General features: G+C 39.5%; 3 long non-coding RNA genes across 3 annotated transcripts; 1 reads left to right on the top strand and 2 right to left on the bottom strand.

Moving 5' to 3' along the window:
• Positions 1-90,555: 90,555 nt before the first annotated feature.
• LOC147377908 (uncharacterized) lies at positions 90,556-94,090 on the bottom strand. Its single transcript, XR_015142467.1, has 2 exons — positions 93,968-94,090; positions 90,556-93,230 (listed from the first exon to the last, which is right to left on the bottom strand). It is a non-coding gene; the product is annotated as an uncharacterized LOC147377908 (long non-coding RNA).
• Positions 93,954-103,207, top strand: LOC147377907 (uncharacterized). Its single transcript, XR_015142466.1, has 3 exons — positions 93,954-94,090; positions 100,603-100,717; positions 101,763-103,207. It is a non-coding gene; the product is annotated as an uncharacterized LOC147377907 (long non-coding RNA).
• A 12,708-nt stretch (positions 103,208-115,915) lies between these two features.
• On the bottom strand, positions 115,916-143,794 carry LOC147377906 (uncharacterized). Its single transcript, XR_015142465.1, has 2 exons — positions 143,631-143,794; positions 115,916-116,064 (listed from the first exon to the last, which is right to left on the bottom strand). It is a non-coding gene; the product is annotated as an uncharacterized LOC147377906 (long non-coding RNA).
• Positions 143,795-144,179: the final 385 nt, after the last annotated feature.

The raw sequence follows: 144,179 nt of genomic DNA, 5'->3' as shown, positions 1-144,179 counted from the left end.
AGTAAGATCTCACCCCTCCTCCCACACTCATACCCATCCCAAAATGCAGAAAAGACAAATGGAGAACAGAGACGTGAAAGTTATAGCATGGAGCGTCGCTTTACTACTGAAGTCAGCAGTAGTGATTAACATCAATTGATGGGGCTTCCCAGGTGGTGCTAGTGGTAAAGAACCTGCCTGCCAATGCAGGAGACATAAGATATGCAGGTTCGATCCCTGGGTCAGAAAGATCCCCTGGAGGAGGGCATGGCAACCCACTCCAGTATTCTTGCCTGGAGAATCCCATGGACAGAGCAGCCCCAAGAGCGGGCTATGGTCCATAAGGTTACAAAGAGTCTCACAGGACTGAAGTGACTTAGCACACACTCATGCCCAGTGGGACAATATGTGCCAGCTCCCATAAGAGCTCTAAATGTATTATCTAATTTAAGGTTCATCCAAGACCTATTGGATCAATATTATCATCATCATTTTGTAGATAAGGAAAAACAATCACCATTGTTTTTGAAGAAGCCTGAAGTCTGGGCAACTTAGAAGACAGATGACTAAATCTACAGTACAGTTGAGATAGCTCTGGATTTAAAACCTGAACTTCTAGTGGTCAGTCCTTAAGCAAATAAGAATATTCTCCAATTAAGGAAAATCCCATGAGGTGAGAAAGCATCATAGAAAAGAACAATATGAAACACAGGAAATGAGTCAGCAAATCAGAAGTCAGGAATGATGTGGTCAGGAAAAGAAACAATTACCATAGCCACAATTGGAGAAAGGTTTTATTTGTCTCATTGGGTCTGATCTCAGTGAGGACAATCCCAGTGAACAGTGTACGCATATATTCACACCTTATGATGCATTAGAAAAAGAAAGAAGCCAGCAACGAGGTACACAAAAGAGCATATTTTTTTCCCATGGCTGGTGCTAGGCAGAACTGTTGGCTATGCTGGAATAAGGGGGTGAGGTTTCAGATCTGAGTACAAATTGTGATTCTCTTACAACTGGTCACATGATCTTAGGCAAGGTTACTAAATCTAAATATCTGGTTCCCATGCCAGAACAAAGGACATGGACTAAAACTCAAAGGCTACTTCTAACACTAAAATTTCATGTCTTGGATGGTTTGTTTATCTTGGTGTCCTCCTGGATCCTATTTCTGACCCAGTGCTTCTTTTCTTTCTTCATAGTCTCCTTACAGTTTTCTTCCTTCTTATGAAACTTGTGTATAAGTCAGGGTTGCAGCAGGAGACATATGGCACTTTCAAGCAAAGATAACCCAAGAAGATTTAGACTAGGAAAAACGTGTAGGGAAGATATCAGAGACATAGTGCAGTTCCTTGGATGAGGGAGTGGTTTTCAGGATCCATAAGGGAAGAGATGTATAGAGATAATGACCACTGTAAAAAAGCTATGACTTTGGAATCAAGGGAATGAGAACCAAAATTCATACTTCTTCCTTCTAATATCCTACTGGGGCTGCACATCAGATAAACCCAATTGGACATCAGAAGAAAGGAAACTTGTTGATGTGGTTCACATAGGTCAACCATACAGGGCGCAGGACAGGAAGCAGATGGTAGAAAATAGATCTGGAGGGCAAATGGAAGATATCCAGATATACCATGGAGAAGGAAATGGCAACCCACTCCAGTATTCCTGTCTGGAGAATCCCATGGACAGGAGACTGGTAGGCTACAGTCCATGGGGTCACAAAAGAGTTGGATGTGACTCAGTGACTAGAACAGCAACAAAACAAGAGAGGAAGAATAAACCTGATTTGTGAGCCTCTCAATGATGTAGGCTGTCATTGAAGATCAACCTCGATTATCATTTTATTCAATACTTAGCCAACAAATATTTGTTGAATGTGTTGAGCACTGATCTAGGATCTGGGGATAAATCAATGAAAAAGTTCTTTACAAACATTGTTAACCAGGGAGATTAACAAATATACTGAAGCACTGAAAGCGCTTTTGAGAAATATCGAGTAGGCTAAGGGGTTTGAGTGTGGGGGTTGGAGAGGGAAACATGTGGTTACAACAGATGGTAATGTAAGGCATGATGGAAACTATTCTGACCATGGAACTGAAGGAGGTGAAGGGCCAAGTCATGAAGGTATTGGGGAAAAGTGTGAAATATTGAAGTTCCAGGGTAGATGCATGTTCTCATACTTAATGAGTGGTAAGGAACAGGAGGATCAAGTTGGGCATTGGTAGCTTGGCAGCTCAGGGGAACCTGGAATTATAGCCCTACCTTTGTATATCTAAGTAAGAACTTCAGTTTTTATTGCAAGTAAGATGAAAAACATGGGGAAATGACCTGGTGTCATTAGGTTTTAAAACTGTCATTCTGCTGCTGGGTTGAGAATAGGGAGGAGGCAGAATAGAGCAAGATGGACAACCTAGGAAACAACTGCAAATCCCACTTCCTTTCAAGATTCAGGGAAGGGTAGTTTTGATGGAGGTGGAGGAAAAATATTGTTTGGGGAGATGTTTGGGGGTTAGAACTCAGCCTTTACTGATGGGGTGGAAGCAAGATGTGAGGACAAGGAAGAGGCAAGAATGACTAAGTTTTTGCCCACGCAATCAGAATATTAACTAAGTGATTACAGTATAGTGTTAGTTTTGTTTCCTCAAAGTAGTATGTTTAATTTTCGGGGTATTACAGCACCATACAATTTCTCAGCATATACAAAAAGAAAAATAATTCTTACTGAACTATATTTACCTCCCACTTCTAAGCTGTGTTGAGGTCACTTATAATATTAAAACTGAAATAAAGCCAAATAGTTGGAATGGAAATAAAAACATGAATAAATAGAACTGGAAAGCATAAAAACCAAGGAAATATTCCCTATTTTTGTCTATCACTGAAAGAGCAAACTAAATTACTTGAGTTACAGAACTTGGAATCAAGAAAGATGTTTTATTAGATGCTTCACTAGAACGTTAATTGTTTTTTGAGCCCCACCTCACAAATTAACAAAATTTGCTAAAGAAGTTCCAGCATCCACCCAAAGGTTCATCAGGGACGAACCCTCCAGAGTGAGAGAAAAAGCTCATTCTCCAGATGTACATCCTTAAAGAATGCTTAATTATCTACTTGCCCATTTTCAAAGCCTGCTTGTATATGTGTGTTCAGCTGCTTCAGTCCTGTCCGACTCTTTGCAACCCTATGGACCGTAGCCAGCCAGGATCCTCTGTCTGTGGGATTCTCCAGGCAAGAATACTGGAGTGGGTTGCCATGTCTTCTCCAGGGGATCGTCCCAGCCCAGGGATTGAACTGAATCATTTTTCAGGCAGATTCTTTACCTCTGACCAAAACCTATTTGCCTCCTGCCAGTCTCCTTCCCCATTCAGATGCTGTCTCAGATTCCGTCGCAGATTCCTCCGTAAAGTGCCCCTCTCTTTTTCCCCCAAATCTTTCCTGACTTCTGGAAGGCTGAGTTTTTCCTCTAACTCTTTCTCTGTTTCTTCCTCAAATAAATACTCTTTCTGAGCTGAGACTCTTCCCTGTTCTGTATGATCCTTTTTTTTTTTTTGGGCCCAGGAGCCCTTCAGCATATTCCTAATATGGAATTGGAGGAGCCAGCATACTTCACTTCTTCCTACTTAAAGGAATGTGTGAGAGTCATTTCCTTTGAGCCATTGCCCTGACACCTAGAGTTTTCATAAGGAATAAACAAACCAGCAGGTTCAGCCAGACTTGTACACTCCTCAGAGGCATGCTCAAGATTTAAAGTCATGAGCACTAAGGTTACTCACCTTCTCAAACATCCTCTAATACAAGCCTCGTGTTTGGACACGGAACCAAGCTGACTTTGTATTGAATCTTTCATTATTAGAATTTGATGAAGCCCCAGGATTTTTTTTTTTCTTAGAACAGGCTCAGAAAACACTATATAATTTAATCTATCTTATAAGACTTCTGGAACTAGAATTAGAAAAATGGAAATACTCTAGAATCCAGGATCACTGCTCAACTTACCATGGACGTAGTCTGAAAATCTGGATCCGATGAGAGAGTCAAAAACACTTTAAATGAGGAAAACAAATTAAGGCTTTTAGCCTGCCTGAGACATCAGAACCCCTTTAATGAGAAAAGCCCGTAAATCCTTCAATGAAGGTAGTAGGGAGAAGCGGAATTCTCAGATCTATTTCATGGAATTAATGCCAAAACCAGAAAGAACAAGAGAAGCAAGGCAGATATATATTCTTGAAATAAAAGTCAGAAAATAGAAACACAATAATGTATTGCCACTCTTCCAATATACAAACCTGATTATATAAAATGTTTCTTCAGTGTAAATATAACACATTGATATACATGTTCAAAGAGGAAAATAATAGATACTATTTAAACAGTCAAAGGTTAAAACTATTAGATGACCTGTTTGTGGAAATAAAGAAATACCTAACATCCTCCTTAGACTGAACTACAGACAATGGTGTGGGCATAAATCTTTCTCTTAACAATAATTTTTATTGATCACATTACATTCCAGGAACTACATGGTTTCTTAACAGGTCATGGAAAGTTTAGGGAGTGCCCTTGTTCCCATAAGATACATATTCCTCATTCACAATAGACTTTCCTTTCCTTAATTCTGACCTATACTTACCCACACTGTTATTTGGATGTTCAGAAGTAAGAAGAGTTGGTGATTGCTGAAGTTCAGAATATGTCAGAACCTAATGAAAATAACATTGCTGGGGGTCTGAGTCCTAATTTCACTGCTTAGTCTTATTCAGTAATGACTATAAGTTCCTTGTGTGTGTGTTTGTCACTCAGTCGTGTCCGACTCTGTGACCCCATGAACTGTAGCCCTCCAGGCTCCCCTGTCCATGGGATTCTCCAGGCAAGAATACTGGAGTGGGTTGCCATTTCCTCCTCCAAGGGATCTTCTTCACCCAGGGATCCAACTTGCATCTCTTACGTCTCCTGCATTGGCAGGTTGCTTCTTTATTACTAGCACCAACTAGTAAGTTCATAAGTTTCTTCAGTTCAGTTCAGTTCACTCGCTCAGTCATGTCCGACTCTGTGCGACCCCATGGACTGCAGCATGCCAGGCTTCTCTGTCCATCACCAACTCCCGGAGTTTACTCAAATTAATGTCCATTGAGTCGGTGATGCCATCCAATCATCTCATCCTCTGTCATCCCCTTCTCCTCCTGCCTTCAATCTTTCCCAGCATCAGGGTCTTTTCCAGTGAGTCAGCTCTTTGCATCAGGTGGCCAAAGTATTGGAGTTTCAGCTTCAACATCAATCCTTCCAATGAACACTCAGGACTGATCTCTTTACGATGGACTGGTTGGAGCTCCTTGCAGTTCAAGGGACTCTCAAGAGTCTTCCCAAACACCACAGTTCAAAAGCATCAATTCTTCGGTGCTCAGCTGTGTTTATAGTCCAACTCTCACATCCATACGTGACCACTGGAAAAACCATAGCCTTGACTAGATGGACCTTTCCTGGCAAAGTAATATCTCTGATTTTTAATATGCTATCTAGGTTGGTCATAACTTTCCTTCCAAGGAGTAAGTATCTTTTAATTTCATGCCTGCAATCACCATCTGCAGTGATTTTGGAGCCCCCCAAAATAAAGTCTGACACTGTTTCCACTGTTTCCCCATCTATTTGCCATGAAGTGATGGGACCGGATGCCATGATCTTTGTTTTCTGAAAGTTGAGTTTTAAGCCAACTTTTTCACTCTCCTCTTTCACTTTCATCAAGAGGCTCTTTAGTTCTTCTTCACTTTCTGTCATAAGGGTGGTGTTATCTGCATATCTGAGGTTATTGATATTTCTCCCGGCAATCTTGATTCCAGCTTGTGCTTGATGCGACCCAGCATTTCTCATGATGTACTCTGCATATAAGTTAAATAAGCAGGGTAACCATATACAGCCTTGATGTACTCCTTTCCTGGTTCCTTGGAACCAGTCTATTGTTCCATGTCCAGTTTTAACTGTTGCTTCCTGACCTGCATATAGGTTTCTCAAGAGGCAGATCAGGTGGTCTGGTATTCCCATCTCTTTCAGAATTTTCCACAGTTTATTGTGACCCACATAGTCAAAGGCTTTGGCATAGTCAATAAAGCAGAAATAGATGTTTTTCTGGAACTCTCTTGCTTTTTCCATGATCCAGCGGATGTTGGCAATTTAATCTCTGGTTCCTCTGCCTTTTCTAAGACCAGCTTGAACATCTGGAAATTCATGGTTCACGTATTGCTGAAGCCTGGCTTGGAGAATTTTGAGCATTACTTTACTAGCATGTGAGATGAGTCCAATTGTGTGTTACTTGAGCATTCTTTGGCATTGCCTTTCTTTGGGATTGGAATGAAAACTGACCTTTTCCAGTTCTGAGTTTTCCAAATTTGCTGGCATATTGAGTGCAGCATTTTCACAGCATCATCTTTCAGCATTTGAAATAGCTTAAATGGAATTCCATCACCTCCACTAACTTTGTTTGTAGTGATGCTTTCTAAGGCCCACTTGACTTCACATTCCAGGATTTCTGGCTCTAGGTGAGTGATCACACCAGCATGATTATCTTGGTCATGAAGATCTTTTTTGTAGAGTGCTTCTGTGTATTCTTGCCACCTCTTCTTAATATCTTCTACTTCTGTTAGGTCCATACCATTTCTGTACTCTTCTGTTAGGTCCATACCATTTCTTTCCTTATTGCTTCTAAATGGTTAATTTGATTTAGATCTTATTCCCATTCTGAAGTTCTGAATTATTTAGAAAAATCAACTAGGTTCCAGGAGGATATCCCAGTATGTTTGCATAGGGCTGGTTACAATCTCTACTCAGCAGATCTTATGCCTGGGAGGCACCATGGGGTTAAAGAACTTTCTGAAAATCCCTGAAATTGAGACACCCCCTCCTAACTGATGTTTGAGCTGTCAAATGCTGGTTCCTGAGGATTCCAATTATACCTCTCATTAGAGGACAGAAATTGTGCTTCATTTTTCTTTGTAACTCTATGCCTGGCACAGGCCTGATGTACATAAGGTGCTCAACCATGCCTTGGGAGAAGAGTGAGAGAAGTAGAAAAGGAGATAATAGTACATATTTAAATACAGGACTAGACCAAAGAATATGTTGTGAATAAATATGGTCCTGTGCCCTCTTCTGTTTTTAATCTCAAGATTATTTTTTAAGTCTTTTACTATTTAGCTTTTTATCCTTTTAAGCTTTTCCTCTAATGGGAATAAGCTATGAGAACAAAGATTTCCCTTTTTCTTTTATTTTTCATGTATACTTCATGGTATGGAGCACAGGGTTACCAGACACTTTAAAATATTTATGATTTGATGATTGGTCTGTAACCAATACTTTTCCATGCATTTGTGCATGTGTGCTAACTCACTTCAGTTGTGTCCAACTCTTTGCAATACTATGGACTGTAGCCCACCAGGCTCCTCTCTCCATGGGAGTCTCCAAGCAAGAATACTAGAGTAGGTTAACATGCCCTCCAGGAGATCTTCCCAACCCAAGGATCGAACCCAAGGATCGTCTTTTATGTCTCTTAAGTTGATAGACAGCACCACCTGCGAAGCCCACTTTTTCATATTGAATTCAAATTTAAAGTAAAATTTTAGTCCAAAATATTTCTTAAATTAATTCATAGATAGAAGCCTTAAAAAATTTTTTTTAGATTCTGCAGAATCAGGTATGTCTACTGATAAACTTATTCTATTTTCCCTGATAGCTCAGTTAGTAAAGAATTCACCTACAATGCAGGACACCCCGGTTCGATTTCTGGGTCAGGAAGACCCGCTGGAGAAGGGATAGGCTGGAGAAGGGATAGGCTAGGGAAGAGAAAGGCAACTCACTCCAGTATTCTGGCCTGGAGAATTCCACGGACTGTATAGTCCACAGGGTCACAAAGAGTCGGACACAACTGAATGACTTTCACTTTCAACCATATTTGACATAGATTTCATGTGGACTTTTCAAGTGATTACTACAATATTATCTAAATTATTAACTAAAAAGTTCAATTGCATATTCAAATAACAGCATTCTAAAGAAGTTGTTAATGTTTCCTTCTAGAACCCATTATTATACTTTTCTCTATTAGCAAAAAGATACGTTTTTTTTTACTAAGTTTTCTAATTAATATTTTTAAAGTGTACATATATACCCCCAAAGAGCCTACAGCTTTAGTGTAACCACCCAAAATTATATGCAGAGTAGAATTGTCTTTATTTATTACAAATTCAGGGAACAAAACTATTCTTAATTTCTTTGCTGTATGGTACTAGATGAAATCATCACTAATAATAAGTCAACAAGCTAATACTTCATCCCTATTAACACAGAGGGATCTAGATAACAGTATAGATCAAACCAACATAATTCCTTAGGTATTGGGAGAGGCAGAGAGAAGCAAACAAGAGTTTGTTGTAGAAAACAGGTGTTCTTTTCTTTTTAATTGAAGTTGGGTTAAATTCTTATGTTTAATAAATTGGCATGATTGATTTGAAGTTGCTGAATATGAAAAATTCTTTTTCATCAAAAGTAGATTGTGTTCCTGAACCAAAGGCCAACAAGTATTTCCTTAGTCTTTACTATCTACATGACCCCATTAGGTGCTGTACAAAGTACTATATAATATGATTAATTATTACTCACATGAGCTTATAATCATGTTAGAAAGGAAAAAATATTTATGCAACAGGAGTGCCAAAACCAGTTTGTATTCTGCAAAGTAGTCCATATTTCTTATGTTGTTATTCTTTTTAAAAATTCTCAAGAAGCAACATATGGCTTCTAGAAAAGGTGATAATGTAAACAACATTTAAGATCTGGCAGAAAGAATAGGCCTAAATAAATATTTAATCTGAAAAACTCAAGCAATTGTTAAAAACACATTTTAGAGGCAAAACAAACCATGGAAATTGTGTGTATTGAAGCCCAGATGATTAGAAAAGCAAGAGAGGAAAGTGAACAAAAGAGAGTTCAATATAATAGTCCTGGGGCAAAGCAGGTGCAAAACAAAAGTGCCCAGAATAAGGAGGGCTTCAGTCAGAAAGTTTCCTTTCTCTCTGGGCACTACATTTATTTACATAACATGGAAGCCCAAGCCAGCTCAGAAATTCCAGCTAAAGCATAGGTCCTTAGGCATCAAATGGGAGTTCACATAAAGAAGTCTTTTCCCACTTAAGGAGGGAAGGAGAGACTGAACTAGTATGCAACCAGAAAGGCTAATGGGCCAGAAGAGGCCCCAGCATACGCCATTCACTATATGTACAATAATTCCAGTATGAAGGCAATGACGATAGATGTCTGCCTCACAGATTTATCATCCAGAAAGCCGATTTGTAAAAAAAAAAGAAAGAAAGAAACAGCAGACCAAAAAGTACTATACAGCATGTGAAAGTATTAGTCACTCAGTCATGTCTGACTCTGCGACCCCATGGACTGTAGCCTGCTTCTGTCCAAGGAATTCTCCAGGCAAGAATATTGGAGTGGGTAGCCATTCCCTTCCCCAGGGGATTTTCCCAACCTAGGGATCAAACCCAGATCTTTTGCACTGCAGGCAGATTCTTGACTGTCTGAGTCACCAGGAAAGACCACTATAGAGCATATTTCCTTATAAAAATCTTATTATAAGTAAAAAGAGGTACATTTTTTTATTAGAAGGTCACTGCCACCTTCAGGAAATAATCCCATTTGTGAGTTGAGTAGAGAACACCTGTGCTTAGACTAGACAGGGAAAAATGCAGGGCAGGAAATTTATCAAGTATAAAGTATTTACCTCCTGTCAGAATACAAGAGATGTTGGAAAATGCTTATTAAATAAACAAACAAGTAAAATGAAGATGAGGGCTTGATAGCTCAATTTAAGAAACAGTACAGAAAACCATACAGATCAACAAAAATATTATTGCCATTAAAGAACAAATGATTTCAAGCAAAGAAGTTTAAATTTTGGACGTAAGTCCATTAGCAGAGGAGAATTCTTTAGCCTTTCTGGGAAGGGCAGGAAGGTATTTGCAGAAATGCAGAAACAGAAAACAGACTTGTGAAGACAGCAGAGGAAGGAGAGGATGGAAGCAACTGAGAGAGTAGCGTGGGCACATGTCCACTATCGTGTGTAAAATGTGTGCAACAGATAGCTAGTGGGAAGCTGCTATATAACACAGGCAACTCAGCTCGTCTTCTGTGATGAGCTTGAGAGACGGGATGGAGGGGTGGGAAGGAGCTCAAGAGGGAGAGGACATATATACACTTATAGATGATTCACGTTGTACAGCAGAAACCAATACAACGTTATAAAGCAATTATCCCCCATTTAAAAATAAAAATGAAAAGAAATAAGGCTAATTGGAAAATATGAATAAAACTCTCATTAGGAAGATTTATCTGTCAATGTTTCATAACTCAAAGGAACATGAAGACACCATAACCCTATAAGCCAGTTAAGAAAGTACCACAACTCAGATATGATATTAATAGGGGGTACAGATTTTTTAAAAAAGAGAGATGTTTTGGGGGCAGGGAGAAATGTTCTTTTGTGCACATGCCAGTTGGGATGTTCAGTTGTATCTGACTCTTTGCAACCCTATGGACTGTAGCCCACCAGGCTCCTCTGTCCATAGCATTTCCAAGCAAGATTACTGTAGTGGGTAACCATTTTCTTCTCCAGGGCATCTTTCCGACCCAGAGATCAATGCCAAAGGAGGAAGAAATTTCAATGGTTATGGAATGAGGTAAAGGGGGCAAAGAGGATGAAAAATCTATGATAATAGTGGTGAAAGCAGGAACACAGGTGCTAAATAATAATGATCGTGAAGAGGAGAAAATTAGTAGAGAAGCTCAATCGTGAAAACCACGGGAAACTTAGAAAATCACCAACTAAAATCCAGATGAACCATATGAGTGGCTGCCAAATTAACCTGCTTAAAATGAACTTTGCACATCATTTTTCACAATCAAAAAAAGCAAACTGTGACTCTTTACCTCTCATGCCTAGACTTCTCTGGTGGCTCAGAAGGTAAAGCATCTGCCTACAATGTGGGAGACCCAGGTTCAATCCCTGGGTCAGGAAGATCTGGAGAGGGAAATGGCAACCCACTCCAGTATTCTTGACCAGAAAATCCCATGGACGGAGGAACCTGGTAGGCTACCGTCCATGGGGTCGCAAAGAGTCAGACACGACTGAGTGACTTCACTTACACTCACTTTCACCACTCATAGGACTCAGTCTGTATCTACTTACTCTGGCATCCAAGACCCCTCACCCTTGGACCTAACTGCTTCTTCTCGTCCACACTCAAACACCTTCTACTCCAATCAGACTGGTCACTCTTGCCAGCTTAACTCACATGTTTGTGGTCTCAGCAACATTACCATTCAACTCTCTTACTCCTCATTCTCTTTCTTAAGCTTCATATTTAATAACTTTTCCTTCCTTCATATAATGTTGGCTCAGGAAGCTGTTTTTTTCTTGCACTGGCTCTGGGAAGACCACTTCTGGTAGCTTTCATACAGTACCTAATATTACTAGGGGAGGAATGCTGATAGTACTAACAACATCTATCTGCTCTCCTTGGCTCATTTTTCACCTATCCCAAATCTATCCATTTATCTAGTGTTGGCTTCTATACCCAGAATTCAGAACTTTGCTGAATAAAGTTGCATAATTGATTCATTTTAACATTTCCTACCAAGGTAATGCCCTTAATTCACTCACAGCAGGACACTGCACAATTCTTTTAACTCAGTCTCATTCTTCCTAACTTCTTTAAATTATTAATTGATTCTTCAACCTTCTCCCCTTCAGCATGAATGAGTTCCCTGGGTGGAAATTCCCTCAGCATTTCCTCCGGCCCCCAAAGTATAAACCTGTCCATATCCACCCTTGTCCTTAAAGCTTTATCTAGAAGAAGAACTTTTTTTTTCTTCTAATGACTTCTCCTGTGCTCTGGGTCTCAGATTCTCCCATCTTTACTACTTATCCTTTCTTGACCAACTCTCTCAGACTTTCCCTATTCCATTCAAAGCAAGCTTCTTGAAAGAATAACCTATACTCTGTCTCTTCACTTTCTCTCCTTCATTCAGTCCTCAATTCATTGTAATCTGGCTTCTGTCCCATCATTCTTTACATCTCTTCTTATCAGGGTCTCCAGCCATCTTATAATAATGAAATCCAACCACCATGTCAATGTCTCAGTGACACTTTATAACAGGCGACCACATCTTCACTCCTCTGTGAAAGGTCCCTGTCATGCTACAACATGACTTTTTCTTGAATCCTTTCCGATCTCTAGTATCTCTTTTTCACTTGTGCTTTTTCAGAGCCTTATTTTTGGGCTATCCCATCCATGCCAACTCCTTAACTCAGTGCTTTTCAATCCTGGCTGACCATTAGAATCATCTGGACAGTACTTAAAAAATACTAATGCATGAGACCCACTTCCAGAGATTTTAATTCAATGAGTCTGGGAGGGAACCCAGGAACCCAGGTAGCTCCTCAGATGATGCTAGTGTGTACTTGCGGTATAAAAAAAAACCCACTGCTTTAACTCATGATTCCCAACTTTGTCTTTTCAGAGAAATCACCTGGGGCAATTGTGAAACATAAGTGTACCAGATCCTGCCTCTTTGAAATTCTAGTTGAATAGGCCAAAACTCAAAATCCAAAAAGTAACTAGAGACTCTCCTTTCCACTCACATCTATTGGACAACACTTAAAGCTGTAGTTTTTTGGGACATCTGCTATGTGCTGGATAACTCACATTTATTTTCAAGCTTAGAGCTTTCTCCTATGTGCTCATAGAGCACTTTCCATACATGCTATTCATTTGTGTCTCCTTTGCAGGCCTTTTTTTTGCCATGCCATGCGGCTTATGGGATCCTATTTCCCCAACCAGGGACTGAACCTCGGCTCCCAGCAGTGGGAGCACAGAGTCCTAATCACTGGACCTTCAGCTAATTCCCCCTGTGTCTCCTTTACTTGACTGTGAATTCCTATAGGGCAGAGATTCTGTCCCTCAAATAAATTTCATTTGAACTAGTAAATTGTCCAGTACATGTTAACTCAATAAATAATTTTATAAAATACTGAATGAACAAGCAATTAAATTATTTCCATATATATAATCATTCCTAACACAAAATATAGATGACATTCTAAGCCTTTTTGTATTCTTGACATACACATTAGGCCAGGGTTCATAATGATGGATGAAAATTTTCTGTAATCAGTATTTTTACCTGTAAAATTGTTCTGTACAATTATGTGATTCATTTTTCTCTGTGACAGTTTCTTCTCTCTTAGTGCTTATTCCCACTTGGCCAAATGACTTATACATGTTATGGTATATTTTTGGAATCTCCTTTGTGGGAGGTATAGAGCTCATGAACTTTGAACTTGAACTTTTCTTTTCTTCTCATTTGTATAGTAGAGATAAGACATACTTATGATTATTAAAATAAGAGAAGCTCTGGCCAGAATTTTTTTTTTCTTGAAGTGTCAGTTCTTGTGAGAAAATCTATGCAACTTACATAAATCCAAGGAATAGTCTTTCTTTAGCTTTCTCATTGGCTCCACTCCATATTACATGTGACTATATCTTCACCAATCCTTATGTTTTTTACCACAGTCTCAGAAAATATTGTGTCTTTCCCCCAGTTCATGCCTAACGAGTTCACACGTGTCTTTAATCACATTGGCCCCCTTCTAGAATGCGCTACATCCTTTGTCTGCCTGGAAAACTCTGATTGGTCCCTTGAAACCCTCCTGATACAGGGTTAGTCATTTACTCATTTGTTTTACTTCTGTCTGGACACAGACTTTTCCATCTTTGCACTCATCATAATGTACTGTAATTTTTGTTTACGAAGTTTATTCAATAGATTTTTGAACTCATCAAGGGGAAAGATCAAGTTTTATAAACCTATTTTTTTCCCAGGGGTGAGTGCAGTGTTAAAGTATGGACATGATATTTGTGGAGTTGTATTGCTCCTGTAACCAGACTTTTACTCTACTTTTAACATAAAATCTTCCAAAACTCCATCTGCTCACCATCATTCAACTTTAACTTTGGAGTCAGAGAACTGTAAGTTAAAATCATTACTGACCTTCTGTTGTTTTTTTTGTTGTTGTTGTTTTTTCTGATCTTGGATATTTTCTTTGTTGTTGTTTTCTTTAACTGTGAAATAGAGATTATTAGACCTACTCACAGTGTTGCTTATATAATTAAATTAAAAGATGCATATAAAAAGCTTAACACAATAAATGTCCAAAACATGTACACAGTAATTGCTGACAATGTGGTGGTCATCATAATTGTGGAGCAGCTTTGTTTTTGTTTTTGGTGGGGTTTTTGGATCATTCACTACAGGATTCTACCAGTAAATTTTAGTACTGAAAATGCAGTTCTCTGTTAAAGTCAGGCATGCTGAGTAAATCTAAACCTTCCCTGTTTGGCACTTCAATCACAAACTCTTAAATCCCTCTTCTCACCTTTCATGCTTCCTTGGATACTTCTCGAAATAAGGAGGGAGTTGTGTAATCCTTTCTGTAGATAAAAAAGTCAAGCTTTGGGACTAATCCTCTCATGCCCTACATTCCTGTTTACTTTAGTCACTCCAGGAACTGCAAGTCATCTCTCATTACATGAACTCTCATCCCCATATCAATTTTAATATCCCCTAATCTGGAGCAATCTTCCACTCCTCCCTTCCCTCTCAAATCCTTCCAATGTACCCTCTGGAATTCCTGATAACTCATCAACTTAATCCGTGGGATTCTCAAATCCATCACTTTCCTGCTCTCTCATTCTTTTCCATTGTGGTCACTGCATACCCTCCAAAAGGTATTTGTTTTATTTTTTTTTTTTTAACCTCTTAAATATCCCATAAATCTTGAGGGTGGGGTAGATGTTCTCCTTTGTTTTTTTCTGGTAGTTCCAAATCAGTTTCTCTCTCCTTCCTCTAAAAAAACCTTCCAGTTTCTTTGTAGTTCATGCCATGTGGCAACCTCCTATCAAGCTCCCTGCCCTTGTTCCAATCATGAGCAGACACTGAGGTCAGCCCTTCTCATTCAGTGAAAATTTAGCAAGTAGCTCACTGATTCTCCACCACTTCCTTTCCTTTCCTCAATCACCCTTGGTGATTTTGACATCTGTGTAACTCGCATTGTAGAGAATCCTTTCAATAGTCTAGTTCTCAGTGTCTTGACCTCCTCATGGCCAATAATATTGCCCTTATTTCCTGTAACCACCCACTTCCATATTATATGCTAGATCCTTTAATTGTCATCAGTTGCAATCCCAACAACCTCCATTTGACATATCTGACTTTGTGATTGGCTCTTCCTATTTATTTTCAGTTAATCTCTTTCATAAACCATTCAAAGATTCTGCACTTTAGAAAATGTATTTCTATTTAGGAGATGAATTCTATCAATCTTTGCCTGTCTTTCATTCTTTTCACATCCTCACTTCCCTCCTTACTCAGTATAAAAGAATCACTCCTCACACAATCCCTTGACAACATTGCTCCCTCTCTTTCTTCACTCCATAGTTGCCTGACAGAACTCCACCCTAGTTGAATCCCAGCTTTTGTCTGTTCTGTGCTTAACTCTGAGAAGCTGGACATGACTTGACAAAATACATGATGATGTTAACTTATCTCACTGAAAAATACATGACCACTACCTACAGTGGGCCCATGATACTCTAAGAAGTTCTATTCAGTTCAGTTCAGTTCAGTTGCTCAGTCGTGTCCGACTCTTTGCGACCCTATGAATCACAGCACGCCAGGCCTCCCTGTCCATCACCAAATCCCGGAGTTCACTCAGACTCATGTCCATTGAGTCAGTGATGCCATCCAGCCATCTCATCCTCTGTCATCCCCTTCTCCTCCTGCCCCCAATCCCTTCCAGCATCAGAGTCTTTTCCAATGAGTCAACTCTTCGATGAGGTGGCCAACGTACTGGAGTTTCAGCTTTAGCATCAATCCTTCCAAAGAACACCCAGGACTGATTTCTTTTAGAATTGACTGGTTGGATCTCCTTGTAGTCCAAGGGACTCTCAAGAGTCTTCTCCAACACCACAGTTCAAAAGCATCAATTCTTCAGTGCTCAGCTTTCTTCACAGTCCAACTCTCACATCCATACATGACCACAGGAAAAACCATAGCCTTGACTAGACGGACCTTTGTTGGCAAAGTAATGTCTCTGCTTTTCAATATACATGTCCCAATTCAATTTACTGCCCCAGTCTGCAAAATGACTATTTCATCACTCAAGAGTTTCTTGTTGGAATCTCTAATACACTCTCTGTCTTCTTTAACTCATCTTATCCCCCTACTTCATATTTTACTGCTAAAGAAGAGCAATCAGAAAAGAATATCCACATATTCCCACCCACCAATGTATGGACTTTCCAGGTAGCACTAATGGTAAAGAACCCACCTGCCAGTTCAGGACTTCACTGTGTCTCTACTAGATACTTCACTCTTCTTCCTGTTGCCATGGATGTACACATACCTAAAGACAGCCCATCACCTCACACAGGTTGCTGCTACTGCTGCTAAGTCGCTTCAGTCGTGTCCGACTCTGTGAGACCCCATAGACGGCAGCCCACCAGGCTTCCCCGTCCCTGGGATTCTCCAGGCAAGAACACTGGAGTGGGTTGCCATTTCCTCCTCCAATGCATGAAAGTGAAAAGTGAAAGTGAAGTCGCTCAGTTGTGTCTGACTCTTATCGACCCCATGGACTGCAGTCTTCCAGACTCCTCCATCCATGGGATTTTCCAGGCAAGAGTACTGGAGGGGGGTGCCATTAAGACAAGAAATAACAAGTGTTGAAGAGGATGTGGAATACTCATACACTGTTGGTGGAAACATAAATTTCCATCTACATTGATACAAATGTTACAGCCACTATGGAAAACAGTATGGAGATTCCTTAAAATAGTAAAACACAGAACTACCATATGATCCAGCAATCCCACTTCTTGATATATATCCAAACAAGTGAAATGTGTTATCTCAAAAAGATATCTACATCCTCATGTTCACACTGTATGATTCACAATAGCCAAGTTATAGCACTAAGTGTCTATCAATGGATGAGTGAATGAAGAAAACATAGTTTTATACACACACACACCCACACACACACACTCAGAGGAATGTTATTCAACCATAGAGAAGAAAGAAATCTTGCCATTTGTGAGAACATGGATGAACCTAGGGAACACTATGTAAAGTGAAATAAATCAGGCACAGAAAGACAAACACTGAACAATCTCAATTATATGTAGAATATAAAATAGCTGAACCCACAGAATAGAATGGTGGTTGCCAGGCTTGGAGAAAATGGGGTCATGTTGGTCAAAGAGACCTAAGTTTCAGTTATGAAGGATGAGTAAATTCTGGTGCTCTAATATACAGTAAAAGACCCTGATGCTGGGAAGGATTGGGGGCAGGAGGAGAAGGGGATGACAGAGGATGAGATGGCTGGATGGCATCACCAACTTGATGGACATGAGTTTGAGTGAACTCCGGGAGTTGGTGATAGACAGGGACGCCTGGCGTGCTGCGATTCATGGGGTCGCAAAGAGTTGGACACGACTGAGTGAATGAACTGAACTGAATATACAGTATGGTGACTATAGTTAACAATGCTGTACTGTATAGTTGAAATCTGCCAAAGTGGTGGTTTTTGGTGTTCTCACCAAAACACACATACAAAATGATAACTATATGAGATGATAGATGTGTTAACTAGCTTGATCCCTAGTGATTATTTCACAATGTATACATACATCAAAACATCACACTGTAGACCTTAATATGGACACTTTCTATTTATCCATTGTAACCCAATAAAACTGAAAAAAGTCAATTTGTCCATACAAACTTTCCAGGGTCTGTCCATTGGAACTCATTTCCACTCACCTTACTCAAGGACTTTGTTTCTATAACTGTCCTCCACCTTCTCTTGAATCATCACTCATGTCTTACTTACTAGGATAATCAATACACAGAGATCAAATTGCCAACATCTGTTGGATCATTAAAAAAGCAAGAGAGTTCCAGAAAAACATCTATTTCTGCTTTATTGACTATGCCAAAGCCTTTGCGTGTGTGGACTACAACAAACTGGAAAATTTTTAAAGAGACGGGAATACCAGACCACCTGACCTGCCTCTTGAGAAATCTGTGTGCAGGTCAGGAAGCAACAGCTAGAATTGGACATGGAACAACAGACTGGTTCCAAATCAGGAAAGGAGTACGTCAAGGCTGTATATGTCACCCTGCTTATTTAACTTATATGAAGAGTACACCATGAGGAAATGCTGGGACGGATGAAGCACAAGCTGGAATCAAGATTGCCTGGAGAAATATCAATAACTTCAGATATGCAGATGACACCACCCCTATGGTAGAAAGTGAAGAGGAACTAAAGAGCCTCTTGATGAAAGTAAAAGAGGAGAGTGAAAAAGTTGGCTTAAAACTCAACATTCAGTAAACAAAGATCATGGCATCAGGTCCCATCACTTCATGGCAAATAGATGGGGAAACAGTGGAAACAGTGGCTGACTTTATTTTGGAGGACTCCAAAAGCACTGCAGATAGTGACTGCAGCCATGAAATTAAAAGACATATACTCCTTGGAAGAAAAGTTATGACCAACCTAGATAGCGTATTAAAAAGCAGAGACATTACTTTGTCAACAAAGGTCCATCTAGTCAAGGCTATGGTTTTTCCAGTGGTCACATATGGATGTGAGAGTTGGACTACAAACACAGCTGAGCACCGAAGAATTGATGCTTTTGACTGTGGTGTTGGAGAAAACTCTTGAGAGTCCCTTGGACGGCAAGGAGATCCAACCAGTCAATCCTAAAAGAAATCAGTCCTGAATATTCATTGGAAGGACTGATGCTGAAGCTGAAACTCCCATACTTCGGCCACCTGATGCGAAGAGCTGACTCATTGGAAAAGACCCTGATGCTGGGAAAGACTGAAGGCAGGAGGAGAAGGGGATGACAGAGGATGAGATGGTTGGATGGCATTATGGACTCAATGGACATGAGTTTGAGTAGGCTCCAGGAGTTGGTGATGGACAGGGAGGCCTAGGCTGCTGCAGTCCATGGATCGAAAAGAGCTGGACACGACTGAGCGACTGAACTGAACTGAACTGAATCAATACTCAAGCTTGCTGCAAACATCTGCCTTAAAACAAACAAAACCAAACTTTCTTGGATGTTACATCCTCATTTCACATTCCCCTCCTCTGTATTTCCTTTCACTTTTTCATTTCTACCCTCCTTTTCACAAAATTAATAAAATTTGAGTGCATAATAATGTCTCCACTTCTGTTACTCTTCTGAAAGCACTCCAGTCAGCCTTTTGACTTCCAGCTCCATGGAAACTGCTGTTGTCAACATTGTCTCCACATTGCCTAATCCTATGGACAAACTTACTTGCCCTCATAGTAGCAATTCCACATAGTTGACCACAACCTCCTTCTTGGAACATTTCATATTCAGTTTCCAAAAAATCTATTCTCATCTCAATATCCTCCCTACTTCTGGATTTTTCCTCTTAATATATTCTCAACATAGCAGCCAAATTGATTTAGTTAAAACACTGATGAAATTATTTCATTCTGCTCAACAGAACTCCGTGGCATCTTATATCCCTCAAGGAGGCTGGGGTGGTGGGGAGGTTCTTCCAGTGCTTTCTAAATCTCTGTCTTGCCTTGATTATTGCCAGCTGAGTCAGCTCTTCTCTCTTTGGTCACTCTGGTCCAGCCGCATAGACTACTTGTTCTCCTGAATATGCCAGGCATACTCTTACCTCTGGGTCTTTGCCCTTGCTGCTCTCTCTCCCAGAAAAGGCACTCTTCTAAATATTAGAGTGGTTGGCACTCTATTCCAGTTAGGTCTCTTTCCAAATGTCACCTTGTCAGGCAAGGACTTTCCCTCTTTGGTAGTTACTGTCTAATCCATTAACCTGCTTTGCTTTTCTTCATAGTACTTAATACCACCTGATACACATTGTTTATTTGTTTATTGTTTCTCTTCTCCATATAAAAATAAAGTCCCAGGAGAACAAAAACAGTATCTGTTTTTTTTTTCTTTTCACTACTATCTCACCAGCAGCTAGTGGTTCTACTGCACAATAAATATTTGTTGAATGATTAAATAAAACCTTTCTTTTCAATGTCTACATTCCTGTGACCAGCAACTTATATGCTTTCCTAAAATCATTAAACATCTTTATCCACAACTTAAACCGAATTCCTAGCACAGTAAATTGAGAAGTTAGGCAAATAGTTTGGCCATAATCCTCTGTTAAGTGTCTTTCCTCTGTCCTAGCACTAAATTTATTGACTCACTCTTAAAACTCCATTTCCCACAAAATGCAGGGTGGTTGAAGTCCAAAATCAATAAGTATAAGAATGCTTAGAGCAGGAAAGAAGAAAAAGGAGATAATAAAAGGAGAAAACATTTTAAAGGAACTCATAAACATCTTAGAACCGTACTTGGGAAACAAAGATCATGCAGAACAATTTTGGAAGAAAACACCTCCACAAAAGCATGAACTCTCTCTTCCTCTCCTTTCTCTGTAGTAGACGATAATGTAATTCTTGCTTAGGCTGGACTGTGCTCTGTCATGCACAACAAAGGACAAGTCTTTTGGCCTCAGCTTCTAGTTATCTGAGCCCAGACGAAGACAAACAGGATAGGCCCAAGGCAAAACTGTCAAGTGGAAAAACTTGGCTGGCGTTTAGAAATTCCCTTTTCTCTGCTCCCTCCCTGCTCAGTTATACCCGCACCCTCTGCACCTTTAGTGCCCAATATCCTCCTCCTTCTAAAATCTTGCCTCTGTCAAAAAGTAGGATGGGTATCTTAAAACATTTACATTTACATCCAGGTTGTAATTTCACTTTCAACTGCATATAAGTGGTAAAGACTATGCTGATAATTTTCCTAATAACTAATCTGATCTTCCAGATTAGGAAAAATACTAAACTTAGTCCTGTTACAGGAAGTTCAGACCAAACCACTAACTTCAATTAGTATTTTCATGTAAATGTTTAGTGCCGTGCCCCTGCTAAGTTACTTCAGTTGTGTCCAACTCTTTGTGACTCTCCGGACTGTAGCCTGCCAAGCTCCTCTGTCCATGGATTCCTCACGCAAGAATACTGAAGTGGGTTGACAAGCCCTCCTCTAGGGAATCTTCCCAACCCAGGGATCGAAGCCACATCTCCTGCGGCTCCTGCATTGTAGGCAAATTCTTTACCACTGAACCACCAGGAAATGTCTCAAGGTAAAATTCCCAGTTTCATGTTTCTCGGCTCTTGACATTTAGATGTGTGTGACCCCGTGGCAGAAGGCGAGATGGGGTGCTTGATCTTAGCATTTTCCTCTGCATTTTCACAGGTGCTGGTTTCAGAGTCACCCATTGGTTTTGTTTCTTGGACTGGTGACTGTTGAGTTTCATTGACCCATCTGCCTCTTGCTGAGGGGACAGGTGGTGCCCACTGCTCAGTGCTCTGTCTCAACTTCCTAGCCTGCTGCTCCTTTGTGCTCTAAGATTAGCCTTTCATCTCAGCAGCCTCATATTTTCTGAGTCTGGAATGTAGAAACTTCTGGACTTCCTGAAGGAAACAGAGGGGCAGAGATGCTTCTGTGTATGTGTGTGTGTGTGTGTGTTCCCTAGCTCCAGGACCATGCTGGGCATGAGAATTCTCCTAGACCTTGGCAGCTTTACCTCTATGCACACAGGGAAGCATGCCACTGATATGATGATGCCAGGATCCCCCACCTGTCTAGGTGTTTCTGTGGCCCACAACATTGAAAATGTGAGCCCCAAAGTGAGGTGGGGGCATCAAAGAGTCTGGCATCTTCTTCCTTATCCTCTGTTCCTTCCTCATTCACAGGGGCCAGAAACCTTTTGATCCTATCAGACTCTGTATACTCCTTTAATAATAAACCATGTTTGTCACTGCTTTTGCCATTCTGAAGTGGAAAATCATAAAAATAGAGTATAACTCTCCTCATAGAACTAAAATCAATACCATATTCTAACTATAAAAAAAGAAAAAAGCAAAGGTAATTTATCTATTTTAAAATGTAAATGAATACTTGGTGATAACTACAAGGAAAGACATAATGAATTGGTCTGATGATAAAGTTTATATACAGAAATCACCTGAATGTGACAATTACAATTTCTCTAATGGAGATTTAAACGCCATGAATACTTTGTTGGATGACATTTCAAAATAGTGACCAAATCTCAGTAAACCTGCAAAAGAAACAAAGTAGGGTTTTCCTACAGCTTATACTACAGTATGCTTACAGAAATTTTAATGTACATAAATTGGGCGAAAAAAATTTCCTGGCTCAAAAACATGTTCTACCTGTCTGTGGCTTAGGACATTTTATTTCAGTGAACTGGGCCACTCATTCTAGCTGTCTAGAGTCCCTGACTCTATTCATTAAATATAAAATGTAGCCTCCAAGCATTTCGTGACGACAATAACAAAGAGCCCTGAAGGGTGTCTTCTGAAGGGTGATTTTCCATCTCTTGTAAGAATTGCTTCTCTGCACCATTTTCCTCCTTCTTCACCAAAGGAGCAAGGCTCATGATGCAGCTATCAGTGCAAATGTTATCTGCTCCTCTCTTACTACAAAATGAAACTGTATTTCCAGGAATGGCCCTTAATCCAAGAGCCCATTGGATACGCAGTTTGAAGTTTCTGAGGATGAAAATACATCAATTTAATAGCCCCAAGATATAATCTCCGTTATATAGTGGACCCTCTCTCCTGTTGTTAGATTACCCAGATATTAGCCCCTGAAACTGTTTTATTCTGGTGAATCAATTTAATGTTTTTCAAATGACAAAAGCAATACATTACTATGGTAAACAAGTTAAATAATATGAAGTGAAGTGAAGTGAAGTGAAGTCACTTAGTCATGTCTGACTCTTTGCATCCCCATGGACTGTAGCCTACCAGGCTCCTCAGTCCATGAGATTTCCCAGGAAAGAATACTGGAGTGGGTTGTCATTTCCTTCTTCAGGAGATCTTCCCCACCCAGGGATTGAACCCAGGTCTCCCGCATCATAGGCAGATGCTTTACCATCTGAGCCACCTGACTGTAAAGTCATTTCTCTCTTCTCTCATTGAATGCTCTCTCCTATATACAAAGACACATATCCACTCATATACATTTTCATACACATATGTCTGTGCATACACACACACACATACACACAAACAGATTTTATCTTTAACATCAAAATGCCACCATACTGTACACATTGCCCTGGGTGTGTTTTTTTCCCAGTTAAATATATGTATATTATGGCCACCCCAAAGTGTATAGAAATTAACTTTCTAATAAACAATAGATAAAAGCAAAATATGTACTTCACATTCACTCACATATAAAATTGTCTATAAATATGATTATATCATGCTGCTTTCCAAAGAACTCTGTCTTTCACTGCACTCCCCTCTTCTCTTCATCTCTAATGGTACACTGCTTCATCCTCCTCTAAACTGCATCCCCCTCCCAGTCCTGATTATTTCTTTTATCCCATTCTTAATGCTCATTTTTCACAGAATGAATCCCTAATATCAATTCTGTGTGTGTGTATGTGTGTGTGTGTGTGTGCGTGCATGTGTGTGTGTGTGCGCATGTGTGTGTGTGCCCGTGTGTGCATGCATGCTCACATAGTCACTTAGTCATGTCCGACTCTTTCGTGAACTCATGGACTGTAACCCGCCAGGCCCCTCTTCCAGGGGATTTTCCAGGCAAGAATACTGGACTGTGTTGTAATTTCCTTCTCCAGGGGATCTTCCTGACCCTGGGACTGACTGCATCTCTTTTGTCTCCTGCATTGGCGACTGGATTCCGTAGCATTATGCCACCAGGGAAACACTTTATTTTGCTTTTTTGTTGTTGTTCAGTTGCTCAGTTGTGTCCAGTTCTTTACGACTCCATGGAATGCAGCACACCAGGCTACCCTGTCCTTCACCATCTCCTGGAGCTTGCTCAAACTCATGTCCATTGAGTCAGTGATGCCATGCAACCATCTCGTCCTCTGCTGTCCCCTTCTCCTCCTGCCTTCAGTCTTTCCCAGCATCAGGGTCTTTTCCAATGAGTTAGATTTTTGCATCAGGTGGCCAAAGTACTGGAGCTTCAGCTTCAGCGTCAGTCCTTCCAATGAATATTCAGGGTTGATTGCCTTTAGGATTGACTGTTTGATCTCCTTGCAGTCCAAGGAACTCCCAAGAGTCTTCCCCAACACTACAGTTCAAAAGCATCAATTTTTTGGCACTCAGCTTTCTTTATGGTCCAACTCTCACCTCTATACATGATTACTGGAAAAACCACAGCTTTGACTAGATAGACCCTTGTTGGCAAAGTACTGTTTCTGCTTTAAAAACCTACACTGTCTAGGTTGGTCATAGCTTTTCTTCCAAGGAGCAAGAGTCTTTTAATCTCATGGCTGCAGTCACCATCTGCAGTGATTTTGGAGCCCCCGCAAAATAAAGTCTGTCACTGTCTCCATTGTTTTCCCATCTATTTGCTATGAAGTTATGGGACCATATGCCATGATCTTAGTTTTTTGAATGTTGAGTTTTAAGCCAGGTTTTTTACTTGATTTCACTTGATTTCGCATTCCAGGATGTCTGGCTCTAGGTGAGTGATCACACCATTGTGGTTATCTGGGTCATGAAAATCTTTTTGGTCTAGTTCTTCTGTGTATTCTTGCCACCTCTTCTTAATATCTTCTGCTTCTGTTAGGTCCATGCCATTTCTGTCCTTTATTGTGCCCATATTTGCATGAAATATTCCCTTGGTATCTCTAATTTTCTTCTAATTTGAAGAGATCTCTGGTCTTTCCCATTCTATTTTTTCCCTCTATTTCTTGGCATTCATCGCTGAGGTAGGCTTTCTTATCTCTCCTTGCTATTCTTTGGAACTCTACATTCAAATGGGATAAATCTTTCCTTTCCTCCTTCGCCTTTAGCTCCTCTTCTATTCACAGCTATTTGTAACGCCTCCTTAGACAACCATTTTGCCTTTTTGCATTTCTTTTCCTTGGGGATGGTCTTGATCCCTGCTTCCTGTACAATGTCACAAACCTCCATGCATAGTTCTTCAGGCACTTTGTCTGTCAGATCTAATCCCTTGAGTCTATTTATCACTTCCACTATATAACCGTAACAAATACAGTTGATCTATTAGAATAAATTTGCCATACTCCAGTGGTCATTCAGAGCACTTCATCCTCTGGCCTTGGTAATTACTCGGGGATAAAAAGGAGCTAATAGTGGCCATTCCAGGAATTTTGGCCAAACTGGCAAGGACAGAGGCACTTTTATTGTTATGATTTTATTAAACAAAATTCAGAAAACTAAGATCATGGCATCTGGTCCCATTACTTCATGACAAATAGGTGGGGAAACAATGGAAACAGTGACAGACTTTTATTTGGGGGGGGGGGCTCAGAATCACTGCAGATGGTGACTGCAGCCATGAAATTAAAAGACGCTTACTCTTTGGAAGAAAAGCTATGACCAACCTAGACAGCATATTAAAAAGCAGAGACATCACTTTACCAACAAAGGTCCATCTAGTCAAAGCTATGGTTTTTCCAGGAGTCATGTATGGATGTCAGAGTTGGACCATAAGGAAAGCTGAGCGCCGAAGAATTGATGCTTTTGAACTGTGGTATTGGGGAAGACGCTTGAGAGTCCCTTAGACTGCACAGAGATTCAACCAGTCAATCCTAAAGGAAATCAGTCATGAATATTCATTGGAAGGATTGATGCTGAAGCTGAAACTCCAATACTTTGGCTACCTGATGCGAAGAACTGACTCACTGGAAAAGACCCTGATGGCGGGAAAGATTGAAGGTGGGATGAGAAGGGGACAATAGAGGATGAGACGGTTGGATGGCATCACTGATGCGATGGACATGAGTTTGAGTAGGCTCCGGGAGTTGGCGATGGAAAGGGAAGCCTGGGGTGCAGTGGTCCATGGGGTCGCAAAGAGTTGGACACAAGTGAGCAACTGAACTGAACTGAACTGAAATTCAGAATATTTACCATCCTTCCATAATTTGAATATTGCCTTCATAGACATTAGGAAAACAGTGCTGAGGGCTAAAGTGAATCAAGTTCCTGACAATATTGTTAGATAATCTGTATTCAGGCATACCTCAAAGCAAACATCCCCCACATTTACATGTAGAGGAATCAATACATTTTGTGCCCAAGTTCTTCTGAGTTCCTGTCACTTATAACCAAGAATCCTAAATTGCCAAATAAGACAGTAATTCCATAAGCTACACTTCAGCCTACATATTCCCTATCTTAAATTCTTGTAAATTTGGGTTAGATAGAGATTATGGGGATGTGAAGTAAGCCTCTTTTTCTACCTGTGGTTTACAAGCTGGTATTATTACATGCTTCCAAAATAAGTGAAAGAAATTAGGTAAACTATTGTGAAAATCTTTGAACATGAAAAATTAGTGCTTTATTGGCATTAAAAGGAACTTTGGAATCTATGCAGTCAGCATAATATGTTATGGTTGCTAGACCACTCAAGTCTGGCAATTTCATTTTAATAGATCAATTCTGCCCCACTATTGCTCCTAGGCTACAACTTGGCCAAATTTCACTTTAAAGGGCATATTATGGCAAAGATCCAAACCCTTTCACAGCAAAAGCTGAATGCTAATGGAATTGTTATGATTTAAAACTGTGAAACACAATCTATTTTTCAATGGAGGAAACAAAATACATAACCACAAATATTTCCAGTTTCTTAACTCAACCTTGAAGGATATTTTTGCATTTTTATTCATCATTTAATGATGAGAGATACTGTAAAAAGTGTTTTGGGTAGTGTCAGAGTATCAGATCCGAAGACCTAGTAGTCGTCCAGCTAGTAGATTTTGACAATACCACCTACTAGCTGGGTGACCTAAACCAAGTTACTTAACATCTTGTACCACCAGTGCTAATTGTAGCTTGGATATTAAATGAGAAGATACTTGTAAAATACTTTTCTGAGCCTGGCCTATGGTAAATGTTCAATACATGGCTGTTGTTGCAATTATTATCAGTAATAATGCTGGGAAAAGTAGTATTGCTACTAGAGTATTAACCTTCAACTTTGGTTTTAGTGATTGAAAATTTTTACTTGCATTATGTTTTTTCTCCCTTTCTTTCATTCTTTCTTCTTAACCTTCAACTTTGATTTTAGTGATTGGAAATTTTTACTTGCATTATATTTTTTCTCCTTTTCTTTCATTCTTTCTTCTTTTCTTTCTTCCTTTCCTATTCTTTTCTTTTTAATTTTCCTCCTTCCTTTCTCATCATTTGAAAATATCAGAAGAACCTGCTCTAGGAGAAACCCTAGGTGTATAAAAAAATATAACTCTTATTTCACAAAGAACAAAGACAAGACAACTTTTAACTACCAAAGGACTTTTCATAAATATAATTAAGTAAAAATAACTCACAAATCTAAGAATCTAAAGTTCCCAACTCAAAGTCATTGATACATTTAAAATTTTTGTTAAAAAAAAATTGTTTCTGAAATACACAGAAATCCCTTGCATCCCTATACAATAATAATGAAAAATCAGATAGGGAAATTAAGGAAATAATCCTATTCACCATTGCAACGAAAAGAGTAAAGTACCTAGGAATTAACCTACCTAAAGAGACAAAAGACCTGTATTCTGTTGAAGTGACAGAACTCACTGATGGATTAGCAATGGGGAATGAAGTAGAAAGAGAAATAGGACAACTCCTAGGTTTAGGGACTAAGGGATTGGAATTACTGTGATGTCATTTATTGAAATGGGGAAAGTTTATGTTTCAAATTAAGTAGATAGTTGCCAAACAGGCTGGAAAAGAATGGTATTCCAAAAGTAACCTCAACTTCATTTGCCAAAGCATGAAGGCTCTAAAGAACCTGGCATGTCCATGAAAAGAGAACGTATTTGAAACAAAGGGCATGAAGAGCACTGGGTGAGGATATGTTGACAGACAAGGCTACAGATGTTATAAAGGGCTAGATGACAGAGTTTGGACTGGATCCATTCGATTGGAGAGGTATTATGAGCCGTTTAGGGTTTAAAGGAACTAATCATCTATAAAATGAAATCAAAGAATTCAGAAATGAAGACACTACAGCAAAATAATTGGTTGTGCAGATTGAATTAATGTACATGTATCTCCATATTAAATATGATAAAATTAAGATAACAAAATAGAAAATTAATATTATACAAATGTGATAAATAAAAAATAATATAACCAGCAAGAATCAGACTGAAGGAATTTGAAGGGCAAAAATGCATAATAATATCTAATACTTGCCTAAAGTGCACTCATTTTTTTAAGTGTTCTAAGGACTCAGTTCTCACAAAGCCCTTTTGAGGTACCTGCTATTACTCTTACTATTATACAGATGAGAACAGCTGAGGTATGCAGAACTTAAGAAATACTCCCAAATGGAGAAAATAATTGCAAATGAAACAACTAACAAAGGATTACTCTCCAAAATATATAAGCAGCTCATGCAGCTCAATAACAGAAAAACAAACAACCCAGTCAAAAAAAGTGGACAGAAGATCTAAACAGACATATCTCCAAAGAAGACATACTGAAGGCCAACAAACACATGAAAAGATGCTCAACATCATTCATTATTAGAGAAATACAAATCAAAACTACAGTGAGGTATCACCTCCAACCAGTCAGAATGGCCATCGTCAAAAAATCTACAGGTGATAAATGCTGGAAAGGGTGTGGAAAAAAGGGAACCCTCTTGCACTGTTGGTGGGAACACAAATTGATACAGCCACTGTGAACAGTATGGAGGAGATTCCTTAAAAAACTAGGAATAAAACTACCATATGATCCAGCAATCCCACTCCCGGGCATATACACTGAGAAAACCAAAACTGAAAAAGACACATGTACCCCAGTGTTCATTGCAGCACTATTTACAATAGCTGGAACATGGATACTAGATACTAGTATTGGAAATAACATGGTTATTGAGAGTTTGATAATTTGCAGACTCTTATTTGATGTTCTTTTAACTTTATTTCCACTCTCAGTTGTGCCTGATTCCTCAAGTATGGAGCCTGTCTTGTGCAATTTCTCAAGTATGTAAATCTCCAGGCTACCACTGGAATAAAAAAAACTTTCACCACTCATTTTTGTAGGAACACAAAATTGAAAAAGGATAGTTTGACCACGTCATTGAGAGTTCTGTTACAGAACCAGGCCTAGACTCCAGATCCATGATTCAACATACCTCTCACTACGAACAGTTATTCTTTCTTCCTCATTACACAAATGATTGTAATTTTATTTTATTGGATGGTCTAGAGTCAGACCCGCAGTACCTCCAAGAGGTGCATGTAATGGGAATTCCTAGATTGAAATGACTCTCAAGAGCTCATACAATGATTAAAACAAAACTTATACTAAGGGGATCCCTCTGAAATACATATGCTTTTCAAGTTTTGAAGAAAAATTATTTTCAACATCTAAGTTTATGCTTAGTTAATTAGTTATTTAGTATTAGTCACTCAGTCGTGTCTGACTCTTTGTGACCCCATGGACTGTAGCCCACCAAGCTTCTCTGTCCATGGAATTCTCCAAGCAAGAATACTGGAGTGGGTTGCCATTTCTTTTTCCAGGGGATCTTCCCAACCCAGGAATGGAAGCCGGGTCGCCTGAACTGCAAGGAGATTCTTTACCATCTGAGCCACCAGGGAAGACCAGTCTATACTTAGGCCAAAAGAAAGAAAGAAAGAATGTGAAGTTGCTCAGTCGTGTCCAACTCTTTATGACCTCATGGACTGCAGCCGGCCAGGTTCCTCCATCCATGGGATTTTTGAAGCAAAATTCTGGAATAGGTTGCCATTTCCTTTAGTAGGGGATCTTCCTGACTCTGGGATCAAACCTGGGCTGCAGGCAGATTTTTTAACATCTGAGCTACCAGGGAAGCCTGTACTTAGGCCAACAATTAATCAAAGGTAAGAGCAGAACGGAAGCATTTTTTAAGCATCGACTCAATAAATTTCTTTCTTATGAATCTTTCTCAAGAAGTGGTTGGATGCCATTTTCCGCCAACATGAGGAAGAAAACCAAGAAAAAGGTGTAGGAAAATCTTAGAATATTAACCCTCAGGATGATAGTGGCATTGAAGGCCACGAGATGAAACTTCTAGATTGTAACTGAATAAAACAAGGGTCCAAAAAGGGTCCAGTCCTGTGGCCACTGCTGAGTTTTCCAAATTTGCTGGCATATTGAGTGCAGCACTTTCACAGCATCATCTTTCAGGATTTGAAATAGCTCAACTGGAATTCCGTCACCTCCACTAGCTTTGTTTGTAGTGATGCTTCCTAAGGCCCACTTGACTTCACATTCCAGGATGTCTGGCTCTAGGTGAGTGATCACACCATTGTGATTATCTTGGTTGTGAAAATCTTTTTTGTACAGTTCTTCTGTGTATTCTTGCCACCTTTTCTTAATATCTTCTGCTTCTGTTAGGTCCATACCATTTCTGTCCTTTATCGAGCCCATCTTTGCATGAAATGTTCCCTTGTTATCTCTAATTTTCTTGAAGAGATCTCTAGTCTTTCCCATTCTACAAGACCTTTTAGAACTAACACCCAAAAAAGATGTCCTTTTCATTATAGGGGACTGGAATGCAAAAGTAGGAAGTCAAGAAATACCTGGGGTAACAGGCAAATTTGTCCTTGGAATACGGAATGAAGCAGGGCAAAGGCTAATAGAGTTTTGCCAAGAGAATGCACTGGTCATAGCAAACACCCTCTTCCAACAACACAAAAGAAGACTCTACACATGGACATCACCAGATGGTCAACACTGAAATCAGATTGATTATATTCTTTGCAGCCAAAGATGGAGAAGCTCTATTCAGTCAGCAAAAACAAGACCAGGAGCTGACTGTGGCTCAGATTATGAAGTCCTTATTACCAAATTCAGACTAAAATAGAAGAAAGTAGGGAAAACCACTAGACCATTCAGGTAATGACCTAAATCAAATCCTTTATGATTATACAGTGGAAGTGAGAAATAGATTTAAGGGACTAGATCTGATAGACAGGGTGCCTGATGAACTATGGACTGAGGTTCATGACATTATACAGGAGACAGGGATCAAGACCGTCCCTGTGGAAAAGAAATGCAAAAAAGCAAAATGGCTGTCTGGGGAGGCCTTACAAATAGCTGTGAAAAGAGAAGTGAAAAGCAAAGGAGAAAAGGAAAGATATAAGCATCTGAATGCAGAGTTCCAAAGAATAGGAAGAAGAGATAAGAAAGCCTTCCTCAGCGATCAATGCAAAGAAATAGAGGAAAACAACAGAATGGGAAAGACTAGAGATTTCTTCAAGAAAATTAGAGATACCAAGGGAATATTTCATGCAAAAAGAGCAAACTCGGGGAGAAAGTAAAGGACAGGGATGCCTGGTGTGCTGCCGTCCATGGGATTGCCAAGACTTAGATATGACTTAGCAACTGAACAACAACAACATGTAGAGAAAATGGGTGCAATGCAAGAAGTAGAAGCTTCTCTTTAATTTTCCTCCTTTGGAAGGAGGGTGGTTCCTGTGAGAAAGCATTATCTTTGAAGGTCACAAAGAATTCTAAGATAGCCTGGATAGCAATGGTTTATGTTTTGTAAGAATTTCCCCTATTTAATATGGATTAAGCTACATCAATGTGAAGTCAAGTGGTCCTTAGAAAGTATCACTACGAACAAAGCTAGTGGAGGTGGTGGAATTCCAGTTGAGCTATTTCACATCCTGGAAGATGATGCTGTGAAAGTGCTGCACTCAATATGCCAGCAAATTTGGAAAACTCAGCAGTGGCCACAGGACTGGAAAAGATCAGTTTTCATTCCAACCCCAAAGAAAGGCAATGCCAAAGAATGCTCAAACTACCGCACAAATGCATTCATCTCACACTCTAGTAAAGTAATGCTCACAATTCTCCAAGCCAGGCTTCAGCAATACGTGAACAGTGAACTTCCAGATGTTCAAGCTGGTTTTAGAAAAGCCAGAGGAACCAGAGATCAAATTGCCAATATCCGCTGGATCATCAAAAAAGCAAGAGAGTTTCGGAAAAGATCTATTTCTGCTTTATTGACTATGCCAAAGCCTTTGACTGTGTGGATCACAATAAACTGTGAAAAATTCTGAAAGAGATGGGAATACCAGACCACCTGACCTGCCTCTTGAGAAATCTGTATGCAGGTCAGGAAGCAACAGTTAGAACTGGACATGGAACAACAGACTCATTCCAAATAGGAAAAGGAGTACATCAAGGCTGTATATTGTCACCCTGATTATTTAACTTTTATGCAGAGTACATCATGAGAAACGCTGGGCTCGATCAAGCACAAGCTGGAATCAAGATTGCCAGAAGAAATATCAATAACCTCAGATATGCAGATGACACCACCCTTATGGCAGAAAGTGAAGAGGAACTAAAAAACCTCTTGATGAAAGTGAAAGTGGAGAGTGAAAAAGCTGGCTTAAAGCGCAACATTCAGAAAATGAACATCATGGCATCTGGTCCCATCACTTCATGGGAACTAGATGGGGAAACGGGGGAAACAGTGTCAGACTTTATTTTTTGGGGCTCCAAAATCACTGCAGATGGTGACTGCAGGCATGAAATTAAGACACTTACTCCTTGGAAGGAAAGTTATGACCAACCTAGATAGCATATTCAAAAGCAGAGACATTACTTTGCCAGCAAAGCTCCATCTAGTCAAGGCTATTATTTTTCCAGTAGTCATGTGTGGATGTGAGAGTTGGACTATAAAGAAAGCTGAGCACCGGAGAATTGATGCTTTTGAACTGTGGTGTTGGAGAAGACTCTTGAGAGTTCCTTGGACTGCAAGGAGATCCAACCAGTCCATTCTAAAGGAGATCAGTCCTGGGTGTTCTTTGGAAGGAATGAGGCTAAAGCTGAAACTCCAGTACTTTGGCTACCTCATGCAAAGAGTTGACTCATTGGAAAAGACTCTGATGCTGGGAGGGATTGGGAGCAGGAGGAAAAGGGGACGACAGAGGATGAGATGGCTGGATGGCATCACCGACTCGATGGACGTGAGTTTGAGTGAACTCAGGGAGTTGGTGATGGAGAGGGAGGCTGGGAGTGCTGCAGTTCATGGGGTTGCAAAGAGTTGGACACGACTGAGCGACTGAACTGAACTGAACTGAGAGTTTGCTCAAACTAATGTCCATTTGGTCAGTGATGCCATTCAACCATCTCATCTTCTGTCACCCCCTTCTCTTGCCCTCATCTTTCTCAGCATCATGGTCTTTTCCAATGAATTGACTTTCTCTATATGGACTCAGTTTTAAGAATGTTTTCAGAAAAAGAAGTGAGCAAACTAGTATTTCCTATATTTTGTAGTCAAAAGTCACTGATATTTGGATTACTACCAAAAAAATATGATATCAAAATGCAGCCACTGAGTTGGTGTTTTCAATTCAGGTGGATTAGACTGAATATTGAGGGTCCAGCTACTGAAATGCGGGAAGACAGGCAATGATTAAGGAGCATGAAAATACTCTAAAGGCTTAATGATTCCTATAGTAGTCCTTGATATATTTTCAAAAATGTTAAGAAAGGAAGTTATATTACAATCTAAGTTATTGCCATTAAAATTTTTCTTAAGATTCTTTATGACTGTGAAAGGCAAAGGGAAATGAAAACTCTATAGTCAGAGAATCAGCTGTGTTGAGTAGAAATGCAGGAGGTGTAATCAGAATACTCTACAGAATGTTGTTGTTGTTTAATCACTAGTCTTGGCTGATTCTTTTGCAATCCCAGGGACTGTATACTACAAGTTTCCTCTGTCCATGAATTTCCCAGATAAGAAAATAATACTGGCATGGGTTGCCAATTCCTTCTCCAGGGTATCTTCCCAACCCAGGGACCAAACCCGAGTCTCCTGCATTGGCAGGTGGATTTTTTACCACTGAGCCATCAGGGAACCCCTACACAGAATACTTGCTGAAAAAGGAAAGAAAATAAGAGAAGATGTAAAACAATAAAGGAAAAGGGGCTTATCAAGAGGCTTTTGGGGACTTCTCTGGTTGTCAGTACTCCATGCTTCCACTGCAGGAGGTGCAGGTTGGATCCCCGTCACAGAATTAAGATCCTGCATGTCACATGGCATGGCAAAAAAAAAAAAAAAGGATAAAAAATAAAATGGAGGAGGGTGACTTACTCATTGCAAGTGTATATACCTAAGAAACTATGGGGCATAATATCTGAAATAAGAATTTACCTAAGACATCTGAGACCTATGACTGCTACTTATGATATACAGCTTTGACACAGGAATCAGGGTATAAGACTGAATAGCTCAGAGAACAGATAGTCCCTTTATATAGTGTTTTTTTCTTATGTGAATCAAGATAGGTCTTACATAAAAATCTGATAATTTATTTGATTTGAAATATTTTCTTTGCAATTTACTTTATAATTTGTTTTCATTTATATTGTTGTTTTATTTTATAGTCACATTTCTCTTAATAAGTGTACCCTATATTTTAGAATATCAGCAAAACTTTTTGGTACAATGATTCCTTAAGAAAGTTTTGACAGTCCTAATAAACTCTGATATGTCATTATTTTACTCAAATTTCATTTTCCCATATTCATCCTTAATAATTCAGAATTCCCATGACTCGGCCAATAAGGCATCCGTTGTCATTAAACCATATCTTAGCCTATTAAACCATATCTTAGGAGGGTGCAAAAATTAGAGAAGACTTATTACAATTTGAAACAAATGTTAAACTATAGTACCACAAAGTAATATTTAATAATGCATTGGGACAAAATAAAACTGTCTTAGGGACTGAGAAAGAAAAACCACACTACACTGCAAAGAGAGACATAAATATAGACAGGCTGATGGGAAATAAAAACCCACCTTCTATTTAGTAACTCTGTCATGCTCTTAACTATGCGTTCTAGTAAGACCACAGCTCTTTGATTGCCAGGAGAAGAGGGCTACACACAGAACCGTCATGCACTGGGGCACCATCTGGTGACAGAATGAATAAAAACCACAAATAGAGCTGATTAAATCTGCATGAATTCCGTACCCAAACATGGGGGAGGAAGAAACAGGGAATCAAAGTAAAGGCAGTTACATTCCTTCATGTTTCTCTCACTGGCACTCTCCCACATTGAATTCTAACAACTTTCTTCCTATCACCAGACTTATGGAATATCCAATTGAAGAAAAATCAGGTTTGTTTTTCTTTTTCAAGAGAAGTAAGTGCATTTTGAGCAAGTCTTTAAGCTTGGAATGTTTCCCAAGCAGTCTTCACTAACTCTTAGCACTCGAAAACTCATTGCTTGTCCTTTGTTAAAAAAAAGAAAAGAAAATCCGGTAGTTGTAAGACTTTATCACCTGGAGCTAGAATTTGGACCTTTCATTATTTAATTTTAGAATTTCCTGTATACCCTTCATGTGAAGTACAGAGAAAGATGCTATAAAGTCAAAGAAATGTAATGAAAGGATAATGCCGAAATAATGAACTAGGATCAAACTACTTTGCAAAGTTGCCAAAGCGTAGTCATGAGTATGGATCAGTTCACCTCAATCTCCGTTCCATCCACATGAAGCAAAGGCAAGAAAAACTTGTCTAGTTTTGATTTGGTTTGGTTTAATTTGTTAATGCAAATTGTCCCAGTATCCTATTGATATTTAAATACGTGTTACAAGTTTCAAAAAAAAAAAGAATCAGTGAGGTCTGCGCATCAAAAAGATATTTTGGGCTTGGCGTCCGATCCTTTTAAAGTCAATACCTCTTCTGAATTCTCCGGCTGACCTTAAAAAAAAATCTGAAGAAGACGCTCCCCACGCTCCAAAAACCCATTAGGCTGCAGGACAAAACTAATCCTCTAAGTGTTTTACTGCACAGCTGAGGTATGGTGGCTTCAGTGGGTTATGGCCTTGGTGCCCAAATGGAATTCCTCTGAGCCCAGTGGGGTTTGGGGAAAGATTTTTGACGCCCCCATCCCTGCCCGCCAAGGAATTACTACTTTAAAGTTTAGGAGATGTGGTTATTTTTGTTTTCCTGAATAAACTCTTTTGCCTGTTTCAGTTGCCTTTTACGTTACCAGAAAAGCATAGGGAAACACAGAGGGAAAAGTAACCTGATTTTATTCATTCATTCACTCATTCACTTATTCAACTATTTATTGAACAGATACTAAGTGCCAGCCAGGTACTTTGTTAAGTAATAGAAAACTAATTTTTTTTTTTTCCTTAAAGCAGATATGGTCTTTGCTCTCATAGAGTCTATAACCCAGAGCTTGAGGTGGACATTAAACATTGCACAAATATTGCCCAATTTGTAATTTCTACGTTGTTTTAAGGCCTTAAAAGCAAAAGTACTAGGTGAGAAGCAAGTGTTATAAAGCTGGACCTGATGTCGTAACGTCTTTCATTTTTATATAGCTTATAAAATGACTTCACATGTGAAATAATGTTTGGCCCAAAAGACAACCCCATGGAAGGAAGGAAGTGTGTGTGTGTGTTCAGTTCTGACTGTTTACAACCCCATGGACTATAGCCTACCAGGCTTCCCTGTCCATGAGATCATCCAAATAAGAATATTGGAGTGGGTTGCCATTTCCTCTTCCAGGGAATCTTCCCGACCCAGTGATCCAACCCGAGTCTCCTGCATTACAGTTGGGTTCTTGACCACTGAGCCACCACAGAAGGAAGAATGTTAATTGTCATTGCACAGATGAAGGCTTAGAGGCTCTGGGATTAAGTGTACTTACAAGGTCACAACTTAGTGACTGAACAACAGCAACAAGAGGTCACAAAGCTAGTGGAACACAGGGCCAGGAGAAGGGCACAGGCTGCTCACACTGCAGTCGTTTTTGAAAATAAAACTTTTCAGAAAGTTGTCCACTTTATTGGTTATTCCTCACAACCATCTTCAGTGAAAAACTGCTGAACATAAGTTTTTACATTTAGTCACTTGCCCAGGGTTTCCCAGTTCTTTTCAATCTAAAAATAATGACAATTTGGGTATAAAAATCTCCCTACCTCAGAAATTTTAAACGGCTTCATAGCTATCACTTTAGTAAGAAATAACTCCTTTTGAGTTTTTTTTTTCTCTTTTCTCCCCACCCTATCAAGTGGGAAAACATGGAAGTAATCACACTGATGGAATACTATGAGTAATACTGAAAATTTTCATGGCATCAAATTTGGACTAGGAACAGGCAGTTTATTTTCTCCTTTTAAAATTCATGTATTGTAAAAGTAATAAATATATACTTAATTTTTTTGGTAACAGGACAACGGAAAAGGAGGTAACAAAAATATGAGTGCTTCTCCCGGCTCATTTCCTTTACCAGATAAACACTGTTGACTTTGTTAAACAGGTAAACACTGATGTAGTTTATCCCGAAAGTTTGTTTTAAATGTTAATTTTATTTTATAATTCTTGGTGTTATAAACAAGGTTGTAACAAATATTGTTTACATTTTTTGCACACATACAAAGCATTACTACACAATAGATGTCTAGGAGTAAACTGCAGGTCAATATTTTTTCACATAGCTTTTCAAGTACAGAAATTCCCTTCCCAAAAGTCTGACCATCTTACACTACGCTATAGCCTTGCAAACTTTATCAGCTTCATTAAATTATAATCAACAAATAAAATTATAAGATATTTAAAGTGAATGATGTGATGATTTGATAGACATATATAGTATGAAAGAATCTCTCCCATCTAGTTAACACATTTATGGTATCATATATTTATCTTTCTTTTTCTTTTGGTAAGAAAAACTAAGTTGTACTCTCAGCAAATTTCAACTATACAATACATTGTTATCAACCATAGTCACGATATTATAACTAGATCCTTAGACTAATTAATCTTATAACTGAGAGTTTGTACTCTTTTATTAACCACTTCCTATTTCTCATACCTTCCTGTCCTGGATAACCACTTTCTTAAGCTCTGTTTCTGTGAGTTCTACTTTTTTCCATTCTGATTTCACATGTACGTGATACCATGAAGTATTTGTCTTTGTCTCACTTATTTTACTTAGCATAGTGCTGTCCAGATTCATTCATGTTGTTACAAATTACAGCACTTCATTCTCTTTTAAAGGGAAATCAGTTCAGTTCAGTCATTCAGTCATGTCCGATTTTTTGTGACCCCATGAACCATAGGACACCAGGCCTCCCTGTCCATCACCAACTCCCGGAGTTCACTCAGACTCACGTCCATCGAGTCAGTGATGCCATCCAGCCATCTCATCCTCTGTCAGACCCTTCTCCTCCTGCCCCCAATCCCTCCCAGCATCAGGGTCTTTTCCAATGAGTCAACTCTTGGCATGAGGTGGCCAAAGTACTGGAGTTTCAGCTTTAGCATCATTCCTTCCAAAGAAATCCCAGGGCTGATCTCCTTCAGAATGGACTGGTTGGATCTCCTTGCAGTCCAAGGGACTCTCAAGAGTCTTCTCCAACACCACAGTTCAAAAGCATCAATTCTTTGGCACTCAGCTTTCTTTATAGTCCAACTTACATGTCCATACATGACCACTGGAAAAACCATAGCCTTCACTAGACGGACCTTTGTTGACAAAGTAATGAAAATAATAGACCATTATGTAGAATCACATCTTTATTCATTCATCTATTGACAGACAGGTTGCTTCCATACATTGATTATTGTGAATAATACTGCAGTGAACATAGGAATGCTATACTTTTTAATGTGACTCTATTAGTAAAGAACCCACTTGCTAATGCAGGAGACGCAAGAGATGACGGTTTGATCCCTGACTCGGGAAGATCCCCTGAAGGGGGGCATGACCACCCACTCCAATATTCTTGCCTGAAAAATGCCATGGACAGAGGCGCCTGGCAGGCTACAGTCCATATGGTCACAAAGAGTAGGACACAACTGAAGCAACTTAGCATGCACGCATGCAATCCAATAGCAAAAAAAATGTCATTTAATTTGCATTCATCTGATTATTAGTGACAGTGTGTCACATTACATAGTTTTTATTTCTGTATTTTTTCCTTTTTGAATTCTTTGCTAACTTTTCTATGTTTTGTCGTGGATGAGTTTTCTTTCTTAATGATTTGAAGGACCTCTTTATAAATTATAGATAGACTTATATCTGTGTGTGTTTAATATGAATGTTGAAAATATTTTCTCTCATTCTGTCAATTGTGTTTTAATGTCATTTACATTTTTTAAGCCATAACTATGTTGTAATTTTTAGGCAAGTATATTGAATTTTTTTTTCTTTGTTTTTTTTGGCTGTTTAACATTCATTCCACATATTTAAGGGAAACAGCCTGACTTTCTCCTCTCCATTTGATAATCTGATAACACCATTGATTAAGATGTCCTGCCCTCTTAAAACCTGTGTCCTGAAATGAGATTTATATTCTCTGCTAGACCAAATTCATTTGCTTTTTAATGAATTGGACTCATATGCTTTATTTTGGACGTGAAACATCTGGACCGTCATCAGCCTTTCATAAATTAACTTCCATCTGCACAGAATTGCTATAGATCTACCAAAGAAAATCAAATGTTCACACCCCCATAGAAACAGATGATCCTCAGAGAGTCTTCTAGACAACACTCTTGTATTCTACTGAAAGAACAATCAGTAGTCTTTTTCTTGTCCATTTCAAAAGTCTTTCATCAAAATAACCCTTGAGTCACTGTCCTCAGCACCTATGCAGGCCATACTAGATATATGTTTATAATATCCTGTAGATATCTATTTTCTATTAAGTTCAATTTAAGGTCTACTCTGTCATTTAAGACCACTGTTGCCTTATTGATATGCTGTCTGGTTGATCTTTCCATGATATCAGTAGGGTGTTAATGCTCCCTACTATTACCATATTATTGTCAATTTCTCCCTTTATTCCTGGTAGTATTTGCTTTATATATTTAGGTTCTCCTGCATTGGATATATACTAGTGAATATAATATCCTCTTGTATCAGTCACTTTATCATTATGTAGTGGCCTTCTTTGTCTTTTGTTATAGACTCTAATTTATCTGCTATGAATATTGATACCCTCTTTTATCATTCTCACTTGCATGAAGAATTTTTTTCCATCTCTTCACTTTCAGTTTGTATATGGCTTTAGCCCTGAAGTGAGTCTTTTGTAGGCAGCATATTGAAGGGTCTTATTTTGTATCCAATCAGCTACCCTATATCTTTTCTCTCTCTTTTTTTTTTTTTTTTTTAATCAAAGCATTTAGTTCATTGACATTTAAAGGAATTATTTAGCCTTATGGGGATTCGTTTGTGTATGACTCTGTTTTTCTCTTGCTGCTTTTAGAATCATCTTTTAATCTTTAACTTTTGCCATTTTAATTATATATCTTGATGTTGTTCTGTTTGGGTTCATCTTATTTGTAACCTTCTGTGCTTCCTGTACTTGGATATGTTTCCTTCTTCAGGTTTGGGAAGTTTTATTTTTCCAAATATATTTTTGATCCTTGTCTCTCTCTCTTCTCTTCCTGGAACATTTATGATGAATGAATGTTGGCATGTTTAATATCCCCAGAGATTGCATATATTGTTTTTGTTTCTTTCTTTCTTTCTTTTTATTTGTCTTTCTGCTCTCCTGATTGGGTGATTTCCATGATTCTATCTTCCAGATCACTTATGTGTTCTTCTGTATCACTTAGTCTGCTATTGCGTCTAGGGTGTTTTTTATTGCAGATATTAAATTATCTATTTTCGACTGAGTCTTTTTTTTATTTTCTAGGTTCTTGTTAAAATGATCTGTTTGGATCAAGTCTTTTCCCTAATTCAGTTACCACTCCTATCACCAATATTTTGAATTCTTTATCTGGTAAATTGTTTACTTCTATTTTATTATTAGGGATTTTCTCTTTGCTCTTTCTAGAGAAGGAAATGGCAACCCATTCCAGTATTCTTGCCTGGAGAATCCCAGGGACAGAGGAACCTGGTGGGCTGCTGTCTATGGGGTTGCACAGAGTCAGACACGACTGAAGTGACTTAGCAGCAGCAGCAGCTTGCTCTTTCACTTGAGAGTAGTTCTTCTGCCTTTTTAAGTTACTTAACTGTCTCTGCCTCCAGTTACCTATTGTGGTTTTCAAAGGGTGTTCTTATGTGGGAGCATCTCCATGCAGACTGTCTGTGCCCATAGTTGGAGGGCTGGATTTGACATGAACACTTCAAGTCTTTCCTCAGAGAATGCTGGCAGCTACCACCTTGGTAGGGAGTGGGGCTGGAGATTGAGAAGCTAGAGCCCAAACAGGGAGTGGGTCAGGACTTCCTCTCTGCTCAGTAGCTGTCACCACTCTGTTAGGGGCAGAATCTGCTTCCTCAGGAGCTGAAGAAGAAGCCCTGAGGGTCAGGCTTTAGCTGGCTGTGTTCCCTTTAAATGTTTAGTTTTCCTTCTACCCACCCTGGGGCCTTTGCTCCAAAGGAAGGGAGTACTGAAGCAAGTGGGGCTTGTGAGCCAACAGAGGTCCAATGTTCTGCTGATGGTACAACCCACAGTTGCATATTTCTCTGCACATGGTTGCTCCAGATCTAGTGCTGCAAATGTGGTGTGGAGTGAGTGTGGCCAGGGTATTTTCATGTCTTGTGTGTGTGGGGGGGGTGCAGGGTGGGAGGGGGCGGGCACACAGCACGGCAGTTATGGGAAACCCAGCAGCCAAGCTGCCATCAGAAGTCTGGGCTGTTTCGGCTGCTTTAGTAAGTGCTAACAACGGCTGCCACTGCCCAACCTAGTCTCTACCTCCGGACCGGGTTGCCTCTGCATCCCAAGTTTGAGTTTTTACCCAGGTCCTAGACACCATAATCCAGTGTCTTGCTGTAGCATGGAGTAAGGGTTGGGGTATTTGCTTGTCTCTGCCTGGAGAACATAGCAAGGTAGTCCTGGAAAACTGACAGCCACTAGGCAGACATCTTTTCCAATCTGCCTGGTCAGATGCCAGCACCACACACTCCTCACAAGTGGAACCCATTCTTCTTCAGTCTGTAGATTTTTCCTAGCAGTTCTCCAGCCAGCTAAGAGGGCTTGTCTCCTACACAGACCCAGAACTGGGCTGCCCCACCTATGACTCTGTTTGCTCACCTTCCAGGTGGGTGCTGTCTGTGTGAGCTCCCTCTCCCTCTGAGTCCCCTCCCAGGGGACTAATCTGGTCATTTTTCCCCCCTCATCTTACCCGATTATGTGTGTATCTTTCTCACAGCCTTAGCTGTCTAGGATTACTTTTGCCAGTTTCCAGTTAGTTTCTAGTGAGAATTGTTCCACATGTAGATGTATTTTTATATGTTCATGGAAGGAGGTAAGCACCACATCCTCTTACTCTGCCATCTTGATCTCTTTCCCACAAAGGTAATTTTTTAAAAGAAAATCAACAACCATTTATTAGCTGCTTGGCCCTGTGATTAAATAGTTAGTATTACCTAGCTCTTGCACCCAAGGTACTTACCCTATTCCTTAATCTATTCCTAGGAATAGAGTAGGCATTGGGAAGAAAAAAGAGACTCAGAGTGGAGTGAGATAAGGCCAAACTGGAATCTCCTGGCACCTCTGCATCTGTTCTTTATCACCTTTAAGCAACAACCTGCAGAGTATAACAGCTCTTTCACTTCTACCTCCCAAATTTCATGTAAAACGTCTCTGGTAGCAAGTTCTACTCTGAACCATATACAAATATACTTTCAGTTTAGCTAAATTGACAGTATGAGCACACCATGACCTAGTCTTTGTTGACTTAGCAAGTATATATGCCTCTTTTAACCATATTTAATTAAGTAAAGATAATAACAAAAGAATGCTCTGATCTAACATGATGCGACCATCACAAATATAACCAAAGCATGTTAAAACTACTTTCAAAAAAGAAATTTCAAAATCAAAATCACTTTGCCAACATTTAGGTGATATCCATTCCTCTTCTGAATCACCTGTTGATATCTTATAATTTAAGTTGATAAACTAATATATAAAGGTAACTATTGTTAGAGTTTATTTGATAGGGTAATGGGAAGGTCTGGGCCATAAGCAGCCTTGTTTCACTAAGGTGGTGTATTTTTTTCATTAACTTTTATTATAGGATAGAAGTACTAAGAGGCTCCACAAGAGACTCAGACATACTCCTAACCCACCTTGTGCAGCAGCAGTCCAATTTTACTTGAGAGTCATGATTAATCACTCCCCATATAGCATAACCCAACTTTTTGCATTATTTTCCCACTGATATGAGAAGCCTAAGGTGGAAAAGGGGGCATTTTCAACTTCTAATTTAATGAAAACATTGTTCTCTTCCCTGGTGAAAGTGTTTCTCCCTTGGTAACAAAACTCTTTAGATCAACAAAACATAAAGTTGTAGAGATAGAGCAAACATCTTGCTAGTGGAACATAAGAAGTAAATGAGAGGAGCAATACCCATTTCCATCTCTTAGTTCCTAGAGCCAAGAATCCTGGCTATGGGAGAAATAGCAACCTTTGTTAGTGGTTGAGAATATATACCATACCTTCAAAGATATCAACACAGCATTTTAGTATGCCCCAGCTGGTGCTATAACTAAGCTATCAAAAAGCCACTCTACTGTTGTATCAAGTCAGCTGCTTCAGAGTGATGGGGAGCCTGGTAGGGCATGAGCCCATTGCTGTACTTTATTTACTATACAGTGATTTTTTTTGGTAGGAAATAATGTTGTATGAAGGGCCATGGTTATGAATAACACATTCTATAAGCACATGAGTGGTGTTTGGTCTGAAGCACTCTGCAGGAAGGTAAATCCAGAGTAAGTGTGCATTTCATTGACAGCAAAGCACTGTCCCTTCTGTCAGAGAAGTAATCCAGTATCATCTGCCTGTCACCATGTGGCTAGATGCTTCCCCTGAGGCATAATGCCATATCAATGCTCAATGCTGGTTTCTGCTCTTGAACATCTTTCTGGATGTTTATCAGTGGTCATAGCCCTATTAGCCTTAGTAAGTAAAGGTTCATGTTGCTCAGTCCATGTATGACATTCCTCCTGATGCTGAGGTCACCTTATTCGTAAGGTTCATGAGCCCTCTGGGCAAGGACAGGAATGGCTAGAGAAAGAGACTGACTGACATCCATGAATAGCATTTTCCATACTGATATCTGTACACACAGGTGCCAGGGGATGTGGACATTTATTCCAGCAACAAAAATAATTTCTGGAGTAGCAGCTGCACTTGGAGTCATCAGCTAATGAAATTTATTATAATTCACTGTCATTATTCAGGATCTCACCTGTTTTCTGTATAGGACAAATAGACAAGTTGAATGAGGGTATGCTAGGAATGACCATCTTTGCATCTTTAAAGCACCTGGTGGTGTCACTAATCTCTGCAATCCCTCCAAGAATGCGGTAATGCTTTAGGTTTATTATCTTTCTATGCAGAGCCCATTTTAGTGCTTAAGGCCTTTCTGCCTTAAGAGCCAATGTGAGGATTCCAAAAGCTGCTGAGTACATCTACTCTATTTGTTCTGAAATTTGGAGGAAACATCACAGGGAACATTTGAGGACATGTGAGCTCAGAGCTTACTGAATTTGGGGACATTCTGGGCCCAAGTCAATACTCCATCAATTGCTTGACCTCCCTAAGTGCCTATTCTAAGTGGTGGGCCAAAATGGTGTTTGGGTTTCCAGGAATGAAGGTCATTTCAGAGGCAGTGTCTGGTAATCCCTGAAAAATCTGATTATTTACCCTTTCCCTGTGAATGTTCATGCTGGTAAGTGTTCTCAGTTCTCTTTGGGGAAGGCTAGGAGGAAGACTCTCCTATCAATTTTTTTTGCTATGTAACAGGGTTCTTCCTCAAAAGCATCTGTTCTCCTCTTTGTTCTAGGTACTCTGAGCCTGTTAACTGGTTCAAATTTGGGAATTGGTTAAAGAATTGATCATAGCTTTCTGTTGTATTGTAGTGACTCAAGTCAGACTTCTGTTCACAAGATGTAGAGCTTTTTCCGGAGAAGGCAATGGCACCCCACTCCAGTACTTTTGCCTAGAAAATCCCATGGATGGAGGAGGCTGGTAGGCTGCAGCCCATGGGGTCGCTAGAGTCGGACACGACTGAGCGACTTCACTTTCACGCATTGGAGAAGAAAATGGCAACCCACTCCAGTGTTCTTGCCTGGAGAATCCCAGGGACGGGGAAGCCTGGTGGGCTGCCGTCTATGGGGTCGCACAGAGTCGGACACGAATGAAGCGACTTAGCAGCAGCAGCAGCAGCAGCAGAGCTTTTCCACTGTATTAAGACTTTAGCAGGCTGCCAATTGATTTCAGTTCTATAGATAGCATGATCATCTAGCCAATTCCAAAGATCACTTTGGCTAACTCATCCTAATTACTGCTTTGGCTTAGCTGCCCATTGTGATCACCAAATCCACATTTTCTTTGGTGATTTTGCACTGCCACTTATCTGTTGCCACCCAAGAATTCCCACTGAATTCTGCTGCTGCTGCTGCTAAGTCACTTCAGTCGTGTCCGACTCTGTGCAACCCCATAGATGACAGCCCACCAGGCTCCCCCGTCCCTGGGATTCTCCAGGCAAGAACACTGGAGTGGGTTGCCATTTCCTTCTCCAATGCATGAAAGTGAAAAGTGAAAGAGAAGTCACTCAGTCGTGTCTGACTCTTAGTGATCCCGTGGACTGCAGCCCACCAGGCTCCTCCATCCATGGGATTTTCCAGGCAAGAGTACTGGACTGGGGCACCACTGCCTTCTCCACTGAATTCTAGGAATTCAGTTTTATGGAAAGAACTCACCACTGATCCCTGGCCTATAGAGAATATCTACCACTGAGCTCTTCAAAGATGCCAGAATTCTCCTGTGAAGGTATTTCTTTCAGCTTTGGACAGCGTTGGTAGAAGGAATGTCCTCTGGACCTTTCTAAGGTTGAGGGTTGTGTGAAAAGACAGAGTAATTGCCCTCTATCATTCCAATAGCCCTACGCCTTTGTATAGTATCTTGCTCTATAGTACACAAAGAAGCTCTAACATTACAGTTTTATTTAGTGCAAATTAAATTTGGGTCTAGATTTCAGTCAGTCAACAAAATTGTTAGACTCTCTCCTAGCTGCTCAAAGTATCACCATAAACCCAGGATTATACACAGTGCATACTTATTAACAAATTCACCTTGATTCAATATTGTTTTTTCCACCCTCATCCAATTTGCTTATCTGGGAATTTAAAACAACAACTACATCATTTTCTAAGTTTTCCAGTGCATGTAAAAGCACTTATTTTCAGTAGCCTATTCTATAACAGAAACTTGGTCATCCCAGCCTTGTCTCCTATAGGCACTTGATTACAGGTGTCAAAAGTAAACATTGAAATGATTGTCAGGGGATTACCAGAATCCCTTTTACCACTGGCTACAGTAATACTAATACCTCTGAATCCAACAAGATCAGATGTGTACGTGTGTGCTTAGCCGCTCAGTCGTGTCCAACTCTTTGTGACCCCATGGACAATAGCCCTCTAGGCTCTTCTGTCCTTGGACTTCTCCAGGCAAGAATACTGGAGTGGGTAGCCATTCCCTTCTCCAGGGGATCTTCCTGATCCAGGGATTGAACCCAGGTCTCCTGAGTTAGCAGGCAGATTCTTTACCTTCTGAGCCACAAGGGAAGCCTGATACAATCAGATATTCATCTTTAAATTTTTATTGACCTGGAAACTTAAGTTATTGCAGTTACTTCAGCAATTAATATTTAATCGGGAAAGCAGAAGAACTATGATATTATAAAAAAATAGAATTTATTACAGTAGTTATACCTCATAGAGTTGTGGAAGAAGCTGAATAAGTAAAGGTCTGAAAAAATCAGAAAAATGTCATTAACCATTCCTGGCATGAATGAAACAGTTGAGTTTTCAGAAAGCTAAGCATGGCCATCTGCTGGTGTAGACTATGCAATAGGCTGGTAGAAAAAAATCCATGGCAAGTTTGTGGTCCTTTTTGGCTTTTGCTTCTGTGATTTCATAGCAAATCATCAGGTGATGGACCTGACATAGCTCCTGATTAGAAATGCCAGGAGTTGAAAAGGAGACCTGGGTACAGAATAGGAAAAGACAAGAACACTGAGAAAGTAGTATGTGCAAAGGTCCTGAGGTAGGAGATGTCTCAGTTTACTTAAGACAGTGAAGAAGAACAGTGTGGCAAAAGGTAGAAGAAAAGAAGGTTAATTCAAGAAGAGACTGAAAAGATAGTGAAAGTGAAGTCACTCAACTGTGTCCGACTCTTTCCCATCCTATGGACTACAGCCTACGAGGTTCTTCCATCCATGGGATTTTCCAGGCAAGAGCCTTCTCCAGGGGATCTTCCCTGACCCAGGGATTGAACCTGGGTCTCCAGCATTGCAATTAGATGATTTTACCATCTGAGCCACCAGGGAAGCATAGAAAAGATAGATGAAAAGATGGAAATGAGTCAAATTATGTAGGCCCTTATAGAAATCAGTAAATTCTTCTAAGTGCTTTGGGAAACCATTTAAAAGATTCCTAAAGCTCCTAAGTGTCATTATCACTATCGTCATATTTACTTATTTTGTACCAGGGACCATGATGTGCATTTTACATAATTATTCACCCAACACTGAGCACCTGCTATGCACTAGACACTCTACTGTGTACCAGGACTGTGAAAATAGTCACTCTTTTCAAGAATTCTGTGGTCTAATAAGCATCATTACATCTAATCTTTACAATAGTCCTGTAAGGGAAGAAACTGAGGTTGGGAGGAAACTGGCTAATTAAATTGCCTGATAATATCCAATTAGCAATTAACATCGCCAGTATTTGAATCCTGACCAGTTGTATTCCCAAGACTTTGCTTTTAATCCGTAGTCCATTTGCTTCCCCTGCTGTCATGTAAACACTCAGATAAACCTAAGGAATAAATCACTGGGATATGATTAATTCCTTGTCTCTCATGGTCCTCCATTCTCTATGCCTCTGTCAATAAGTATATCTTAGGTTATAAATTTTACTTGAGCAAGGATCATGAGACAGCCTTGAGTATGTCGAGGGTCCTTTACAGAATTCAGAGCAATTAAGCTAACCAGCTCTCTGGGTTTATCATGAGCATGGTATACATTGGGCAGGTACCTTGCTGTCCATCTTGACACTTGAACTTCTGTATCATATTGGACATGTTCACTGGGATGACACATCTAATTTGGTGGCTTCTTATGGGAATCACATTGTTTTGTCATATTCTCTTTCCTTAAACAGGAAATGTATTCATATGTTTTTTTTTAACTTTTAAAATATATTTTCCCGCTGACTCTAAGAAAAAAGAGTTAATTTAATTCTGAATACATCAAACCAGCATTAGGCAGATAAAAATCTAAATTTGGTTGTCATAACTGTCAGGCCATTTAGAAACCAAATAACTCACATCCTGCTAATTGCTTTTATGTTCATTTATCCAAGAGACATGAGTCATCACTCACAGAATCCTAAGTATGAATGACTTACACCTTGTTGATGACAGAACTCTGTGTTATTCTTACAGAAATTTTCCAAGATTTTTTTTTCAAAATAATTTTAACTTTCTCTGATTCTAGTTTATCTGATAAATGAATGTTTTTGTCAGAAGTATGTCACCTAGGACCTACCGTGCCTGCCTTTCTTTCCTGTAGCCACAAGGTTGTTCAGGAGCCAGGAAAACTGAGTTTCAGAACTTTTTGCTGTGAGGAGTGTTGATGCTGTGATGACAGATTAATCCAGGCATATGATTGCTGAAGCTCTGTTCTAGAAGCACTGGTTCTTTTTAGTAGGGAATCCAAAAACACCGTGAAAGACAAGAGAGACAAGAAAGTCCGTGTAGCGTGTGTTTGCGCCTATTATAACAAGGTCACGGTGTTCCAGAGCAATCAAGACGTTATTACATCACTATTAAGATTCTAGATGTACTTTTTTAAGTTGGGTATTAATTATAAGGGGCTATTAAAGATTGAGGAGGGAGAATTCATATAAATGCAATTTACAGAATATAACATTTTACTTACTTATTGACATAAAAACCTGCTGATTCAGATTCAAATGTTATCAACAGGTTTACATAGTCTCATGTTTTGGGTGAATATTTCTTTGGTCTAACTTTCTTTTACACCACCAGCTGTCCATTACAGGGACCGTGTTGGGTTGTTCCTTATGAAATATTAGCTTTACAAGAATTACTTATAGGGATTAATTCTTGATTCCTTTAAAATAACTCTCAGAGGCCTTGTATCCCACATATCTGGGAATGTCACATTAAGGAAAGACTGACTTAATTAAAACATAATTTATGTATTTTTTTAGCATAGGGAGAGGTAGTACAAACTGTATGGAACATTATTCCAAATGGGAGGATCCAGCAGTAGGGATCAATCTTTCTGCTGAGTCAAATGTTGGCTTCTTTTCTGAGATTTCTGATCTATGGGCATCAAGGAGCACTGTGTATAATACAATGATAGGTTTCGTTACATACACGTCTTGTCAGTAGATGCTACTAAAAATAGTCATTTTTTCTTTAAGTCAACAAATTTCCTAATATTTATAAATTAGCATAAAAGTGGTATTTCAAAATACCCTAAATTTTGATAAAATAAAGAGTTACTCTTTTTCATTAGTGGAAATAACAACACAGGTGGATTAAATTCATATGACTTACTAGCAGGCAGAACCTGTGAGAAAATAATTCCTACCCTTCTATTTTACATCGACTGCAATGATTCACACCCTTTTGAAAACAGCCATCAAATAGGACTTGAATTCAAGGCCTGATGTGATTTCTTTATAATAGTAAGAGTTCTTTGGAATTTAATAAATTTTCCCAGTTTAAGCCTTCCTATACTCTGCAACAAATACAAGCTGATTTTCAGTTGATACCGCATTGAGACCCCCTGGAGTTATAGTCTCTATTGTGGCTCAGCTGGTAAAGAATCCACCTGCAATGTGGGAGACCTGGGTTCCATCCCTGGGTTGGGAAAATCCTCTGGAGAAAGGAAAGGCTACCCACGCCAGTATTCCAGCCTGGAGAATTCCAAGGGGGTCACATAGAGTTGGACATGACTGAATGACTTTCACTTCACTATGAAAAGAGAATACTTTCTGTCTCTCTTCCTCTTCCCCTCCCTCTATCACTCTTCCTGAATCTCCCTTCCTCACTCTTTCTTCCTTCCTTTTCTCCTTTTTCTGGTCTTTTTGCTTATTGAAACAGGGACTCTCATCAGGATGTCATATGAAACTACCACATTATTATAAATTTGTGCACAGTAATATAGATTCCTTCCCTCACATTTCTACACATCCTATTCCTGCTGTTTTCTCATTCTAAACTAAGAAAAAAGTGCATTAAAACAGATAATAATTACTGTATAAGTCTGGGATTATCAATGCCAACCCAAGTCACTTGAAACCCGTGTAACTCACACACAGTAAAGGGGAGGACTATTATGATGAGAGACATAGAATACTGATTGTTTTACTGATATATGTGTCCATTGCCATACGAGAATCCACACTGCAATTCTAGTTGATGGTTTCATTTCTGCGTTAATAAGGAAATTAAAGTCTTACTCTCGGGGTCATCTTGTTACAGAAAGTTCACTTCCTAGAGCAAAGGCTTATTAGGAATTTTTTCAAAAACCGGTCTGTAGCTACAATCAGGAACAAGGAAGCATGGAATAGAGTAGACCACAATCATTAAGGAAAGACTTAGTTACCAAGCTTCAGGGCAGGATCAGACAGGCTAGGACCCTGCTAGGCATTGTGCTTCCTGGTCGAAAGAGTACAGGCCAATTGTAGGAGCTCAGAGCTGGGCCAAGACAGAATGAAGAGCTAAGCTGGAAAGTTAATGCAGAAAAAAATGTTTTACTTGTGATTCTTTCATGAGGCCATAGACACAAGAAGCTCATAAACATGGTAAATTTTGACCACTGTGTATGAAATAGCCTAGATCAATAATTCAAACCAATTAAACATTTTTAGACATGAGCTGGAAATGTACTGGTGATGATTGACATCAGAGTTAATTGTTTTCATAGATTAAAAAGTTATAGAACTGGCATGGCATATTATTTTTCTATATAAGTACAACTTTCACTGTTTCTGAAGCATAAGGATAAAATTGTAGTGCTTTATTTTTGCCAATCATGTAACTTTGCTCAGAGAAAGACCACATTTCAGTCTCTTGTCAACAAATTTGTAACAAGGAAATAAATACTTCTGAAGGTAACCATTTGCTCTACTTTTTCCTTACATTTAGTGATACTATTGGTATAACATGTAAGATGAAGTGTAGAAAAAAATTCATTCATCCATCCTTCCATGCTTGCAACAAATATCAGGTCTGGATTGAAGTATATTTTGGGTCATCAACCAATAGGAGGTAGTTGAAGCTCTGGATCCTAGAAATAGTGTATCATAATTTCAATTCAGATAAATTTGAGGTCCAATAGTGTTAAATGATACTAACAGATTAAAGAAAATAAGGGTTGAGAATTGACCTTTGGGTTTAGCAACATGAGGATTATTAGTGACTTTGACAGGAGTAATCATTTCCTTGGAGTGGTGGGGGGCAAAAGACTAGTTCACCCAAGTTCAAGAGAGAAGTCAGAGGCTGTAAATACTTCCAAGGACTTTGTCTAGAAAGGAAGGAGAGAAATGAGGTATTAGGTGGAGTACACTGGGTCCCAAGAGGACTTTTTAAGCAGCATGTTTGTAGGTACACGAGAGAGATCCAAGAGAGGGGAAAATTGTTGATGCAAGAAAGAGAGAAAAACTACAGGGATGATGTCCCTTGACAAACAAGAGGGAATAGGATCTAGATCCTAAGTAGGGGGATTGGCCCTTGCTTGGAGACCAGATAGTGGCAGCAGAGACATTTCTCAATAGATAGTTGTGAAAGAGTTTTAAAATGCTTAGTATGTTCTTTCTCAAAATTTTAATTTTCATATACATACATATACACACATGTATATATATATATATATTTCCTGGTGGCTCAGTGGTAAAGAATCCACCTGCCAGTGCAGAAGATGCTGGTTCATTCCAAAGTCAGGAAGATTCCCTGGAAAAGGTAATGGCAACCCACTCCAATATTCTTGCCTGGGAAGTCCCATGGACAGTGGAGCCTGCCAGGCTACAATCCATGGAGTTGCAAGAGTCGGACTTGACTTAGCAACTAGGACCAGCATATGTATATAACTTAAAATGTAGTTCAGAATTCATGTGGGGGAAAATAATCATCTAAAGAAATGAACTTCCACCCATTAATGTTTATGGGAAAGATACTGCTGCAAACTATCCTCAAACTAAGACATGGTGAATCAAATCCTACAATGTAAGGCTATGGAGAATTAACTCTTTCCTGAGCTATTCTTCACAATAGCTCAGAGCATCCTGAACTAGGTAGGAAAAAACAAGCATCACAGAAATTACCTTTCCCCAAATATTACACACTCTTTATGCCTTTCATCCCATAGACTGCATGACTACACACTGACTGAATATGTGATGATGATAAGCATGAAGTGCATTATTACCAAAATAGATAAGCATCGTAGGAGAAGACTCTTGAGAGTCCCTTGGCCTGCAAGGAGATCAAACCAGTCAATGCTAAAGGAAATCAGTCAGTCATTGCAATATTCATTGGGAGGACTGATCCTAAAGCTGAAGGTCCAATACTTTGGCCACCTGAGGCAAAGACAAGACCCTAAGGCTGGAAAAGATTGAAGGCAGGAGGAGAAGAGAATGACAGAGGATGAGATGGTTGGATGGCATCACTGACTTGATGGACATGAGTTTGAGTAAGCTTTGGGAGTTGGTGATGGACAGGGAAGCCTGGTGTGCTGTAGTCCATGGTGTCACAAAGAGTCAGACACGACTGAGTGACTGAACTGAATTGAATCATTTTGTGAGAGAAAAGATCTTATATCTTTGAACTTTCCAATGAGTGTAGGATCAGTTCCTCCCATGTGAATCACTTTGACATTTAAAGAGTTCATGGAACCAAGAGAAAGGTGAAGCCCATCATTGTAAAAGGAAAATGTTGTAACCCTCATGGAATGTTCCTGGGTCTTTGCCATACAGAGGAAGCAACTTGAAGTGGATGGCAAGAAGAAAGTCACCCAGGTGATGAGCAGCCAATCAAGACACTTAAGGTTTGCAATCATCAAGGCAATAAAGTGTCAGCGTGGGCTCCAGTACTAGCAGCCCTCACTGCATTAAACATCATCTACACAAAATGTGATCCAAAGGATTAAGAGACTCAAGCCCTTCCTTTGCTCACTCCCCTAAAGAGTGAAACAGACGTTGGTAAATATTTATTTAAGAAAGATTCTTTCTGATAACCAAACTGGATGCCTTTTCAGAGTAACCACAGCGGTAGGATTAGAATTGTCTTGGTGAACTAAGAGGAGGTAGTTAGAGAGGGAAGTTGGGTGTTACCATGGAAAGCTGGAATCCTGCTCTACTGGTGCATTAGTCTCTGCCACTTTGGAATCTTTTAATTGCCACCATTTCTGGGTAAACACAATGAGACCTGGGTTTGAAAAAAGGAGGGGGAAAGCACAAAGAACAGAGAGGCAGCCTTCCTATTTAGCAACCAGCATTTCATCAGCTGGGAAATAGAATGAAAATGTATTGTATCTGAAACCTCAATAGGGCACTAAAAAGACCCAATATATTCAGAATTATCAATTCTAAAGCTCAAACCCTTACATAAGGAGAAGAAGGAGGAGAGGGAAGGTCTCAAGTTCCTTTGTTAACACTCCTGTTGTTTCTGGCCGGGGGGGGGGGGGGGGGGGGGCGGGAATCACCTTTTCCCTCCTCCATTTTATTGGGATCATCTCAATGAAGGAAACTAACTGTCCATAAGCCAGGCCAGGCTAGACAGCCTGGGCTTCACTGAATGCCACTGGCTAATTTTAACACCTGGCTTTCTCGTTCTTGAGTGTTAAGACTAGCAGTAATCAGAGGTGCTATGCTCTAGTTCTTTTTAATCCGGTTTTAATTATAGTATAAACACAATACTCACAGCAATAGAGTGATTTCCATGGATTGTTTTGGCAGGTATTAACTTGTTTCCAAATGAATGACTTATTTTCTTCCCTTTTTCCTAGCACTCTTTTTTCCCCCCCTGAAGGAACATCTTATTTGAAAAGCCACTGTCCTTCTTGTTAAATTAAATTACCTTTACTAAGTAGTAAAAAAACGTTTCAGATTTACAGCAAGCAAGGCAAAGAAAGGTGTACCTCTTTTAGTAAAAATGACCCCAGGTTGGAGAAATAAACTTTTTCAGAAAATAACTTTTGGAAATAATTAAACTTGTATTTCACAACGAAGGTGAGAAAAAAACTCTGATATTAAACTAGTACAATAAATAATGTATTCAAACTCAATAATTTTTAATTTCATTATAGATAGAAACTGCCTCATTTTCTGAATATTATTGTAATTGCTATTATTATATTACATGTGCACAGTAATGACCTCAACAGGTCATAGAGCCAACAGGAAGTGGAAGAGTTCAAATTTGGATGTGGAACTTCCAGCTCCAACGTTAATCATCTTTATTCCACAAACACTTTAAATTATCAGTAGTCCTCATTTTCATATTTTTCTCTATGTTTCATTCTCTTAATACCGTATATAAAAGTAACTAGATTAACCTTGGGTTAGTATTTCATCAGGGCTAAATTTATGAGCTATCTCCTTTTTACCTGCTATTCTCTGAGTATTCCCATAGTGTTTCAGGCAAAGTTTAACTTACTCAGTTCAGATGTGCTTTCCTACCCTACAGACTGCCTACCTTTCTAACTCTATTAAATGGGAATAATAATCGCAACTCTTAGAATTCTTCAAATATGATTAAAGCAAAAACGTATCTTCCACATTAAGCTTTGTTTTTAATTAGAAACGAATCATAAGCATCTATTAATTAAAAAAAAAAAAGAGCTGACAAGATTTTATTGCAAATGTCTTTGATAGACTAGGCTCTCATCCAACATAACTTGGTAGTAAGTTTAGAAAGTCACATAGGCAAACATTTTTTTCAAAAATATAAAGGAATAACAATGTGAGAGAATAAAGACATTTCTTTTCTTTCTTTCTTTTTTTTTAACCATGTGATAATAAGCAGGAGGGATTAGCAAACATTTAAAATTTTCATTTCTAGGTGTTGCAAAATTTCAAACTTAGCCTGACCTTTTTGGTGTTTAAGTTTGTCTCTTGGCATAAGATAATTTCCTGACTTTAAAGACATCAGGCAGCTCTTACCAATGAACGTTTTAATTATTCAAGTTGCATAAATGACTTGAAAACATATGGAATCAATTTCCCACACAATATTCATTGGTTAAAAAATCGTGAGAAAAATGGTTTTACTGTACATGGATTCAGTCTTCTTGAACTTTAAATTTTATGGGCTTCAAGGTAGAAAGATTATTAGCCCTCAGACAAGTCAGAATGGACAATGAGGCAAGGCCCATCCGAACTATTTCAATTATTATTCGCTTACACAGCAATTGGTTTTTATCTGCACAATATATTTATCACTGCCCTTCCCTTGCCCCTTAATACACTATCATATTATGCTTTAAAATGTTACTAAACCTCTGCAAGATAAATCAGGCCTCCTACAATCTACAGAATATCAAAGAGAGCCGAAATATATGATTTGTGGCAATATTCATTTTCCATGGACTTGTGATGGAAAAAAAACAAGCCCGTTTAATGATAAGATCATATTGGCAAAGGCCACCATTAATCAACTCACCAGTGTTTACCAAGCTTTCAACGCTTCCATTACATGATTTTCACCACCGCTTTCTAAATCTAAATTCCAAGCCATGGGGACACATAACCCTGCTGTTCTATTACTTATTTTTCTGTCACTTCACTTAATGGCACTGAGCATCATGTGGACTGTGTGGGATTATAGCACATGGTATGAGAAAGCTAGTGGGAGGACATTCCAGAAACAGTTATGTTGAAACGAAAGTCTGGCATGCACACGAAACCATCTTCCAATTCTTTCCCATTTCCAATTTTGGCCCTACTATCATATATTATTACTAACATTTATTTTGTTATCCTTCTGAATGATTTCATTTTGTGATATAATAACCTTAAAGTTTATATTTCAGTTAGTTTATCCCTAAAACTTCAGTAGAAAATGCATTATAATTTAAAGGGTACAGACTGGAAGCGAGGTTGATCATTACACTAATAATTGATCACCTAACTCCTAGTATAAAGATTAGGTTCATTGATTCCTCAGTGTGGATAGGAATGTAAGTGGCCACGAGATGAAAATGAGTTTTGTATGGTTTGTTTGCATTTACAGTTGAGTCTCTTTGTTCTCAGATTCTGCCTTTGTGAGTTCACCTACTCACAAAAATTTATTTGTAACCCACAGATCACACAGTTTCGTGGTCATTCATACACAAGCCCAGAGCAGTGACAGCAAGCATATGTCCCAGTGAGTAGAACAAAGTGACGCTTTCATACTGGAAATGTGTCATTTCTGTAGTCTCTTTAGTGTAACACTTTTTTTGGTTGCGTGTTTGTGCTTTTTGTTGTGATTCAGTGTTTAAAATGAACTCCATCACCCAGTGATGAAGTATTGTCTATTGTTCCTAAGTACAAGACGTCTGTGATTGTATCTTCTGGATGTGTATTAGATAAGGTTCACTCAAGCAAGACTTACAGTGCCTTAAGCTGTGAGGTCAATGTTAATGAATCAATGATAATAGTAAATAAAGTGCTTTTAAACAGAAACAAAGCAAGGTTATGTATTAATCAGTTATTGAAAATGTGACGATTGTAGGAACTTATCCCTTTATTTCCTCTAGGAATAGAGGTTTAATATTTAAGCCAATTTTATAGGACAGAGCTACCACAAATAAGGAGAACATAGGTTGTTTCCATGTCCTGACTACCGTAAATAGTGCCACAATGAACAATGGGGTGCATGTATCTTTTGGAATTATGATTTTCTCCAAATATACACACTACTATTTATAAAAGAGATAACTATGAAGAACCTACTGTGTAGTACAGAGGGAAGAAAAGGTATGGTCTTGTTTGTAGGACATATATTAAGTAACCTCAAAACTGCATTCCAGTATACATTAGGTATAAACAAATACTGTTCAACTCCACTTTTACAAGATATTTCAGTTCAGTTCAGTTCAGTAGCTCAGTCGTGTCGGACTATTAGAGACCCCATGAATCACAGCACGCCAGGCCTCCCTGTCCATCACCAACTCCCGGAGTTCACCCAGACTCACGTCCATCGATCCGGTGATGCCATCCAGCCATCTCATCCTCTGTCATCCCCTTCTCCTCCTGCCCCTAATCCCTCCCAGCATCAGAGTCTTTTCCAATGAGTCAACTCTTCGCATCAGGTGGCCAAAATACTAGAGTTTCAGCTTTAGCATCATTCCTTCCAATGAACACCCAGGACTGGTCTCCTTTAGAATGGACTCGTTGGATCTCCTTGCAGTCCAAGGGACTCTCAAGAGTCTTCTCCAATACCACAGTTCAAAAGCATCAATTCTTTGGCGCTCAGCTTTCTTCACAGTCCAACTCTCACATCCATACATGACCACTGGAAAAAACATAGCCTTGACTAGACGGACCTTTGTTGGCAAAGTAATGTCTCTGCTTTTGAATATGCTATCTAGGTTAGTCATAACTTTCCTTCCAAGGAGTAAGCGTCTTTTAATTTCATGCCTGCAATCACCATCTGCAGTGATTTTTGAGCCCAAAAAATAAAGTCTGACACTGTTTCCACTGTTTCCCCATCTAGTTCCCATGAAGTGATGGGACCAGATGCCATGATCTTCGTTTTCTGAATGTTGAGCTTTAAGCCAACTTTTTCACTCTCCTCTTTCACTTTCATCAAGAGGCTCTTTAGTTCCTCTTCCCTTTCTGCCATAACGATGGTGTCATCTGCATATCCGAGTTTATTGATATTTCTCCCGGCAATCTTGATTCCAGCTTCTGCTTCTTCCAGCCCAGCGTTTCTCAGGATGTTCTCTGCATATAAGTTAAAAAGCAGGGTGACAATATACAGCCTGACATACTCCTTTTCCTATTTGGAACCAGTCTGTTGTTCCATGTCCAGTTCTAACTGTTGCTTCCTGACCTGCATATAGGTTTCTCAAAAGGCAGGTCAGGCGGTCTGGTATTCCCATCTCTTTCAGAATTTTCCATAGTTTATTGTGATCCACACAGTCAAAGGCTTTGGCATAGTCAAGAAAGCAGAAATAGATGTTTTTCTGGAACTCTCTTGCTTTTTCAATGGTCCAGCGGATGTTGGCAATTTGATCTCTGGTTCCTCTGCCTTTTCTAAAACCAGCTTGAACATCTGGAAGTTCACAGTTCACGTGTTAACTGAAGCCTGGCTTGGAGAATTTTGAACATTACTTTACTAGCATGTGAGATGAGTGCAATTGTGCTGTAGGTTGAGCATTTTTTGGCATTGCCTTTCTTTGGGATTGGAATGAAAACTGACCTTTTCCAATCCTGTGGCCACTGCTGAGTTTTCCAAATTTGCTGACATATTGAGTGCAGCACTTTTACAGCATCATCTTTCAGGATTTGAAATAGCTCAACTGGAATTCCACCACCTCCACTAGCTTTGTTCGTAGTGATGCTTTCTAAGGCCCACTTGACTTCACATTCCAGAATGTCTGGCTCTAGGTGAGTGATCACACCATCGTGATTATCTGGGCTATGCAGATCTTTTTTGTACAGTTCTTCTGTGTATTCTTGCTACCTCTTCTTAATATCTTCTGCTTCTATTAGGTCCGTACCATTTCTGTCCTTTATCGAGCCCATTTTTGCATTAAATGTTCCCTTGGTATCTCTAATTTTCTTGAAGAGATCTCTTGTCTTTTTCATTCTGTTATTTTCCTCTATTTCTTTGCATAGATTGCTGAGGAAGGCTTTCTTATCTCTCCTTGCTATTCTTTGGAACTCTGCAATCAGATGCTTATATCTTTCCTTTTCTCCTTTGCTTTTCACTTCTCTTCTCTTCACAGCTATTTGTAAGGCCTCCTCAGACAGCCATTTTGCTTTTTTGCATTTCTTTTCCATGGGGATGGTCTTGATCCCTGTCTCCTGTACAATGTCACAAACCTCCATCCATAGTTCATCAAGCACTAAGTCATCAGTTCTAGTCCCTTACATCTATTTCTCACTTCCACTGTATAACCATAAGGGATTTGATTTAGGTCATACCTAAATGGTCTAGTGGTTTCCCCTACTTTCTTCAATTTGAGTCTGAATTTGGCAATAAGGAGTTCATGATCTGAGCCACAGTCAGCTCCCGGTCTTGTTTTTGCTGACTGTATAGGGCTTCTCTATCTTTGGCTGCAAAGAATATAATCAATCTGATTTCAATCAAGATACTTAGACTAGGCAAATTCATAGAGTCAGAAAATACATTCATAGTTGCCAAGGTCTAGGGGGTAGGGCATGGGGAGGGGGAGTGGGGAGTTAGTGTTTAACAGGAACAGAGTTTTGGTTTAGGATGCTGAAAAACTTGGGTGATGGATGATGGTGAGAGTTGCACAACAACATGAATGCACTTGGTGCCATTAACTGTAGAGGAAAATATGGTTAAAATACTAGTTTTGTATTATGTGACTTTTAACACAACAAACAATTAAGGAGAATTGATGGTATATATGGCATGTTCATCATCTTTAGAAAGGGTCAGATGGAGAGTTTACAGGAAGGTACTAATATGAAGCATTTATTTTAATGAGAAGCTGTGTTTACTATATGTCTCATGCTCATCATATCCTTTTTTTAGATGGCTTTTAATTCCTTTTTCAAAAATCTTGCTCTTGGTTGTTTTTCTTACTATGGTTTAGGTGTCATTGAAGATATTTCCTAATCTAAAGCTCAACAAAGAGTGACTTGTTCAGAGTTCCCTGGAAGAGAGCTGGCGGTTGTGCCCACCTGGCCACACAGGTCTTCTCTGGGTCTTCCAAGTGGCCACATTACTTCTTTGACAACAGCACAGTGACATGCAACAAAAAACAGAGTATTTCCTTTAAACATAAATGCATGCCAAGTCGCTTCAGTAGTGTCTGACTCTTTGTGACTCTATGGATTGCAGCCCACCAGGTTCCACTTTCTATGGAATTTTCCATGCAAGAATACTGGAATGGGTTGCCATTTCCTCCTCCAGGGATCTTTCTGACCCAGGGATCAGCATGTCTTATATCTCCTGCATTGGCAGGCGGGTTCCTTACCACTAGCGCCACCTGGGAAGCCCCTCTTTTAAACATGCATGTGTGCTTAGTTGCTTCAGTTGTGTCTGACTCTTTATGACCCTATAGACTGTAGCCTGCCAGGCTCCTCTGTCCTTGGGATTCTCCAGGCAAGAATACTGGAATGGGTTTTCGTGCTCTCCTCCAGGGGATCTTCCTGACCCAGGGATCGAACCCGTGTCTCTAGCACAGCAGACAGATTCTTTATTGCTGAGCCACCTGGGAAGCTCCTCCTTTAAACATTCAGTTCAGTTCAGTCGCTCAGTCGTGTCCGACTCTGCGACCCCATGAATTGCAGCACGCCAGGCCTCCCTGTCCATCACCAACTCCTGGAGTTCACTCAGACTCACGTCCATTGAGTCAGTGATGCCATCCAACCATCTCATCCCCTGTCATCCCCTTCTCCTCCTGCCCCCAATCCCTCCCAGCATCAGAGTCTTTTCCAATGAGTCAACTCTTCACATGAGGTGGCCGAAGTACTAGAGTTTCAGCTTTAGCATCATTCCTTCCAAGAAATCCCAGGGCTGTTCTCCTTCAGAATGGACTGGTTGGATCTCCCTGCAGTCCAAGGGACTCTCAAGAGTCTTCTCCAACACCACGGTTCAAAAGCATCAATTCTTCGGTGCTCAGCTTTCTTCACAGTCCAACTCTCACATCCATACATGACCACTGGAAAAAACATAGCCTTGGCTAGATGGACCTTTGTTGGCAAAGTAATATCTCTGCTTTTCAATATGCTATCTAGGTTGGTCATAACTTTCCTTCCAAGGAGTAAGCGTCTTTTAATTTCATGGCTGCAATCACCATCTGCAGTGATTTTGGAGCCCCCAAAAATAAAGTCTGACACTGTTTCCACTGTTTCCCCATCTATTTCCCATGAAGTGATGGGACCAGATGCCATGATCTTCGTTTTCTGAATGTTGAGATTTAAGCCAGCTTTTTCACTCTCCTCTTTCACTTTCATCAAGAGGCTTTTTAGTTCCTCTTCACTTTCTGCCATAAGGGTGGTGTCATCTGCATATCTGAGGTGATTGATAGTTCTCCTGGCAATCTGGATTCCAGCTTGTGCTTCTTCCACGTTTCTCATGATGTACTCTGCATAGAAGTTAAATAAGCAGGGTGACATGGATCCAAATTCAGGCTTTACTAGTTCATGCTTATTTAACCTAAAATGAGCTGTTTATTTTTCCATGTTTCTCTTTCCCTCTTCCTTTGTAAAATAAAGATAACAATACAGCTTACAAATAAAAGTTTACTAACACCAAATCTAGAAACCCCTAGTCATGGAAGAAGCCAGGTGTTGATTTGGGTGGGGAGCCCTTTTGCTCTCGCATTCCCCCAGGTTTTTCTCCCTATGAGGTTGTCTAGATTTTACTGCCCCTGCTAGCACCACTGGGAGGAATCCTCCTAGCCTTGATGCTCTCTTTAACTGATCTGAAGGTGATTTTGGCCTCTAAGACTCTTCACTCACTATCAAAGTATACAAGAACTCTGGGTAAGCATGGGAGGCCTATACTTATAGATTGTTCAAAATGGCATTTGGAATCTTATGAAGACTGAGTTCTAGTTAGCAACAGCTCAGTCAGAAATATACACTGTGGACATGAGTTTGAACAACGTCCAGGAGATAATAAAGGACAGGGAAGCCTGGCATGCTGCAGTCCATGAGGGCGCAAGGAGTCGGACACAACTTAGTGACTGAACAAAAACTAGGCTTATGTTATTGTCTTTTTATATCTGTGTCCTTTTCATTTTTTCCCTTATTACTTAGTTAAAACCCTTTAAAAACAGGGGCCTAGAAAACAATTTCCAGTTTTGCTAACGAACCCATTTGGGATTTCTGGCCATGTATTAGCTGTAGCTTTAAAAGGGGTGTAACTGGAGCTGCAAGGTAAGCGTAGTCTGCAGGACAACAATCTAAACTGAGAAACATCCAAGAAACTTTAGGGAAAAGAGTTATTTGGTTAGATGTAATTGGCTACTGGAAAGAGTGGCAAAGTTGTTGTCACAAGGACCAAGTGTGACAATGTATGTAAAAGTGTTTGATCCAATAATATGGTACATTCTTCTGAAATACTTTGACAAGTAGAAACACATATGCTAAAAGCAATGTTTTTTAAAATGTTTTCATAAGGAACTTACCAAAGTTCAATAAGAAAGGGGGAGGACAATATGATATTTTAAAAAGAAGTTGCAATTCCATCTATTCAGCTCAAACATATCATGTAATAAAATCATATAACTTTTTTTTTAATGAAGTCTGTGATAGGGACCATTATCCTTATTCTACCAAAGGCAAAAAGACGTTACATGCATATTTCCAAATCACGGGTAGAATTTAAATTAGGACTAAAAACCTTAGGCCCCTGTGCATAATTAGTGCTCTGTAGAACTTTTCGCCAGAGTTAATGTTATTGGTTGAATTCTACTGCTTCCTAGAATATGTCGCATTTTGTGATTTTTAAGTCTCAGGAAATCTGTTTAGTGTCCACTGCAAGACAAAAAATAAAAGTACTTCTGTAAATAGTGTTCAATGCCTCCTTCCGGCTGGTAGAATAAGGGGAAAAGGAATCATAGCCACCAGTTTATTTCCTGATTCAGAAAATGACTCACGATGCAACTTTGTGAACATTGCTTAACCTTTCAGCATTCCTGTTTCTACAGCTGAAAAACAAGGATAATATTTGTCCACCTTACAATGGTAAATGGTCTAGAAATACACACAAAAAAGTTAATCTCCTATCAAGGGACAGTAAAGCTGGTTTTTCGTGTACTTGAGATATCACTGACACATTCGCAAAGCAGTTTCTGCCAAAGTTGTGTGGTTAATGCTTCCAGATCACCTCCCTAAACACCACATTGTGCACTGAACTCTCTTTATCCTGCCCTGAATCAGAATGGTAATCGCCGCGGGGTGTGCTCAACGTGACTGACGAGGCACGACAGTAGAGCCTGTCTCACTGCTTGTGCCAGAGCGCTTTCTGCATGGTTGTCAAGGAAGACAGCACTCAACAGAAGGAAAAAGATCCATACGGTGGGAAGAAACTTTCTCCTTGAATTCTGATTCTGGGAAATATGACTAAAATTATGAATGAGCCAATTTCATTTGCAGTCTTCCTGCGACAATGTACAACTGTTCAGCTTCCCTCATATTCTGGAAACCACAATTTAGGAAAGATATGTATGTGTCCTTTCTGGTACTTGGTTTATTATCTCCTTTTGTTCCTTATATGTTTTGCTTTGAAAGAATAGTTATTTACAAATAACTCAGGATTTCCAATGGCTATTGCTTGACATCCTAGTAGCTTGCCCCATTATTCCCACAGCTGGTAACAATTACAGTTCTCTAAACTAAAATCACTTCCAATGACTTTCTTTGAAATAATCTATTGCTGATATGGAGCTTTATTTTTAAGTGCCAAATTCCAATATACCTCAACTAGATAGGGCAGCATGGCGTTACTACAAAGAGGGGATGAGCAGCCAGAAACAAACTACATGACTGCCTTGACCAAAGTTCTGCTGTCACAGAAAAGGTACAGGATTGATATCACAAAAGCCCATGAGGTTGTCACACACAACTGGACAAAAGCAGGCTCCAAACTGAGAAAGGGTGAAGAGAAGAAAGGTGGTTTAGAAAATAATTAAGATTTATTTATTTACAATACTCAGGACATTGAAGCAACCTGTCCATTAACAGAAGACTGGTTAAAGAGGATATAGTACATATATACAATGGAATATTACTCAGCCATTAAAAGGAATGAAATAGTGCCATTTGCAGAGATGTGGATAAACCTAGAGGCTTTCATACAGAGTGAAGAAAGTCAGAAAGAGAAAAACAAATCTCTTATGATATTACTTACATTGGAATCTAGAATAATGGTATTAATGAACTTATTTGCAAATGAAAAAAGACAGACATGTAGAGAACAAACATGTGGATACCTAAGGGGTAAGGAGAAGGTGGGATGAATTGGGAGATTGGGATTGACATATATACACTACTAAATACAAAATAGATAACCAATGAGAGACTATGGTAAAGCACAGGGAACTTTACTCAAGGCTCTGCAGAGACCTAAATGGGAAGGAAATCTTTAAAAAGAAAAGGGATATATATATATACACACACACATACACACACACACACACACACACACACATATGTATATATATGTATAACTGATTCCCTGGTGGCTCAGCGATAATGAATCTGCCTGCCAATGCAGGAGACATGAGTTCCATCCTTCAGTCTGGAAGATCCCCTGGAGGAGGAAATGGCAACCCCTTCCAGTATTCTCACCTGGGAAATCCCATAGACAGAGGAGCCTGGCAGGCTACAGTCCATGACGTCGCAAAAGGGTCGGACATGACTTAGCAACAAAACAACAACAAATAACTGATTCACTTTGTGTGTTAGCAGAAACTAACACAACATTGGAAATTTTAAAAGAAAACAATTAAGATTTTGCATCATGAAAGATTTTTTTTTCACCAAAATAAACACTTTGGGAGGGGGAAAAAAATAGCGTGACTTTTCTCAAACACCATATTCCTATTGTAAACACAAAAGAACATTTTCTAACTTTGTATTCCTAACTTTGTTTCTTAATTTTGTGATTTAATGCCACTGCTTTCAGCACTCACTGGCTAGCCTCCTCTCTGAATTTAAACTTGATTTTTTTTTCCTTTTTGCTTAACTATCCACCATAGCACACCAGAGTAGGGTCGTGTTCACAATTATGTCTCAAGAAGTATGGACGTCTGAGCATAAATACTAAATCCACACAAAACTGAAAGTAAAAAAAAAAGACACTGGTGTGTATGGGGCACGCTATCAAGATGTTTAGATACTGACAACACGATATAACCTAACCAGAAAACTTAGACCAAAGTTCAAGTGCAATTTTGTTCTACACTAGTGTTTTCCAACCTGCTTTCCTCAAAACATGTGAGACATTTTAAAGTGCCATAAAGTTTTATGTTTGAGAATTGTTGCTCACCACATACATCCCTCTCTTGGACATTCATATTATATATCAGCCTACCAAATATGCCAAAGTTATCTAGAAGGCAGTAACTTTCTTTAATTCAGCTTTCCCCAAAATTCTTTAACCAAGGAATACCTTCTATATCTTATTTTTTGTGGGAATTATAAGAGAAGCTCTCAGACCTTCTGATAAAGTTTGGAAACTAGTATCCTACATTTTTCAGTCCCTTTAATGTGGAACTGAACTTCTGACTCGCCTCTTTCATCAATAATTCCTTCAACATATTCTTACATGTATTTTATATTTAAAATACAAATAACTTCCCTATTAGCAGAGACCTAGTTTAGGTGTGACCTGGGAAAGGATTAACTACAATTCCTTTTTCTTCTGAATCTTCCTTTAGAGAATTTGTGGGCAAGCAGCTTCCTCATTTTGATGGTGAGCAAGCAGACAGTATTTGTTTAATTGAATCAGAGTATACCAACATTAGAAACTTCGATTTCCTACAATAAAACTTATTCCAAAGGATAACAAAAAAGTGAGATTTTTTTTCCTTCATTTATACATATTTAAAGAACATCTGCCAGGACAAAAAAATAGTGCGACGTTTTATGTGTTAAATAATTTTTATTTGCAAGTCCCTGTACTTTGAATGCAGAACTGTCCCAACACACAGGTTATACCGAGATGTGAATTAACAGTGAATTTAGGCAGGAGACACTGGAATGTGGTCTAGCCTTTCTCTTAGGGAAAAAAAAAAGAGAGAGAGAGAGAGAAGCACATAAAGTTCATATGTACTTTCCTTCATAAATATTAGTGTTTTTTCTTTTCTTCTCCCCACCCCTTCCTCCATTCCACTCTCTTCCCTTTTCAAGGTAATTTGAATTTCTCTTTTAGTTTTGCAATTAAGTATGATTTTGCTTTCACTTTTTCAGATAGCATCATAGAATTACAGTCCTTGAAGCTCAACTCCTTCCTTCTAATGATGAATGCACTTTATTACTTGAGTCTCCTGTATCTTTAATTTTTTTTTTTTTTAGTGAGTGACTTTCTCAAGTGTTCAGTCCCCCTTTTAAAGGTAGAGGACAGAACTTAGAGATTAGGTGACTTACACATTGTCACATAGTGACTCACCAACTTCCCTGAAAAAGAGAAACATTTTTGCTATCCATTCAGGCAATTTTTTTTTATTCTTCTGTTTTTGCCCTGAATCTTGTTTCCACTGTCTAATACATTTAGATGCTTTAGACACACATAACACACACACACCCTTTTACATCATTGCAGCATTATCCTTGGCTTTTTTTTTTAAGACATTTAATTAGCATTTGTACCAGGTCAATTCAAGTTTCCCTGTTATGCAAACCCACACCCATGCTAAGAGTCTCTAGGGTTAGGAGCACAGTGATGATATGACTTTTGGTTTCGGTGTTTGTGTAAAAGCAGCCCCGGGTCATTTCCAGAGAAAATCAAAGATCCTGAGGACAGCCTCACAGATGAAGTGGCGAATTCGTTTTTTTTTTTTTTTTTTCTTTTTGGTGATGGAAAAGAACAACCATAATAAAATGGGTCAAGGGAATATGGATTATCAAAAATAGACAAGAATCAACTCCCCATTCAGTCAAGAAAGTTGTGGAGCTAAATACGGAGTGCAATGGATAAGTGACTTAATGAGAACTCTAGGTGCTCAGAGAGAAGGAAAACACCCAGATTAAGAGACATATTATCTTGATGACAGCTCCTTGAAATTTAGATGGTGTCCGTGCAAACCCCCCCCAATTTTAAGGCTTGTGTACCTCTGTGATTTCTGCAACTTTCCTCTGGGGGAAAGTTCACATGAGCTTCTCTGCTTCTGGGCTTCTGTGTCTCTAATTTGGCCCCTGCTAAGCACAGAGATGATTTTTAGCCCTTCCCAGATTCCCACCAGACATCTCCTGCGATTCTAAGAGATGCCTGGATAGGACCCAGTGTATGAGTGGGACTGTGGAATGGTTTAACAGAGTTTACATTAAAGCAGTACAAACACTTCCAAATCAAACTTTAAGAAGGTCCAACTTAAATATCCTTTGTTGTACACTGACAACCTCCTCCCCATGCCCCTCCCTGCCCCAGAAATCCCAGGGACATTTTCACTTGCACTTTCAGCCACGCAGTTCCCCAGCACTTACATCGACACTGTCTCCCTTTTGGGGCCAACCTTATCCCATTACCTATTCTCTCCTCGTAAGCAATGACAACTATTTTTCACTTTCTCAAGCTGATGGAGAGAGCTCCCTTTTAGATGTCCATGCCCCCAGGGTCTCACTTTCTATTCCAGGCAACTGACAATGGGTTTTCCCTAAACAGTGGGATTCTGGGGCCATCTCTTTACAGATAGTCTCAGCCATGTCACAGTTTTGTTCAGGACCACTCAGGGCTTCTTCTCTCTCAGAGGCATTGCCACTTAGAGACCAATTTTGTGAACAGTTATTATCAAACTTGGGCTTCCGTGATGGCTCAGTCAGCAAAGAATCCACCTGCAATGCAGGAGACCCAGGTTTGATCCCTGAGTCGAGAAGATCCCCTAGAGAAGGAAATGGCTACCTACTTCAGTATTTTTGCCTGGGAAATCCCATGGACAGAGGAGCCTGGCAGGCTTATAGTCCACGGGGTCACAAAGAGTCAGACAGGACTTAGTGACTACACCACCACAATATCAAATTCAGGTGCTCAGTTAGAATGAGTCTTTCTCTATTCTCCTAAAAATTTGAAACTTTGTTGATTTAGATGAGAAAATTAGGATATGAAATCTTGCCCCGCCCCCCTCCACCACCAGTAAATCTATTATCTCCACTGAGACCACTCACTGCCCTATAGCAGCATAAAAATGGGTTTAAGAGACCAGAATCTACTAGTAGCTCCAGTAGCTACTGGTCCAACTCTGGTTCACCTCTTTTGTTTAAGAATTTTTTTTTAATGTGGACTATTTTAAAGTCTTTATTGAATTTGTTACAAAACTGTCTCTGTTGCATGTGTTTTGGGTTTTTTGATCACAAGGCCTGTGGGAGCCCAGATCCCCAACCAAGGGTCAAACCCACACCACCTGCATTGGAAGGTGAAGTCCCCGACTGCTGGACTGCCAGGGAAGTCCCCTGGCTCAGCTCTTAATATCTGGGTATCTCAGTTTCCTCATCTGTAAAATGGTAGAATCCACCTTGCTGTACAAGCAAAATCAGTTAATATGAAAATTAAATATTTCAATATTTTTTAAAATGCTTGACACTCGCAAGTGTGAGCTGTTTTTTTTTTTTTTTTTTTAACTTGGCCAAGTGACAAGGGCTAGGAAAGGGCTGGGCAGAGTACAGACAGACGGTGGCAACAGAGCTCGTTTGGTACAAGTTTTCCCCATGGGAGGCAGAAGACATGGTTGATGCTGCTATTGTAAGAGGCTTGAAAGTTCCACTTAGGAATTAGTCCTTTGGGCAGGCTTTTGGCTATAAACTTTTGTAGGTGGAAATCCTAAAGAAGTGATAGGTGTCTCTCTGGATCTAGTACTTCACATCTACCTGGGATTTTTTTTTTTTTTTTTTTTTTCTTTTTTCTGGATGAGGCTTTATTTTATGAGCAAATTTGGGTATTTTCACAAGTACACCCTAGTTTCCACTGAAATGTATTTCTGTTCCTCTCATGTTATATTCCTATATTTTCTGAATAAATGGACTTAAAAATCTCTGAGAGAAAAAATAAAAATAAATTGCATATACTTAACATAGGCCTTGCTCATTGTCTCTCTGAAGAATGCCTGTCTTGTAATATCCATAAAGTGCCTTGTACATAGTATATGCTCAATAATTACCAGTTGGTTTGATTTTCATCATTTAAAAATATCACTGAAATATCATTTTGAAAGACTGTCAACTTCTGCACAGGTTTAGCAGCAGCAACAACAGCAATTTAGACAAGTTTTCCATCCAATTCTTAAGGGACTTAATCACTTGGGTTCATATGTTAATTCGTTGCACATCTAACCACACAGGAGTCTCAGATCTGGGAGTAACCAGTGAGAAAAGAATACAGTTGTTCTCATTTTCAAGTGTCCTAGGATAAATTGCATTCTACTCACTGGTGCCAGAAGAAATCAATACAGACTCTAACAGTAAAAATATTCATTATTTGTGAAGAAGAAAGAAGCAAAAAGAAAAAAAAACCCAACAACAATAACAAAAACCCCATGATGATGGGAAACCACAGAGAGAAAATTTCAAAGCATATCAGGATCATCAAGTTAAACAATTCCAGAAGCTCCATTGTAGAAAAAAAAAAAAAAGTGAAATGTCCCCTGGAATTGCTCAAAAGGTGGCCTTGAAGAATACTTTCGGTGTCTAAAATTTTAAGTGACTTTCTTTATGGTCATAAATGGTTCATTCATATTTCTTTCTTTGTGTTTACATAGGGTGATCACATTTATCCATAAAATGATAACAACAACATTTTTTCAGTACTTACTACATGTCTAGTACTATCTAAGTATGCACATATTAATTCATTTAATTTTTACAAAAAAACAAAATCCCTAGGAAATAGGTATTCTTATGTCCATTCTAGAGATGAGAAAACTGAAGCCAGAAATGTAACTCACCCAAAGTTATACAGCTAGTAAGTAGTGGAGCGAAGGTTCAAATGCATTTGGTCAGTTTCCAGTGACTCAGGTTCTACAATGCTGCCTGATTTGTCTGGCCTTAGTACACGCCAGGGCATCTTGGTATTCATGGCTACTATGGCTGATGCCAACATTTCCTGGCTGGGTACACTGAGCATGAGCTTTTTCATTAGAATTTTAGAATTTTCAAGAGACTCCTCTCTCCCCTAAAACTATGGGGATGTCTGACTGCTTATGGAGCCCTTCAAAAACCACTCACTGAACAAATTCAGAAAAACTGGATGTCAACCCTTCTTAACATCCCACTGGACATTTTTGGAAACCAGGGACAAAATGTCTTCCTATTTAAGTAGTGAGAGTTGGTGACTCTCTTAAGCCCTGGAATGCCTCTTGTTCCCAGCACGAAGAAAGTGAGCCAACATCTACAAGGTCCTCTCCAAGGAGGAAGGCCCAGACGGTTTTGGATTCTACCAGGGGACCTCATTCATACTGTGGATTGTAAGACATCTACCTCATGTCTCATCTCCCATGTTCCCTTTGTGAGGAAATCAGAAAAAATCATTTTGAGATTTTCAGATGATGCTTACGTTTGTAAAGCAGTCATTTTACTTTAGTCATTTGATTATTCCCGGATCAGTAATTCTGCCCCATGACAAAATCTTTGGTAATCACTTGTGTTTTTTTTTTTTTTTTTAAAGAGAGTAATTTCCAAAAGAAAGTAGGTAAGGGAATTATCATAAGTGAATAGACAGTTAGCCCTTTGTATTCATGGGTTCCCCATCTTCGGATGCCACAAACTGTTATTGGTTTTTAGCTGCTAAGTTGTGTCTGACTCTTTTGCAACCCCATGGACTGTAGCCTACCAGGCTCCTTTGTCCATGAGATTTCCCAGGCAAGTATACTGGAGTGTGTTGCCATTTCCTTCTCCAGGGGATCTTCCTGACCCAGGGATCTAACCCATGTCTCCTGCATTAGCAAACAGAGTCTTTACTACTGAGCCACCTGGAAAGCCCCAACCAACTCTAGATCAAAACTATTTGGAAAAAAATTCCAGAAAGTTCCAAAAATCAGAACTTAAACTTACTACAATCCAACAACATTTATGTTGTATTTGGGCTTCCCTGGTAGCTTAAACAGTAAAGAATCCTCCTGCAATGCAAGAGACTTAAGAGACACGGTTTTGATCCCTGGGTCAGGAAGATCCCCTGGAGAAGGGAACCGTTACCTACTCCAGTATTCTTGCTTGCAGAATCCCATGGACAGAGGAGCCTAGTGGGCTACGGTCCATGGGGTCACAGAGTCAGACACAATTGAGTGATTTACAGCTATTTGCATAGCATTTATATTGTATTAAGTATTATAAGTAACCTAGAGATGATTTAATGTATACTGGAAGATGTACATAGTTTGTATGCAAATTCTGCACCATTTACTATAAAGGACTTGAGCACTTAAGCATCCGTGGATTTTGGTTTGGGGTGGGAGGCAGCCCTGGAATGATCTGCTGCGTATATGGAAACACGACTAAAATATTTGGGATTGTGAGATAGTTATTTTAGGCAAAAGGAGTAGGAAAAACAAGTAAGAGAAGAAAGGGAGCTTTTAGTTTTCTCAAAAACTAACAAAGTCCCACCTTAGTCAGGGAGTATCAGGTTAGAGCAGTTCTGAAAGGATCACCTGGCCCTCAACCCTTGGGAATTCTCAGCCCTGTGGTGTTTGCTTTTGTCTCCCAACAGAGGTGTGGTATGAAGGGGTCACACAGGAGGTGAGTAAGACGTTAAATGCTCCACTTCCCCACAGTAAAGTAACACTTCTTCAGTCAAACCAGGTGAGCTGAATAACTGGATATGCTTCTCCATGAAGCTAATACATTTTTATCAAACACTTTAACAATTCTTATTCCCTGACTGAAGCATTTTTGGCTATTAATGATTACAGGAGGATGAAACTAGTCAAAACACCCCCAAGAAAGAAAATGGCAAAGAGAATTATAGTTTATGTTTTCTATAAGAGAGATAATTCATAGTACACTATACTTGAATGAGTAAGAGATTTGCAGTTTGGTATAAAAACAGAATAACATGGTAAACTTGGAGTTTGGTTTTTTTGTTTGTTTTAGCTTTTTTTTTAGTCAGACTGGTTTACCAAGCATTGGTAGTATAGAATCAACCGATAATATTTGAGGGGAAACAACTGTTTAGGAAATCAGGCAATGAGGCTGAATAGATTCCAAATCAATCTGAGTCTCAGTTCCCTAATCTATGAAATAGTGGACTGGATTAAAGTATCTCTAAGAACAACTCTTGCTCTGAAAACTCTTTGGGGATTCCTTAATTCATAAACATATACTATACACTTAGTCACTGTGAACAAAGACATTTGGACAGTATTATTTATATTTTACTGAAGCTGCTTAGAGAACCTATCCTTGGTTTGTAGACAAAATACAGGAATAAAAGACTTTGAACATAAGCAATATATATATATAATGAAATTCACCAAAACTTTCATAAAGCTCTCCTACATTGCCGATCTACCTTACTGCATCACGTATGTCAAGTCGCTTCAGTCATGTCCGACTCTTTGCAACCCAATGGACTGTAGCCCGCCAGACTCCTCTGTCCATGGGATTCTCCAGGCAAGAATACTGGAGTGGGTTGCCATGCCCTCCTCAAGGGGATCTGCTTGAGCCAGGGATCAAACCTGCATCTTTTGAGTCTCCTACATCGGCAGATGAGTTCTTTACCATTAGTACCAACTGGGAAGTCCATCTGCCTTACTAAAATTTTCTTAATAGCTATTTATCTTTTAGAAATTCTCATTTGAATTACCAACTACCTGTCAAAAGGTCACAATGATTATTTATTTCCAGTGGAACTTTTATTTTCTCCTTGACAATGAACTCAGAAACTCAAAGAATCAAGGAAATTGGGATTACTTGGAGTTGCCAATGTAATCAAACTCCCTTAGGTAAAAGAAAACTTGCATGTTCTAAAAGGATTATATCAGTTGGCTGACAAGTTCTTGAACGTAAGAATCCACTTAAGCAAACCTACATAAAGTGGAGTCTATCACTGAAAGGTATTGATTCACTCAACGCATTCACTCCCACCTAGTACACCTCCTACGCTTGCCGCACCCTTTTACCTTTTTTTTTTCTTTCTCAGGCTCCTGCCGTTCTCCTTTGGTTTCAGATAACATTTGGCATCCTTATCCAACAGTTAGTACTGAGCATAACTAGAAGACGGTGTGTTCCACTGGAAAGAACATGGATTTTGTAGTGAAATGGATCTTCCTTTGAGTTCTCTGCCATTTATTAGCTAGGTGATTTGGGGCAAATTACGGATCCTTTCTGAGTTCAGTTTCCTCTCTAACTGAAAGGATAGCATTAACTTTGCAGGGTTATTATGAATAATAGTCATTTCATGTAAATGTTTAGTATCATAATAACATTAAATAAACCAGTTATAGCTAACATTAAGAAACTAACATTGATAGGATTTCTGAGTGAACATGTAAGCTGACTGATCGTGTTGCTTCCTACCTTTAAATTTTACTGAGTCCCTCTTGTTCTGAAAACTCCAGTTGTCTTCATACCCACTGCCCTTCCTGCTCTTATTCTGCCCTTTTGTCCTGTTATCTGTTCCCATACCTCTCATTGCACTCTGCTTCAACCCAGCTGAGGGCTTTGTTGTGGCTGTCGTGTCATGCTCAGAGAAAACTCATTCTTCTGCCTGAAACTCAGGTTTCCCTCTTTGACCTGCAGCTAACTCCTTGCCACCTTTCAGCTTTGTTTAGTCACTGCTACATTCAGTGTCTTCAATAGACTTCCTGAATCAGCCTAGATTATGAGTTACCATAACATCCTGCATTTCTTTTTTTTGTTGTTGTCTTAGTACTTAACCATGCTGTTCTAGGATTTCCTAGTTAAGGAACTGTGTCCCCCTTACACTGAGTTCATGGAGAACTGGATTGTGTCTGTCTTGGTATCTTACCATAGCCTAGCAACATGCCTGGCATGTACTATGCAATGACTAAGTAAGTCCTAATAGACAAATAAATGAATGTATAGTCTTTCAATTTCCATTTCTCCATGTTGCTACTTGTGGCTTGGCTGGTAAAGAATCTGCCTGCAGTGCAGGGAGACCTGGGTTCAATCCCTGGGTTGGGAAGACCCCCTGGAGAAGGGAAAGGCTACCCACTCCAGTATTCTGGCCTGAAGAATTCCATGGACTATATAGTCTATGGGGTCACAAAGAGTCAGACACAACTGAGTGACTTTCACTTTCATTCACTTATACAACTTTGGGCATAAATGAGAAAGATATGAGCTTTCTATTTCTTTCCTGCTCTCCACTCCCTGTTCTAATAGGAAAGGGAAATGTGGATTAGGCAGAATGCTTGATCATTAAGGGAAATTCTGCACATTGGCAGGAAATGTTAAGATATTCTTTCCTAACAGGTCAATCTTGAAGAAACAGGCTTGATCAGTAGAAAGAGGTGACTTTTTATAAAGTTAATTATTAAAAATTTGTAGTGTACTGCATATATGTTATAATTTCAATTATATCAATATATGTGTTCATATTTAATGCAGAGGAAAAATACCAGAAAAAAATAAGGAAAATTTCAATTAAGCATCTCTTGGTGTTTTTATTTTCTTTTATTTTCTCATGTTTTTCTGTACAGTCAAATTTTTAAAGGATTAATGAAAACAAAAATATTTGAAAAGAAACTTAAATTTTTATTTGTACCAGTTGCAAGAAGAGAATTCTGGGAAAATATTAATTTTTTTGTTTGGCTGTATCTATTACTTTCTTGGTACTATTTCTCATGGGTGCTAGACTGTCTCAGGCTTTACCCTACCTACCCACTCTACCCAGAACAAAATTCACTTCCTTTGCAATGTTTTTCCAGATAAGACACTCATCAAATGAGGAAAGTCTTCCTTCCTCTTCAGCAGAAATCCTGTAGCACATATTCTGAGGTCTATTTTCTCTGTTCATTTACTGTTGTCTTTTTTTTTGGTTCTTTAATTTCCCAATTTTATTTCCTGCTCCCTAAAGTTAGAAGCTTGCTTTTCACAGGGTTAATGGCTCTTAGAATGGCCCTGGTTACACAGAAGATTCTTCCAAAATACTATTGATGTAATGAATATTGCATCAGAAGATGCATTCTACAACAAATTAGCAAGTAAGAATGCATGTCCCTCTGTTCCCAGGATGCAGGTGATTAATCCCTGATGTTTTAAGCCATTATAGGATTTGGATCTCTAGTTTGTTCTCTGTTTTTGTTTTTATTTTTTTCCCAGTATGTTCTTTTATCAAGTGCAATGAATAACACACTTTTAATTAGGAACCCATAAAGGTTTTCTGTCTTATAAAAATCAAAATTACCTAGCTTTGGAAATCATTATGAGAAATTGTATCTGTAAGTATGTTGTCTTTAAACACAAAGGCAAAATATAATCAAATGATAATATAGATCACTAGATCATCAATGGTTCTTACCTGTTCACTAAATGAAATTTTAAAAGGATTAGAAGACACTTGCTCCTTAGAAGAAAAGCTATGACAAACCTAGACATCATATTAAAAAGCAGAGACATTGCTTTGTCAACAAAGGTCCATATATTCAAAGTTATGAATTTTCTATTAGTCATATATGGATGTGAGAGTTGGACCATAAAGAAAACTGAGCACTGAAGAACTGATGCTGTCAAACTGTGCTGAAGACTCTCAAGAGTCCCTTGGACAGCAAGGAGATCAAACCAGTCAATCTTAAAGGAAATCAACCCTGAATATTCACTAAAAGGACTGATGCTGAAGCACCAATACTTCGGACGTGATACAAAAAGCTGACTTATTGGAAAAGACCCTGATGCTGGAAAAGATTGAAGACAGGAAGAGAAGGGGATGGCAGAAGATGAGATGGTTGGATGTACCAGTCCCTCAATTGACATGAATTTGAGCAAAGTCTGGGAGATAGTGAAAGACAAGGAATCCTGGCGTTCTGTAGTCCATGGGGTCGCAAATAGTTGGACACAACTGAGTGACTCAACAACAACCAAAGGAAATTTTAAAGATTGTGTGAACAACTTTAAAACAATCATAGCACATTTCCAGCTCAATATTATGACAAGAATTGCTTAATAATGAGTCAGTAAAGATTTCTTACCTTTAAGTAACTCCAATGTGTCAGAACTATGAAATTAAGATAGAACTTTTAACACCATGTGAAGTTAAATGTATTAAGATTTTGATGATGCCCAAGCAGTTATTGGGCATCATCAGATCGATGTTTTGTTGATTGGTACTGCTGGTTGACAATTCCTCTAAAAACTGCTCCTTAAAAGAATAGAAATTAGCTTTTAGTATTACCAGGAAGAAAGTTCTCAGTTTTAGGAACTGCCCCCCACAAAGAGAAAAGAAACCATTTTATGGATCCAAAAATCATCAACCAGATATCTCCAGAACCCTTTGGAAGTGATCAGCATTGCTTGGTTTTGGACCTGGAGTCCTGAATTAACCTGAAAAGACAGGATCATATATTCTGAGTCTTAAAATGTCCCTTTACCCGAGCAAACCTACAAGCATAGGAAAGGAAGTTAATGCCAGCGCTCTGACCTTCATTCAAATCTCAAGGTTTTAGGGACTTGCAAGATTCAGAGTGAGAATGCATTTTGCCCTGCACATAGAAGGTGTGCTTCTATGTAATCCAGCTACTGCTTACCTAACTGCCGCATGAGATTACATTCAGCAATATCACCCAGAATAATCAGGAGAAATACTTAACAAAGAGCATGCTTTCTTAGAAGACAAAGGAAAAGGGTATGACAGTAAATGTCAAAGGCCCTGATTTCTAGATATAGCTGTGCTCTGAGTTTTTTATGTTTTCCCTTTATTCCTCTGAAAAATGAGAATAAAACCCTTGTCAATGAGCCACTGGAATGTTCAGGAGACAGTAAGTTAGTAACTGGAAAGGATTTAGGGTAAAAGGTGCTATGTGAGTTTACAGTATTTGTTAATGTTATTACTCAATCAGTTCTGGCCCAATGTGGAAACAAAAGCAACTTCTATTACAAATAGTGTAAGTTGCTAAAATAACCTTGGGAAAGAGAGAATAAATGAGTCTACAAAGACAAATAGGTACCAACTGGATTATTGAGACCTCATTTTGAGGTGGTAGGCTTTTAACACTAGAAAAGTTGTTATTTAATCTTCAAGGAAGAATCATTTGAGGAAGAAAAGTAGGCAACCTATTAATACCTATTTATGAAAGAGAGACATTTCTAGTTGCATATTAACAAATATGTTCATAAAAACAGTTTCTATTACAAGACTCAATTAAGCAGAAGTCTCCTTTAGCAGATTTTAGGAAAAGGGATATATAACAAAAGGTCCATGTGTGAACTCTGGGAATACTCAGGACTTTGCCAGCCTCCAGCAGGTTCATTTAGAACCTTAGAAGCAGTGCAAAGGGAACCGGTAAGTATATGTGCTGTGTGCTGTGCACTGTGATAAGTTGCTTCAGTCGTGTCTGACTCTTTGTGATGCTATGGACTGTATCCTGCCAGGCTCCTCTGTCCATGGGATTCTCCACCCAGGGATCAAATCTGTGTCTTTTATGTCTCCCTGTAAGGCAGGTGGGTTCTTTACGACTAGAATCACCTGAGAAGCCCATTCAATATATACATAATATTTAACTTATTAAAATTTGTATTAAATTTTATAAATATTAATATATATGTAAATTTGAACTGACACTAGCTATGACTTTACCATCTGCCTTTAAGCTATCTTCCAATCAGCTATTAAAGGATAGAATGCTGCCATTCCTGCTCATGGATAGCTATTAATCGTGGGTTGGAGCTATCAGAAATAGCTCATCCTTGCTCCTAATATTTCCCCTCCTTTTAGAGGGGTCTACATTAACATAGCAGTGCTGACATTTTTGCCCTCATAGGAAGAAGGAATTATTTAATTTTATTGAACCCCTTTATCTTCTCATTCTCCTGGGAGCTGGGTGCCTACAGAAAGCACACATTACACTTTCCTATTTCAGACCAAGTTTTAAAGGAGGACTATGTTGGCTGGATGGCATCACTGATGCAACAGACATGTCCATGGGGTCTCAAAGAGTCAGACATGACTGGGTAACTGAACAACAATGCTGTCCAATGCTGGAAAGGCAGCAGATAAGTCTTTCTAAATCTGAGATTCAGTATTAGTAAACTCCTTCTCCAAAATCAGCTCCATCAGGGAGAAGATGGATTATGTTCTCTATCTTACCATCTTGTTTGGTGGGTCAGACTCAGCCGGGGAAAGAGATGGGCCTCGTCTTGATCCCCCTACTGATGCAACAGCCCACATTATGATGGGAGTCATGCCTGCCTTTTCCAGGAAGGAAAGACAAATGTAAGTCTCCAGAGGCTTGCAAAAAAGTATCACAAACTCAGCTAAGTTAAACTCAGCCATTGATAAATGGGGTTTGTCTGTTTGTTTGTTCCTGTGGCTATTGTAACAAATCACCACAAAATCAGTGGCTTAAAAACACAGAAATTTACCCTCCCACAATCCTAGAGGACAGGAGTCCAAAATTACAGCAGGGCCGTGCTCCCTTTAGATGCCCTAAGTGAGAACCTAGTCCTTGATTTTTCTAGCTTCTGGTGGTTGCCTGCATTCCTGGCTTATGGCTGCATCCTACAATCTGCCTCTGTGATTGCATCGCCTCCTCTCCTCCTTGAGTCAAATCTCCTACTGTTTCCCACTTATAAGGACATACGTGACTGCATTTAGGACCTACTCTGATAATCTGGGATAATCCCCTCATCTCAGAATCTTTAACTTCTTAATCACGCCTATGAAGACCACTTTTCTACTCAAGGTTACATTTACAGACTTTAAGAATTAGGACCTGATATCTTTGGGAAACCATTTTTTAGCTTACCACACAAATTTAATAACCACAAACAAGTATCATTTTCCGTCCTTCCTTTATATTCTGAAATTTTACAATTTATGTGGTCTAAACACACAGTCTTATAGGACTAAGAAGGTGAATTTATCCTCAACTTAAACCAACCAAATGATATTTATAAGGAATATATCATAAAGCAATCACCTTTTCTGTACGTGTGTATGAATCACCAAATTTTCAAATACATACAGTATATTTTCCTACTAGAAATATGGCAAAGTATAAATTAAAAAATATAAATAATCTTTACTTATATCATTGATATTATAAATTCAGGATCATTTCCTGTTGAGCTATTTTTTTTAAATCTTGGTTGAAGCATTTGCTGAAATAGCTCAAGAATTAAGAATAAAGTCTTTTGTACTTTCTGTATACAAAGCATATAATGGAATTATTCGTATCACTGATATGAATTTGGCATTTTACTATTAAATTATAGACAATGTTCACCTTTTATCTAAGAACTGTTGCCTTCTTAAGCACACTAAAATTTATTTTACTTTATCTACCAGCAACTTACTGTTGTCATATTCCATCCAGATTCAAAATATATGCCACTTGGCAGTTATTGCTTATACTAAGGTGAGGTGGAGACAGCAATCATAATGAAAGGCAGGCACTCACTTTCTGAGTGCTCTCGCTAGCTAAGAATCCGTACTCAAGACCAGGTACCTACTCAAAACAGGTACACTGTTTTAGGATGGTCCATGCTGTAGTAACAAAATTATCTCCAGGGACTACCCTGGAATCCACCTTACAGTGCAGGGTATGTGGGTCAAGAATCCACCTTACAATGCAGAGAATGTAGTTTTGATCCCTGGTCATGGAACTAAGATCCCACAGGCCTGGAGCTTGGAGCTACTGAGCCCATGTGCCACAACTAGAGTCCATGCAGGGCAGGGAAAGATCCTGTGTGCTGCAACTAAGACCCAATGCAGCTAACTAAATAAAACTAAATAAATACTAATATTTTAAAAAGGAGAGATCTCCAAATTCAGCGTCTCAGAGAATAAGACATTTATTTCTCTTTCATTTAAAAGATCAGAGTGAGGGTTCCAGGTCAGTGGCAGTCATTCAGTGGACCAGGATGACAGAGCTCTATCATTCAGGGCTTCCCTGGTGGCTCAGATGGTAAAGAATTTACCTACAGTGTGGGAGACCTGGGTTAGAATCCTGGGTTGGGAAGATCCCTTGGAGAAGGAAATGGCAACCCACTCCAACAATTCTCACCTGGAGAATCCTCATGGGCAGAGGAGCCTGGCAGACTACAGTCCATGGGGTTGCAAAGAGTCAGACATGATTCAGCAACTAAGCACACACACACACACACACACACACACCATCCTCACACCATCCTTTCAGGGTGGCTGTTGTTGGCTCCATATCTGGAAGACAGATGGTGGGAAGGCATGTCAGAGCCCACCTGTGCGAGAATGCGAGCATCTGCTCACACCAAACTGCAAGGGAAACCGGAAAATATAGTTCAGCTGTGTGGGGCTCAGGAGAAAGGGGAGAAGGGGTTTTGTGGGCAGCTTGCCACCTTTACCACATGCACCATACAAATTCTGCCTCAGCAAAATAAAAGATACTATATAAAGAGTGATTATGGCTTTTGGGGTTGTCAGAAGCATTCACAGCTATGAACTATAAGAACTGATTCTGCTCAAGTGTCTGTTTATGCTTCATCTCAGTAAGGGAAGAGAAAAGGAAAGAAATGCTTTATTTTCTTTGAGGATGATATAGGAGATAATATTAGCTTGTATAAATTGTCTTAAATAATGGTAATACAGGGCTAAAGTCTTTTTTTTAAGTATATTTTAGTATTATATAGTATATGTTGAGAAGCTTTTCTCTCTTCAGTTCTTCAATCTATTGAGGAAGGAAATAGGCCAAGGAAGTTAAACTTCTTTTCTCAGGGTGCCTAACTGTTGGCCCAGGCTGGGTTCCAAGAGCTGAAACAAGGGATAGTAACTGGTGGGGCTGTTCTTTTGCTGAATAAAGAGAAGAAAAGAAGAATTCCATGTCTGTTTCCCAGGCATAAGGAGGACCAGGAAGCAAGGAAATCTCCAATTTTCAAGTCCACTGAGCAGAATACAAGAACAGGATCAAAGACAAAGAGTTCTCCATTGAGAACCAGCAAGATGGAGCAATCAAGTGCTGTGGGCAGCTGAGCCTGGAAAGAAGCCCAGAGGCCACGGCATTCTTGAGAGGGAGGTTTCTCTAAGACCCTTAAGGAGCTGAGGCTTTGACATTCCAACCCTGCCCGTTCGCTTTAGGCTTGTCCACTACTTCCATTTGGAGAAGAGTAATCTGAAGCTAAATCAGACACATTATGAGAATACAAATCATGAAGGGAAAACAAGAGTTCACAAACAAAATTAGTCGAACCACCTGTAGGACCTGTGTTGAAAAAGAGATTAGCTTTCATGGAGAAGAGCTGTTATGCCATGGCAATTAAGCAACTGAATTTGCATTTTAAAAGAGTTTGATTTACTGCCTATTCCTGCCATTAGCTAGCTTGTGACTTTGGATAAGTGATCTATACTCTTTAAATCTTAGTTTCCTATTCTGTAAAATGGGAGATAAAAATAATACCTAACTCATATGTTTTCTTTGAGATTTAAATGAAAGACTGTTCAACTGTATTTAATAAATTATAGGAACTCAACAAATATTAGCCAAAAATATTTCCAAAAGTGGAGTTTTTCTTTCTTTCTTTCTGGGGTATAAAAACTGTTGCTTATACCTAAAAACCAATCAATCAAACCTCACCCCCATGACCTCTTAGGCTCTAGTGAGTACAAGGGGAGGATTAAGTTATGATAACTGACACAGATAGCAAAAATATATGTCAACTGAAGACATTTCTTTTCAGACATGAGTGTTCTACCACAAATCTAGATATATTTCTAAGATCTTAAGGAAATAAATACTATAAAACATGACATAGTTCTAGTAATGTAAAAACAAAATTTCCACAGGGACATCTCAGCATTCTCTCATATGTCCCATATGCTAAGGATTTATGATTCTCTGCAATTTATTTAATATTCCCCCAGGAAGCCATCTTTCCTATCGTTACTCTGTCCAGGTCAGTATACATTTCATTTTCAAGGACTCCTAGCCCTTTCTTAGGAACCCATCATCACTGGGCATGCCTGTACATCGTCTGGCAAACTGTGAGAACCATATTAGCTGGCAATTGTGAGAACAAAAGAAGATTTTTCTAAAGGTGATGAGGCAGAAAGGGAAAGCAGATGCCTGTGAAGAACAGGGAGAAATGTCAAGGGAATTGGTCTATCTTCTTGGCAGCCTGAGACCTGATGATGAGGGGGCTGTGCCAGTGAATTGCCGAATGAAAGGGAAGGATCCAGCTGATTGCTCACTAAAGATGACTTGGAAAAGGAAACTGACAGTCTTAGGGAAGAGGAGTTGCAACATAAAGTGAGAGGCATATAAAATTTACTGGTGTGATCAAATGCAAGAGATTTTCCCTCATGTGCTGGAAAATTAGTGGAATCTTCAGATTACCATGAAACTGCTTCATAATAATTATATTAATTATAGGTTTTAAAGCATCTCTTATGTATCCTATATTGGGCTAAGTACTGCTGCTGCTGCTGCGGCTGCTAAGGCGCTTCAGTTGTGTTCGACTCTGTGCGACCCCATAGACGGCAGCCCACTAGGCTCCTCTGTCCCTGGGATTCTCCAGACAAGAGTACTGGAGTGGGTTGCCATTTCCTTCTCCAATGCATGAAAGTGAAAAGTGAAAGTGAAGTCGCTCAGTCGTGCCTGACTCTTCGCAACCCCATGGACTGCAGCCTACCAGGCTCCTCCCTCCACGGGATTTTCCAGGCAAGAGTACTGGAGTGGGGTGCCATTGCCTTCTCCAGGGCTAAGTACTACACATGCTTTACTTCAGTTAATATCCTACCCCTAAGGGTAATATCCTACCCCTAAGGATAAGACCAATATTGTCCTCATTTATTCAGACTGGAAAACTGAGGTTCACAGAGGTTAAGTCCTTACCTTAGTCTTAAGTAACTTTAAGGAATGAATGTAAAATATAGAGCAAAAAATCATCTACATGAAACATAGCTAGGGAAAGAGATCTGTTCAAAGCTTACTTTTCAGTGATACTAAAATTCTAAGAAAACTTTGCTCACATCCTCCTGGATGAATTGATAGCTAGTTTTTGTGTCAGGAAAGGCATGTTTCTCTGAGGTCATGTTGCAGCATTTTCAAAAGGGTTTCCCTCAAAGGTGTTTCATCCATTAGTATCAGCAAAGATCTCACGGAATGACTAATTTTTAGTAGTTGTGACCAGCAAGCCTTATTGAGTCATTGTCTTTAGAATTAACCTCTGATTCATCAGATCTGTTTTTAACATTAATTATATTTAACATCTGACATCTTCTTTACCCATTATCCACATCATTGAATACCAGGGAAAAAATAAGCCAAACCCAGATTAAGGTTAAAATAATACTCAGTTATTAGTGATTTAAATTAAAATTGAGTAACCTCAACATCCCATTAAGTAAAAAAAAAAACAAAAACCTACATTTCATAAGGTAAAAAAGAACATAAAGTATTTTTCTTAACATTTGACGTTAATTTCATCCACAAGTTACATGATACAAATTGTATGCTTTTACATAAAAAGGATTGTTTTAATGTGATCATTCTAAGAAATGCAACGATCAGCAAGAAAGCATCTAGCTGCCCTTCCAGATCCTTGGGGCATTGCAAAATGACTGATGATAAATAGCTAAGGCTTCTAAAATTGCCACTAATGTTTGTATATAACCTGTGCCTAGGCCTTTAACTGAAAATGATTAGTATTCGAACTCCAAACATGCAGAAAGATGTCAGCAACACTGGACAGATAGACTATCTTAGAGAGAACTTCTTTTTCCCTTTGAGAAAACAAAAGTACCTGTGGTGAGCGTTTGTTGTTCTTGCCAGTGCAGCATCTCTTCCTCTTAGCTTGATAATGTCCCTCTGACTCTCTGGGGAATACCCATCCCCATCACGTGTCATCTTGGTGGACTCAAACTACAGACCAAAGTGCAAAGGGGTGGCATGGCACTTTTCATCTCTACTCTCACTTTCCAATCAGACAGGAGTCCTAGGAAATTGGCTCAAAGATAGAAGATGGTCAGAGGAGAGTCTTTTGGTGACAACTCCCCAAAGAGATTGTCCTTGTTTCTTCACCCAGATCCTTGTTACTTGTCCTGCTTTTGTCTGGAGTTCTGATTGTGCTTCCAATTCTCAGATCTTAAGAGCTATTCCACTTCTACTAAATTCCACTCTTAAGTTGATCAGTTTCTGTTGTTTGCATTAACAGGTATTACTTATGTCCTTTCTTTTTTTCACTGCAAATCTTAATGAACACTTTTTCTCTTTTTAGCATCCTAAAATGAGATCACGTCTTTCCTAACAGCGTCTCAGTCTTAACAAATGTAATATTTTCAGTCGGGATGAACTTTTTATTAAGAGAATCATACCAGAATCTAAACTATGTCATAACACATACAAATAACCACAGACAATAAAAACAAGAGCTCTTTTTCATTCTTAGTTAATTTCTTCTAAACACCTAATATTTTGAGTTATCATCACTGGGAAACAAATAGAAAATATAACTCTTCCATCCTTGAGCTTTTTCAAAATCTGCTTCTAGTGTATAATTTGAGCCAGCAAAAATATAATTATGGCTGTTTTCAAGTATTGAAACAGTTAAACTATCTTTCTGGGTTAGGCTAAATGTATATCCAAAGGTGTATTATAAAGAATGAAAACAATTTGCTTAGACAGTTCAGGTAAAATTCACTTAATCTCAATTATCTGGCCACCTAGATTTGAAATGGTTAGCAGCTTGAAGAGTTAATTAAATCAACTGAAAATAGATGTAGCCATTCACTGATGAGTCATAGTTACCAGGTTGGGCATGGGGATGCCCTCCCTCAGGACCAGCCAACATGCTAACCAGGCTGGGAGCACCGTAGACCTCTCATTCTTCAACCCCCATCATATCTGAGGTTTTCCAGTTCATAACATGTTTATACTGTGTAAAACATGTAAATACATTTTAAGAACAATTATAAGGGGAACACATTCAAAACTGTTATTACATTCATTATATTCAGCATTTTATATTTGCCTACTGAAGACTTCCCTAAACCCCAAGGGCAAGTTTCCAGGCAACTCTTGTGATTAACCTTAAGAGTCCTTGTCCTTATCCCTATCAGAGCATTTATCCTACTCTTTTCATCTTTTGGCCAGACCTCATCCATACCAGTGCTCACACATAAAGTTTATTAATGACACAGTGTATGCATTGTTACCACTCAGCCAGGTATGGAGTCAGTCACTTAGTAAATAACTGATGATAAATGAATGAATGAAAATAAACAAATGACCCATCACTGTCTTCAAGTAGCACCAAGGACAGTTGGTGGCGAGGAACCAGTAAAACAAAAACACAATTTGCTAGGTGTTTTGATAAGAAGAGTCAGGAGAGGCTGAGTGTCAGGAAATAGGCACCCACTTCACCAAATCTTCCTGAAAATGGTGTGCTGAGCCTTAGTGGAAAAGCCGGTGTCACAAGTTGAAGAAGGTGGCAACAAAAGAAAGAGTAAGCTACAGAAAAGTCAGGAGACCTGGTAGCTTGAGATGCTGTTAAGAGGCTAAAACACAGTCTAAATCAAGGGCTCTTAATCCAGACTGCAGGTCCTGAAAGGTCCATGGAGAGAATACAGAAGAGTCATGGACTTGGATGGGAAAAAAAATAATCCCTGTTTTCATTAATCTCTAACTGAAATTTAGCATTTCTTTTGATTATGAATGTAGGTGACAGCTACTGTATTAGTGATAACCTGTGACCTTTTTCATAAAAACAAATAATAGAAAATTTCATATCATAGTAGAGTCATTGTAGATATCTTAAAATACAGTTTATACTCATTGATGATTTGAATTGTGGCAGTAATTGGATACACAAAAGATCTTTAATGTTTTATTCATTTTTACACTGTTTACTTATATATATTTGAGATTTTCTAAAATAAAACATTTGAAAACATCAATAAAGAATTAGATTAAAAAATTGGTAGAATCACAGAATTCTATAGGATCCTCTTTTTAATATAATCTTAATGTTTTAATGAAAGTTTATAGGTACACATATTTACAAGTTGCTTCGTCATGTCTGACTCTTTTGTGACCCCCATGAACTGTAGCCCACCAGGATCCTCTTTCCATGGGATTCTCCAGGCAAGAATATTGGAGTGGGTTGCCATTCCCTTTTCCGGGGAGCCTTCCTAACTCAGGGATCAAACCTGCATCTGTTTTGTCTCCTGCATTTGCAGGCGGATTCTTTACCACTAGCACCATTTGTTTTAAAATACTTAGGTGGCTATTTCTCTAAAATGTATTTATATTTTGTTATTCCACGTACTTTATTGTATGTGTTTAAATATTTAAAAGTATTGTTAAGAAGGGATCTCTAAAGTTCTCAAAATTGGTAAAGGGGTCCATGATAACAGAATGTAAAGGCTCTAAAGTCTTTTCAGGGTGGAAATCAGAGAATAGGGACAGATGGAAGAATAAAAGGGAAATTTGGAACCAGTGTTTTCACCAGAGGTACCCACTCAGTCCTAGAGGAATTTGCTCTGCATGTTGTTATTTTCCCTTTATCCCTTCCGTGGGGCTCACCACCACAAAAGCATTATTTATGTTTAACTTTATCCAAGAAAAAACAAGGCAAAATTTTGCTAATTTTCATTATATCAGGACACAGCTTAGAGTTTTTGAACCGTCACTTTTTTCATTTTAAATTATGAGGAATAAGTGGCCAAATGTTGAGTTTTAGGAGATGAATACACAAATTATATTTGAAAATAAGTTTATGAAAAGAAAATCATAATTATCATTATAATAAATTATCTTGAATTTGTACTTCTTTTCAAAGAAGTTTCATATCTACAATGTTTGTCCTTATAAACAAGTCTTTGAAATAGGTAGAATATGGACACAGGGGAATGAAAAAAAGGAAATTGTGACATAAAGATATTAGAGTTGGTTGACAAACATAAGGACTCAGAATGCTATGCATTCATATTGTGTGTGACAGGGGAATAATACAAGGAATAAAAGACCGCATTTTTAGCTTCAAAGAATGCCCATTTTACTCCATGTATGGACCCTAACCATATGTCTGTGAAAGAGTATGAGACTGTTTAACAGTATAACTGGTGACAAAATTTACAAAGTAACTTATTTGAGTAATTTGAACACACATAGACTTGGGGTTGCTTCATGGAAAAGGCTTTTAAGCTCCACTTTTAAGCTCAAGAGTAATAGATGACTAATAAATATTGCATATTTAGTAGTTTCTGGGCACTGTGCTAAACCTTTGCCACGTTCCTCAGGGTCACACAACAGGTTAGTGATAGATCCTGCAGGAGAACACGAGACAGTCTGAATTCCAAGTCAGACCTCTTAAATATCGATTAATAACCTCCATGGGGACTAGGCCTGAGTCTCCCTGTTACGTTGTTTCTGGAGCAGCTAGCATGGTGTTTGGCAGACTTTAGATGTTTGAAAATTTGTAGTTGAGTGTATTTTAACTAAAGCAAGGAGGAAGGGCTCCAATCTAATAAGTGATTACACTGAAATTCAAGTTAACTGGCTGTTAATTCTTTCCGTTAAATTCATCATTCCAAACAACTAACAGCACAGACATGGGCAAAATCACACTTAATCATCCCTCCATTTCTATAGCTCCACACTGAACAACAACAAAATGAATACCTATATAAAGAGAGGGAGTGAGATGATCTTGCGTGTGTATTTTTGTGTGTGCATCTGTGTGTGTTATTTATGAGAAACTCCTGTTCATCATTCAACCCCTTGGTCTCCGTTTCTTTTTCTTATCACAAGGCCAGTATTTCTTCTTTTAATTATGATGTTCTAAATATTTTAATGTGAGCATACATTGGATTTTAGCCTCATTTATCATTTAATTTTCACCTTGTATCTTATCCTATTTCCATGAATCAGTCTTATGGACAGATGACAAATTGCTTATTCCTTTTATTTATTTCCAAATAGATTATCCTTCCTGGATGTATGACTCACTTGTTCTCTATTTTTTTTACCCAGTGCCCTGACCGGAAAACCACAGCTCTTGATTTCAAAAGGCTTGCAACTTGGTTTCCTTGGAATTACCACCTCCATGCTGCCTCTCCCCAGAAATCCTAGTTGAACAGTTCTGCTTGATTTACCCAAATCCTTTGGCATCTTCCAATTACCCAAGATGAGCATTTTGTAACTAATTACATCAAATGCTTCTCAGAGTTCAAATTTTAAAATGCCCTCTCTTTATTAACAAAATGGCTGTTCACATTGTCTCAGACAAACTCATGATGCTTATCTTAAATTAGTTATTCTTGATAAATATTGATTTCCTCTTAATTTTTGTTCTATGATTTTGCAAATTCTTGACAATCCATTCCCATGACAATATTTAGGAGATAATATCCACAGACAAATTCAGAAACAATTCCAGGACATACTATTTCCCAGCCAGGCTTTATTTCATCAGTGGCTCTTTGATTCAAGCACCAGTAACTAAACAAGGTATTCTCCCTACTCAAAGATTGGTCCTCACAGCACACAAACATCTGTATGTGTATGTGATACATCTGTATCACCCAGGACTATAGAACTTGGGCTCCCCTGGGGCCAACTGAATCAGAAGCTGCATTTTTAACCAGTTGTCCAGCAGATATTCTAAAGGTTTAATCTAGTACTTCTGCTCTAAATGATTAGTAGTGCATATTTAGGGATACAGTATTGAGATGAAGGGGCTTCCCCGGTGGCTCAGACGGTAAAGAACTGCCTACAACGCAGGAGACCTGGGTTTGATCCCTGGATTGGGAAGATACTCTGGAGAAGGGAATGGCAACCCACTCCAGTATTCTTGCCTAAAGAATACCATGGACAGAGGAGCCTGGCAGGCTACAGTCCATGGGGTCTCAAAGAGTTGGACATGACTGAGTGACTAACACACACACACACTGAGATGAAATCTTCACTCAAATTTGGATTCAATGGAGAAAAGTAAGGGAACTGACATGTGAGAGTATGATTACCTTAGGAGTGGGATAATTGCATTACCATTACAAACCCTTCCTAACTCTTCATCTCTTACTCTATCAAATCAACTATTATCTTGAATTTCTCCACAACATATAGTTTCTAATTTGGCCAGGACAAACTTTGCATTGTTCTGCAAATGTTGCATGGCTGTACTTGTTTTAGTCAGGATTCTCCAGCAAAACAGAACCAATAGGATAGAGAAACAGAACCCACGTGGATTTACTACAAGAAACTGTCTCATGTGATTTTGGAGGCCGCAGAGTGAGTCAGGACATTGGAGACCCTGGAATGCTGATGGTTTACTTCCAGTCTGAATCTGAAGACCTGAGAATCAGGAGAGAAGATGATGTAGGTTCCATTCCAAATACTGGCAGGCTCAAGACTCAGGAAGAGTTAATGTTTCAGCTCAAGTTTGAGGGCAGGAAAAAAGTCTATCTTTCTGTTTGAAAGGAATCAAGAAGACAGAATTCTTTTTCACTTGAGGGAAGGCCAGTCATTCTTTTCTAGGTAGGCCTTCAACCGGTTGGGTGAGCACCACCCACAGCAGGGAAGGCAGTCTTCCCTTAGTTTACTGATTTAAATGTTAACCTCATCTAAAACACCCTCACAGTATCACCCAGAAAATATTTGACCCAATATCTGGACACTCCATGGCCAGTCAAGTTGACACATAGCATTAACCGTGACACTTTTCATGTTTTCATTGCTTGGAATTGTCCCCTTTCCATTGCACACCTGTCAAGTCAGAGCTCAAGTCTATGTTTTCCAAGAAGATTTTCCTAACTTTCCTTCATTGATTTCTTCCTTGCCTCAACTACCGATAGCTCTCAGAGAGTCAATACTATGTGCTAGTCCAGCGTGATACACTACCTTAGTTTTTCTACTCTTGTTTTTGGTGTATTAGACTTGCCTCTACCCAAGTGGTGATAATCATCAAGGCAGGACTCCTGTCATACTTTTAACATAAACTTCACAGTGCTCAACACGCCTCAAATTTTGGCTAATTGGTTTTTTATTTACTTTCCCAGTTCTTATCTGAGTACTTTTACTAACTAGAAGATACTATAACATTCTTCCCAAGAAGTACTTACTACTGGAATACGCATTATTATTACATGCGTACTGAGACAGTCTTGGAGATAGCCGTGATGCTGAATTTTTATTGTACCACCTGTTGAGTACAAAAAAATGATACCAGTGTAGAGTTTGTCTTAACTTGCATTCCCACACTGACATAGGTTTTGCTGAAAAAGCCTTGGGAAACAGTATGTTCATAAAGTAACCTACTTGATGTTGAGTAGGCAGCAATTATATTGTAATGTCCTAGAGCTACTGATGCTGGGCTTTGCAAAAAGGAGATTAATGACACAGAAAAGACCATGGTGCTACACAATGAAGACATTTATTTTCAGCTCAGAGTCTACACAGAAGGTGATTCTTCTCACCCAAAGGAGTTTAAAATGTTCACTGGTTGGTTGACTTCAACAAAGAAACAGATGGACCGTGGACGAATGGATGAGACCAGGGTGACACTGGGGTCTACAACTAGGGGAACCTCTAACACCTCCCCCAGGACAGTGATTAGCTCTCCTGAGCACACCTGGAGGAGGTAGAGAGAGGTAAAGGGAGAGGCAGGAGGTTAAGTGAGGAGGAAGAACTGGATCTCTGTTCTTAAAACTGGGCTGCTGCCATTGATGAGTTTCCTTGCTATCTAGGGAGCCATGTGTGTCTTTACAGAAGCTCCCAGGGCTGGGTTGGCTACGTTCTCTCTGGCAATGGCACTGGGACATTAGGGTTCTATTCTTTGATAAAGTAATCCACATGTCCATGCTTCTTTCCCTAGAATGTTTCCCTCTTAAAAACCTCATTCTTATGTAGATTGTCTACACCTAAAGGAGAAAAGAGAACACTTTCTGTTTGCCTGTGGTTTGGGGGTCCTGCCCTAATATTCACAGGGCAGGATCAAGGGTACAAATGGAGGTCCATATACTGTATGTCTAAATATTTAAAGTTTAAGCCAACAAATGCTTGCATGAAATACATTCCAACCCACATCCTTGACCTAGAAAGCCTGGCTCAAATTTAAGCTTCATCGTAGCTCTTATTTATAGTTCTGTTCACAACTACAGCTTCCCTTTATCACAATCTTGGGTACAGTCTGCCCTTTGGAAGATGGACAAGACAAAGATACCAATTCAGATCCAATACACTCGGTGCCTGTTGGGTGGGCAATTCTGGTGTCTCTGGAATTTAGACATTGGCCTTAGAACTGGGGTCACAAACTCAGTGGGAAGGGAAACAGCCAGCAGGTGGCTACAGTCAAATCTTTGGTTCAGGAGCCCAGAACAGCAGATTCACCTCCCCAGGTCTCAAGGCAATACTGAGGCTAGGGGTGGGAGGCAGACAGGGACCCTTGTACATTAGTACAAAAGTTTTGCAACTGCAAATCAAATAAAATGCAGGGAATACAATCCAGTGGGAAACTCACACATATACTACTCAGGTCGGGGAGTTAAAAGAGGCAGTCTCAGGAAATTTCCGTACAAACAGGCACCTTGTCTTTCCAGCTGATTTTGGAAAGGACTCAAGTCCTCCACACAGGGCAATTGGAGAAAACTCCATACATAAAAAGCGTACTTGGTGTCAACTGCATAAAAAGAATTTGGGGCATCCTGTGATTTTTACCAAAGCCCCTGAAGCAAGAGGCAAATTCCCAGGATAATCAGGATAAGATACAGAGCAAAGAATTATTAGCAGAATCTAGGAAAAGAGGAATCCAGACCATCCTAGGTCAGAAATCATGTTCTTGGTTACAGATCTATGATATATCCTCATGATTCACTGAATAGCAAAATGTACATAGTACTATCAGAGTCAGGGTTCAGTCATTCTGAATATATCCCATTGTTATCTATATGAATTCTCTAGGTCAAATTATAGATTCTTACACCAGCTCAGGAAAAACAACTGAGCCCCTTCTGCCCGTCCCCTTCAGTGACTTCAGGATGGTTGCTTAAGATTGGTATTGATGGGAGTATTTTTAAACACCATTTGTTGTAGCTGTGTAGACACTAAGTTGTATCTGACTCTTTTTTAACCCTGAGGACTGTAGCCCCCCAGGCTTCTCTGTCCATGGGATTTCCCAGGCAAGAATACTGGAGTGGATTGCCATTTCCTTCTCCAGGAAATCTTCTTCACCCAGGGATCAAACCCACATCTCTTGCATTAGCAGGCAGATTCTTTACCACTGAGCCACCAGGGAAGCCCATTTTTTAACACCATAGAAAGCTACAAACATTACAAATTAGGGCTGTCTTCCCCTAGAGAGCCTTTTATTATTAATTTACCAGAACACAACTGTTTGTATGCCAAAAGCAGACAAAAATATCAGGTAAGTAGTTCTCTTCTTAATGATGCTAATTTCTCAGTAGGCTACATATTTATTATGCACAGCCATAATTTACATACTTATATCTAGATGTTTATTTGAAGATATATAAAGTCCAAAAACTAGATTTTGTTTTCAAAGATTATGAATGAGAAATATCTACGTTTAAAAACTGCCAGGGTCATCTGATATTTTTATCCAAATGTGATTTGAAAAGAATAATTTATTGCCCAGGAAAGTAATAAAAATTAGTTTTGTGTTTAGGAAAAAAGGAGAAAAAAAAATATTCTCCTGCACCTGGTCAGAAAGTGCTACTTAGCTTCTGAGACTAATTTTGAACAGAAGGAAGGCATTCTCATGTTGATGGTTTTACTCTGGGGTTTGTTTTCTGATGCCTAGAGCATCAGATCCAAAAAAACAGGTGTGTGTGTGTGCATTTCCTATGGGAGTCTGTCATCCCTTTGGTTCCCTTCTGTAAGAAATGGAAAAGCCAAGTTTCTTCGTCCGAGTCACGCTTCAACACGCCGAGGGCGGACACGGCACACCTGCTCCACCTTCGCCACACGTCACTCATCATCCGCAGAGAGAGAGACATCCAGAGGGAACAGGGCGAGGGCGGTCATCAACCACCTGAAGAACTGGGCATGGCCTCCTCAGCTGTTTTCTGTGTCTGAAGGCATAAAGTTACAAAATTTGGAAAAGTCAGAACTGCAGGGCAAACCAGCTGCATAACTCCTTTACAGGGAACGGGGATGGAAGAAAGTGCGGTTTTTCAGCTCTGAGCACAGTTTGGAGAATACTAAACACAGGTGCCATGACTCCAGCTGCTTCCTGATTTATCTGCAACATCTGCGGAGAAATCCACAGCCTAGAAAGAAATTACCTTGACAACTCCTTTTACCCAATGAACTGTTGGATTTTCTCAACATTCCTGTGTAATACTTGCACCCAAAACGCATTTGTGGAGTTGAATGGGAAAGATTTTCATTCGAATTGACTCTAACAATTCTGACCTGGTTGGGGTTAATTGGTCTAGTGAACAGTAAATATTTTGATTTCCTATGAAATTTTGAAGACTAAGTATCTTCTTTAGAATAAGCATTATACTGTAGACACCCCATTAATTTTTACTGTGGTAGGCTTAATGATGGCTCCCAAAGATGTCCATATCCTAATCTCTAGAACCTCCAGGGAATATGTGATGTGACGCGACAAAAGGGGCTTTACAGGTGTGACTAGGTTAAGATCTTGAGACAGGGAGAGTAGTTTGAGTTACCCAGATGGGCCCAGTGTAGGCACAGGAAATTTATAAAGGAGAGGGCAGGGGGGGGTGGCGGAGAGATTCACTATTGTGTTGCTGTCCTTGAAGACAGAACAAGGGGTGTGGAGCCAAGAAATATAAGTTACCTCTGCAAGCTGGAAAAAGCAAAGAAATGAGTCAACTCTGGAACACCCAGAAGGAATATGGCCCTGCTGCCACCTTGACTTCAGCCCAGTGGAAGACATTTTGGACTTCAGACCTCTAGAACTGTAAGAAAATACATTTTTGCTATTTTAAACCACTGATTTGTTATAGCAATAGTAAGAAATTAATATATTTATGAAGTAAAATTTAAAAATCCATTCAACTGTAAAGGGGGAATTTGTATCTGAAGTCTGCAAAGTTTAGAGACCATACCATTATGTTTCACAACACACTTGTCACAATTATATGCAAATGTCTATCCAGATTTATACCCAAGGCACTTGTGTTTCAACAACACTTTTTATTTAAGGCTAAAGGATAGTTTTTAGACTTAAGGGAAAACATATGATAGCATATGCTCTCCTGGGAAAGATTGAAGTCAGGAGGAGACGGGAACGACAGAGGATGAGATGGCTGGATGGCATCACCAACTCAATGTACATGAGTTTGAGTAAACTCCGGGAGTTGGTGATGGACAGGGAGACCTGGCGTGCTGCAGTGCATGGGGTTGCAATTGAGCGACTGAACTGAACTGATGATAGCATCAGTTAAGAGAGACATATTTAAAATACTAACGCATACTCAGCACTGCTAAAGCAGATAGGTTGCCAGTTAATTATGATAACTTGACTTTTTGATGAGTAAAATCTCACATTCTGTGGAAATGGAGTTTGGGTGTGTGTGTGCAGTTAGCTGGAAGGATAGTAGGAAGCAAAATAATCCATTTTAAGAATGCTATCTAAAACTTCAAGGGAAGTCTGTGTTCTATTCCCCCACTTCAAATAAAAACAAAAGGGGGGAGTGGGAGATGCGAAGGTTTTGAGGAGAGGGAGGTCACCCAGCAGTCATAGATTATAAACTCTGGAAGTGAAGTTGATAAGGTATGGGCAGGAGAGTGTCTTTTAGAAACCTGACAAATAAGGCACAATCCTACAAATGAACCATAAACCCATAGAAAAATTCAGGTTTTTAACCAATTTTTCTCTGACCTAAGAAACTGTGAGACAAAAAAAGTTCTATAAGGCAGAAGCCTGCCTTGGAGAAAAGCCAGGGTCAGTCAACTGTAGCAAAGCTTATTGTTGTTTTCATAAGGTAGATGGATGTGGATCCACCAGTGAATGAGGAAGGCATAGTCAAAGGTGGTGTTTCAGTTTGGAAGAAAAGCATCTCCAATGCTCCCTTACTGTGAAGTTAAGAGAAATAAGATAACAGAATTTACTAAGGTCTCAGAGGTTGGACTGCCGTTTCTGAAGTCTGCTACCTTGATGCAATTTTAGAAAACTATGCAGATTTGGGGGTAGAACAGCCCAACTCCTGATTCAGCAGTTCTCTTTACTCAGCAAATAGAAGGCTGTGTAAAGGCCCCCGGATGTAAGTCTCAGAGCTGTGTGATGAGCCAAGCACAACAGCAAATAGGTCCTGAAGCCATTTGCATCTGAGGAGGAACTCGTGAGTAGGATGCAAAGAGAGTCCGGATTTAGAGTGACTAAACAACAACAACCCTTAGACAAGCAGTACTTCATGTCAGTTTTCCAATGAATCCCCAAAGCTAGAAAACTCCTTTCTAGATGGATAGGATGAGGGTATCCTGATGCCTTCGAAGAGCTATGTTAATTTTCTCTCAATTGCTTTCAACATACCAGTTAGACTTTGCAGCAGTGACCAAGGTTTTCTATCTTGTACTTCCATGACTACCTACATGGCCTTGCTTTTACAAATTGTGTAGGAGAAGAGCATGCTCTATGTCACTCTTCTCTTTCTACCTCCCCACCCACATTATTAAAGCTACTCAACTTAGACCCCAGAGGCACAGTTTGTAAACGTCATTGTTTCACAGACCCCTTAAAAATCTAATAAAAGACATGTAACCCTCCCACTCTACCCAAAGAGGAGACTCTCTATACACACATAATTATACACCACATGCCACATATATTTGCAGGAGTTCATGAACTCCTGAAAGCCCATTTATGGAAGCCCACGTAAAAAAGCCCTCGCCCTACAGGATTTTCTTCACTCTGTTTTAGAGTTGCCAAGAGCTTTGAAAAGAGAGAGAGGAGTGCAATGATGCATGTGCCTTTTCAGATAGCTTGGATAGTTCCATGAGCTGTTGAAGAGTCAAAAAGCAAATAAACGTCAACAGTTCTGAATCCCAACATTGTTTAATGACAACCTTCCCATGTTTGCCAACTTGCTGCTTAACAACAATCCTGTTGACACTGTGGAAAAGGCTTTCCAGGTCCTCCCAGGTAAATAAGACACTCCTACCAATCACCTGGCCACCCAACTGAACTCTAATACACACAGAATTCATGACGATGAGTCACTCTCTTTGCCAAATGTACGTTGACATAGCATAGATTTTGCCTCTTCGTAAGAGCTTTTCATATACTAATCCCAGCAAAGATCATTATAAGAAGGCATCAATTCTAAGCAAAACTGTATGACTGAAGTGAAAGGTGTTGTTTTCACATTTGTGAGAAGTGTAAATGTCTAACTTTTCTGAAGCATTCCATTCCCATTGCTCTCAGGCCTTAGCATATGACTGGATGGGTGGAAGGATTTTTTTTTTTAACTTATTTCATTTGTTGCTGAAGTTTAAGTCTCACCAATTTACGTGCAACTCAGTATGTTACTGGGAACAGGGAAGCAAAATTGAAAATTAGAACATTCATCAATTCTTTAGAAACAAATGAGACAAGTGGTAGATTTCCTGAGGTAGAAAAACATGAAGAGTCAAGGGAAGCACAACTTTTGATGTTGAAAAGACAATTGTGGAGTGGACAGCAGATAAACAGCATTTTCCCCTGCTGGCTCCACTGCAGAAGTAACTTGATCACTCTGTACAACCTGGCAAGAAGCTTCAGGCAGGAGCAAAGAACTATCCCAGGCAAGTAGGGGGTGGGGTGTGGAAGTTGTTAGATTGGCTTACCAAACCCTTCCCTAACAGCCAAGAAGGAAGTGGATTACCTATGGCTGTGACTAAGGAACTTATGGCCAACAAGACCAGTTGCCTGCACAGAATTCTGCCAAGTTCAGTAGCTTCAGCTTTCGTGATGGTTTTACACAAGTTTGGAAAACAGGTGGGAATATATGGGGGGGAAAGTCCAGGAGGTAGATTTCATTTTAAACAGTAAATGAAGATAAGCAAGATTTCCCCAGTGCAGGAGAAGGATAAATTAGGAGTTGGGGATTAACATAAATACACTAACATATGTAAAATAATCAACAAGGACCTACTGTATAGCACAGGAAACTCTACTCAATAATCTGTAACAACCTGTATGGGAAATGAATTGGAAAAAAAATAGATACATGCGTATGTATAAGTGACTCACTTTGCTATACACTTGAAACGTGACACTGTTAATCAACTATACTCTAGTATAAAATAAACATTAAAAAGTTTTCCCCAAATCCAAAGTGATTAAATTATTAGAAACTACCTTAAATGCTAGAGGTCATATTGGAGGTAGACCGATTAACAAGGGCAGGATTCCTGGTATAAGAGGAACCTGATTTGGAATTGTTGTAGGCCAAGTTCAGGGACCCTGGAAATAGAGGATTGGGTGCAAGAGGTACTACAGTGGAAAACCAGTTATAGATTAATAACAACTGAAGACCCACAAATTAGAAGGTATCAAATTTAGCCAGGTGTTAGCATGATTGAGAATGAATTTTAGTGCTTTAACTTCTTGGGTTAGGAGTCCTATTTTTTAAAAAAGCACATTCTAATTGCTCAACTATGCAGAAAACCAAAACAATAGCATTAGTGAAGGGGGTTTTACCATTGCAAATGTCAAGAAGGGATGATCTACACAGTTCCTCTTACTTGAATAGAATGTTCTTAGAAATGTCATTCAGTGATTTGCCCATAGTGTGAATGATTTAAAATGAAGACTTCTAATTATTTCTAGCTATAAATTGAGAACATATTTTAAGTTAGGCAGCATTATTGGACTCTAATATTCGTATGAACTTTATCTAAGAAGCTGAAGGTCTAAAAACCTGTAGTAAAAAAGGACACCTTGACTTTATTAGTGTTTCAAAACTCCAGTAGAACCTTCTCCAAAGAGTTATAATATCACACAAAAGTAGGGGAAAGACTTCTAAGAAGTCTTCTGGAGCTTATGAAGGAGCTTCATTTACTGGAATTTATTTTATTTTTATTACTGAATTAGGAAAATGTGACCTTTCTAGGTGTAGTCAGAAAGTCTTTTTTTTTTTTTTTAACTATTATGATTATTCACTACAATAAGGTCTCTATTTGCTACAATAAGGTCTCTGTTCTATTATACTGAAATATTTATTTAAAATGTGTAGCAATGAAATTTCTTCACTATTGTATATTTTTGTTCTTAATACAGAGTGATTTGTTGTTGTAGTTCAGTCACTAAGTTAATGTCTGACTCTGCAACCCTGTGGACTGCAGCATACCAGGCTTCCATGTCCTTCCCTTTCTCCTGGACTTTGCTCAAACTCATGTCCATCGAGTCGGTGATGCCATCCAACCATCTCATTCTCTGCCACCCCCTTCTCTTGCCCTCAATCTTTCCCAGCATCAGAGTCTTTTTCGGTGAATTGGCTCTTCGCATCAGGTGGCCAAAATATTGGAGCTGCAGCATCAGTCCTTCCAATGAACATTTGGAGTTGATTTCCTTTAGCATTGACTGGTTTCATGTCCGTGCAGTTCTAGGGACTCTCAGGAGTCTTCTCTAGCATGTCTAGAGCCCCATGAACAGTGATTAAGATGTACTTTAAAAAAATATGGATCTAAACTCAAGCTAAAGAACCATAAAATTCGTTTTAAATCCTGATAATACAGTTATAATTTGGTGCTTTTTTTTTTTTTTCTAGTTTTTGTAGTTTCAATTGTTGGTTATCTACAGTTTTTTTTGTTAACCTTGGCTCAAGACACAAATTATCTACTTGGCCACCTAATGTGGTGATGGCAAGGCCACAAGAGAATTTACTGGGGCCCGAAAGTTAAACATCTTTCAAATGACTCCAAAGAGAATGTCTGAAAGATGTGAACTCTGTCCTTTTTATTTATATAATTTTCTTTGTATAATTATTTAAATTTTATGGCTATGTAGATATTTCAATAATAAAAATAAACTAGATTAAAAGTAAGCCAGTGGTGATACATGAAAGACATAAAGAAAGAAATGTCTAAAGTAGTTTGGACTCCTCTGAAGATGAATACATTAAAGAAGCAAGTGCTATACCAGTGTAATTTGTATTACCATTAATCACCAGAGCCCATGGGCTAAAACCTTATCTAGACACTAACTTCATAAAAGAACATGCAGAATATTTAGCAACTATTTTCATTTAAAAAAGCACCACATCCTCTATCACTTTCCTTTTAGTAATATCATGCATAGAATATCCTGTAGAATTTGAAATACAAAGTATAAAGAAGAAGGTGTATTGTGGTGTTAAGGGTGATGACAGTGGCTATTTAAGGACAGGACTTGTTTCTTAGGCATGAAAAGGCAATAGCAACAACCAAGCAAGTGATGAATTCATCCTGCCAGGATTTAGGAATAAACTGATGAAGTTCCAAGCAGAGTGACTCTGCATATCACTCCCATCTCTGAGAAACTGCCATAGGAAAGTTTCTCAATTATGTTTCCAGTTGAATTATCAGAAAGTGTTAATCAGAGCAGTAACTTACCCTTCAGAGAACTTCCATATTACTCATGGTATTTAGACCATTCTAATTCCAAACAATGAAGAGAAACCAGGAAAGAAGCAGAGTTCACTCTTCAGTCACTGGTTCTTGGAACTTACTTGAGCCAACCTACACATGCCAACACCTTTTTTTGTTGTTAATTTGCATTACTCTCTTGATCTTAAACAGATGGAGTCTTTAAAAATTAACACAAATATTTGGGATTTTGGTCTAATTTGGTTATTGAAATGATCAATTCCCAGACTGTGTGTTGTGCATACATTCTAGTCCTATATATATTATAGGCTCCTTTGGATCTTCTGCTCACAAGCCCATGGGAGCTGCAGCGCTTATTCTCCTCTACCATCATGATCCTTGAGGGCAAATGGTTTAATTGCATGTATTTCAATTGTATAAATAAAATGAAAGAAATGGGCAAAGCCACTCATGATTGAAAGGGCAAACTTAAAAAAAGTCTCAGTAATGTTTAGGGCTACTCTCTAGTTTTAGTGTGTGGGTTCCTCATTGAAGTGACTTTTTTGCAGAGCATGGGCTCTAGGCCACTCTGGCTTCAGTAATTGTGGCTAATGAGCTCAGTAATTGCAACTCTTGGGCTCTAGAGCACAGGCCTAATAGTTGTGGTGCATGGGCTTTTTTGTTCTGCAGCATGTGGCATCTTCCTGTACCAGGGACTGAACCCATGTCTCCTGCATTGGCAGGAGAATTCTTTGCCACTGAGCCACCAGGGAAGGCTGATGGCTCTCATTACTTTCTATAGTACCTACTTCCATTTGACAGCAAAAATATAACCTGTTCATTTCAAATGGTTGTATGATCATTCAGTCATTTCAGGGGTATGCTCAGTCAAGTTGAGGGTTTTGTCCCTTTTCTTCTATCCAGGGTCACAACTATATCCTGAGCTTATGTGATCATGGCATGGAGTGGGAGTTGAGGGGGCTGGAGATTGTCTGGTCCTTGGTCAACATCCATCTTCCTCAACTGCTCATCGAGGCAGGTAGGCTTGACCCATCTAGTTGTGAACCGTCATCCTTGATTTCTACTGCGCCCACAGATGTCTATGTTTGTCCAAAGTCTCTGGCTTGGATTGTCTAGATTCTTCTAGGTTCATTTGGTTCTGTTTATTACATCCCACAACCTACTGTCTGCCTATCTAGGTCCTCTTTGAGAAACTTACAGACCAAGCACAGATTCTCTTCACTCTCAGAGCTCCCGAACCTTTCTGGGGGGTCCTATTCTCCCCTTATCCCTGGATAGAGGGGATTGGGGGAGGAAATGAGAGAGAGTCTCTTCTCAGAGACCCACCCCAGTAGCTAACTGTAATGCTGTCTTTGATATAATTTTTCCCCACCCCCGTTCTTTTGGAAAACTGACTCTGATATTATCATACCTTCTTTCTGACTCTGCTATTGCTGAGGTAAAATATAAGATATGAGTCCTTCAGCCTCTTGGGCTTTCACTGCTCCAAAAGAGTTTTCTTGCTCTAAACAGCTTTGGGTTTCAAGAGTCCATTTTGCAAATCAAGATCCAAGAATTTCACTCTTTTTTTCTTTGCATTCGGCACTCTCTCCACAGGAGTAATAAGGAAGTCTTATTTTAGATGGAAGACTTAAGAGTTTGACAACAGGGAAGAAGAAGGGGCTAAGCAGAGGAATGTGAGGCTTAGAGAGGTGAAGTAACTTGCCTGAGAGAAGGCAATGGCACGCTACTCCAGTACTCTTGCCTGGAAAATCCCATGGATGGAGGAGCCTGGTAGACCCCAGTCCATGGGGTCACTAAGAGTCGGACACGACTGAGCGACTTCCCTTTCACTTTTCACTTTCATGCATTGGACAAGGAAATGGCAACCCACTCCAGTGTTCTTGCCTGGAGAATCCCAGGGACAGAGAAGCCTGGTGGGCTGCCATCTATGGGGTCGCACAGAGTTGGACACGACTGAAGTGACTTAGCAGCAGTAGCAGCAATGTTCAGGTATTAATAACTTTAATGCATTAACTATTATAATTCCATTAACCTATGTATTATATATATATTCTTTGCAGCCAAAGATGGAGAAGCTCTATACAGTCAACAAAAACAAGATCGGGAGCTGACTGTGGCTCAGATCATGAACTCCTTAATGCCAAATTCAGACTCAAATTGAAGAAAGTAGGGAAAACTACTAGACCATTCAGGTATGACCTAAATCAAATCCCTTATGATTATACAGTGGAAGTGAGAAATAGATTTAAGGGACTAGATCTGATAGACAGAGTGCCTGATGAACTATGGACGGAGGTTTGTGACATTGTACAGGAGACAGGGATCAAGACCATCCCCATGGAAAAGAAATGCAAAAAAGCAAAATGGCTGTCTGAGGAGGCCTTACAAATAGCTGTGAAAAGAAGTGAGAAGCAAAGGAGAAAAGGAACAATATTCCCATTTGAATGCAGAGTTCCAAAGAATAGAAAGGAGAGATAAGAAAGCCTTCCATGGCCATCAGTGCAAAGAAATAGAGCAAAACAACAGAATGGGAAAGACTAGAGATCTCTTCAAGAAACTCAGAGACACCAAGGGAATATTTCATGCAAAGATGGGCTTGATAAAGGACAGAAATGGTATGGACCTAACAGAAGCAGAAGATATTAAGAAGAGGTGGCAAGAATACACAGAAGAACTGTACAAAAAATATCTTCACAACCAAGATAATCACGATGGTGTGATCACTGACCTAGAGCCAGACATCCTGGAATGTGAAGTCAAGTGGGCTTTAGGAAGCATCACTACGAACAAAGCTAGTGAAGGTGACGGAATTCCAGTGGACCTATTTCAAATCCTGAAAGATGATGCTGTGAAAGTGCTGCACTCAATATGCCAGCAAATTTGGAAAACTCAGCAGTGGCCACAGGACTGGGAAAGGTCAGTTTTCATTCCAATCCCAAAGAAAGGCAATGCCAAAGAATGCTCAAACTACCGCACAATTGCACTCATCTCACATGCTAGTAAAGTAATGCTCAAAATTTTCCAAGCCAGGCTTCAGCAGTACATGAACCGTAAACTTCCAGATGTTCAAGCTGGTTTTAGAAAAGGCAGAGAAACCAGAGATCAAATTGCCAACATCCACTGGATCATCAGAATAGGAAGAGAGTTCCAGAAAAACATCTATTTCTGCTTTCTTGACTATGCCAAAGCCTTTGACTGTGTGGATCACAATAAACTATGGAAAATTCTGAAAGAGATGGGAATACCAGACCACCTGACCTGCCTCTTGAGAAACTATATGCAGGTCAGGAAGAAACAGTTAGAACTGGACATGGAACAACAGACTGGTTCCAAATAGGAAAAGGAGTACGTCAAAGCTGTATATGGTCACCCTACTTATCTAACTTATATGCAGAGTACATCATGAGAAACACTGGGCTGGAAGAAGCACAGGCTGAAATCAAGATTGCTGGGAGAAATATCAGCAACCTCAGATATGCAGATGACACCATCCTTATGGCAGAAAATGAAGAGGATTGGAAAGCCTCTTGATGAAAGTGAAAAAGGAGAGTGAAAAAGTTGGCTTAAAGCTCAACATTCAGAAAACGAAGATCATGGCATCTGGTCCCATCACTTCATGGGAACTAGATGGGGAAACAGTGTCAGACTTTATTTTCTGGGGCTCCAAAATCACTGCAGATGGTGACTGCAGCCATGAAATTAAAAGATGCTTACTCCTTGGAAGGAAAGTTATGACCAACCTAGACAGTATATTAAAAAGCAGAGATATACTTTGCCAACAAAGGTCTGTCTAGTCAAGGCTATGGTTTTTCCAGTAGTCATGTATGGATGTGAGAGTTGGACTGTGAAGAAAGCCGAGCACTGAAGAATTGATGCTTTTGAACCGTGGTGTTGGAGAAGACTCTTGAGAGTCCCTTGGACTGCAAGGAGAGCCAACCAGTCCATTCTAAAGGAGATCAGTCCTGGGTGTTCATTGGAAGGACTGATGCTGAAGCTGAAACTCCAATACTTTGGCCACCTCATATGAAGAGCTGACTCATTGGAAAAAACCCTGATGTTGGGAGGGATTGGGGGCAGGAGGAGAAGGGGACGACAGAGGATGAGATGGCTGGATGGCATCACTGACTCTATGGACACAAGTCTGGGTGAACTCCAGGAGTTGGTGATGGACAGGGAGGCCTGGTGTGCTGCGAATCATGGGGACACAAAGAGTCAGACATGACTGAACAACTGAACTGAACCTATGTATAGTATCTTAAAAATTGAAGTATATTTGATTTACAGTGCTGTGTTAATTTCTGGTGTACAGAAAAGTGATTCATATTCTTTAACATGATAGTTCATGTTTTCTTTTCCATTGTTTCATAATTATTTTTCATTATATTCTTTTTCATATTATTTTTCATATTCTTTTCCATCATAGCTTAATACAAGATATTAGTTCCCTGTGCTATACAGTGGGATTTTGTTGTTTGTTTTATATTTGTAGTTTGTGCCTGCTAATCCCAAATTCTTAATTTATGCCCTCATTTCTGTTTGGTAACTATAAGCTTGTTTTCTATGTCTGTGAGTCTATATCTACTTTGCAAATAAGTTCATTTATATCATATTTTAGATTTCATGTGTGATAGCATGTATTTGTCATCCTCTGACTTCACTTCATATGATAATAATACAGTATGATAATGATATCAGATCAGATCAGATCAGTCGCTCAGTCATGTCCGACTCTTTGCGACCCCATGAATCGCAGCACGCCAGGTCTCCCTGTCCATCACCAACTCCCGGAGTTCACTGAGACTCATGTCCATCGAGTCAGTGATGCCATCCAGCCATCTCATCCTCTGTCGTCCCCTTCTCCTCCTGCCCCCAATCCCTCCCAGCATCAGAGTCTTTTCCAATGAGTCAACTCTTCGTATGAGGTGGCCAAAGTACTGGAGTTTCAGCTTTAGCCTCATTCCTTCCAAAGAAATCCCAGGGCTGATCTCCTTCAGAATGGACTGGTTGGATCTCCTTGCAGTCCAAGGAACTCTCAAGAGTCTTCTCCAACACCACAGTTCAAAAGCATCAATTCTTCGGTGCTCAGCCTTCTTCACAGTCCAACTCTCACATCCATACATGACCACAGGAAAAACCATAGCCTTGACTAGATGAACCTTTGTTGGCAAAGTAATATCTCTGCTTTTGAATATGCTATCTAGGTTGGTCATAACTTTCCTTCCAAGGAGTAAACGTCTTTTAATTTCATGGCTGCAGTCACCATCTGCAGTGATTTTTGAGCCCAGAAAAATAAAGCCTGACACCTTTCCACTGTTTCCCCGTCTATTTCCCATGAAGTGGTGGGACCGGATGCCATGGTCTTCGTTTTCTGAATGTTGAGCTTTAAGCCAACTTTTTCACTCTCCTCTTTCACTTTCATCAAGAGGCTTTTTAGTTCCTCTTCACTTTCTGCCATAAGGGTGGTGTCATCTGCATATCTGAGGTTATTGAAATTTCTCCCGGAAATCTTGATTCCAGCTTGTGTTTCTTCCAGTCCAACATTTCTCATGATGTACTCTGCATAAAAGTTAAATAAGTAGGGTGACAATATACAGCCTTGACGAACTCCTTTTCCTATTTGGAAACCAGTCTGTTGTTCCATGTCCAGTTCTAACTGTTTCTTCCTGACCTGCATACAGATTTCTCAAGAGGCAGGTCAGGTGGTCTGGTATTCCCATCTCTTGAAGAATTTTCTACAGTTTATTGTGATCCACACAGTCAAAGGCTTTGGCATAGTCAATAAAGCAGAAATAGATGTTTTTCTGGAACTCTCTTGCTTTTTCTATGATCACAAAAATTAAATATTACAAATTCACAACACAATGTGAATTCCAGAGTTGTATGGAGTGCTATAATTGTTCAACCACAAACACTTGTCCATGAAGAAAACAGTTTGTTGAAAGGAGAAAAGAGAACTTGTATTTCATCTCTAAGAAATTTACACAAATATCTTAAACATCACTTTTGTCAGAAGATGATAATATAATTAAGGGCACATATCTTATTAAAAGTCAAAATATCTACTTTATACTTATTGACAAAAATCCTTTGGCATACTCAAGATGAAAGAGACTAGTAGCCTGAGTTGAGTATTCACTTATTCTTTCAATCAGTGCTCAGTAAACAAAGAGAAAAGCAGTAGAAGGGGGGAGAGTCCCCTTTTCCTTTCAGATTTCAACCTGTAAATCTAAGACAAGCTGCCTAAAAGTTTTAGGTACCCACTTGCCTAGACAAATATTTATATAAACACACTGGTGTATGTGGGGTGTGTGTGTGTGATTATGCTGTTGGCTGAGTTAGGGATGTTATTGTGGGGAGGTAGAGAGTGGAACCGATACTTACATAAGCTAGGGGGAGAGAGGGAGAGATGAGAGAGGTGAAGTCACTTGCTTATGGAGATGGGATCTGGACCTGGGTTTGTGCATTACCTTAAGTTCCATGCTCTTTAATTATACCGCACTGCCTCCCCGACAACAACCCTATAAAATAACCTCCTCAACAACTGAAAAGATCTTAAGTGGTGGTTTTCTCAGAGTGTGGAAAGTCTAAATCTCTCCACGGATTATCAATAATTAAATGCCCTTTCAGAGCAAGTGAAGTGTGTTAGTCATTCAGTCGTGTCCAACTCTTTGCAACCCCATGGACTGTAGCCCACTAGGCTCCCCTGTCCATGGAATTCTTCAGGCAAGAATACTGAAGTGAGTTGTCATTTCTTTCGCCAGGATATCTCTCTGACCTAGGGATTGAATCTGGATCTCCTGCCTTATCCCTGGAAAAGGGATAGGCTACCCACTCCAATATTCTTGGGTCTCCCTGGTAGCTCAGATGGGGAAGATTCCACCTGCAGTGCAGGAGACCTGGGTTCAATCCCTGGGTTGGGAAGATCCCCTGGAGGAAGAGAAGGGCTACCCACTCCAGTATTCTTGCCTGGAAAATCCTCATGGACAGAGGAGCCTAGCAGGCTACAGTCCATGAGGTCGCACAGACTCTGACATGACTGAGCGACTCAGCACAGCACAGCAGCACTCCTGCCTTGTAGGCAGATTCTTTGCCATCTGAGCCCCCAGGGAAGCCCTATAAGCTAGGAGCATTTGGTCAATTCCTTTGAAATAAGGCCATCTTGATATGTTCATTAGTTCATTCATTGCTTCATTTTTATATATCTTTAGTCTTTATTTCCTTTAAAATATTTACTGAGAATCAATTATATTCCAAGCATTGCTCTTATAATTATTTTTCCTTTCAAGTAACTAGCAAACTAGAAAATAAGTTAGTGTAATTCTACAGAGAAAATAACTCATGTACACCTGTGTCTGCTTTACTAATATCAAAATGATAACCTATTTTTAAAGAGAACTGAAACAAATGCCACCTAAATTAGATATTCACCTGGGGGTCTATGAGTCTTAAATAATTCAGTCAGTGATTAAATTATAGCAAATTGAAGAAATAAGTATCTAGGCAGTGGTGATTGGTAGGGGAGAGAACTGTGAAAGGATATAAAATGAATAGGGTAATTTATCTACCTTTACACTGAAACTGTATTGAAAAGCAAACTTGTCTTCTTACACACCCTTCCTTTCCTCCACAAAATAAGACGGGGTCTTTAAAGAAGTTATGAATCTCTGTTGCTATCCAAATTGGGAGCTCAAATTTGAAATATCCATGTCAGCAGCTGACAATACTTCCAAAGGAAATTTTGATGTATTTTCTCTTGTGTAGTCAGTTCTTTTTAATAAACCAGAATTACGCTTGAGGTGTAAGTACATAACAACCAAAAAACCCACAACCCTGATAGAAAAAATAAATCTTTTCTCCAGAGATGACTGACTGTTCCTTTGTGAGAAGTGGACTGCAGACTGCTACCCTTGAATTTTGCTCTGGGGGACATGGGCACCTTCCTACCTACATCCCAGCCCAGTATTACTATAGTATCCCAGGCATCAGTGGAGGTGTGCCATCGTTTTACATTTAAATGGAATGGATTTGAACCCTATCCTGCAAGTGATAGAAGCCCCACATTGCTCATAGTTTTTCCAAAAATTCTGGCAGGGGAAAAAAAGAAGGGTAAGGATGGTGTATGCTTTTCTTGGTCAACTCAGGCTCTCAACCACTTTTCAGTTTGTGATGGACTGTGAAGTTTTCCCCAAGAACGGTGTCTGTATGGTACCACATCACCCCTGAGGCAGAATACAGTGCTTTCTCCTTGATTTATCTCCTAAAATATCACACTAGTTAGTGTGAGTGTGTAGAACATCTTAGTGAAGGTTTGGGGATAACAAGGGAATTTAGTTAGCATTATAGTGCCTCTTCTGACTTTCCTGGTAGCTCAAATGGTAAAGAGTCTGCCTGCAATGTGGGAGACCTAGGTTCAATCCCTGGGTCAGGAAGATGTCCTGGAGAAGAAAATGGCAACCCACTCCAGTATTCTTGTCTGGAGAATACCATGGACAGAGGAGCTTGGCAGGCTACAGTCCATGGGGTTGCAAAGGGTCAGACACGACTGAGCAACTTCACTTTCACTTTCATAGTGCCTCTTGGGCTTCCCAGGGGGTTCAGTGGTAAAGAATATACTTGCAATGCAGGAGACCTGGATTTGATCCCTGGATTGGGAAGATCCCCTGGAGAAGGAAGTAGCTATAGTTGGGTTTTAAATAACCATTTGCTTTTTCTCCATTATACTTCATGTTCCTTGGTATTATAGATTTTACTTTTTCTGCCACAGGATCACAGGCAAAACCTTCTCCACACTGACGGGTTTGTGGACCATCAGTGGGTTGCCCAACAGTCTCAAGATCCAAATCCTTACTGGTCATGTCAGGACACTCTGATTAGGGAAGGGACAGAAACTTACAATTTCTTGAGTATCTACTGTATGTCCTGCATGGTAGATCTACATTCACAAGGACTGAGCAAGCAGGTCCTAGTGTTCCTGATCTTACAGATAAGGAGGCTGAGATCAGAGAAGAAACTCACATAAAATCACATGGGTATTGGAGGCAGGGCCGGGGACTGTGCCCAGATCTTCTAGCCAGCAAAGCTGTAATATGTGCCCTTTCATCAGATTGTGGTCTTAGGGAAAAAAAAGATGTTAAACTGTATTTTCCAGTATAGGATGCCCCCACCCCAACTGCTGGGGAACTTTGTTTCTGAGACTTTCTGAGACAGCTTCTCAGCTTCTCTTAGCAAGTGATAAGGTTTCACTATAAACTGCCTGGAGCAAAGAGCCTCAGGAGTCCAAAAGAACCCTTTCCCATGCCAAGCAGAGGGAGATTCAGCTGTTAATGTCAGAGATTGATAAGTAACTACTGAGTTGAAAGATAAAAAAAATAAAACTCTAAAGTCAGTTGAGAGATACTAAAGGTAATGGCAAATTGCATATTTGAAATAAAAATTTTGGATTGATGATAGGTTTAGAAGAGGTAAGAGGATTAGCTGGACACAAAGGGTGGTAAATGTGTAGGCATATGCGCTTATATACAAGTGGATACAGACATCCACACTTTTATGGCCTGCCTTTAGAAAACCACTTGACCAAGAATTGAGCTTCCCTGGTGGCTCAGGTGGTGAGCAATCCGGCTGCAATGCTGGAGACCTGGGTTTAATCTCTGGGTTGGGAAGATCCCCTGGAGAAGGGAATGTGGATTCTGGCCTGGAGAATTCCATGGACTATATAGTCCACAGGATCACAAAGAGTCAGACACAACTGAGCAATTTTCACTTTCACTTAACCAAGAATAGAGAAATGTATCATTGCAGCTGCTCTACTCTGTGTGTGTTGTAGTAAAATATATTATAAACATAAAAATGTTTAGAAAGGTTAATGTTAAGTGTCTAATTCAGCATATTCACACTAGTATAACCACTAGCTAGCCAGAATTTTATTATTCCAAACTCCATACCTATTAGACAGTAAGTCCCCATCCCTCCCACCCTTTAACCTTGGTCACTATTCTACTTCTTGTCTCTATGAATTAGAATGTTCTAGGTACCACGTGTAAGTGGAATCAAACAGCATTTGTTCCTTTGTGCTAGGCTTGTCTCCAAGGTTTTCCCTATTTGATTAAGAAGGGTAGCTTTCTGGTACCGTTGACTAGTGGCAACAACTTCTCTGGGGTGAAATAATTGGTTTGATCATGTCCAGGGATACCTATAATAAAGAAACTTTATAAATATGCAGATTAATCAAGCAAGAATAATGTATGTTTTCAAAAACAGTGGCACTTTACCAGATCAGCAAAATTCAAAATTACAAAAGGAGAGCTTTATGTATACATTCTGCATATGTACATGGCAATATTTTGACACTAGGAATGAATATCAAACTTCTGTTTATTTAGGAAAGTTTACCAAGTTCGTACTATATCAAAGATATCAAGAGAATGAGGTAAAGAGTGTTCTCAATAAAAACAATGGGAAAATTGTGTTTTTTATGCTCATTATCAGCCATTATTATAATCATCCCTCCAAAATATATAATAAGATAACTTAAAAGGGTTAAAAACTGGTTTACAAATATTATTTGTAGGAAGAAAGTCATTTCTACTTTAGGGGAAGCACTGCGGTTTCATATAGTGGAAAGTATATTAAGAACAATATAACTCTGGCACAATATAATTCCGGCAAAATAATGCTTAGAAATTGAAAGGCATCTTATAATCTATACATGAAATTGGGTAAATTGAATAAAATACAAAGTGTCTTCATTTTTTTCCTGAGCTTGTTTGTCTTTCTTTCAAGGGAAGTTTTGTTTGATTTGTGTGTCTATATGTGTGTGCAAAGATGGAGAAGCTCTATACAGTCAGCAAAAACAAGACCAGGAGCTGACTGTGGCTCAGACCATGAACTCCTTATTGCCAAATTCAGACTCAAATTGAAAAAAGTAGGGAAAACCACTAGACCATTCAGGTATGACCTAAATCAAATCCCTTTTGATTATACAGTGGAAGTGAGAAATAGATTTAAGGGACTATTTCTGATAGACAGAGTGCCTGATGAACTATGGACGGAGGTTTGTGACATTGTACAGGAGACAGGGATCAAGACTATCCCCATGGAAAAGAAATGCAAAATGGCTGTCTGAGGAGGCCTTACAAATAGCTGTGAAAAGAAGAGAAGTGAAAAGCAAAGGAGAAAAGGAAAGATATAAGCATCTGAATGCAGAGTTCCAAAGAATAGCAAAAAGAGATAAGAAAGCCTTCCTCAGCGATCAATGCAAAGAAATAGAGGAAAACAAAAAAATGGGAAAGACTAGAGATCTCTTCAAGAAAATTAGAGATACCAAGGGGACATTTCATGCAAAGATGGGCTCGATAAAGGACAGAAATGGTATGGACCTAACAGAAGTAGAGGATATGAAGAAGAGGTGGCAGGAATACACAGAAGAACTGTACAAAAAATATCTTAATGACCAAGATAATCACGATGGTGTGATCACTCATCTAGAGCCAGACATTCTGGAATACAAAGTCAAACAGGCCTTAGGAAGCATCACTATGAACAAAGCTAGTGGAGGTGATGGAATTCCAGTTGAGCTATTCCAAATCCTGAAAGATGATGCTGTGAAAGTGCTGCACTCAATATGCCAGCAAATTTGGAAAATTCAGCAGTGGCCACAGGACTGGAAAAGGTCCGTTTTCATTCCAACCCCAAAGAAAGGCAATGACAAAGAATGCTCAAACTACCGCACAATTACACTCATTTCACACACTAGTAAAGTAATGCTCAAAATTCTCCAAGCCAGGCTTCAGCAATACGTGAACCGTGAACTTCCGATGTTCAAGCTGGTTTTAAAAAAGGCAGAGGAAAAAAAATAAAAAAAATAAAAAAGGCAGAGGAACCAGAGATCAAATTGCCAACCTCCACTGGATCATCGAAAAAGCAAGAGAGTTCCAGAAAAATATCTATTTCTGCTTTCTTGACTATGCCAAAGCCTTTGACTGTGTGGATCACAATAAACTATGGAAAATTCTTCAAGAGATGGGAATACCAGACCACCTGACCTGCCTCTTGAGAAACCTATATGCAGGTCAGGAAGAAACAGTTAGAACTGGACATGGAACAACAGACTGGGTCCAAATAGGAAAAGGAGTTCGTCAAGGCTGTATATTGTCACCCTGCTTATTTAACTTATATTCAGAGTACATCATGAGAAATGCTGGGCTGGAAGAAGCACAAGCTGGAATCAAGATTGCCAGGAGAAATATCAATAACCTCACATATGCAGATGACACCACCCTTATGGCAGAAAGTGAAGAGGAACTCAAAAGCCTCTTGATGAAAGTGAAAGTGGAGAGTGAAAAAGTTGGCTTAAAGCTCAACATTCAGAAAACGAAGATCATGGCATCTGGTCCCATCACTTCATGGGAACTAGATGGGGAAACGAGGGAAACAGTTTCAGACTTTATTTTTCTGGGCTGCAAAATCACTGCAGATGGTAACTGCAGCCATGAAATTAAAAGACGCTTACTCCTTGGAAGAAAAGTTATGACCAACCTAGACACAATATTGAAAAGCAGAGACATTACTTTGCCAACAAAGGTCTGTCTGGTCAAGGCTATGGTTTTTCCAGTGGTCATGTATGGATTTGAGAGTTGGACTGTGAAGAAAGCTGAGCACTGAAGAACTGATGCTTTTGAACTGTGGTGTTGGAGAAGACTCGTGAGAGTCCCTTGGACTGCAAGGAGATCCAACCATTCCATTCTGAAGGAGATCGGCCCTGGGATTTCTTTGGAAGGAATGAGGCTAAAGCTGAAACCCCAGTACTTTGCCACCTCATGCGAAGAGTTGACTCATTGGAAAAGACCCTGATGCTGGGAGGGATTGGGGGCAGGAGGAGAAGGGGATGACAGAGGATGAGATGGCTGGATGGCATCACCGACTCGATGGACGTGAGTCTCAGTGAACTCCGGGAGTTGGTGATGGACAGGGAGGCCTGGCATGCTGTGATTCATGGGGTTGCAAATAGTCAGACATGACTGAGTGACTGAACCAATGAACTAATGTGTGTGCTTTAGTTTTAAGAACTTGTTTGACTCTTCCAGTTTCTAGTGCTGATAATCATATAAGCTTAGAATTTAAATGGTGCAGAACTCTGACCTTCATTTTTTATTCTCTCTTCAGACCATCACTGGGCAGTGTGGAATTTGAAGCAGAAAGAAGGTCTGAAATTTGTGATGCATAACTCGAGCCTTTCTCTATGCAAGACTCCGTAACATATCTGTGTTTGAATCATGCCTCTCCCGCTTATCTAGCTTTGTGATCCAGCAGGTTACTAAACCTCGCAGTGCCTCAGTTGCCTCAAATGGTGAACAATTATACACTCATAGTGTTATGAGTGTTAAGGGAGTTTAATGTAAAGCACCTTGGCTTTCCAGGTGGCTCAATGGCAAAGAATCAATGTAGGAGACACACGTTCATCCCTGAGTTGGGAAGATCCCTTGGAGAAGGAAATGGTAACCAACTCCACTATTCTTGCCCAGAGAATTCCATGGATGGGGGAGCCTGGTGAGCTAAAGCCCATGGGGTCATAAAGAGTCATACACGACTGAAGTGACTGACCATGCACTAAGCACCTACATTAATGCCTGGCACATACTAACTACTATCCACTGTTAACTGTTAACCCTTGAGCCTCACTTCCTTGATGTTCTCTCTAGACTCATGTGTTTTCTTCAACTTTCTTAAAGTACCCTCTTGGTTTATCACACTCCTATCCAAGCTTTCAGCAAAACCTGTCCATTCAACCTTCAAGATACATACAGATTTGACCATTTCTCATGATCTCCATTGCATTTGAAAAAATGTAATAGGTGGTCAGTCATATGCAGCTCTTTGCAACCTCATGAACTGTAGCCCACCAGGCTCCACTGTCCTTAGAATTCTCCAAGCAAGAATACTGGAGTGGGTACCATTCCCTTCTCCAGGGGATCTTCCTGACCCGGGGATCAGATCTGGATTTCCCACATTGCAGGCAGATTCTTTATCATTTGAGTCCCCAGGGAAGCCTATGGCTCAAACTGTCAATTCTTCCTTGACCAACTGGAGAAACTTTCCACTGATTTCTCAGTTTCCTTCCTCCTTTCTTCTGATATTTTATCTAGAGTAGTTCCTTTAAGTTGTGGCCTGTTATGTTACTCCTTTGCTGAAGGCCCTTCAATTACTTCCCATCTCATTCAGAAAAACTTTAAGTCCTAGCACAGCTTTTCAGGTGGCATCTTATCTGGCTTGTCTACCCCTTGAATTGCCTCTTCTCTCTCTCCTCTCTGTTCCAACTGCGGATGCCTTCAAATGGCTCATGTAGCATCCTGCTCTTGCTTCTCTTTTTTCACAAATACCAGGATGGCTAGCCTATTCCTTTATTTCTTTCAGGTCTCTTATCAAATAGGCCTTCCTTCCCTGATCACTGTGTGGAAACAGCATCCATTTCCCTCCTCACTGTATACTTTTTCTATTTTACTTTCTTCTTCGCACTTCTGCTGTTGTTAAGTCGCTCAGTCATGTCCAACACGTTGCGACCCCATGGACTGCAGCACACAGTGCTGTTCTTCACTATTTCCTGAAGTTTGCTCCAACTCACGTCCACTGAGTCAGTGATGCCACCCAACCATCTCATCCTCTGTCATCCCCTTCTCCTCCTGCCTTCAATCTTTCCCAGCATAGGGTCTTTTTCAGTAAGCTGGCTGTTTGCATCAGGTGTCCAAAGTGTTAGAGCTTCAGCATCAGTCCTTCCAATGAATATTCAGGGCTGATCTCCTTTAGAATTGACTGGTTTGATTTCCTTGCTGTCCAAGGGACTCTCAAGAGTCTTCTCCAGCACCACAGTTCAAAGACATCAGTTCTTCAGTCAGCCTTTTTTATTGTCCAGCTTTCACATCCACACATGACTACTGGAAGAATCCTAGCTTTGAGTATATTGCCCTTTGTTGGCAAAGAGATGTCTCTGCTTTTTTAATACACTGTCTAGGTTTGTCATATCTTTTCTTTTAAGGAGCAAGCATCTTTTAATTTCATGCTTGCAGTCACTATTCTTGCACTTATCACTACCCAGTATATTATCTATTTTCTTTCTCCTAGATATGAGAGATAATTTTCATTCAGGCTGTATCCCAAAGGCCTAGAACAGTATTTGGCACATTCCAGAGGCTCAGTAGACATTGAATAAATGAATAAAATAATGTGTCATTTTCTAAGAGTGATTTTGTTGGTACCCTCATTTGAGTGATTGGACTTCCCACTGCAAATGGATTTGCATTTATTTATCAGTCTGTGAAAGATTGGGTTAAAAAGAGCTTTTATGTTTTTTTATCATAAATTCCTCCCGAGGTTTGGACACGGTTTCTCTTACTCACTTGTTCAGAGCCAATCAATGTCACCCTTTAGTCTGCCAAAGTGGTTGCTGAGTGATGAGGCATTTTATCCCTCTGGGAGCTTAAGGTACTGGCTGTGTGGCATGTACAGTTGCTGCTGGCTATGAGCAAAAATCTAAGATTGATCAAGCCAGAATCTCCTAGTAGGGAGCACAGGCAAGGAATGTTTGGACTCTGGGTCAACTCAGAGGGTCTTTCAAGTCCTCCCTTTAATACTTGTCAGGATTTTAGTGCTCATGAAAGCAGAGCACCCCAGAGAGTTGGCTGTAGTCTAATACACTGCACGATCCCCACAAAGCTTCAACCACAGCTCTGCAGGGAGAACTGAGTCTCTCTGGTGACTAAGCTCATCATATACTTTTATAACTTAATTTCGAATAAAATATTATTTGAACCAAGAAAAAAGTCCCATGTGGATTTTGCTTTTAGAGCTGGAAAAATAAAGAACTTGGCTTTTTCTCATTAAGATCATTTTTGTTTTCATGCTATAGCACTAATGTGTGCTGTGTGCTAAGTCGATGCAGTAGTATCTGACTCTTTTTGACCCCATGAATTGCAGCCCTCCAGGCTCCTCTGTCCATGGGATTTTCCAGGCAAGAATACTGGAGTGGGTTGCCATTTCCTCCTCCAGGGGATCTTCCTGACCCAGGGATCCAGCCCTAGTCTCTTATGTCTCCTACATTGGTGGGTGGGTTCTTTACCACTAGCGCTACCTGGGAAGCCCAGCACTAATATAATGATTGCTTAATAATCTGGTGGTCTTACTCTGCTTGGCTACTGTAATATACACAATACCAAAGACTGGATGGTTTAAAGAAGAGAAATTTATTTCTCACAGTTCTGGAGGTAGGTAGTCCAGGCTCACAGACTTGCTCCTGCTGAGAGCTCGCCTCCTGGCTTGTGGATAGCCACCTTCTGGCTATGTTCTCCTATGGCTTTTCCTCTGAGCAAGTTCCTGGAGAGACAGAAAAAGGGGGAGGGGGAAGTCTATCTTTCTCTTCTTACAAGGGCACTAAGCCCAGGAGGGCCCCCACACTGGACCAAATCCAAACCTAATTATCTCCCAAAGGCCCCCACCTCCAAACATCATCACATTGGTGGTTAGGGCTTCAATACATGACATTCAGTCCAAAACAGAGGTTAAGAGCTTTGAAGGCAGAGAGACCTGGATTCAAATCTTGGTTGAGATAATTACAAAGTACATTTGGGCAAATTCAGGTGGTTCAGATGACAGTAAAGAATCTGCCTACAGTGCAGGAGACCCAGATTCAATCCCTGGATCAGAAGATCCCTTGGGGAAAGTAATGGCTACCCACTCCAGTGTTCTTGCCTAGAGAAATGCATGGATGGAGGAACCTGGTGGGCTATAGTCCATGGGGTCACAAAGATTGAGACACAACTGAGCAACTAACACTTCTACTTTTAGGCAAATTACTCAACTTTTCTGCTACTGCTACTGCTGCTAAGTCACTTCAGTCATGTCCAATTCTGTGCAACCCCATAGACGGCAGCCCACCAGGCTCCCCCATCCCTGGGATTCTCCAGGCAAGAACACTGGAGTGGGTTGCCATTTCCTTCTCCAATGCATGAAAGTGAAAAGTGAAAGTGAAGTCGCTCAGTCGTGTCTGACTCTTAGCGACCCCATGGACTGCAGCCCACCAGGCTCCTCCGTCCATGGGATTTTCCAGGCAAGAGTACTGGAATGGGGTGCCATTGCCTTCTCTGCAACTTTTCTAGGCCTCAGGTTTTTAGATCTGTAAAATGGACAGCCAACTACCTCACTGAAGTCGTACTGGCAAAGTCCTGCCCTCTCTATAGAGCAAATATTTAAATGGCAGCTGTCATTTCTGTCTTTTAAATGCCTCTCTTTACCTTATGTAATTGCTGAAAATATTTTGGGAATTAATACATATCATAAATAAAAACTGTCTTATTTCTGATATGTATTAAAATGTAAAATGTATTATCCTCCCCAGTGGAAAATGGCTTTATAGGTTCTTAAGTTTTTTTAAGGTGCCAATTTTCATATTATGTAGGAAATGTATGAAGTATTGTTTTATAATCATAAAACAAAATAAATATTAGATTGTAAGAATGTTATACTTAGAAACTCTGCACGTGTGTGCTCAGTCACATCCAACTCTTTGCAACCCTATGGACACATAGTGTATTTTAAATCAATCTAAGATGAAAGTAGAAAGTAAATGTGTTCTGAAAAATATATATACATATCTATTTTATTTATGTGAAGAAGTTAGCTAAGCTCTAAGCATATAGTAGATGTTTAAGAGATGTTAACTTCCCTTCACCTCAATATCTACATAAACATTAACATAAGTTTTATATAGAAACCCATGACCAAAATGTTAGCATTTTAATTTTTTAAATGTCAGTTTCTATTTTAAACATTTTTAATATTAACACTTTTTCATCTGCTTGACTTCCAAAATTTCTAATGCAGGCAGTAAGAGCTACGATAATTCTATTATCTAGAGTGGGCCCTTTAAATTGTTAATCACTAATATGACATTCTTTTGCTAAAATGTTCACTGCCAAATTCAATTGTTTATTAAGTCAGAACTTATTACGAGCCTGCTGTGGAACCTCCCTGATAGTCCAGCCATTGATACTCTGAGCTCCCACTGCAGCATCAAGGTTTGATCACTGGTAGAGGAACTAGGGGAGAAGGCAATGGCACCCCATTCCAGTACTCTTGCCTGGAAAATCCCATGGACAGAGGAGCCTGGTAGGCTGCAGAGTCGCTAAGAGTCGGGCACGACTGAGTGACTTCACTTTCACTTTTCACTTTCATGCATTGGAAAAGGAAATGGCAACCCATTCCAGTGTTCTTGCCTGGAGAATCCCAGAGATGGGGGAGCCTGGTGGGCTGCCGTCTATGGGGTCACACAGAGTCGGACACGACTGAAGCGACTTAGCAGCAGCAGCAGCAGAGGAACTAGGATTCTGCATGTTGTGTGGTGCAGCCAGAAAGTCTTGGGGGAAAAAAAAAAAGTGTGCTGTCTGCCAGGCACTGCACTAAGGCAGTGGGTGAATAAGACACGTAAGATCTCTCCCCTGAAGCAGATTAAATTCTAGTGTGGAATAACAGATAATAAGCAAACAGCCAAACCAACTGCAGATTTTCAAGAGTACTAGAAAAAAGAATAACAAATGAGACATATATTCCTTTCCATATCTGGCCAGAGAAGGCCTCCCAGAGGTAGCACCATCTGAGTTGAAACCTGAAATCTGAAATAATCAGCCAGGCAAAAAGCAATGAGGAGCACTGTATTGAGAGGGGAGTGCAAACCCACAGCCCCCAAGGCATCTTAAAGAGAGTTTACCTCCTTAAAAAACAGTGGGTAGGCCACTAGGAACATAACAAATAAGTGAATCTGCAAGGAGATGATGGGTGAAGTAGGCAAGGGCCAGATCAGATGATGTTATGTAGTCCAACAGAAAATTATAGATTTTATTCTGAATTAAGGAGGAGAGTGACATATTAATAATTTTACTCCATATTGACAATATTTTACTCCATAATGACAATGACAAACTGGACAATTGTGTGCTGAATCTGCTGCAGAGGGGAAGAAAAGTGAAGGCTAGGAGCCCAGGCTGGTGGCTTTTTCCATAATCCAGACTAGAAGTAATGGTGGTTTAGACTAAGGTGTGGTAGTAGAGAGAAGGAGAAATGGAGAAATCAGACTCTTCAATTTGAAACTTGAGCAAATGAGAAAAATTGCTGGAGAGGGGAAACGTTGCACAGGTTTTGACAAGATGGGGAGTTATCAGGAGTTCTGTTTTTAATATGTGAAACTTGACATGTTTATAATATACAAGTAGAAATGTCAAATGTTGTTGGATATGGGTCAAGGATAAAGACATATATTTAGGAGCTGTTGGCATCTAAGTGGTATGTAAATTCACTGGGTTAGGAGAAAGTATAGCAGGAAAAATTATAGTAGGCACTTGATCAAGTTCTGTAGCACTTCAACACTTAGAGGTCTCATTTATTATAAGAAAGATCCAAGAAAGAAAAATAGTGATGGAGCACTCAGAGCAGAAGAAATAAAACAAAAGAATGTGTCATTGAATAATATCAATGATGGCTAGCAATTCCTGTGCCAAATACTGTTTTAATTGCCTTAAACTAACTTAATCCTCATAATTTCAAAAGGTAGATAACATTATTACCCCATTCTAAACGCACAGAAACTAAGGCACAGTTAATCCATTTGCCTGTTTACACAGCTCATAAGTGGCAGATCTAGGACTCAGATGAAAGTTATCTAATATGAAAGGCAATATTCTTAATTGGGACCTGATATTGGTCCTCTAATTTGCAAGTGAAAAGTAGCTTTTTTACCCCCTTAATAATATCAAATCTCCCTGCAAGATAAAATAAGATGAGAGGAAAATATTTATTGGACTTGCAACATGGAGATAGATTGCTTCAATGGAGAAAACTTTTTAAGTGGAACATGGGTAACAGAAGACAGATGGGGCTTAACAAGTCAGCAGGAAGTAGGCAGTAGAAACCACAGTGTTAGATGGCTCTTGTGCAAAGTTCTATTGCAGAAAAGAACAAAGCAACAGGGCTGCAGCTATAGAGGGATTTGGACTCAAGGGAGGTATGCTGGTTAGGTCATCTGGGAAGCAGACCATCATATGGAGATAGAAGTACAAGAAATTAATTGGAGTAATGCCTTTGAAGGATAATGAAGAGGGAGCAAGAGTAGGCAACAAAAGCTTTGAGATTATGACACAAATTTGGGACCTGTGAATGGAGGAGGGAAAGGCAAAGAGAATTTGGTCAGGAGAGACTACTATGCACCTCTGAGAATGTCTCAGGAAGCTCTGTCATCAAGACTCCCCAGAGAGGAGTCTTCATGAGGCAGAATGGCCAGAAGCCTTGCCACAGTCAGTCTTTGGTTAGGATTATCTGAGAAAAGTCTTGCCCTGACTTAAATGCTGCAGTGGATGGCCAAGGTGCTGCAGCTGGAGTGTCTCAGCTAACTGAGCTCCTTATAGCTGATCAGCAAGATCTGTCTTAAAGGCAAATCTGAGTGTTTAGCTCCATGGCCATCCCAGGAAGAGGACTGTTTTTGTATATTGACTTTATATGCTGATGAGAATCAAGGTAAAACAGAGATAACACAGTTACTTAAAGTTTTTGAACACTAGAATGGGACTTAACTTTGCCTCTAACGCCAGAATTTTAGGCAAAAACTTCCTATTTAAATATTCGTTTAATATTCGTTTAAATGGTCCCAACAAAAGTATTATGTAACAGAACCCCAGACCCCGAGGAATATTAATTGGAATGAGATATCCCAGAGGTCTACATCTCAAAACCAAGACACAGCTCTACCCAACTGTGTGCCAACTCCACTGCTGGAAACCTCAGGCCAAACAGCTAATAAGACAGGAACATAGTCCCACACATTGAAAAAAAAATGAAATAACAAACAAAATGAAATAACAAACAAAACAGGTGAGATGTATGGAGAGAGTAACATGGAAACTTACAATACCATATGTAAAATAGATAGCCAATGGGATTTGCTCTATGACTCAGGGAACTCAAACAGGGGCTCTGTGACAATCTAGAAGGGTTGGATGTGGAGAGAGATGGGAGGGAGGTTCGGGAATGAGGCGACATGGGTGTACTTATGACTGATTCTTGTTCATGTTTGACAGAAAACAAAATTCTGTAAAGCAATTATCCTTCAATTAAATAAAATGGAAAAAAAAAATGTGTTACAGATGAAGGAGCAAGATAAAAAACTGCAAGACCTAACAAATGAAGAGGAAACAGGGAACCTATTTGAAAAAGAATTTAGAATAATGATAAAGAAGTTTCAAAATATTAAAAATAGAATGGAGAAAATGTAAGAAACGTTTAACATATTTAACAAAGGCCTAGATGAAATAAAGAATAAACAGCGACGAACAACACAATTAGTGAAATTAAAAATAGAAGCAATCAAGAGCAGAATAACTGAAGCAGAAGAACAGATAAGTGAGCTGGAAGATAGAATGACAGAAACAACTGCTGAGGAACAGAATAAAGAAACCAGAATGAAAAGAACTGAAGACAGTTCAGAGACCTCTGGGACAATATTAAACATACCAACATTCAAATTATAGGGGTCCAGAAGAAGAAAAGAAAAAGAAAGGTTATGAGAAAATATTTGAGGAGATTTATAGTTGAAAACTTCCCTACCATGGAAAAGAAAGTAGCCACCCAAGTCCAGGAAGCCCAGAGAGTCCCATACAGGATAAACCCAAAGAGAAATATACAAGACACATATTAACAAACTAACAAAAATTGAATACAAAGAAAAAATATTAAAAGCCACAAGGAAAAGCAAAAAATAACAAAGGAATCCCCATAAGGCTAATAGCTGATTTTTCAGCAGAAACTCTGCAGGCCAGAGAGGAGTGGCAGGATATATTTAAAGTGATACAAGAGGAAAACCTACAACCAAAATTACCCAGCAAGGATTTCATTCAGATTTGATGGTGAAAGAAGGAATTCCTGCCATATAGGACAACACAGATAAACTGTGAGGACACAAAACAAGCCTCAACAAATTTAAGTGGGTACTAAATTTAGTCTCAAGAGCTCAAAACACTTGGTAAATAAATGTCATTAAAACCTTTTTATTACTATGCCTGTGAAATGATGATAGAAAGTTACAACTGCAAAGTCTGAGTGATAAGGTACCAAGGTGAATTGTGTAAAAGATCACAAGTTTAGTGACCTGAAAACTGAAAAAAAAAAAAAGAAAAGAAACTCTTTTTGATACTGAATTGATGATAAAGCCAACAGACATGAGTCAAAAGTATTGGAAAACTAACTCTGTGCAAAGCACTAGTCTTGTTGCCTGCTTAACTAGATACAAGATCAACTGTGTAAGTTTTCACTGGGCTGGAAGACTACCTTGACTGATGTTTTGAAAACACACACACACTGCAAAATTTAAAAATCTTCATAGGTTACCAAAAAACAGACAAGATTTTTCTATACTAGATCAAAGTATACACACCTTTTAAGCAAACACACCACTTGTGGAACAACACTTTAATATATTTCCCCTCAGAGTTAATGGGCTTCCTATTAGAGGCAGAGTAATTCCTGAGATCTCAATTGCTTGGGGATTCTTGGTAAAATTACTCTAATAATCTGAGGCAGCCTGAAAGCAATAATATAGCAAGCATACAAAAATATTCACAGCTACTCTCTGTTCCCTGGGAATTTAGATGGGTAATCCCATACGGTTAATAGTACTTGTTATGTATGGTTGAGAATGATTCCAAAACAATAGAAATCACCAAGGAATAATAAGAGGGAGTTAAAAATGGAGGGAAATTTGCCTTTCTGAAGAAAATAAAACCACTGGGCATTTTGACCAGTGGTTGCCAAGACCATGTCTTTTTCAAACACACTTAGATGCTGATTTTGTTCAAGGACTGACTATGAAAAAAATTTAACTCATTCAATTACCTGTTTCATAACAACACAGTAATGATCTCAGTACAGACAACTGATTTCTTTCTCTTGTTAGGCTATGGATTTTTCAGCTATTCAGTGGTAAAGAATCCACCTGCCAAGCAGGAGACATGGATTCAATTCCGGGGTCAGAAAGATCCTCTGGAGGAGAAAATGGCAACCCACTCCAGTATTCTTGCCCAGAGAATCCCAAGGACAGAGGAGCCTGGCGGGCTACAGCCCATGCGGTTGCTAAAGAGGCAGACACGACTTAGTGACTAAACAACAACAAAAATGGGAATTAATATGAGTAGTTTCGTGGGGAGAGAGCAAGGATGACAATGTGTTCCCTCTCTACTATTCTGTATTTGTGAGGTGATTTCCTTCTGGGAAGGGCAGAGTACTGAACTTTATGTCAGTTCTAGACAACCCCATGAGTGCTACCCGTGTGTGAGGACCCGAGAAGTAAGATAAAAAAGGTCTCAGACTCATAAATTAGGAACAATAATTGCAGAGCAAAACTGATTTTGTGCGCTCAGGCAATGGGATTAAGTTAATGCCACAAGCTCTATGGTTTGTAAAAGGTAAACTTCTGGCTGAAGAGAACAGCAACAATTATTCAGAATTCCTGAAGTAGGCCAACCATTTGTCCAGAGGGCAAAGAAATCCTGCTTGACTAGCTTCTACTCGAAACCAGTGTCAAGTTCCTGACCTTATGAACTCCCCAGAACGATATTAGGTGGCAAAGGAGGAGCTGTTCTCTTTCGCTTCTTTTTTCTCTCTGCTTTGCTAAAAATCAGAGCAGGCGATGTGGTTATGTTTGCATTGGCATTCACATATTGTTTCTCAGAGAATTGTTATATTTTATAATAGACTTCCATCCTTTATAAGGTGGCAGATATTTTTCTTTCTCCTTCTTAAAATGATAGTGCTCATTAAGGGAATTCTTAAAGTGGCTGGAGTTAGTAGGTGAATATGTACATGATTGTAGATGTACTGTCTACATTTAAGAAGACATTATTGTATTGTTAGTGATCTACTGCCTCTCCTCTGAGTATTTTCTGAGTGGCACTGGTGACAGTTGGTCCAGGAACTGGAGAGAAGTAAGGAATGAAATATGACTGCCTGAAGTAGCAGCTCTTAAAATGTGAGATGTCACAGATCACCTTGAAAATCAGGTAAAAACTTGGAAGTACACTCTTGGCAGAAAAAAAAAAAAATTGTTTAAGCTTACAAAAATTTATATACAATCTCAGGAATTTCAGAACCCTCTTGATATGCATCAATGAGCCCTCACTCCAAAGTTTATGAATATCAGGTGAGTCCTATGACAATAATAAAGGCTTTCCTGGTGGCTCAGATGGTAAAGAATCTGCCTGCAGTGCAGGGGACTTGGGTTCAATCCCTGGGTCAGGAAGATCCTCTGGAGAAGGGCATGGCAACCCACTCCAGTATTCTTTCCTGGAGAATTCCATGGACAGAGGTGCCTGGTGGGCTACAGTCCATGGGGTCGCAAAGAGTCAGACATGACTGAGCAACTAACACTTTCACTTTCCCGTATAATAGAGGGGTGAAGAGGTTAACCCCTACCAAGTTTTGGAAGACTGAATACCCCACCATCCTTCAACCTAAAGCTAAAGTCTTTAGGTCATCTCAGTCAGCACCACTACTTTGAGTGCTGGGTCATCATGGGAAGTGCTGGGTATAAAGTAAATGCTCTACTTTATCTTCCTCTAAATGTTGAGTTCTTAAAACTTCAACCACAAATAGTGCATTGCAAAACTCACTTGAAGCAATTGGTAGTTCACTTGTGAGAAGATACACATGATTTCAAAACTGGCTTTAGCTGGATGATTTTGCAGTTGCCTATATGAAATGATCTGTCCATTTTAGTTTTGATCTTAGGGAAAGCAGCCACATCTTGATACATTCCTCATAATAAGCAGCTTGGATAATACTCCTACTCCTGAATTCAAAGATTAAAAGAATCTGGAAAAAGAACTTGCCTTTTTCTTCTTGAGACATTCCCTCCAGGGCAGGCCGAAGGTATACTAGCAAAGAAGGAAAACTTATCATTTTTCTATCCATAGTATCCTGAGCTGTCAATTCAGCAGCTTGCACAAGAACTAAACCTACTTTACAAAAAAAAAGCTTGAAAGTGTTGTACCATTAGCTATTCTGATTCTAGTCCATGCCAGGAAGCAAAGGTTCTTATTATACCATGCTCTATTTTTGATCTAATCCATATCAACAGCCTGAAGTCTCAGCATGGTAATGCTGGGGAAATTGTTTGATGATAATTGGAAACTGCACTGCCTTGCCCCTTAAGTGATACAATCTGACTGTCACTAGGAGTGTCATTTGGGCTTTAAAGAGTCAGGAAGAAGAAAAGTGGGCATCTGAACTCTCTGTGGAAGGCACTGCAGCAAGTCAGAGTCTCTTGTGAAGGTGCTCCCATTGGTGAGGTTGGGATATAGAAGGAAGATGTGTATCCCTACCCTCGTGTTTGAGAGCCTTCAGACAACTCAGTCTACTACCATCATTCAGATACCCAGACTGCAGTACCCTGACTCTGGGGCAGACAACATGGTATGGGAAGAAAAGTCACCCTACACAGCAGTTATTGAAAACAGTTAAATAGAACACCAGGCGTTAAAACCTGGTACCTTCTTGTCATGATAAAGATTTTAACAAGAACAGGAAATGGCACAGCACAAATCCGTTTTCATGATAATGATCTCATGAATGCAAAGAGCATAGGAAATGGAACAAATGTAACCCATTCCATTACCACCTTCAAACGGTAACCTCCTTGTCCTAGTCACATGCCCTACTTCTGGTCCTGATGAAATCACAAAGGAAATCAAGAGGCTGAGTGTGGCACGGGCAGCGGTTGGGGGGTGGCAAGCAAGACAGCCCCCGTTTATGTGTGCATATGTGTGTATGCCCACACATATTTCCCTTCTTGAACTCTGTTGCAGTAGAGAATTCCTTAGAGCTGATTCCCTAACTTTGACCTGCTTTTAGCAGGTCAGACCCAGAATGAACAAAGAAAACTAAAAACCCAGGAGTCCCCAGGGAATAGGCAACTCCCCTTTAATAACAGCTACACTGTTTATCAAGATGAGGAAACCTTGGCTTTGCCCTAAATAGAAGCTGTAAACAAAGAAGATGATTGACTGCCTTTCTTCCTTCCAGCACTCACACCTTCTCAGCTTCTTGAGAAAAATGGAGCCTCTGTCTTACGATGTGCTGTCTCTATCCTATCTAAGTGAAGCGCAAGTCCTCCAGGCGTGGCCGACTCTTTGCAATCCCATGGACTGTAGTCTGCAAAGCTCCTCTGTCCATGGGATTCTCGAGGCAAGAATACTGGAGCAGGTTACCATTCCCTTCTTCAGGGTACCTTCCCGACCCAGGGATCGAACTCCAGTCTCCCACATCGCAGGTAGATTCTTTACCATCTGAGCCACCACGGAAGCCCAATCCTGTCTCAAGAGATTGCAACTTGATTAGGGCTCATCTGAAAATATAAAGAAAGGTCTTGGGAAAGCAAGGAAGCCAAAATTGGTTGAGGGTGATTAGGCCAGGTCAGAGTCACTGCTGCCGTCCATTCCTCTTTGACCTGGCCATGTTTCCCAGGAGGATCTGCTCTCTGTGAAAAGCTCTTTAATACTATGTGAAATCTATAATAAATCTTCTTACCCCAAGATGACTGCTTCAGATATGAGGGGGAGTAGTGAGGCACGATGGCTGAGTTTGCCAAATAAATACTAGAGAAGACGAGAGCCAGATTGCCTGGAGTACTGTGCCCACACCCTGCCTCAACCAAATGTCACTCACTCTGCTCAGCTGGCTAGTAACTCCTTACATGGCATCCAAGTAGCTGTTCTATACATTTTCTTCCACTGGGGATTTGTCCAGGCAAGCAAGCCTGAATTCACTTTACATTTCAGGCATCCCGGATGTCTGTCCTTTCCAGATGATATCCCAATTACCAAATGACCCTGGTTGGTTAATAAGGAATGCAATAGTCTTCCTTGCCCTGGTTATATGTCACTTATTAATGTGATGTTGGGAGATTCCCAGATGATTTCACGTCTTAAGACAGCAATTGGTGATCACCTTATCAGACACCAGGTAAAAAGTTTTCTGTGGGTGCAGGAGTTTCCTAAGTGTGCTACCTTGATTCCCAAAGCAGGTTACATTGGAATTACCTTTTCAAAGAAAAGGGAGCCCTCAGTTTCAAATGATCTAAAAATTTAAGAAGGTTATAAGCACTGAGAAATAATCATTTGAGATAAGTACTGCATGAGAAAATGAATAAGTTGGAAAACTGGTTATGTACTTTTGGGTCTCTTAAACCCCCATAGGAGGTAATTGACTGATTGTATATGATTGTGGTGAGTCACAATAATGGGTCCCTTTTGCTTAAAACTATTCTACTCGCTATTAAAAAGTGATGTGATTGGGATAACTAGAATTTAGGTCAGATTATTGAACAGGCTTCTATCCTCCAGTTTTTTCTAATTCTATTTTTCATTCCCAAATGGCCACCTTACATGTAAGCATATCTTTGCAACATAGGTTTCATTCTTTCACTATTCTATGGGAGACTTTGTGGTGGTTTAGAAGGAGAACTGAAGTGACGACAGCACAGGGAGGCAGATTTCACTAACTGTACAGCCTGAGGATAACCCCTTGGTATTTCTGAGCCTCAGTTCTTTTATTAGTAAGATGAGAAACTGGGTCCACTTGGTATTGAAAGTCCTTTCTAGCTCTCAAGGAGACATTGGGTTTCTGTGAAATTTAAACCAGTGACATACTCATCACTTCCTTTTGTTGTTGATGTTGTCCTGTGAATTTTTGATGAATATCACTTGGAATGTCCTTTTTGAGAGGGTGAAAGGTCCGTCTAGTTAAGGCTATGGTTTTTCCAGTTGTCATGTATGGATGTGAGAGTTGGACTGTGAAGAAAGCAGAGCGCTGAACAATTGATGCTTTTAAACTGTGGTGTTGGAGAAGACTCTTGAGAGTCCCTTGGACTGCAAGGAGATCCAACCAGTCCATTCTGAAGGAGATTAGTCCTGGGTGTTCTTTGGAAGGAATGATGCTAAAGCTGAAACCCCAGTAGTTTGGCCACCTCATGCGAAGAGTTGACTCATTGGAAAAGACTCTGATGCTGGGAGGGATTAGGGGCAGGAGGAGAAGGGGACAACAGAGGATGAGATGGCTGGATGGCATCACCGACTTGATGGATATGAGTTTGAGTGAACTCTAGGAGTTGGTGATGGACAGGGAGGCCTGGCGTGCTGCAATTCATGGGGTCGCAAAGAGTCGGACACGACTGAGAGACTGAACTGAACTGAATCTTCTCTTTCCATGAATTTTAAATCTCTATTTCTTGCCTATTGTTCTTTATCTTTACAAGTAAAAGGTACTTTGTTGTTTCCAACAGAACTTATCGGTTTGGTTCCACAGTATCTTTAAGGAATAAGGATATGAGACTAGGGAACAAAATTATGAAGAGCATTAGATGGGAAGTTTGCAAGGCACAAAATGGACCTATGGTGGGAACACAGAGGAAGAAGGGTTTTCCAGTAGGGACACTGAATGTAAAATCTCCAGAGTAGGGGAATTATATCTTAAAGAACTACAACCGACTAAATGAAGGGATGAGTTTGTTTACATCAAGTTCTGAGCTGTATTTGGTGAGAAGACTTTTGACTTCTGCTGAGACATCAGGTCTCAGTTATTATGAAAATAATAAACCTTTCTCCAGGCATATAGTTAGAAAGAGAATGTTGGAAATTATTTCCCAAATCAGAAGCATGAGCCTGCTGTTGATTAATGCCATCTATACCTAATCCTGAAATGCCCCTAACCAGAACTACCCAGCTGGCAGAACTGCCACTGTCCCTGCCGTCTGCTCTGTCCCAGCACTCTCTTGGGTAACCCACCTCTGTTTAAAAGGCTTTCATGCTGTGGGACCAGAGATAAGACTTGTCTCAGGCTCGTGCAGACAACCACAGCAAGGTGCCATGAAGTGGTATTATGTGAAAAGGGAACTTTTCTCTGATCTTATCCAGGGACTTCATGCCATTTAAAATTACCCCACTTCAGCATCCTATTTCCCAATTCCACAGTCAACTTGGTTGTTTATTTGAACATTTGAGTTCACCTTATTTGAAATTATTTCCCATCTAAACCAATTTACCAGGTATCCAAAGCACTCACCTTGTGGTGTGCAAAGGATATACTGACGGCATTTTGTGCAAAGACAACCGGTAACAAAAAGGCATCTCTATTAGTTGCTTGTGACTAGCATGCTTCTCTGTGAATCAAGTGATATTTTGTAATAGGACTTTAGACTTGTGATTTTATCCTAAATTGGCCTCTGGTGCCAATATGTCTTTGAAAGTGAAAGTGTCAGTCACTCAGTAGTATCTGACTCTTTGTGACCCCATGGACTGTAGCCCACCAGGTTCCTCCATCCATGGGATTCTCCGGGAAAAGAATACTGGAGTGTGTTGACATTTCCTTCTCCAGGGATCAAACCTAGGTCTCCTGCATTGCTGGCAGATTCTTTACTGTCTGAGCCACAAGGAAGCCACATAGGTCCTTTGCCAAGCTAATAAAGTGGTGATCAAGGAGATGCAACTTCGTTTCCAAAGATTAGGAAGACTATGGAAAAAGTGAGCTTCCTTTGTGGCTCAGATGGTAAAGAATGTGCCTGAAATGCAGGAGACCCCTGTTTGATCCCTGTGTTGGGAAGATCCCTTAAAGAAGGAAATGGCTATCCACTCCAGTATTCTTGCCTAGAGAATTCCATGGACAGAGAAGGTGGGCTGCAGTCCATGAGTTCTCAAAGGGTCGGACACAACTGAGGAACTAAAACACACACACACACACACACACATTCACACACACAGAAAAAGTAGACCAAACACTACAAGTGATAATATGAGCACCTACTACAGAAACAAAAATAAAAGAATATAGAAAAACAACTCTTCTAAAGATTGCATTTTCACTACCCCGCTTGTCAATGAAAAGTATATTCCTACACATCTGGTAATCTTTACCAGTCCTTTAGAAAGATAGCAGCCAGAATTAGTGAGGTAATTACAGAGCTGTAGACACAGAAGATTAGTATTCGCCATCTCAACTATGGATTTAGGCGCGTCGTTCTAGATCAGTATATGTTTTATTTATGATCACCTAAAATATGTTTGAGCATTTATTGCTTATATCCGTGCATTTGCACTATGGAGAGAGCCTAAGATATGTGTTAGAGTGCAGTTTCTACTCAAGATAACCTAATTAAAGAAGAGTCAAACACATGTGATCATGTTCACGTTTGTACATATCTTTAAACTCATTTTATGTAAGAAGAAGAGCACATTGGTGAGATTGGAACCAACTGTACAACCAAGTGTTCTCTCTGAAAATGGCCCAAGAGCTTCATTAGCTTTTACTAAAATGGGAAAAGCTTTATATATAAAGTGGATTTTGAGCTGAGTATTGAAGAAAGTTCAGAAATGAATGTAGAGGAGTGTGGCTATAGGTTTATAGGCAGGTCATGAAGAAGCAAGTAGGAGAAAGAAACAGAAGTAGAGCAATAGCCGGGAATAACAATGGGAATGTTGACAGATGACCTCAAAACCCAATTTAGGCACCTAAGGGGTTTTCAGAAAAGAATTATGTGATCCCAGCAATGGAAGCCCGGCAGCAGCATTTAGATGAACATATCTGCAGAGAAAAGGGTGCTGAATATGAATAGTGGAGCAATAAATGGTAGCTGAGACCAAAGATAATCAATATGCAGAAGAAAAATGCAACTAAAACAATCGGGAGTAACAAAATATAGTGCATAAAATAAACTCTGAATTCACTGGGGGATTTCCAGGGCCTGATATCTTTTAATTTTCTAGGAATAGGAAAAGACTGCTGCTAGAGGTCAAATCTGGCTTAGTCTTCGGTCAACTAAATGAAAAGTTCTTCCCTCCTTTTCCCACTTCTACCCTCTACCTGTGGAAATGGATTTTTTTCTGATTTTGCATAAAGTATAACATAAAAACTTATGTTTAATATAATCTTCTTTTGTCTAATTCAAAAGGAATTTCAATTTCTTATGATGATTTTAAGTTTATTATTAAATATTTTCACAGGGATGATTGGGGAAAGTATGAAAGAATAATGTTGAAAAATTACCGGGTGTCTTCAGTGCTGGTTGCTATGCCATGGACTTTCCATATGTTTCCCTATATATTCAATCATTATTATTTTCTATAGTTAGTCCAGTTCATCCTTTTCTATTTTAAATAAACTATTGCATATTTTATATAATATTGTTCATCAGCTTAATTATTTGACGGTAGGAATGATTTAGGGCAAAAACCAGTTCAAACAAACAGCCACATGAGAATGAAGATCTTAAGTAAAATTAAGGAACTGAGGATTTGGGGGACGAGTTTAAAATTAAGATATATAGTTAGATGCCTACTTTAAAAGAAGAATAAGAAGAAAAGGGTCCAGGAACAGAAGAGTCTCATTCTGTAGAACTAGAAAATTCTGTAGACATGCATGATTGGATTTTAGGAGAAATACTAGGAGAGAAGAGCTGATATTTTGATTCATTTGCTGTAATTTTGAGACATTACTGAAATAATTTTAATCTACTCATGTTTCCATGGGGGCTGATGAGCAAATTTTGTGGACGATCAGGAATCTTGAGCAATATTAGCACAGATGCAAGATAATCTTAAGCAAGACTTGTATTTCTGTACATAACTGGAAAAACTAGGCCTTTTATCTTAAGATATATTTACTGAGAGATTCATTAGTTATAAAGGAATTTTATCTTGAATCCACAAACATGTTTTGAGGAAATAAATGTTTAAGTCACTATGTGCATTCTGAAAGGAGCATCATGTTAAAACCCCTAAAGATATATTTTCTCTAAGAAGCTTCCAATTAAGATTGAAGACAGTTACTCCAGAAGAGAAATACCAATGCATTAATTACTCTTTTCTTTTTGTAGTGTCTCTCTATGTACATGTCTGTGTGCTCAGTCGTGTCCGACTGTATGTGACCCCTTGGACTATAGCTCACCAGGATCCTCTGTCTATGGAATTTTCTAGGCAAGAATACTGGAGTGGGTTCCCATCTCCTACTCCAGGGGATCTATCTGACTCAGGAATCAAACCCACATCTCTTGCGTCTTCTGCATTGCCAAGTGGATTCTTTACCACTGCACCAACTGGGAAGCCCCTCTATGTACATAAGATTAGATAAAACAGTAATTCCAAGCCATATTAATGGAGTAAGAAATGTTTGCTGTCTTTCAAATAATTTAACCACTGTTGCTAAGCAGTGTCAGATGCTGCAGCTGAAAAAAAAAATGCTGAATATATATATAGTATATACATATATATATAAATTTATGCCAAATATTGCATTTTATTCTGTCTTAAGTAATACAGTAATTTGGAGTTTCTAAAATTGCTAAGTGTAATTACCAAAGAAAAGGAAAAATTAACCTACTCTAGCTATCTCATCTTCTGGGAGTGTATTACTATTTGCAGAGTAGGCTTTCTACACTGCCATCTTATATAACAGAATAAATAATACAGTAAAAGGGGTGTAAGCAGGAAATTCCTCTAAAGGAAGGCTGGAGAGGGATAGGTGTTAACCAAAGTTTCTACGGTGTGGATTAGAATCAATGGGAAAAAAGATACAAGGAACCTTTGTAGTAACATTACATGATATACGGTATTGAGAATTACAGGGCATATTTACAATAACTAATATAATTCAGCAAAAATAAAGACCTAAATTCAGGATACTCAAACCACTAATGGCATATGAAATAGGAATAGGCTATCCATATAGAAAACTTCTGGAAAACTGGATCAAGTATTATAAATGCTTAGCAGTTGGATGGATAATCTGTTAAGTTTTTCTTTTTTTTAATGCATCCTACCAACTTTTCTTTTGATTATTATTTATGCATTTATTTTTGGCTGTGGTGGGTCTTTGTTGCTGTGCAGGCTTTTCTCTAGTTGCAGCAATTAGGGGCTACTCTCTATTAGAGGTGCGCAGGCTTCTCACTGTGGTGGCTTCTCTGTTGTGGAGCATGCGCTCTTGGGCGTAGCAGCACTTGGGTTCAGTAGCTGCAGTGTGTGGGTTCAGTAGCTGCAGTGCGTGGGTTCAGTAGCTGCAGTGCGTGGGTTCAGTAGCTGCAGTTCCCAGGTTCAGCAGCTGCAGTTCCCGGGTTCAGTAGTTGAGGCACATGGGCTTAGTTGCTCCACAGCATGTGGAATCTTCCTGGACCAGAGATCAAAGCCATATCTCCTGCATTGGCAGGTGGATTCTATACCACTGAGCAACCAAGGAAGCCCCCTACTGCCTCTCCAATGATATTTGCCACGGTGCTTTCATGTTTAAATGAGCTTAAATACACCAAATATAAGCATATAATTCATGATTCGGAAATTTAATAGATGCCCAAGAAACGTTTTTCTTCATATGCTTTCAAATCTGTTACCTTGTTTTATTTTAACAACATTCCTATGATATAGGCAAGTTTGGCCTTTAGAATTATTCACATTTTACTGTAGAAAATGAGCTTGCTACCTGACCAAGGAGAGTAATATGGAATTTCTATTCAGATAACTCTATTGCCCTGATGTTCTTTCCAATAAAGTTTGCTGCCTTTCAGGACTAGAAACATGACAGACTGAACAAAAAGTTGGAAACGACCCTGAAAAGAAGAAATTATTTTGCAAAGACAGAGATGTGACTTACCAGGTAAAGACTGTGCAGTTTTATAATCCTTCTTGTTGGTTGGGTCAACATTTGTAATCTAATCTCTCACTTACACTTTAGAGAAATAACATTTCCTCTTACAGTATTTTTATACATATTACATGCTTTCAAAGCTGTTCTTTACCACATATCTCAAAGAGAAACTTAAAAATATTTGAGTTGCTACGGAACATGATGTAAATTCCTCCTGACCCCCATTTCTCACTTTTTCCCTAAAAACACAATTTTAAAAAATCACTTCCAACATGTAGTTGTATAACATTTGACAAAATGAGGTGACTATACTTGTGGTTTTCTCCTATTTCTTTCTTAGAAATCTTGTGTTTGTATGCTATGACTTCTGTGTGGCTGTGTCAAGTGAATATATATACCATCTTTTCTTTAAAAGTGATGGTCTTTATTCTGCTTAAGACAGATACTGCTGTAAACTAGTTCTTTTCCATAAAGCTAGAGTTCATTTTAGCTTTTATTTTTCTAGAGAAAAAAAATACTTGTTTATTAAACAAACTTTAATCAAAAAATTGGTGAGAAAGTGTTACGTCCTACCAATTTCTAAGAGATTTATTGTATTTTTGATACAGTTGTGTCAGCTCTGGTAGTGAGAGTTACACTAAAAAGTTCAATTGGCAATGCTTGTTTCTGTTTCAAAAATGTCAATTCAAACAAACAAACAAACAAACAAAAAATGTCAATTCATTGTTTGAAATTCTAAAGATTATTGGCAAAACTAATACAATTATGTAAAGTTTAAAAATAAAATAAAATTAAAAAAAAATAAAGATTATTGCTTCTTACATTGCTTAAAAAAACACAAGAAGTTATTGACTTACTGAATTTTTCTAAAATTTAAAGCAATCCCGCTGCTGTTGCTAAGTCGATTCAGTCATGTCTGACTCTGTGTGACCCCATAGACGGAAGCCAATCAGGCTCCGCCGTCCTTGGGATTCTCCAGGCAAGAACACTGGAGTGGGTTGCCATTTCCTTCTCCAATGCAGGAAAGTGAAAAGTGAAAGTGAAGTCGCTCAGTCATGTCCAACTCTCAGTGATCCGGTGGATTGCAGCCTAGGCTCCTCCGTCCATGGGATTCTCCAGGCAGGAGTACTGGAGTGGGTTGCCATTGCCTTCTCCTTAAAGCAGTCCAGACAAGTTAAAACTAAGCTAAACAGAAATGGCACCCCACTCCAGTACTCTTGCCTGGAAAATCCCATGGACAGAGGAGCCAGCTAGGCTGCAGTCCATGGGGTCGCTAGGAGTCGGACACGACTGAGGGACTTCACTTTGACTTTTCACTTTCATGCATTGGAGTAGGAAATGGCAACCCACTGCAGTGTTCTTGCCTGGAGAATCCCATGGACAGAGGAGCCTGGTGGGCTGCTGTCCATGGGGTTGCACAGAGTCAGACACGACTAAAGCGACTTAGCAGCAGCAGCAGCAAACAGAAAAGAGTAAACTTTATAGTTGAGGTTCTAACTCTTCTTTCAAAATTGCTTCACATAGCAAGACTTTAAGTACAGTTGGCCCTCCATATCCTTGGGTTCTGCATCCACAGATTCAACCAATCACAGATCAAAAATATTTGGAAAAAAGCTCTAGATAGTACCAGTAAGCAAAACTTGAATCTGCTGTGTTCCAGCAACTATTTTATAAATCGTTTTCATTGTATTTACAACTACCTACGTAGTATTTACATTGCATTAGGTATTATAACATATACAGGAGGATGTGCAGTATGTTATATGCAAATACTATGCCATTTTATAGAAGGGACTTGAGCATCCTTGGCTTTTGGTATTTGAGAGTGCTCCTAGAGTTCATCCTCTATGGCTAGTGAGGAGCAACTGCACTGTAAAGATAAGGTGGTATTTCTGTCACACTTCCAACATCGTCTGTTACAATTCTGGACAAACAATAGATACTTTACAATTGTTTAAAACAAATGCTTGTATCAGATGTCTCTTCCTTGTTCTCTTACTGATTTAGTTTGGTCAAAGCACACTGATAGGAAGTTGTTTCAGTGTTTGTCAATTAGAGCATTTAAAGATTTAAACATTGAGTTTAATATGGAAGGAGGATGCTAGAACTGGCCAATAGGAATAAGTGATTAACTCTGAAATAATGAAAGGGTGCAGCAGTAGCCATAACAGTCAGTTTTATGCTTGCAAGGAAATGATGAGTGGGAAATTTGTGACACCTGACTAAAAATCAATGCTCATGGAAGGTGATATAATAGCTTTAAGCTGGAAAAAAATAAGTACAGGGGAAATCAAAGCTGACACGGTGAAACTGCACAGAAAGAAGTGGGTAGAATAATGACAATGTCAGGCAACTAACATAGCTAATGAGGCATAACGTGATGGCACTAAAGATCTCATGTCTTCTAAAACAACTAGTTAATTTAGCTGACTAATTTCCTTACCTCTCCTACTATATCTCTTAAGAACACCCTGGTGGTCCCCTTATATGATACTTTGTATCATTTCTCAGAATTCTCCAAAGAATCATATTAGGATATACTTGGAAAGAGGAAGTAAAGGCTAAAAATCAGGTCCTTAACTTATTTATTAAGGTGATGATCATCTAACTCCAAAACAAATCTAAAGTTATTTTCTGTATGAGACAACATGAAGGAAAGAGAAATGAAAGTAAAACATACACCTCTATCTTTTCTGGCTCCCAGAGGAAAAAAATATTAAAATGAAATATTTGTACTGTGTTAAGAGAAGAAAATGGGGCTTCCCCGGTGGCTCAATGGTAAAGAATCTGCCTGCAACGCAGGAGATGTGGGCAGGAGACACGGGTTCGATACCTGGTCAGGAAGTTCCCCTGAAAAAGGAAATGGTAACCCACTCCAGTATTCTTGCCTGGAAAAATCCCATTTCATGGGGTCACAAAAGAGTTGGACACAACTGGGTGACTAAGCAACAGCAAAAGAGAAGAAAGCTTAATACCAAGTTAAAAAGTCTATACGTATGCTACATTTTCTTTACGTTAAATTATTTCCAATCTCCTGATTGGGTTGTAAGGAGATCAGACAATATCTTCCTTTGCGTTCTTCTTAGAAATAGTAAGAAAGGGTTGTCGAAGTGGCTAAAGGAGAGCTCTAATTAAAAGGGATTCAAAGACATTTGGATGCAGCCAAGCAAACTCCTTAAAATTGCAGGAGAGCTATTGTTTTCAAGGTAGCAGTCACTCCCTTTCTCTGAAAACTGCTTTAACTTGGCTGGGATAGGCTTCCCTGCTGGTGAGTTAAAGGGTCCCAAACAACACAAGATGTTTTATCTTGGTTAAGCTGATCATTTGTCCTACTTTAGCAAGTGATGCAAATTTCCCTGCAAAGCTCTTTGCTCATTAGCTCATAATTAGGGTAATAAATCTGGAATCACCAAACACATCCATGAAAACATCACAGTACTGTAAAAATGGAAGTGGGCTCTTTCTATTCTGTAGGAAGCAGTAGAGAATTTGCTGAAATCTATTCAATTTCTGAATGCAAAGCTACATGTAATTGACATAAATTTAACCCCTAGGAAGAAGAGGATTGGAGAAGGAAATGGCAACCCACTCCAGTATTCTTGCCTGGAGAATCCCAGGGACAGAGGAGCCTGGTGGGCTGCTGTCTATTGGGTCGCACAGAGTCAGACACAACTAACGTAACTTAGTAGCAGCAGCAGCAGGAAGAAGAGGAAAAAACAGTCTGAATGGCATGAAATCACTTTAATAGTCTACGTGAAAACTGAAAGCTTTAAATGCATTTCTTAAAAAAATATTTTAGAATTATAAGCATTCATTATGTATGAATTATTTTAAAGTGGGTATTTCACACACATTTTCACACACAAAGACTTTTGCAAGTAAGCACTTACTATGCTGCTAGGGGAAACTGGTGGCCTGAAGGTACCAAGCAATTAGTCACAATTCACATAGTAAGTCAAAATATTGAGTCAAGGAAAAAGCCCAGTAGAGGACTCAGCAAAGCACAAGGCCCACACTCCACCCTTAGTATACAGAATTCTGGGGTGGATGGATATCTTGAACTACTCTTGAGACAATGGAGAGTTGCAAAGTCATGAGAAATCAAGCAATTCTGCTTTCATTTACTTTTAACAACAACAACAACAAAAAAATGCTAATTCTAGGCCAGCTACTTGTATACTTATAATACGTCTTTCATTCTGCACTGCTTGCAAATTATTTGCAACAGTATGTTTGCAACTTGTTTACAAATATGACCCCTCCTCCCTCAAAACTCCTATTAACTGATACCAGTCCAGATCATGCCCATACATGCTAAGGATCTTCTGTTTATTTCTGAGCTCCACCCAACTTGTTCATTTTCCTCATCACTCAAGATTTAGAGAAAGTTGATTCATGTCAGTACTGTAACACGTAGATTGACTAAAACTAACTTCAAGATTAGGGCAGATACGTCTTCTCTATAAAAGTACCTGGAATTGCCCTATAAAAGTACCTAGAATCGCCCTTTTATTCCCTGTGTTTGTCCTAATCCCTGCGGCACTTAAACCACAAAGAAACTGAGTAGTTTATTTATGTTACTACTGAGGATATGTTTCTTCTTGCTCAAAAAAGTGGTTATGTTGAGACCCTAAATGATTCCAGTCTCAGCAGAGAAGTCAGGATGAACTGCTTAGTGGTTATTTACTCCTTCAAAGGTGAAATTTTGCTTCCGTTATTCATTGGGATCTCTTTTTGAAACTAAAATGCAGACTTTTGGCTAAGAGGAAACTATTAGAAATACATGTCCTCTGAAAAGAAAAGATATAATAACAACCCCCCAAAAGCCACATAAAGTGAATGCGACATCTATTTATATTTTATCCTTAGAAGGTAACTTTCTAAAGGTGTGACCACAGTGGAACCTTAGTGTATGCTAATAGGTAAACAGGAATATATTCATCATATAACATCAGCTAAAAGACCAAATGTGCATGGTAGGCTCAAATAAAATATATTTTATTTTGTATTTAACTCCTTAAAGGTCTTCAGTAGTCTGACTGCAGCTGAAAATATTTAGAATGATGTACATAGGTATGAGAACTAAATCTAGTCATTGTGAATAAATCGTATCTACTTAAATTCTCCTCCAGCTTTTACCTTAAAAAATCAATTTAAATATTTCTTTGCTCACTTCCCCATTCTTTAATTTATTAAAGACCTACATATCCATTATCCTATCCCTATATGGGGTATTTAGCACTAATTTAACATTTCACCAAGATATTCTAACTTTGCTCCTTCGCCTTTTGGTAAAATCAAAAATTGCTATAAAATTGCTAAGAGGTTCATGTACTGCCTAGAAGTCTCTCAGAAAACTCTATTTAATAACTATCAGTTTTTCAAACTAGTAGAAGTACTGTGACATTTTCTGAAAAGCAATTGCAAGCAGCATTCCTTCTGGCAGATCCATAGGCACCATCCTGTGTAAAGGGCTTCAGTCCAGATTGGTAGTTACCTAAACTAGAGCATGGGACACAAAAGATATTTTCCAGAGCTACAGATATTCTCCAGAAAATGGAAGAGGAGAATCACCTTTAGATGCATTTAAATACTGAAGAATGAGTCATAGAAGAGAAACAGAAATATAAAGGTGAAAGAAATGGTTTAGAAGTGGTGCCCTGATGGCTTAAAAGGTAAAGAATCTGCCTGCAATGCAGGAGACCCGGGTTCAATCCGTGGCTTGAGGAAGGTCCCCTGGGGAAGGGAATGGCTACCCACTCCAATATTTTTTCCTGGAGAAGTCCATGGACAGAGGAACCTGGTGGGTCACAGAGAGTCATACATGACTCTCTGAATGAGTAACAGTAGATTGTTAGGGGGAAAGAAAAAGAAAACAGGAAGAAAGAAAAATAAAGCAAATAATAGAAGATATCAGATACTCTGAAGCTTCTAACTTTAGCACTCCATCAGCATTCCATTTTACTCACTCCAGGAGAAACAACCCTGCTTCTTGGTCCATCTCTCTCACCTCTCAGGAGAGCATCCCTGAATTCCAAGGTCACATTCTGACCATACTCCTCTCTCATCCCTGTGTGTCATCAGCACTGTATTTGAACAAAATGAGGGGCTAGATCCTCTTATTCCCAAACACTCACCCCCATCTCAAGATTTCTTCCCTATGTTTCCTATGATTTATTGTGTATTGTAAAGGAAGTACTTAGTAGGTCTTCTTTTTCCACTAGAATTAGGTGTTTTACATTCACTGGAGTGTAACCTGGACAGTGAAGTAAAAAATAATTCCTTGGGTTCTTGAAGATTCAATCAATGACTCCTTTGGCTGCCTCTTTATTTGGTGTTTTTTTTTTAATTGGAGAATAATTGCTTTACAATGCTGTGTCAGTTTCTGCTGTACAGCAAAGTGAGTCAGCTATGTGCATGCTCAGTTGTTCAGTCATGTCCAGCTCTTTGCAACCCCATGGATTGTAGCTTGTCAGGCTCCTCCGTCCATGAAATTCTCCCAGCAAGAATACTGGAATGGACTGCCATTTCCTCCTCTAGGGGATCTTCCCAACCAGGGACTGAACCCACATCTCCTTTGTCTCCTTCAACTGGCAGGCAGATTCTTTACTACTGAGCCACCTGGGAAGCCCCGAATCAGTTATATGCATACATATATCCCCTCCCTCTTGAAACTTCCTTCCATGCCTGACCCCCATTTCACCCATCTAGGTCACCACAAACCATTCAGTGAACTCCCTGTGTTATACAGCACCTTCCCATTAGCTATTTATTTTACACATGATAGTGTGTGTGCGTGCGTGTGTGTGTGTGTGTGTGTGTTTATCAATGCTACTGTCTCAATTTGTCCCATATTCTTCTTCCCCTACTGCTTCCGCAAGTCTCTTCTCTACATCTGCATCTCTTTTCCTGCCCGGGAACTAGGTTCATCTGTACCATGCCTCTTTATTATTGAGACAGAACACACTAAATGCGTGGAATCCTTTGTTTTATTAAACTAAAATAATTAAGTACACAAAACTTGTAGATCTCAACCCCAATTCTGTCTTTTCTCCCTTGGGGAATCTCCACTAGAAAACTCTCTGCCCCCTCCTATCTCAGGTACACTTCTCTCTGAGTTGAACTATCAGTGAGTTCTTTCTTCAGGGGGATTGGCATTTTAACCCTTGCATCCTATTTTGGAATGGAAAACTTTGCCTCAAAGACATTTCAGTTATTCTACCATGTCTGTACTTAAGAGACAGGCTCTGAAAGTTAACTTCCCTCATTAATTTTAAGGTGGTGGTGGTGGTGGGTGACTTTTCTCACACCCCCTGTTGTCTTCTGTACTGCAGGCCATGCAAGAAGCTGCTCCAGTGGCAGCTGCTGCACGCCATTTCCAGGAGGCAGAGATAATCATGGAACTCAGAGCTTGGCTGAAATTATTCTAGTCAAAACCAAGACATGGTGAACAAAGCAGAGCTTTATTCTGCTTCAAAGCTAGGCCTCCCCTCTCTTCTTTCTTCTTTCCTTGTCACGGTGCCCCTTATCCCCCTAATGCTGAGGTGGCTGGACTATGTGGAATGTTCATGTCCTACAAGGCTGGTGCACACAGGATATAAGCTGGTGCAAGGGGAGAGAAGTGTGTTTCATTTAGACCAATTCAGGAAAAACCGTTTACAGTCCATGTAAAAAAATTCAATATTAGAATAGCCTTACTCGGTCTTTTGTGAGGGTGCTGCTGCTGCTACTGCTAAGTCGCTTCAGTTGTGTCCGACTCTGTGCGACCCCGTAGACGGCAGCCCACTAGGCTCCTCTGTCCCTGGGATTCTCCAGGCAAGAACACTGGAGTGGGTTGCCATTTCCTTCTCCAATGCATGAAAGTGAAAGTGAAGTCACTCAGTCATGCCCGACTCTTAGCGACCCCATGGACTGCAGCCTACCAGGCTCCTCTGTCCATGGGATTTTCCAGACAAGAGTACTGGGGTAGGGTGCCATTGCCTTCTCCATTTGTGAGGGTAGATAGACTTAAACAAACTGAGATTAACCATTAAATATCAGTGGAACCCAAATTGGAGCCACTTCTTATTCACTGACATGTTGAAGACTGTCATAATACAGGACAATTTTCTAAACGGAATCCTAAGTATAGGTCCTCTATCAGTTGGAAAAGTCAGGAAGATAAAAACTTTAAGCTGGAAGATGCTCATCATGGACCTGGTATGTAATTCTCTTTAGGTCATTCAAGAAAACAGAATAATTCTTTTCAAATTTTCTATGAGGGAAGAAATAATTTCTTTGCAAGTGAGAAACAGAAAGCTTCAAACTTGAGTTTTGTGAAAAGAGCAGGGACTGAGGATGTGAACCAAATACTTAACTTTTAACATGAGGGCAAATGTCACAATTATCTAATTCAGCCTCCTAGATTTTACAGACAAGGAACCAGATCAGTTACATAACTTTTCAAGGCATTTACAGGGAGTCACTCACTTCAGTTTGATGACTGGTTCCCTCATTTTTCAATTGTGGGACATTAAGTCTATAACTTTACCATAGTTTTCTGTCTACAGAATTGGGATGATTTTATAGTATTACCTCATAAGGCTATTGCAAGTAACAAATTGTTCATCTCATATGTATAATCATATATATAGTGCACCCAAATCAGTATATGTAACCAGTCTGCACTCAATTATAGACTTCTTTCCATAATTCTCCTTTGACATGAGGGATTGTAATTTTACTCATGATTTACAGAATAATTTTCAGAATATAGAGAGACCTTCCATTTATACATCTGGAAGAAACAGCATCCCTATGAATGTCAGAATTAAAATATATTCAATTTTAGTTCTCGTCTGAAATTTAAGTGGATCTTTAACAAGAACTTTTGCCAGACTCGAAAACAGGTAGTAATTCAACACGCCAGACAAGCATTTCAAGTCTGACTGAGCCTTGAAGAATGGGAAAAAAGGAAGTGGAGGAGACTCCCCCATTGAGCGATAACACATCCCCACCCTGCTCATAACTCAGACAGCTCTGTGCTTTGAAGACCAGAGGGATAAAAACAAATGATAAGAAAATTAAGACTTTCTTGCAACTCTGCCTTTCTTAGAATTTCTCTTTCCATGAAAGTCTTCCTTTCTCTTTTCAGTTCTTAGCCTATCATTCAAGTTCATGAAAATTTCCCAAGATACTCAGCCCACAGTCACCTCTTAGTCTCATAAACTTCTGGCCCTTATCACCAAAGCCATTAATTTGGATATTAATCCAAAGCCACCCTCTGATAACTCCTCTGCTGCTTAAATAATTTGCTATTACTTTCCCTGTGTTTAATATTTTGTTTCCCAACTAGTAACTCGAAGTCCCTGGAAGATATCTTCTTTTTTTTTTAATTGGTTGACCAAAGAAAGAAAAGGCAACGCAGAAAAAGAAAGTAAACACTGTAATTCAGAAGAGTTCGCCAGAACAGCTCAAACACCAGCTTTGCTCCACAAGCCCCACCCCAAAACTAAGCAGGACTGAAACGGCCAAAGCAAAGTACTAACAAAGCTCAGTAAATATTTAGCTTGAGTACAGCAATAGACGGCTAACTAAACTTTTTGTCTCCAATCTCTCCTGTCCAATCCATTCTTCACACGACTGCTGGAGCTATCTTACCTATGCTGTTGAGGCACTCAATAATCAGTTGCTTAACTGAATTTATTAAGCATATATTTTTTTGCTAGGAAAAAATTATGTTGGTGATTTAACAACTGTATCAATGTTGTGCTGCCAGTGAAAAGACAGAACTTTGGCAATTTAAAGTATAAGAATGTCAACTTAAGAAACAAGGTCTGGTATAAGGTATCCGGGTCCTTTCTAAATTCATCAGGACAACTGCAAACTACAGCATGTTTCTGTTCACTGCTCTCTTAGCAACTCTGGAAAATACGAACTCTTTTTCTGCATCACACTATACAAAACATATAGTTTGACCGTTAGTGATCTTACTGGAATAATACTGATGTTAGAAACTGTAATTCAGGAAATATTACACCCAAAATAGGTTCATTCATTCAATCGACAGGTAGATATTCAGTACCTTCTACATTACACATACCAAGACTGATAAAATTACAACAGATAAAGCAAATACTAGGATGTTGTATCTTGTTAACTACAAAAAATTTTCTATCTTGTTAACTACAACAATATTTTGTTGTTAACTACAACAAAATAAATGCATATAGGTAAGATCATACCTTTTGAATCAGTAGAGCTTAAGCAGGAAACGGATGGCACATTCAAATGAAGGAAGTTTGAGAAGAGTATAACGTGAGCTTTTGTGAGCTGGGTAGGAGGAAACTCCAGGGCCAGTATCTCTGTGAGGCATTTGTGAAGAGAAGGGCTCTTCATGACCCTTGTCCTGAAGGCACAGTGGGGAAGGGTGCTCGTTATTAGAACTGAAGACAGAAAGCGTGCTGGTGAGGAGGTAGGTGGGCAGAGCTGGAACCTTTGACGTGGGGCAGGGACCTGCAATACACATGTCCCTCTCATTCTGGGTGCTGTCTCCTATGCCTGTCTGGAGGTCAAACAGTGAGGAGTCTCGCTGGTGGGATCCACACAGTTCAGACACCCCAGCTGCAGAGAAACTGCAAAGAACAGAGCATAGATCCAGAGATGATGCTGTTCAGCATCCTTTTAAAAACTTCATCACAACTAGGGATGCAGTCAGTACGGGTTGGTTGAACAGTACAAATCATTAATGAATGAGTGACTTAAAGTAGTGCATTTTTAAAACAGCACATTCT

Source organism: Bos grunniens, chromosome 2 (assembly GCF_055505025.1).
Source record: "Bos grunniens cultivar Pamir isolate PY7600 chromosome 2, Bosgru_T2T1.0, whole genome shotgun sequence".
Taxonomy (NCBI): domain Eukaryota; kingdom Metazoa; phylum Chordata; class Mammalia; order Artiodactyla; family Bovidae; genus Bos; species Bos grunniens.
The sequence above is the reverse complement of the archived record's forward strand: the minus strand, read 5'-3'. Positions and strand labels throughout refer to the sequence as shown.